General features: G+C 52.8%; 3 protein-coding genes across 3 annotated transcripts; 1 reads left to right on the plus strand and 2 right to left on the minus strand.

The window, feature by feature from the left end:
- Nucleotides 1–1,013: 1,013 nt before the first annotated feature.
- On the minus strand, nt 1,014–6,469 carry CCDC183 (coiled-coil domain containing 183). Its single transcript, XM_054517053.1, has 14 exons — nt 6,385–6,469; nt 6,180–6,301; nt 5,965–6,036; nt 5,156–5,323; nt 4,919–5,023; nt 4,648–4,755; nt 3,894–4,022; nt 3,628–3,685; nt 3,251–3,351; nt 2,847–2,993; nt 2,335–2,523; nt 2,108–2,227; nt 1,815–1,911; nt 1,014–1,337 (listed from the first exon to the last, which is right to left on the minus strand). Exons 1-14 carry the CDS (start codon nt 6,467–6,469, stop codon nt 1,075–1,077), a joined length of 1,764 nt encoding a protein of 587 aa, XP_054373028.1. The 3' UTR covers nt 1,014–1,074.
- A 477-nt stretch (nt 6,470–6,946) lies between these two features.
- SBDS (SBDS ribosome maturation factor) lies at nt 6,947–13,084 on the minus strand. The gene is made up of 5 exons (XM_036395195.2): nt 12,935–13,084; nt 12,086–12,215; nt 10,686–10,886; nt 9,966–10,130; nt 6,947–9,336 (listed from the first exon to the last, which is right to left on the minus strand). The coding sequence occupies exons 1-5, from the start codon at nt 13,060–13,062 to the stop codon at nt 9,208–9,210; spliced, it is 753 nt and encodes a 250-aa protein (XP_036251088.1). The 5' UTR covers nt 13,063–13,084; the 3' UTR covers nt 6,947–9,207.
- Nucleotides 13,085–13,194: 110 nt separating this feature from the next.
- LOC118694280 (S-adenosyl-L-methionine-dependent tRNA 4-demethylwyosine synthase TYW1-like) lies at nt 13,195–111,591 on the plus strand. The gene is given in 18 exon segments (XM_054517037.1): nt 13,195–13,252; nt 14,716–14,842; nt 14,985–15,151; nt 15,749–15,901; nt 16,430–16,531; nt 17,414–17,608; nt 18,965–19,246; nt 20,117–20,224; nt 31,539–31,626; nt 47,226–47,275; nt 47,277–47,344; nt 56,306–56,415; nt 62,271–62,448; nt 66,201–66,209; nt 66,775–66,901; nt 86,848–86,958; nt 95,296–95,463; nt 110,572–111,591. Coding segments are annotated over 16 exon segments (2,106 nt in total). The 5' UTR covers nt 13,195–13,252; nt 14,716–14,842; nt 14,985–15,016; the 3' UTR covers nt 110,794–111,591.
- The last annotated feature ends 27,911 nt before the right edge of the window (nt 111,592–139,502 follow it).

The raw sequence follows: 139,502 nt of genomic DNA on the forward strand, positions 1-139,502 counted from the left end.
CACCTGTGGCTGTGGATTCTGGGAAGATCCATGAGATGCCTTTACTGACACGTGATGTTATTTCTGGAGCTTCCCTGAAAAACCTCAGGTTGTGCTGTGTTTTGTGAAGATAATGCCCATTCCACGAGACCCACCAGGAGCAGTGCTGAGAGGCTGGGGAGCAGCAGCCGCTCCTCCCCTCTCTGGGGATGTCATTGATGATGCCAGCACCAAGCACAGAGCAGAACAGGCAGGGAAAGGCTGCTCCGACGCTGACATTCCCGTGTGGAAGGGGACAAGGTGCCCCTGTCCTGGCTGTCTGTCCAGGAGCACAGGCAGAGCCCCTCGGTTCTGGCTCTTCTTGGAGAAACAGCACCATCTATTTGCAGCACGAGAAGAGAGGGGGCATGGTGGGTGCCCCTCAGCAGGACTGGGGATCCCACCCTGGAGCAGCAGCCTCGGCTGTCCTGGGCCAAACTGGGACATTCCTGACCCCCAGACTCTCCTGCAGTCCTGGTGACACCTGGGGCTTGCTCCAGGGTCAGGGCAGGAGTTCAGGACACAGGTGCAGGAGCAGGGAGGGGAGAGGCTCCAGGCTGGGGGTTCAGCTCAGCTTTGGGTCTCTCCTTCCTGGGTAGGCTCTGCCCTTCAGCTCCCACGCACGGACATGAGGACTCCCACCCTGGGACCCCACAGGACTCAGCCATTCCCCACATTTCCTTATCACTGGCTCAGACAGGCTCCAGCCCCTGAGGCATCAGAAGTCCCAGGAAAGTGTTGGCTCCACAGCACCAAGGGGGAGAAAGCCAGGCCAGCCCCAGCTTTGCTCCAGGGGCTGAGCCTGTCCCTAAGCCAGCCCATCCCCACCTCCAAACCCAGCTCAGAACCCCTCAGGATGGACCCCAACTTGTTGTGAGTGACAGAAGTGACCTAGGACCACCTGTTCCAGCCTTACCATGGAACTGGAATGAAGAAGATCTGATTTATTAAATCTGCTGGGAAAAGCAGACTGACAAAACTCAGCTCAAGGTGCTCCTGCTGAGAAAAGGGTACAAGGGGTGGCCTGAGGCCTTCAGAGCTCACATGGAGAAACCACTACTTCTTCTTGCAACGTCTGGTGTTCATGCGGATCAGCTGCTGCCCCTGCTTCTTGATGTCCTCCCGGCTGGGGATGTAGTCATGGTCTTCATCCTCAAAATCCAAGGTGTCTGCAGGGGAGAGTGGAGAGGAGGGGCTGGGGAGGGTCTGGAGGCCACCTCTGCTGTGGCCATGTCCCTGGGAGAGCTGGCACGTTTTGTTGGGCTCGTGGGATCCAGGAGAGTCCTTGTGGACCTTTCCACCCAGCATCCCAGGGTGACCTGTGGGACCTGGTGATGGCATCACTGTGACCCATCTCCAACGCTGCTGGGGCTTCCCATAAAGGTCTGGAGCTGCAGTGTGGTGGGCACAGCTCCTGCTTTGCTAAAGGTGGTGAGCTGCCAAAAGCTCTTTGCCTCTTCCAGGAGCATCCACAGGCAGAACCAAGCACTGATTATTCTTCACAACCAGGTGATTTTGGAGATGAGGGTGTTCCCTCTTGCCCCACATCTCTCCTTGTTCCTGCAGTAGCTTGGTGCTCATCATGCCACCACCTGCCTTCATTCTCCCCCAGCCCTGCCTAAAAACACCACCCACATCTGAAGCCTTGGAAACAGCCAAGATCAGCCTCAAGACCTGGAGGCAATTTGTGGGTTGGTGTCTGCTGGGCCAGTGGGAGACAGACAAGGACTCCCCGCTCCCAGGGGGCAGGGCTGGAACAGTCTCTGTAGGGACATGTCCCCACTGTACCCTCCTACCATCTTCCGTAGTGTCTTCATCCTCAAAGGAAATCCTCAGGTTCTGTTTTTCACCTGCAGTTCTTTCCTCCAGAAGGTTCCTGACCTTGGCAAAAGTCTGTGAAAGACAGCCTGGGTTAAGTGCTGGAGGGCAGGTGGGTGTTACACCCCAAGCACCATGGGTGCCCAGTGCCATGCGGGGCTGAGCCGCTCCATGGCCCTTCCCTGTGGCCTTGCTGAGGAAGGATGGCTTGGGTGGCCTTGGTCTGTGAGGGCCCTGAGTGTGTCCCCAGGGCCACCGAGGGCCCCCGTACCTCGCTCTGTTCATCAGTGCTGTCCTGAGGCCGGGCTGCCGCCTGCTCCTTCAGGAACTGCAGCTTCTGCTCACAGTGCTGCAGCTTCTCCTCCAGCCCCACCACTGCACCTGAGTCCTCCTGGGGGAGACACAACCATCTCGAGCAGGGGTAGCAGTGGTGGCCATGCCAGGTGTCCCTGTGCTGCCCTGCCTGCATGGCCCTGCTCCCCTGGAGCCCCATGGTACCTTGCCAGGGATGGAGATGCCCTGCAGGCGGAGGAACATGTTGTCAACGATGTTCTCAAACTCGATCAGGCGCTTCTGGTTGTTCAGCATGTGGGCTCGCATCTGCTCCAGCCGGGCCTCTTCCTGCTTCAGGTTCTCCCTCAGCTGCTCCTCCTGCATGCTGGAGCCAGCCACACTCACATCACACAGCTGCACAGGGGTGCAGGGACACCCCAAAGCTGCTCCAAAAGCAGTTCAGGTTGCCCCACCCCCAACTGCAGGCCAGCTCCATGCTGTTGGCAGCACTTCCCAGGCCAAGCAAGGAGAAAAGGAGCTCCTGGACCCCAGTGGGAGCTTTGGGTGCTCTGCTCTGCCAGCAGCAGAGCTGGGAGCTCAGAAACCCTCCCAGTGCGGGAGGAGTGCGTGGCTGCAGTGGGGTGGAGGTCAGGGTGCCTGTTTGGACATGACTCCCCCTAAGGTGGTGGCCTGGCTGGCACAAGTGTGTGAGGCCAGCAGCACCTGGTGGTGCTGACGGGCTGGTTAAACTTCAGTTTAGCCTGCTTGGACTCCAGGTTCTGCAGGGTCTTCTTCAGCATGTTCTTCCTCTCATTGCACTCATCGATGTGCTGCTGCAGGTTCCCCAGGGATTTCCTCTGTGCCTCGATGCTGCTGGGGATGTCCTGGCCAGGGGAGACACAAGGACTCAGCCCAAGGTGGCTCCTGCTGGAAGCAGGGCCTCGGGGGGGGTTACAGAACCATGGAGCTCTGTGGTTTCTGTTCACGGGGAAGGGCAGTGCCTGCCTGCAAACAGGGGCTTTGTGGGGCCCCAGGGAGAAAAGAGCAGATAACTGCACAGGGGAACGAGGGGAGCAGAGAGGCTGCATCTCCCCAGCACTCCAGCAACCCCAGGTTTTAGCAGGGATGGGTTTTCCATTACCCAGAGGCAGGAGCACTGCAGGGCAGTCTTTGCCTTCTCCATCTTGTCTGTCACAAAGGCCTCACGCTGCATCTTGGCCATGGCGGCCTCCACGTCAGCACCTGGGGTGGCAGGGAAGGGACAGGATGTCCAGGGAAGGAGTAGGGCAGGATGTCCAGGGATGGAGCAGGGCAGGATGTCCAGGGAAGGAGCAGGGCAGGATGTCCAGGGATGGAGCAGGGCAGGATGTCCAGGGAAGGAGCAGGGCAGGATGTCCAGGGAAGGAGTAGGGCAGAATGTCCAGGGATGGAGCAGGGCAGGATGTCCAGGGATGGAGCAGGGCAGGATGTCCGTGGCTGTCCCCACATCCCCCCACCCTGCCCCTGCCAGGCACTCACCCATCAGCGTTTCTGAGGAGCTCTGGTCCTGCTCTGCAGAGAGCATGGACACAGCTTGCTGCAAGGACAGTCACTGTCACCCCTGGGGGGCTCAGCACTGCAGGCTGCCCCTGCCCCCAGCCCTGCCTGCCCCACCCCCAGCTCACCTGCCCACGCCCCAGCTCACCTCCCCAGACCCCAGCTCACCTGCCCACGCCCCAGCTCACCTGCCCACACCCCAGCTCACCTCCCCATGCCCCAGCTCACCTCCCCACGCCCCAGCTCACCTGCCTCTGCTGCCTCTCGCTCTCCTCCTGGCGCCGGAGGCTCTCGATGTGCTTCCTCTGCTCAGCCAGGGACTGGTCCCTGAGCTGCTTCTCCATACGGACCTGGGGTCCCGCCTCGGCCATGAGTTTCTGGAGCATAATAGAGAAGGGAAGAGTTGCTGCCAAAGATAGTTGGAGCTTTCTACAGATTGGTTATTAGGTTCTAGTATTGGTTTAGATTGAGATGTGGGAAGAAATTCTTCCCTGTTAGGGTGGTGACACCCTGGCACAGGGTGCCCAGAGCAGCTGGGGCTGCCCCTGGATCCCTGGCAGTGCCCAAGGTCAGATTGGACAGGGTTGGAGCAACCTGGGAGAGTGGAAGGTGTCCCTGCCCATGGCAGGGGGCTGGAATGAGATGAGTTTTAGGGCCCCTGCTAACCCAAACCATTCCATGAATCTGTGATTTGAGCTACTGGATGAGCTCCTGGGATGCCCAGTGTCAAAAGTGACCCCAGTCCATGCAAACAGGCTGTGAAGGAAGCTTGGCAAGGCAGGCTGGGGTGTGGGACACACTGCCATTGCCATGGCTGGTGCTTCAGACAGGCTGACCCCAGCCCCAGGGGACAAGAGGGAGACCTGGCAGGACCTATGGAGGCCTCTGGTGCTGTGGGCAACCTCAGCTCCACCTCTTTTGCCCCTTGCTGAAGGAAGGCTCTCAGGTATGTGGTGCTGTCTGTGGGCACTGGAGGGTGGGAAAGGGCCCCAGTTATCTCACCTTGATGACATTGTTGGCTTGGAGGGTAGTCTGGCCTGTGAGCTCCTCGTGGTACATCACAGTCATCCCAGACAGGAGGTCCATGTATCGAGGCAGGTACACCAGCTCCTGGCACACAGGGAGCCAGAGCACGTCACCCACCAGGGTCCCCCGTGCTGTGACAGGGCATGGAGGGCACCAGCAGGGTGTCCCCTGGGACACAGCCCCTTGGGCACCCTGTGCCTTTGCAGGGAGAGCAGGTGAAATACTGGCACAGTGAGGAGGAGCTCACCCTCCTCAGGACCTCCTGCAGCCTCAGGTACAGGTTGGTGACAATCTCTCCACTGTGAATTTTCATGAGCATCTTCTCAATGTCATTGCCCAGCTGGCGAATGGTCTGGGGCAGACACCGGGAGAAGGCACAGGGTGACTGTGTGTCCCAAGCCCAGTGCCCAGCCCAGTGCCGGGGTGCAGGGGCTGGATTAAAGCCTCCATGGGTGCTGGCACACCAGGAAGGGCTCCCGGGTACCTGCAGCTCTGGCTCTTGCCACTTAGGCTCTGTCTCAGCATCCCGCAGATTCTGCAGGTGCCTCTGGCGCTCGTCCCTGGCTTGGCTCCACTGCTTCAGCTGGTGCACCAGCATGTCACACACCTTCACCTGCTCATGGATTTTGGCCTCGATCTTCTTTATGACCACCTGGATGGGCATGAGACCATTTTCTAGGCTGGATGCTGCTGCCCAGAAAACTCCCCCCAAGGTAGAGCTGGGGACAGTGATATGCTGCTCCAGGATGTTGTCATTGGTTTGACAGGATGGGGTCTGGGAGAGCTTTGCTCTGGGGGCTGGCTGGGGTAAGGCAGAGGTGGGCAACTGCTGGTGGCAAGGCTGGGCTTAGGGACTCTGCATGATATGGAGCAGGGCTGGGGATCAATAAAATCGATCAGGGGCCAGATGGGGATGCTGTCAGAGAGCAGCGGCACCGCTCTGTTGCTGCACGAGGCCTCTGGGCAAAGGCAGCTCTGTAGGCACAGCCTCGATCTCCACGGGTTTGTAACCAGGGCACAACCTTGGGACAGGCAGTGAAGGGCAGGGACAGCATCTCTGCCGGGGATGCGACTGCACCCTGTAGGAACACAGGCAGTGCCAGGGACACGGGGGTGGGACAGCAGGGACAAAGGGGCTGCATGGATGTGTCCCATGGGACCAGACGTGAACACCCCGTGTCTCCACAGCAGCCCCGTGGGGTTGTCCTGGTGCTGGCAGCATGTCCCTCTGCCATGCACTGTTCTTTTCACTGTCCCCAGAGCCCCAGCCCCTGCTCCCAGCCCTGCTGTTACCTCCGGGCTCTCAGTGCCTGAAACGAGCTCCTGGCCCTCTCCGAAGGCATCCTTTATGGGGAGTTTGTTGTACTGTGAGCAGGGAGGGACAAAGATGGTCACTGTCAGCCTGGGAATGACACATCTTTTGCTGGCCTGTGCTGCCAGCTCCTGGAGGAGCTGGGGGTGCAGGGCCTGCACCAGGCAGGGGTACAGCAGGAGGGACCTGCTGGTACCTTCAGGACAAATTTCAGGATATTGGAGTCCTCCTGCAAAGCCGCCTGCAGGCTGGGGAGCAGCTCCCTGTTCTGCCGGAGCTTTTCCTCGCAGGACTGAGCGAAAATCTTCGCACCTTGCTCTGGGGGACATCAGGCAGCCAATGGCAGCGCGTGGGACGAGGGGGCTGTGCCGCCCCTGTCCCCGAGCAGCCCGAGGCAGCACCTTGCAGGCCCACGAGGACACGCATCTCCTGGCTGCGCTGGCTCAGGTCGGCCTTGGGGCCCCGCGCGCTGCCGGGGGCCTCCATCCCTCGGCCCACCATTCCCAGATCCCTTAGGACAGATGCCCAGGCCCTGCTGCCCCCGGAGGTGTCGCAGCGTTGTGAGCGCACGGTTCCACCGTGCAACTGTCACCGCGGCACTGGCAACTGCCACCGGCCACACGCCTCCTGCTCAGCAACGGCCCAGCCCCCTCCCAACACTGCTGCAGGGAACAGCTTCATTAACAACTGATTAATGAGCTCTTGGAAGGGGGCAGAGAAGCATTCCAGCTTTGTCTCCCATTGGCGTGGCAGTGGCAGCTGTCAGGGACCATTTTGACCCCACTAGGAATAGGGCAATGCCAGGGCAAACACATGTGCCTGTGTACCCAAACACACCAGCAGTGCTCTCCTGGAAGCTGCCAGCTTATTTAAATGCCCACCTATCTGAAACTTTCAGTTAATTCGCCAGGAAATGGTTGTGCAGGGAGTTATGGTCTTGTTGGAATGGGCAAAGACAAACCATTTACCAATCCTGAGCTTTATTCTGATGCTCACCATATGTTCTTGCTGAACTACAAACATGACAAGAAATGCCAGCATGTATCTTTATTTGTCCATAAATAAACTCAAGCTCCCTCTACCAGAGAAAATCCTTAATGTCTGGATTTGCAGAAAAAGACTTTATAAAGAAATTGCCTTCCTAGCACCAAGCTCATGAATCAGCTTAGACTCAGTTCTGGAACTCCAGATCTTTAACGTGCTGCCATCCTGTTGTGCTCGAGGTGTTAAACACAGCAAACCAAGAAATTAAAGAATGTGAAATCAGGTATTACTGACACAATATCCTCTGAGGCTCTTGCTCAGCATCTTATTTGCATATTTATGAATTGCATGTTAGTGCTAATTTCCAGTGACAAGCTAAATATCAACATGATCATCTTCAGTGCTTCCCAAAGTGTGTCTGGAGAGAGAGGCACATGAAGGCAGCAGCCCAGGGTGGTACCCAGGGGAGCTGCCTGTGCACACAGAGCTCTCCACACTGAGCCCTGTCCGCAGGGCATATCCAGTCACTACACCCCTGCATTTCCTAGGCAGCATTTAAACCCCTGGGAGCAAACAAAAGCATTTTAAAATGGATGAAGTGGTTCAAGAATCTCTGTTTCACCTGTCCTCAGCAAAACTCAGGCTCTAGAGGCAGATCCTCCCAAAATACTGCTGAAGGAATTGATCCTGGCCTTGCACGAGTGCACACAAATTGGCTGCTGCAGAAATCCACTCCCAAGAGGCAGCCTTGCACTGAGGTTCCAGCCCTGCAGCCACCTCACATGCCAAACCTCCCCTCCTCCAGCTGACCTCCCTGATGAAATTCCAGGAAATTCTCAACGAGTTAAAGGTGCAGAGGAAACCCAGCTCAAACCCAGCTCTGTTTAACTGTCACAGAAGGGGGGAGTCTCTGGAAGGCAACAGCAACCAAAGAGCACCATGCTCCCCTGGGAGAGATCTCCCTGGCTGGCCCACAGCTCCTCACCTGCTGTCTGCTATCTGCATGGAAACAGGAATGTCACATTAAAGGCTCCTCAAATTCCTGCTGATTTAGCTTTAAGTCACTGAACCATATCTGCTTTGCCTGGTGGTTTGTATTTTTAGTATCTCCTTCCCCCATTGTTGTCCTCTCTTCCCCTTTTCTTTGCAATACCCCAGTTCAACTTTAAATCATTTGTTTAACACAGCTGCAGCAAGATTTAACAGAATTAGCAAGAACTATATCCCATGCCTCAGGAGCTGGCTGGTAATTCTGTGCATGGATTAGAGAGCAGCAAAAAAAAAGGACAGAGGATAAAGGACAGCTGCCAGAATTGTTCGGTTGCGCTAAAAAGCAAAGGGGCACACACAAACAATTCCTGCTGGGAATTACTGTCCAACAAAAGCCTGTCTGGCTCCATGGCCAGAGGCCACCACTGCCTGTTTGAGATTCATTTTATCATGTGAAAGCTGCAGCTCCCAAGCACAGGCTACTCCCTAAGCCTACAAAAGCATTGCCACAGCCAGGGATATCTCCTCTACTAGTAACAAAAATAAGTATCTTATTTCTTTCTGTATCTATAATATATAAATAGATGATAATTTGTTTTTATTAATGTAGCTAAATATATTCTACAAATAAGTTATTTGGAGAACATCATCTCTACGTCAGCAAGTGCTGCTATAGCCAGTGAAGGAATTCTTTATGAATGGTCCATTGAAGTACTTTAATTACCAAGTAGCCAATTATGGAAGCCTAAATCAGTTTTCACACTACCAAGAGACTGATTTTTAGACATGATCCACACTGCACCTGTTTAGAAGTGAAAATGCAACTTTCTTTTCTTAAGGTCCCTCTCCTCACATACAAAGCCACTCCTCAGTGACCAGTGCAATCTCCCCACTCAACACTGACAACCTGAAGGTACAAACAATTGGCACCAAATCACTCAAACACTTTTCAACAGCAACGCTGAAACTAGAGCAAAGCCAGAGTAACCTCCTACCACACCCTAACTCAGTTCTTATTAGTGCAACTCTGACACAAAATCTTCTTACAGGCAAAGACATCTGTAAACCAAGCAAGTGTAAAATGATAAAAAAGACCCAACCCACACTGCATGGAAAAATCCCAAAGGATTAGTGTCAGAAAATATTTGGCAGCAAGAGATTGGAAAAAACCATGAAGGCCTAACAGAAGAGTGGCTACACCAGTCACTGCAGGGAGGGTGTTGAAGCAGATCTGCTGCAGGAAGATTTTGTTATTCAAGCTTTTCATCTCCTTCCTCAACATCCTTCAGACTGAGCACTTCCAGGGATCCTTTTCCTTTTGTCTCACTGCGGATCAGCTCGTCAATCTCCCTGAAGCAGCCTGGGTCAATAAGGCACACCTGGAACGTTCCACATTTCATCAATTAGCCAAGAATGTTTGGATTTCATCAACCCCTACCCAAAGCCTAACATTCACTTTCATTAAAACAATCCTAGTTAGTTACTGAGGAGGAGTCCGAAGAGTTGACAAACTCTGTCTGGCTGCAAATTTTCCACAGAGCTCTACAGTTCCAGTTCCTCATGCTGGATATGGCTTTTGCCAGTTGGGATTGCTGGATTCTAATCTGTTTGTATGAAGATTTTAATACCAAATTTTGCTTTATCACCCACCAACTTTAAAAAAATAATTAGCCACCCTTAAAGTCTAGACAGAAGCTACCAAATAAGTAACAATAACATTTCACATATGAGAGAGACTTATCAGTGTTGCAGGATCATCACTGCTAAGAGGAATTGCACTGTGCACTCCTCAGCTTGGAGCAGCAACCTCTGGATGCCAAAGGCTGCTTCCATGCCCACATCACTAGGATTGTATGAAATTAAAAGTTCCCAACTGCAGCTCTCATTCAGGATCTCTGGTGAGCCTTCAGTTTATCTAAACAGCTTCCATATATGAATTCATCTCCTAGTAAAATACACATGTGTAGTTCAAATCAAACCTGAACCCCATGGACTGCTTTTTGCTTACCATTTCCAGCTGTTCCTGGAAATCTTCACTCTCAGTAACTTTAATCAGTGGCTTGAGCTTCTCTTTCAGTTTCTTGCCCTCCTTTGCTGGCAGGATAAATCTCAGCCTCATGTGAGCACGTTCAATCTGCATGGTCTCCTTCAGCTGCCTGATCACTTCCAGGGCCTGTTGGACAAGAAAAAGACCACTTGCACACCTGCTTAAAACCCAGCACCCAGATCCAAATCTCAAACCTTTTCCCCAGCTTCAGAGCCATCTCTCAGTGCTGGTCACTGCTGCTCTGCTGCAGGGAGGCTGCTATCATGCTCTTTTGACAGATTAACAAGAAAAGGCTGACTTGTTTGTGATCACTTTGAACACTTAAAAGCTGTCTGAAATAAAATTAACTAGCTATACTGCAAAACACCACAAACCCACATGGCTCAAATGCAAAACTGATATACCACCTCAATTAGCATAAATCATGAACCTTTTATTTCTGCTCTAAGTGTATCACTGTTGTTTTTTTTCCTTTCTTTCTCCCCTCCCTGAATTCTTAGCAAACAAATTGACAGAGTTTCAGGAGCTGCTTCTCTGCAGCACTCAGCTGTCAGATGGCTGAGTAATCCCTGTGCAGGCCTCAGATCGCAGAGCTCTGTTGATCCCTCTGTGGCTGAGGCCCGAGAAATTACACTGGATGGCAGCACCTCGGAGCAGGAGCTGATACTGCAGGAAACTCACCTGCTGCTTTGTGCTCTTGTTGGGTTTGACAGAGTAGTGGATGTCCTTCATGGCCCTTTCAATGAGGATCACTGTGTAGGGCCGCTTGGTCTCGGGGTTCACGCACTTGTCAGCCACGATGGTGGCGATGTCCCGGAACATCTGCTCCAGCTGCGTGTGCCGCTCCTTGTCCGACACCTGCAGCTCCCCTTTGGACAAAATCTGTTTTACCCACAGAAACCCGTTAATGAACATCCTGGATCTGAAGAGTGACAAGTAAAATTTGACAACTTTGAGTAACTTTGTTAAATTTGACAGCTGCTTGAAAGGTTGGGTGAGATTTGAAAATAATCAAATTAATAATGTGAATCATTACAACAGACAGCATTGGAAAGGCTTCAGACAAAAAACCTCACCCCAGAAACACTAAACAGCAGCAAGAGAAGCACAGATTTCACAGAATATCTTAAGCTGGAAGGGACCCCTCAAGGACCGCTCAGTCCTGCCCCTGGCCCTGCACAGACACCCCAACAATCCCACCCTGGGCATCCCTGGCAGCTCCTGGAGCTCTGGCAGCCTCGGGGCCGTGCCCATTCTCTGGGCAGTGCCAGCACCCTCTGGGGGAAGAACCTTTCCAAAATCCAACATAAACCTGCCCTGGCACAGCTCCAGCCCTTCCCTGGGTGCTGTCCCTGTCACACAGAGCAGAGATGGGAGCTGTCCCTTGGGAGGAGCTGCAGACCCCAATGAGGTCTGACCTCAGTCTCCTCAGGCTGAACAGACCAAGTGCCCTCAACTGCTCCTTGTGTGGCCCCTCCAGGCCCTTCACCTTCTTTTTAGCATTCTTTGGACTCTGACAGCTTCAGATCTCTCTTATATTGTGGCATCCAAAACTGCCCCAGAGCAGAGTAGGACAATCCTCTCCCTGGCCCAAGCTGTTGATACTGGGCCTGGTGACCCCAGGAGAGGGATGTCCCTCCTGGCTGCCAGGGCAATGCTGACTCAAGAGATTTACTGAAATCTTATCAACCACAGCAAGTCCATAGTTCATATCCCACCAGAAAGGACTAAGAAATTAGATCTGTTACTTACACCTAAGTGAGCTCTCCAAAGTAAGCAACTGTCCCCTTCTTTTCTCTGCATTCTTAATAACTTATCTTATGTGAGGAACGCTTCAGTACTGGCTGTGTCCAGACACATCGGTGCATGCAAGTTGTGTGTTAGACAGAATTCTTTCCAGCCACATGCATATGCCAAATTTAAAACTATAAAACAGAGCTACAGCCCTTTTTTACCCATTTCTTAACAAGCAACCCTTTCACCTATGGCAGCATTCTAGAAACACCCTTCAGTACAAACCAACCTAACTGTGTGACTAAATCTTCTCACATCTTTTATAAAACAAAGTGTGTGAAACCTACCATCTTACAGATTTCTGTCTGGTCATCTGTTCCAAATGCTTTAACCAGATCTTCCTTCTTTGCCACCTGGCCTTTGGAGACATTGACAAACACTGTGTGTGTCTGCAGGACCTCGTCGAGATCTTTCTCCCTAGAGATTAAGACAAATGTAGAAAACTCAGAATAATCCCAGAATGATGCCAGTGCCACCCCTGGTATGGGCAGGGACACCTTCCACCATCCCAGGGTGCTCCAAACCCTGTCCAACCTGGCCTTGGGCACTGCCAGGGATCCAGGGGCAGCCCCAGCTGCTCTGAGCACCCTGTGCCAGGGCCTGCCCACCCTCCCAGGGAATAATTCCTTCCCAATATCCCATCTATCCATCCCTGTCCTCTGTCAGAGTGAAACACTGCCCCTCGTCGTGGCACTCCATGCCTTGCCCAAGCCCCTCTCCAGCAAAGCAGCAATGCCAGCAGCACAGCTGCTTTCAGCGAGGAGAGAGAGCTCCCGCTGCCCCGGGCTGACTCAGCACAGCTGCAACCTTCCAGCACGGAGGTCTCGCTGCCCAGGCACGGGCACGGTGCTCCCGTTACCGGCCCCGCGCCTCCTCCCGGGGTCAGACCGGGGGCCCGGGGCCGCGCACAATCCCCGGCCCCGCAGCCAGGTGCCGGGTCCCGGGTCACTGCCGACCCCCCCGCGACACCCCGGGCCCTTCCCGGTCCTCACACGGGCTCCCCTCCAGCGCCACTACCGAGTCTCCACACGAGGTGCCCGGTATGACCCCCTCACACCCGGGTCCCCGCACGGGCCCTTCCCCGGGCCCCACGCCGGGCCCGAGCCGCCTCCCCCGCCGGCTCCCCGGGCACTCACGCTCCGCTGCGCCAGCCCATGACCTTGTTGCGGTAACAGGCGATCTCGAAGCGCTTCCCGGCGCGCCGTGCCCGCACCACGGCCACATTGGTGAGGCGGATCTGGTTGGTGGGGGTGAAGATGGACATGGCGGCGGCCGCCCGCTCCGCCCCCGGCCCGGCCCGGCAGTGAATGGCGGCACGGGCGGAAGGGGCGGGAGCGGCGCATGGCGGCCTGAGGGGAGCCGGCCGGGGAGCGGGGTCAGTGGCGGCGCGATGGCTGAGTGCGTGTGTGTGAGAGAGCCGTGATGGGGGGAACACAATAACCGTGTCTGTGGAGGTGGTAACCGTGAGGGGGGATATAATAACCGTGCTTGTGGGGTAATAACTATGTGTATGGGCTAATAACCGAGTTTGCGGGATAATAGCGTGTGTATGGGCTAATAACCGAGTTTGCGGGATAATAGCGTGTGTATGGGCTAATAACCGAGTTTGCGGGATAATAGCGTGTGTATGGGCTGATAACCGAGTTTGCGGGATAATAGCGTGTGTATGGGCTAATAACCGAGTTTGCGGGATAATAGCGTGTGTATGGGCTAATAACCGAGTTTGCGGGATAATAGCGTGTGTATGGGCTAATAACCGAGTTTGCGGGATAATTGCGTGTGTATGGGCTAATAACCGAGTTTGCGGGATAATAGCGTGTGTATGGGCTAATAACCGAGTTTGCGGGATAATAGCGTGTGTATGGGCTGATAACCGTGAGGGGGGATAGAACAGCCGTGTGTGTGAGCGGTTATAACTGTGAGGGGGTGCTGTGGAGGGAGATGAGGGTAATGACCCTGCGGGTATTTATTAACCATAAATGGTGTACGGGGGCAGGAACTCTGAGCTGGGGGGTGTTTAATAACTGTGAGAGGCAGGGGAAGGTGGGGTAAAACCGTGGGGTGTTTGGGGGAGAGAGGGGCATTAACCATGAGAGGAGGAGTAACCACGAGGGTGGGAGGGTGTGTGTTAGTGGGGTGATAACCATTAGGGGGTGTGTAGTTGTGTAGGGGATAATAGTGAACCTGTTTTGGAGCTAAAATTCTCTTCAATATATGTAGCATCTATTGCATTTGAGGAAGTTGTGTAGAGGTTAAGGGAATGCCTGTAGCTGGTTTGGGTAAAACTGGGAACACTGGGCAAGTGCTCTTAGCTCTTCTCTATTGTGAGTCTCGGTGTTGCTGCTGGAGGGCTGAAGGGCATCCCCTTAAGCCTTTGCTCTGGTAACTTGAGTAACAGCCAGTACAAGTTTCCAGCCTCTTGGAAATACTTGCATTCTGTGCTCTTGACTGGTATCTGCAAAAACAAGACCCAAGCTGCAGATGACAGTAGAAGGGTGTTAGCTGTGTTCCTCAGTCAATAAGTATCACAAACCAGCCCTTTTGGAGTGCCTGAATATTCCATATGAAATAGATATTCCCACACACCCTGCATGTGTATTCCTGACTGTGCCCTGAATGTTCTGAACCAACATGAAACATCTCAGTGGCTCCAAATCAACCTTCACTTGCATCATAGAATTCTGTGAAAGTGTTTTCAATTGAATCTATGTTTCAGTCTGCCCTTGAAACTCTGTTTGTAATCAGTGTGACATTAAATGTCTGTAAGCAAGGGTTGTGTTCAGCAGAAAGTTTTGTGCAGGTGATTTCCCCCTTGGACTGGAGCTTTCTCATTCCAGAGAACTGCATTTGTTGGGTTTGTGTAAAACTAAAGCCAGTATGATCCCCTGGATGTTTCACAAGGACTTTTTCCTTTCAGGCACTTGGACAGCACAAGTATTTCCTGCTTTTCCTTGTAATAGAGCTACCTTAGAAAGGAAGAACCCAGAGTTTCCCTCTGACAGTATGGAATGCTAGCTTGGAGCTCATCTGACACACCTGAGGAGGTAAAGGCTTCTTGATTCAATTTTGGTGCCTTGTCTTTAGCTAGAAGCTGTTTTCTGCAAAGCCTGGGCAATAGCTGATAATGTCAGGCTGTGGGTACTGTGTGATTATTTTGTGAGTGCTCATTCCATATTTGCTCTGTAGGAACCTGTGATATTCCAGATTTAGATGTCTCAATGGATATGTGGAGCTACTTCCATACTTGCCTGGTGTCCATATGGCTGCACAGATTTTACATCTATTCTGCTGTTGCTCTTGGGATCAGCCTTTGGATTGTCATTCAGTTCACCACCACCAGAGCCAAAAGGAAGGTAACTGAGCCTGTCAGCACTTCTCTCTGAGAGACCCCAAAAACCTGGGTGGTAGTGAGTAGTTACTGGATAAAGGCACCTGCTGTGGGCCTGCTGAGAGTGTTGCAAATCCCAAATGCAGTTTGGTTATCTGGTTATGATCCTCAGCCTGGCTTGTTTGTGTCTGTGGGTCACTAAATACTCTTGTTGCTCTGATGTTGGGGCAGAGCTCAGCAGGACACACCTCACACTGTTCCTGGGAGAATGTGTTCCCCTGGATTGCTCTGTCACTCCAGGTAAACCCCTCAGCTTGTGCCCAGTGTTTGCATCTTCATGTTTTCATGATGCTCGTGACAGGGTTGGACTGGTTTGGGATGGGAGGGAATTAGGCCATTCAGGAGTTGAAAACCTCCTCCTGCAGGTGGGTAAAGATCTGCTGCAGGACTTGGGAGGTTCAGCTGGATCCTGTTACCTCCTGAACAAGTGGGTATTGTAGCATGGCTTAGTCAGGAACACGGGTCCTGGTGTGTTTGTCTGGGTGTGAGAGGAACCAGAATGCTTTGACTGTTGCTGAGAGTGGCCCCAGGATTTGAGTTTTAAATGCTCTTGGTTTGACAGCCCTTGGAGAAGGGTGAGCAGTCCCGGGGGAGTCCCTCTTCCCCTGAGGGAGCATCAGACAAACTGGGAAATGGATGTGCTCCCCGTCAGGCACAGAGGATCCATGTTGCTGGAGTGAAGATCTTCTATGGCTCTCAGACTGGCACAGCAAAGGTATCTGTACTTTTATTGCACAGCTGTGAAATTGCTTTGAAATATTGTTGGGATCTGAGAACATTGCTTGCCTTAAAACACTGCCGTGGGTACAGATCTGGGAGTTCATCAGCACATTCATTAGCTTCTTACAATCATTGCCCAACATGCAAGATGAGTGAAAAATTAAATAAAAATAACAATTTTCTTCCTCCCTTTAAGCAAGGCATGTAGTAGAAATTGATTATAAAGCTAGAAGTTTACTCTTGCACTATAATTGTAGTTTTCTAGCAAGGCTTTATAGAGAGAAGTGCTGGGTTTGGTGCTTTCTCATGAAGAAATGTAATTTGTGGGTGTAACTGTGACATTATAATGTTGGAACTCTCAGCCAGCGTACTCCATCTTTGTTTTAATGTGAGGAATTGCAATGCCAGTGTCCAGGCCTCCTGTGTCATTATTCTTCCTGTGCTGGGAGAAGTCTCATGGCTGAGCACAGCAGGGCTTGTGGGGCTTGAAGTAATTGATAACTTCCATTGTTTCTTTGTTCAGAGATTTGCCAAAGCTCTGGCTGAAGCTGTTTTTTCCCTTAATTTGCCTGTGGAAATCATTAACATGGAAGACTATGATCCAGAAGATGGTTTAGTGGAGGAGGTGGGTATGGCATAAACACCAGTAACAAGTACAAATTTTTCCTGGGGTTGTCAAGGCTATTTCCCTCTTGTATTTCTCTCCTGTTGTTCTGCAAATCCCCAAAGCTTTGTGTTGAATTGCTTCCCTACCCATGCAAATGTAGCCCATCAGCCCTCAGCAGAAAATACCTAAATTTTGAGAATTTCAAAGCATCATTTGGACATTTTGCTGTGACAGTGACTCTGTATGAGCCAGTTCTGTAACTCAGGGGTGAGCTGGGTGAGAGTGGCTGCCCCAGGTGCTCTGTACACCTGGGCAAGGTTCAGAACCAGAACAGCAAGGTGGTGATGCCTCTGCAGCCTTTAGAGGCTTTTAAGATAGAAACTCTTTGTGAGGTATATTTATGTATAGTGATCCTTGATGGGTTTTTTCTTCTGTGAATACTGATAGTTGCTCCTTGAGAGTTTTAATTAATCCTACCAAAAAGTTTTGGTGGAAACTGCATGCTGGGAATTCCTTCAGGTGTCAGTATGAATTGCCAGCATTTGATACTGCCCCTAACACACCTGTAAATGTGAGGTTGAGGAGTTTGAAATATTTATCCATGGGGCACTTCCCTGATGAAGGAGTTGGGTCAGGAAGCTGCTGATGGGGCTGGATGTCCAGGTTTGCTCTGTCACTGTGTCCCTGTTCAGCTTGACCTCTCTCTGCTAATTTAAAGTGCTGTGCAGATTGTCCAGCACCCTTGGGATTGTCACCTGCATCATCCCACCCCAGCAGGAGACAGCCTTGCCTTTTGATTTCTCCCAGCTGCCTGGGTGTTGTAACTCTTTGCTTTAGAAGAAGGTTCTGGAAAATGCAGTGATTTCTTTTTTTCCCCTCCTGTCCTGTTTGTGTGACCAGACAAGCAGCAGGAACATCTGTGTGTTCCTGGTGGCCACCTACACCGAGGGGCAGCCCCCAGAGAGCGCAGTCTGGTTCTGCAAGTGGCTGGAAGAGGCAGCCAATGATTTCCGTGTTGGGAAGAGCTTCCTGCAGGGCCTGAGATACGCCGTGTTCGGGCTGGGCAACTCGGCCTACGTGGATCACTACAACACAGTGAGTGTCCCTCGAGCCCCCTGCTTGGCTTCTGCTCCCCAGAGCCTCAGCTGCGTGCAGTGCCTGCAGCCTGAATGAGGCTGGTGCTCTGTGTGGGATTGCAGCTCTTGTGACTGGGTGAGGTGCTGGGTTTAGGGCATGGGCAGAATCTTAGAGCCACTGAGCTTGGAAAAAACCTCCAAGATCACTGAACCCACTGTGTGCCTGATCCCCACCTTGTCCCCAGCCCAGAGCACTGAGTGCCACATCCAGCCCTTCCTTGGGCACCTCCAGGGATGGGCACTCCAAACCTCCCTGAGCAGCCCCTGGCAGTGCTGAGCCCCCTTTCCATGGGGAAATTCCTGCTGATGTCCACCCTGAGGCTCCCCTGGCCCAGCCTGAGGCCGTTCCCTCTGCTCCTGTCCCTGTTCCCTGGAGCACAGCCCGACCCCCCCGGCTGTCCCCTCCTGGCAGGAGCTGTGCAGAGCCACAAGGGCCCCCCTGAGCCTCCTTTGCTCCAGGCTGAGCCCCTGCTCAGCTCCCTCAGCTGCTCCTGGGGCTCCATTCCCTTCCCAGCCCTGTTCCCTTCCCTGGACACCTCCAGTCCTTTGCTGTCTTTCTTGGGGTGAATGGCCCAAAACTGCCCCCAGAACTGGAGGTGTCTCAGCAGTGCCAGCAGAGGGGACAGTCACTGCCCTGGTTCTGCTGCCACACCAGTGCTGGTACAAGCCAGTGCCATTGGCCTTCTTGGCCACCTGGGCAGTTCAGCTTTGAAGCAATTGGATTTCGAATGGGAAATGAGAAATTAGTCTCACATGCACTGGGAGGTGTGGTAATACATTTGGTAAATCTTACTGAGTTGATTTCCCAGCTTTGAAAGCTTTCTGCAGTCACCTGAGGGCACAGCACTGTAAACTCTTGCTCTTGCTGCCTTCTAAACGTGGCTCCTTGTTGTGATGTGGGTTCTAGCTTTATTCCCTGATGTGAACTGTGGCAGTATCTCTGTCTGGTTGTTGTTCTCATCTCACACAGAAAATTGGCATCACTTGTCACAGGTTGTGTTCAGAGCTGGGGCTGTGTGTCACACATGTGACTGTTCTGACCAACAAGCACCACACAGAGCAGTCTGTTCCCAGAGCCCCTCCCTTCACCTCAGGGGTGGCAGAGGGATTTTCCAATGCAGTCTGAGGGGGTGTGGTGCTGTTCAGGCTGCTCTGTGTCTGTGCTGAGCCAGCACCTGAGAGGGACTCCCCAGGTCCCTGCCCTGCAGTGCCGTGCAGCTCACTGGCTCTTCCTAGGGCTGATCCTTGCTTTTCTGGTTGTCTGCTGCACTTGGCCCTGGTTTAATTTCCTTTCCAACCCTTCCTCCTGCCCTAGGTTGCAAGGAGGATGGACAGGTGGCTGTGGATGCTCAGTGCCAGCAGGATCATGGCTCGGGCTGAGGGGGACTGCAATGTGGCCCAGAGCAAGCACGGCAGCATTGAGGCTGACTTTGAGGCCTGGAAAGACAAATTCCTCACTCGGCTCCAGGCGCTCTGCAGAGGGGAAAAGAAGCCCTGCAGGGGGAAGTGCAAGAAGGGGAAGTGCAAAACTTCAGGGAAGCAGAGCAAGGAAAGCTCGGACCATGAACATGGGACGTCAGAACAGGACAATACTGAGGTACAGCCAAAATCCTTGAGGCCTTATTTTATTGGGAGCACTGTTTGACTTCTCCCCTTCTTCCTGCAGTCCAGAGGGCTGCTGTGAGAGCCTGCTACTTGCTCTGGAGCAGGGGGAGAGGAGAGCTGATACCCCATGGCAATAACAAGTAGAACGAGCCATCCGAAAGAAGGACCAAAGAATTAGTGATGAGCCAGGCTCGATGGCATTTGTGTGATGAGGGAGTCTTGCTCCTGGCTGGGGACAGATGCTCCAGGGAACCAGGCTGAGTTCTCAGCAGAGCCTTTGCCTTGTCCCAAGGCCAAGGGGATCCTTCAGTTCCCTGTGAGTCATTAACCTGCTTCCACTTCAACCCCGTGAAGCTCAGCTGCCCTGCCTGTATCCCAGGGTTTTCCAAAGGCATCTGGGATGTGTTACCTCAGCAAGTCCTATATGTCCTTTGTGTGTGTCTGCCTGTAATAATTTCTCTCTTCTGGAGTGTTTATTGATTGCAGATTTTGACTAAGAAATCCTCTCTATTGCACTCCAGTGCAAGACGCAGAGCTGCTGTGGCACTTTAATCCTCCCTCGAGCTATATACTGTGGGTTGGAAGTTATTGCTGGGTTGAATTTATAGGAAAGTAAGTGGTTCTTCTGGCTGGGTTTGGGAGTGCTGGCTGCTGCAGAGCAGGAGGAATAAATCTTGCTGTCAGTAAGGCACTTGGGTTTAAAGGGGCTCAGGGTTCCATATCCATCCTATGGGTTTTTGGTAGGCTGTTGTTTGTTTTGAGTGGTCTTTACTGATGAGGAGAGCTCATTTCACTGGTTAGCTTAGTCTTACATTTAACAGTGAGATAAATTCTTATTTTTTTCCTCTGCTCTCTCCCACAGGCAGAGGAATTGTTTGAAACCAGTAGCGAGGAGGAAGCTGGAGGCACAGATTCTGTCATCGATGTTGAAGATCTTGGCAATGTCATGGGCCACATGAAGAAAGCAAAGGTACTGCTGTTAGAGGGGGTATGGAATGGTCAGCTCTTGTTCACTGAGCAGCTGGATTGATTAAAATATAACTGGCTGGATTTGAATCTGTGGGGTTTGGGTAGAGGGAGAGTAAAATACAAGCCCCAGAAAGATCATCTTTGGATGAGTGTTGGGTGTAGTCACAGACTGACTCTGTAGCTTGCTCACCAAGCAAATGCTGCAGTGATAACCTGTGACTTCCTGTCTGAGGGAAGATCTACTTGCAGAGCTAACACTGGATCTGGCTGCAAATCTCTGCACTGAGATTCCCAGTGCAGTGGCTGAACACTGGTCCTGTTCCTGTACTGCCTGTGGGTTGTCACTGAAATGCAGGTGTGAGGACAGGGGCAGAGCTGCAGGGGCAGCAGGAACACCCAGCTGCCAGAGCACCTTGCCTTGCTCACTGCTGCCCTAGGGTGAGGTCTGTGCTTCAGACACTGGGCCTGTCACACAGCCCCAGTTCCTGCTCCATGCCAGGCTCTTGCTGGGTGTGTTCCCAGTGGTTCTGTTGGTGTCCCTTTCCTGTGCTCAGTCTGAGCTGGGATGTGTCACACTCACCTCACTCACACCAAGCACTGGGGACAGGGAGCAGCTGCAGGGCCTTGCTGTGCTCCCCAGTCTTTGCTGCTGAGCAGTTGTTGGTCAGGTGGGGAGGGGTGGCCTGTGATGTGCTCTGAGCCCATCTGCTGACCCCCTTTGCTCTCAGTGCCCTTTGCATGGTGCTGTCATTGTGCACCCTTGAGCTGCTGTCCATGCACTTCTCACCAAACTGACTCTGTAATGACACCTTCCTTACCGTGGGTGTGTCTGCACTGTCAGGTTTTCACAGCTCTTTCCCAAAATGGGGCCCTGGCACAGGGTGCCCAGAGCAGCTGGGGCTGCCCCTGGATCCCTGGAAGGCCAGGCTGGACGGGGTTTGGAGCAGCCTGGGACAGTGGAAGGTGTCCCTGCCTGTGGAAGGGATGTGGAATGAGATGGTCCCAGGTCCCTGCCAATCCAAACTGCTCTGTGACTCTGTGAAAATACAGCAATGTCCTCGGTGCTCTGAGCTGAGGTGGCACTGCTGGGCTACTGAAGGCAGGCTGTGGCTCACAGGAGGGTGCTTGGAGAGCAGGAGCTTACAAGGGGAGCCCGGGGATCTCTGTTGCTGCCCTCAGGGAGGGGAAGGAGGTGAATCAAACGCTGCTGTTTGTAGCCAGCTCTGTGAGGAGAGGAGCCCCAGCGATGGGGCAAGGCTGGCTGCTGTGAGAGGGATCGCCTGTGTGCTGCAGCTCGTCAGGGAAGGCTGGGCAACCTTCTGGCTTCCCTCTGGAGGGAGAAAGGACCGCAGTTCCTCATGGAGAGCATTAACATTGTTCCTGTCTCCTCTCTCCTGCGCTCGCCACTAGAGGTCAGCGGCCAAAAGGGAGCGGGGTGCCGCGGCAGCTCCGGGGCAGTGGTGACAGCCAGCGCTCCTGTGAAGAACTGGCACTGAGCTTTCCCTGACTGACAGAATATAGCAACATCGTGATCGAGGAGCAGTGTAACCCAGGAAAACCACGTATCCTAGGCCAGTTTACAAATAAAATGTGAGCACAGCAATAAAATACTTTCTGCTGTTCACTGGAAGAAGTCAGTGCTGAGGTCAGTGTGGTGTGGGTTTGTACACAGGCAGGGAAAGTTCACTGCTGTCTGTGCCTTGGCTGAGGCAGGACCCAAACTGTTTTGTCTTCAGCCTTCCTGGTGCTCTGCTGGAGCAGGGAGAGTGTTGGATGTGCTTGTGTTCTGCAGTACCTGTGACTCTGCAGATCAGATTGCTGGGCTGTGGCCCAAGTGCCATCCTGATCAGAGGGGCAGCTGCTGCTGAGCACAGACACTCACCTGGAGCTGGAACCTGCAGGTGTTGATCCTTTGAGCCTTTTCCTTGGAGGAGCTGGCAGAGCTGTTCTGCTGTGAGAGTTGAACACTGCTCTCCTGCAGAGGATCAAATCCTGAAGGGGCAAGTGTTGGTGTGGGCCTGAGAGCTCACTCTGAGTGTGCATAAGGGCACCTCTGTTGAAGTCCTGTCCCTTTTCTAGGCTCTGAGTCTGCCCTGAGAGGTTTCCTGTACCAGGTGAGTCGTTCTGCCTTTGGCCATTTTAGCCATTTTCCTCTCATGGCATGCTGGACTGTGTAAAATGGGTGTGACGCTGTTGTTTTCCCTGACCTAACCTGTTGTCCTGCAGGACTCCTTGCCCACACAGCCAAGTGCTCTGGGCTTTGGGATCTGAACTGCTCACACACACGTGAGCAAGTCTGAGAGGAACTCGGGTATCTGAAGGGTTATGTCACAGACAGATCTTCCTCCTCGGAGTTCCTTGGGTCTGGAATGTGCCTGACACTTTCCAACAGGAGTTCTATGGGTGTCATTGTTGGGTATTCACCCCTCTGCCTATGGGGTGTGGAGCAGCAGGTTCTGCCTTGTGCATTGTAGTTAATTAGAAATGGTTTTGTGTCCAGCTTTCATCTCTTCTGCATGGATTGGCTCTTGTGAGGCTCACTAGCAGGCAAGGCAGGCACAGATAGTCAGAATTCCTTATTGTCCTGCCTTTTCTGGGATGCCAGAGTGAGGCTGTGGGGGGATCTAATAAATCCTTGCTCACATCTCTGCTGGTCATCTTCATTTAATTTTGCATCTGTCTTTTGTTGTTTGCCTTGACGGAAATCAAGGCTGAGATTTGTCTTACAGCTTTCCCCCCCCCATATTCTGCAGGTTTGTAAAGTACTGTCAAGGGGCTTGAAGCAGGTGCTGGATTCCTGCAGCCACTTGGACCAGGCAGATGGATTCAGGAGTTCCAGGGGAATGCCAGAACCTTTCTGCCAGGTTGAATTATAGCTATTACAGACTGAGCTAGAGAAGAGAGGGATTTTTGAAGAGCTGCTGAATGTGAAGTTTCACAGTTCATGGTGATGGTGCCTTCTGCACACTGAGTCTGAGCCCAAACTGACACAGGGTTGGGTAACTATTGGTAATATATTCAAGTATGTTAACTGGTAGCTGATCCAACAGCAAATTCCACATGAGTTTACCAACTCTCATAATATGTGCTGATGGTTTTTAATGCATTTAAGAATGAGGTGGACTTTGGAGTTTTGCAGTTGTGGCACACTTTGCCTTTCCTCCAGAGCTGATGTGGATTTGTCAGGGAAAGTGAACTCTGAGGGTGTTTGTGGCCTGCAAGGTGCCATTAATCACAGGGACATCAGTTCTTAGTGTGGATTATCTCCCCCAGCTGGGAGATCAGCTGAAAGGACAGAACTGTCTACACTCATTCCCAGGGAATGGAATGACTTTATTAACCTTCACATTTCTAAACTTCAGGCATGAGTAATAGCAATAATAATGTCCTGATTCCTTGTTTGATGGGTTTGGAAGCAATCAAATGAGCATATTTGTTGATGCAATTTTGAGATGGATGCTGATGTTTTCTACAAGAAGCAGTGTAATGATGCTGACAGGCTATTTTCAATGTAAAGAGAGAGGGGTTGATAGGAACACACTGAGAGTTTCCAGGAACCAAACCCTGCCCCAGAGTGTTCAGTTTGTGTCCCTCTGTGTCCCTGGGCCCCTTTGGCACTGGTCCCTGAAAAGTCACCCTGGGTTAGCCGGTGTGAATCCCAGCCCTTCCAGCCTTTCCTGGGAGCCCTTGGAGCCTGGGGCTGCTGTGGAAGCCCAAACCTTGCAGGCCCTGGGGGAAGGAACTCTTGAGGGAGCTGGGTTTGGTTGGAGTGGGACAGTGGACAATGGGGTATTTAAGGCCTAAGGTTTACAGACCAAGGGTCATGTGCAACTTTGTGCTGCAGCTAGGAACTTTTTAAAGGAGGAAGGAATAATCAGTGATATGTTAACCAAATGGAACAAAATTTGAGTATGTAACTTTCAGTTAAAACTGATGTGGACAGATCCAAAAGCTTCAGCTTTTAATGGGTGAAGGATTCCTTTATGAAAAATGTGCCCTTATCTGCAGCAGCTGCTCTAAGCCAGATTCTGAGCTGTGCTACTCTGGCTCACAATTCAGTGGGAGTCTACATTTTAAAATGAGCTTTCAGAAATTAAATTTAACTTCTTGGGGACTACTTCTGTTGTTAACAGCAGGGTTTGCCATAGGGACACTTCACCCTTCTCCTTTCCTGGGTTCAAGTCTTTTTTCTCTTAACCCTGGCTAATGGAAAGGATTACAATTGCTAAACCGAATTACAAGAGATCTTGAGGCATTTTCTGAGTAAGGCTTGTGAGTGATAAAAGGGAAAAAAGAACCCCAAAATAACTTTAATGTAACCTTTGTCTGGATGTGCAGTCTGCAGGCTCTAACGTGGTGTGGCAGTGGCTTCCTTGGTAAAAGCATTTGAGAGCTCTCAGTGTTTATTTGCAGCCTTTTCCTGACCACATCCTTTGCATCCAGAACTGACCCTGCAGCAGCCCAGCCCTCCTGCTCACCATTTCTCACCAACTTTGGGCTCCATTTCTCAGGTGGTTTTCTTTTTGCTGTGCATTTTTAAAGTTTCCTGCTTGTCTAATGACAGATTTGAGCAGACTTCCTGAAATTCTACAAATCAAAGCAGCAGAGCCTCTGTGCCCTAGAGCCAGGCTGGAGAGCTGGAGCTGCTCCCCTGGAGAGGAGAAGGCTCCAGGGAGAGCTCAGAGCCCCTTCCAGGGCCTGAAGGGGCTCCAGGAGAGCTGGAGAGGGACTGGGGACAAGGGATGGAGGGATAGGACACAGGGAATGGCTCCCAGTGCCAGAGGGCAGGGCTGGATGGGATATTGGGAATGAGGAATTGTTCCCTGGGAGGGTGGGCAGGCCCTGGCACAGGGTGCCCAGAGCAGCTGGGGCTGCCCCTGCATCCCTGGCAGTGCCCAAGGCCAGGCTGGACATTGGGAGCAGCCTGGGACAGTGGGAGGTGTCCCTGCCATGGCAGGGGTGGCACTGGGTGGGCTTTAAGGTCCTGTCCAACCCAAATCATTCCAGGTTTCTGTGCTTTTTTGACCACTTGAAAAATTGCCATTGAAATGAAATGTTCTTTTCGTCTTGAACTCATGGAAAAGAAAGAAATGGAGTGGAGAACTCTTTACAGAGCCACTTGAAAAAGACTCTGCAAAAGATGGCAGGAGTATGGAAGGATGTGTGCTGCCTGCTCTGTGTGAGAGAGCAGAAGAGACTGAATGGAAAATCTTACTGCTGTGAATTTGGGCATTTGGGACACTTGTTAATCTGTGTTAACTGGGCTTCAGTTGGGATTTTTGTAGCACAGAAGAAAGAAATAAAATGTGAAAATATGGCTCAGTTTTCAAGTATAAGCAGTCCCTTTTGGGTGGACACAGACACATTGTTAGTTTTGACTCCTTTAGTGCCTTTGAAAATCAATCTTCTTCCTGGCTTGTCCAAGGAAGTCTCCCAAATCAAACAAATGCTGGCAGAGTCCCTCAGCAATGTGTGAGTTGGAGCTGTGCTTCAGCAGCACCTTGTAAAAGCTGCCCTACAGCAGAGCAGTGCTGTGGAGCTCAGAGCAGCACTCTGAACCCCCCTGCAGCCCTGCAGATACATTGGAAAGTTGTGACCTGGGAGGTTTCTTGTCCTTGAGGACGTGGGCTGATGTTGAATCTACAAGACAATGATGTTGGTGGGATCATTTTTGCCTCTGCATTTCATGGAAGGTGCTCAGGGCCCTTTCAGGCTGATGCACTTGGATGGCAGCATAAGCTCCTGTCACTGCTTGTCAGCAGGAGTTTGGGATTTAAATGCTGTAAATGTCCAGAAATCTCAGCTCTGACTTTTCAGACAAAGGGAAATGGAAAATTCCCTCCATGAGGATGGAGCTGCAGTCTGTTTTCCTTTGCTTAGGTGGGAGCTGCTGCCTCAGAATAACACCAGGGACCTTCTGTATCCTACAGCATAGGGAGGGAGGTGGGGATTCCATCTCCTTATTTAAAATTCGCAGGGGTTTCTACTTCAGGAGAGAAAAATCCTGATTCTGAATTTGGGTTTTTTTGTTTGGTTTTTGGTATCAGTCAGAACTTCTCAGGGACTTTCCCCATTTTGAAGGGAATCTACAAGGAGGATGGAGTGCCAGGACACAGGGGATGGCTTCCCAGTGCCCAGAGGGCAGGGCTGGATGGGATATGGGGAATGAGGAATTGTTCCCTGGGAGGGTGGGCAGGCCCTGGCACAGGGTGCCCAGAGCAGCTGGGGCTGCCCCTGGATCCCTGGCAGTGCCCAAGGCCAGGCTGGACAGGCTGGGAGCAGCCTGGGACAGTGGGAGGTGTCCCTGCCATGGCAGGGGTGGAACAGGGTCAGCTTTAGGGTCTCTGCTAATCCATTCCATGATTCTGTGACTTTAGGGGCACTTTTTGAGAGCACCTGCTCCAATTTTCCCTTCTGGCACAGGCAGCTGATGTTTCAGTCATGGCCAGGTGCTGCATTGCCCCGTTCCCCTCTCAACTCCTTGTGCTGCTCTCAGCTCTTTGTGCTTCACTGGGCAGTGCTGGGGTGGGTGTGTAGCCTGTGATTATGTAGACTCTGGCAGGTGTTTTTAATAAGATTTTCTGTCTGTTGGGCTGTTTGCTGGTTCACAGCTCGCTCACTCTGAGTTCTCAGGTCTGTGTGCTGCAGGAGCTCCTGCTGTCTCTGCTGGTGACTGACAGCAGCGAGGGCCGGGGTGCTGTGGGATTGACGGGGTGTTCATCCCTGGGCTCAGCAAATTGCAGCTCTGTCTCTGCCTGTCACAGCTGAATTGTGACAGCCACAGCTGTGTTCCTGCAGGAGGACAGTCCCCAGAGTGCACCCTCTGCTCCTGTGCTTGTCTTCAGGGGTGTCTGTGGAGTGGGCCCTCTATCCATTCCTGTTTCCCCATGTGTTTCAGCCTTCCAGGAAGGTTGTTTTGTAAGGAAAGGAGTGCCATGCCTGTGGGCAGCCTGGTGTCCCCGAGCTCCCCAGGTTCCCACGTGGTTCCTGTCAGTGGTGCCCCTGCCAGAGGAGGCTGAGCAAGGAGAGGAGCTGCCAGCATTGCTGCCTGTCCTGCTGCCTCTGGGGCTTTGCTTCCAGAGCTCTGCTCTGTGAACTTTAACTCTGGTTCATGTAATTCATGAACTTTAATAGTTCATTCCCCAGCTCCTGGGGAAGTGTTGCTAATCCTTCTTGCTGCCAGGCAGCTTTTTCTGACAGCCTGGCCAGCGTTCCCTCAGTGCTGTTCTGTTAGTGCTGGCTCCAGCCCTGGTATGTTCCTGTTTGCTTAATGCTTGTGCTTTTCTTTTGGGAAAAGATCCTGGAGCTTGTAGATGGATGAGGCTGTAAATCGTGGCAAGGCCAGGGCTTCCCTTTGTGTGACCACTGGGAGGTTAAGCAGGAAAGAAGTTGAGTCATAATTGGGTGTAAATCTTTTTCTGAGAGTAAAAGCTTTTGGGGGAGCTTTTTTTCCCCGGCCATGGCACATCAGTAAATAGAGCCATGAGGCTAAAAGTGCTAAATTCGGTTAATTTAGAGAATCATAGAATGGTTTGGGTTTGAAGGGACCTTAAAGCTTATCTTGTTCCATGACAGGGACACCTCCCACTGTCCTAGGCTGCTCCAAGCCCTGCCTGCTCCAGCCTGGCCTTGGGCACTGCCAGGGATCCAGGGGCAGCCCCAGCTGCTCTGGGCACCCTGTGCCAGGGCCTGCCCACCCTCAAAGGAAAGAATTTTTCCTTAATATTAAACTCTAATTTCCCCTCTGTCAGATTGAACCTGTTATTCCTTGTCCTGTCCCTCCAGTTCCTGGTGCAGGGTCCCTCTGGCTTCCCTGTGTCCCCTCCAGACCCTGGCAGGTGCTGTGAAGTCTCCACACAACCTCATCTTCCCCAGGCTCAACAGCCCCAGCTCCCTCAGCCTTCTGTGTGGAGTTTCAGGGTCTTTTTTATTTTTCTCCCCCCTGCACAATCAGTTTGAAGAGTGATGGATAAAGTGGGAAACACAGGGAGCTGTCGAGCACCTGGGCATCCTGGAGAACCACAGAATTCACAGCATGACTGGGTTGGAAGAGACCTTCAAGATCATCAAGTCCAACCCATGCCCTAAACACCTGAACTCACCCCTGGCACCCAGTGCCACATCCAGGCTTTGTCAAACACACCCAGGGATGGGCACTCCACCACCTCCCTGGGCAGCCATTCCAGAACTTTATCACCTTTCTGTAAAAAACTTCTTCTTAATACCCAACCTGTATTTCCCTTGGCACAGCTTGAGGCTGTGTGCTCTGGTTGTGTCAGTGCTGCTGGAGAAAGAGCCCAGCCCAGCTGAGCACAGGCACCTTTCAGGAGCTGTGCAGTGATGGGGGCAGCCCTGAGTCTCCTTTTCTCCAGGCTGAGCACCCCCAGCTCCCTCAGGGGTTCTTCACAGGGTTTGTGTTCCCAGCCCCTCTCCAGCCCCGTTGTCCCCTCTGGATGTGCTCGAGCATCCCAAGGTCCTTCCCAGCGTGAGGGGCCAGAGCTGGAGAGGGCACTTCAGAGAGGAGGACAAGTGGCAGTAGCACATCCTGGTGGTCACCTTTGAGTTTGGAAGGCAGATTTGGAGGAAGCCCTTTGAAACACTGGCACTGGGATTTGTCCTGGGGTAGGAAAGGCTGAGGCCCTCACTTTTGTTGGGGCTCTTGGTCCATGGAAATTGTGTTTTCCTTGCCTTGGGACTGTGCTGCCTGTGCCTGTTATGCTGTCTGAGTGAGAGGGAAAGGGAAGGGATTCCTTTTCCCTTCAGCTGCAGAGCAGGGGATCATAGCTGGGCTTCGGCTGCCTTTATTCACAACCAAACCCCTCCAGCCTGCAGTGGAGCTGTGCTGAGCATTCCAAGGAATCAGGGTGTATCCAGAGGTTTTCCTCATCTCTGGCCCTGCTCCTTTGTGAGCTGCACCTCCAGTTTTCGGCAGTGGAGTATTTCAAGGGCCTGAAAAGCAGGCTCTTGTCACTGCTTGCTTGATTTGTTATGGAAAGACAGTGATTTGCCTTGGATTTACTGCAGGGCTTTCTACTAAATCACCACAACTGAAGAAGTTTCCTCTGTGCAAAGTTAACTTTTTTCCCCTCCTCTCCATCCCTCAATAACAGATCTGAAAGGTTTATTAACAAAATAAGTGGAAATCCCTGTGTAGTGAATTCCGTTTCCCACCAGGAGTACGTGCAGCCAATCCCCTGCCTAAGTGAGCAGGGCAGGTAATGCAGGGCAGGGAAAAACAAAGCATGGTTTGTTTACAGGCTCTCACATCAGGGTGTGGGCAGGGAGAATTGTGATCCTCTCTGTGAGGGGAAAATGATAATTGAACTATATTTCTGCCTTGCCAGGAAGGAATTGGATGTTGTTCTCTTGAGGGGCTTTTCTCAGGTGCTGCAGTGGCAGGGAGGTAGAAATCCAAATGTTTTCCATGCAGAAGGACTTTGTGTTTGGAGGCTTTCTTGGATGGGGTCTCTCATTTGTAATTAATGACTGCATTTTTACTATTAGCATGTGCTCCATACTGGCAGGTTTAGTTCTCCTGAGATGGTGAAGCACAGGCCAGGAGGTGTCCATGTTTAAATCCTGCTCAGGACTTTGAGGGTTTGTAATTCTCCCAAATCACAGCATCAGGGAGTGGTTTGGATGGGAAGGGACCCTAAAGCTCCTTGAGTTCCACTCCCCTTCCTTCCTCTAGCCCAGGTCTCAGTCTGTGCTAAGATAGGGCCTTGCCTGTGGCCTGGATTAAGTGATGGCTTGTGGCAGGACAAGCTCTTTATTTAACACTTGGAAGATGAAGTTTTTATCTATTATCTCCTTCCTTCTTTATGCATGAAGCTTTCCCAGCAGTATTAATATTTTACTGTTGGAGAGTCTTGCTGATAAATTAAGATCAAGGCTCAAGAAATGAGCTTTAAAACCCACTAAATGGCAATTATATTAGATGTAGGCTTCCAGGGGAGTTTTGATGTGTTACAGAAACCAATGAAGTTCTGCCTAAAGCTTCAGGAAACTGAATGGAAGAAGTAGAAGGTGGATACAGCTTTCTCTTCAGAAAGGACCATGTTGTGGTACTGGTTGTTGAAAAATACATTTCTGAACAATGTCCCTGAGGCTGTGGGCAGTTATATCCAAAATGAGTAGGGAAGGTCATAATCTCTGTCCCTGAATGTTTTACTCTCCTATTTCCTTCTCAAGTGTTTATTAGGAGCTCTAGTTTGTCCTTGAACTTCTCTGTGTGTGGGTTTTAATATTCAAATGTATTTTTCTTTGGAGGCACCTTTTATTTTCTGAGCTGTTGCCCAGGTACAGAAGCAGTCTGTTCATGTGCAGGAGCAGCCAGCCTCCTCTCCCTGTTTATGAAGAGCAGTTTGGCGAGTCAGGAGCACTGGTTTCCTTAGTGATGCTGACAGTTGGTGAGGAGACTCAAACTGAAAGCATTTCCATTAACTTTTCCTGGCTTTGGCACAAAAGAGGCTTGGATGTGAAATAGCCTCGGTATTGTCAAGACAAAATGTCCTCTGCTGGTTTTTGTTGTTTATCCATAACTCCTTCAATAAAAGCCATAAAGGACTGACAGATTACAAGTTGCATGAAATATCCAAGTAATTATTTCTGCTTTGATGCTTCTTTGTGCAGACATGAAACAATAAATACCCATAAAGTCTCAGCAGTGACACTCACCCAGCAGGGGAGTCACCACTTGTTACGTGCCAGGGTTTGCTTCTCCTGCCTATGACTTTATCCCAGTATCTGGAGCTCTGCCCAGGGCTTAGCTGTGTGTGGAAGCAGCTGGAAGCCAGACTTCCATGGGCTGCTGCTGGAGGGGCTGTGGGCAGGGGAGCAGCCTTTTCCTGCAGGCCTTTGCAGTGGCTGAATTTTGGTGGTGCAGGTGGCTGCTGCTCCAGGGCTCCTCTGCTGTGTGTAGTGCTGGAGTGCTCCCTGAGCTCTCCCAAGCAGTGGCACTGCAGGCACACACTGGTTTGGTTATTGTGAGGTTGTTGTGCACTCATGAAACACTGGGGCTTAAAACCTGGGGTCACTCTTGGATGAGATTTCACAGCCTGGTTGTTAAAATATCCTTGGGAATTTTATTGCTGTGTCAGTGGGACAAATCTGGTGTGCTGGGGGTGTTCCTTTTCCAGTTTACCATCCAAGTTACTGCTGGGAAGAGGGATGAGGTGCAGGATTAGAGGGAAGCAGGAATTGCTGTGTGGCACTCGGCTCAGTTTGGTCCAGCAGGTGTGTGGCTGTGCCCCAGTGCCTGAGGTGAGGCCTGGCTCTAACTGGCTGCAATTAATTCCTTGTAATTCTTCCAACAGAGAGAGCAGGAGCTGCAGGAGGGAGCTGCTGGAGCTGAGAGGAGAGAGATGATCACCCCAGCGCTGAGGAAGGCACTCACTAAACAAGGTGAGGCTCTGCCAGAGCAGCTGGGCACAGCTCAGAGCCTGGAGCTGCCTTTGGGCAGAGCAGTGGGAGAGGGGCTCTGGGGGGGGGGCAGGGGCTGCCCTGGGCCCTCGTGGCAGGCCTGACCCACAGACAGGACAGGACACACAGCATGGCTGGGGCTGGAAGGGCCTCTGGAGATCACCCAGTCCAACAGCACCAAGGCAGGGTCCCCCAGAGCAGGTGGCACAGGAATGTGTCCCAGGGCCTTTGGGGGGTGGCCATAGAGGACACTCCAGCCTGCCCTGGGCAGCTGTTCCAGAGCTCTGCCACTCTGTGGGAAGAGGTTCTTCCTCGTGTGGAGATGGAGTTGGTTGTGGTTTAGTTCATGGTTGCTGCCCCTCATCTTGGCACTGGCACCCCTGAACAGAGCCTGGCACAATCCTCTGATACCCCTGGGGATATTTTATGGATTTATGGGATTCCTCTCAGCCTTCTTTTCTCTAGACTGACCAGGCCCAGCTCCCACAGTCTCTCCTGACCAGGGAGATGCTCCAGACCCCAGATCATCCTTGTGGCCTCCACTGGACCCTCTCCAATAGCTCCTGGTCTTTCCTGAGCTGTGGAGCCCAGAACTGGGCACAGCACTGCAGAAGTGCCTCGCCTGGGCTGAGCAGAGGGGCAGGATCATTCCCTGCCTTGCTGGGAATGCTCTTCCCCGTGCCCCAGGACACTCTGCTGGCTCCTGGGCAGCTCCTCCTGCAGTGCCTGGAGCTCCCAGGGTTTGATGAACCTGCTGGGGCAGCTTGAGAGATGTGCCCACGGTCCCACACTCTGCAGCTCCCACAGTGTAGGTTTGTCAGGGAATATTTAAAGATCAGCTTTGCATCTGTTTTGCAACTTAGTCCCTTGCTTTTACCTCAGTTTCAAACTCTGATTTGTTGCTGAAATACTGTTTCCAGAAAAGGAAGTAGTTCAAACTAATTTTAACCATCCACTAGATGTTGAAAAAGATCAGCAGCTCTCCAATGAGAGCAGTTGGAGTAAATTTCATGTCTTTTTTTAAAACAAAGGACCAGCATGAGGAGAGCCAGACTCAGCCCTGCAGTTCAGGAGCCTCAGCTGGGAGTGGCAGAGGCAGGAGGAGACTGATGGGAGCTTCCTTTTGCTGCTCACACGGAGCCTAAAGGGAGTTTAGTCTGGCTTCTTTTCTCCCTTGGGGTGGAGTGTGCTTCCTTGGTGATAAATCAGTGTTAGCATGGCACTGTTAAGGTTGCAAAAGGTCTTTAAGAGCATCAAGTTTAAGCACCAACCCCCCTGTTCAGCACTAAATCATGATCTCAAGAGCCACATTCTCACATTTATTCAGCACTTGTAGGGATGGGGCTGGCCTGGGCTGCTCTCCTGGAGCTCCTGAGAATGCCCCTGTGTCACTGGGGGCTGGGCTCTGGCTTGTCCTGGGCCAGCCCAGCCCTGCTGCTCTCGGGGCTGAGCCTTCAGAGCCTGCACTGCTCTGCCCAGCCCATGGCTGCCAGCCTGGTCACTGGGTTGGCATCAGCCTTGGCACAGCAAAGAGCCCTTCTTTAACTGTGTGCTGTGAGGAATGACCCAAGGGCTCAGGGGGGACTGGCAGGGATTTGCCTTCTCCTCATGGCCCCAGAGAGCTGCTGCTGGCTGGGGCCGGTGCAGGCCTTGCACCAGTCCATCTTTTCAGCCTCACTCCTGAAGGCTGTGGTGTGGTGGCAGTTACTTTGGTTTTGTTTGTCATGTAGTTGACTGCATTTAATTTATATTTGACTTTGTTTTGTGTTTAAGGTGGCAGCCTTTTGCTTTTATTTATTTATTTATTCAGTTACTACTAAAGAAAGCAGGGGATGGGGGCAGTGCTCTGTGCTGGCCCTGTGCTCTGTGTGGTGGTTGGAGCATTTCCCCTTGGCTCAGTCTCACCTTCCCTGCTCGTTTGGGTTTGGGTGTGAATGGAACTGTGCTTTTGTACAAAGTGGCCATTTGGAAAATAAAGCAGTGCTGGAGAGAAGGTCACCTTACTACCATAATTCTTTTGACTCAAAGAAGGCTCCCCAGAGAGCTCTGATTTCCTTGTGACACTCCAGGGATAGGAATTCATTATCCAGATAAGTGGGTCCACGTTTTCCCTTCCTGCAGTGCTCATGGTAGTGCCAGTATTGGAGCCACTGGTAGGATCTGCTTACATAAATCTGCACTTTCAAAGACTCTAAACTGTTGTGTCCTCACAGCCCAGGTGCCTCTCCCAGCTCTCCCTCCTCTGCTGCTCACCAAATTCTTCAGTGGTCACTCAGCTGTGAAAAAGAGAAGCTGCATTGTTGTTCTTTTTTTATGTCATATAACATTTTTTCCTGTAAATAACACACCAGGAAGGCTTTTGTGGCTACAAAAATAAAACAATTCCCTTCTTCCCTAAGCATCATTCCCCCTAAAATAACAAGTGCAGTGTAGTCAAAAGATTATCTCATTTATTTTGCACCAACTGGTTTCTTTGGGTGTAGGCTCAGTGTCTTTTCAAGAGTATCCCTGAGGGCATAATTAGCCCAAGAGAAAGAAAATGAGTATTAGTGGGTCAGGGAGAGCTGTTCTTTGATACTGCAGTTGCATAACAGAGGTTTTCCTTGGAGCAGCATCTCCTCAGACCGTGGTAGTGCTCACTGTGGATTCACCATCAAAGAAATTTACCTTCCTCGAGGTAAAGGGAACAGTGCTTAAGCAAAGGTTTTTATTTTAGCCCTGGCATTGAATATTGGCTAAATTTAGCCTCTCCATTGGGTTGTAGAGCCCTTGGAGCTGCCTGCTTGCAGGATACCTTGATAACAGCAAGATACCTTGATACTCAGCAAGGGCTGCTTTTCAAAGTCCCAGGCAGAGGCAACACAATTCCAGTTCCCTTTCCATCAGTGCCCAGCTCTTCCTGAAACAGCAGCACAGCTCTGAGGCTTTGGTGAGTGCCAGTGCACTGGGGAGAGGCTGGCAGTGGTTGTTGGTTGGGTTTGCTGTGCTCCTGGTAGTGCTTCAGCCATTCTGTGTGTCTGGGTAGCCAGAAAGAAAAGAAATAAACTGAAAATGGAAACAAGCTTTCCATGTTCACATTTCATGTGGTGCTTGGTGAGTACAGCCCAGTTTCACATTTCCTTTTTGGGCTTGCTTGTAAGTTTTTGACCCAATCCCTTTTGGGCTGAAAGTTGCTTTTGCTTGGCCTGGGTGCCAGGAGGATTTGGTACAGGCTGAAGGATCCGTGAGCCTTTGCAGTGTTCCTGATTTCTCATTTAAATCCTTGGTGAGCTTTAGAGGGAGTCTCGAGCTGCTGTTCCAATAGGAAAGATGAAAGTAGAAAAACACAGTGGAGTTTTCCTGTAAAACAAAAAATCAAAACACCCTTCTGTATGCCAGGGGAGGGTCAGGCTGGATCTCAGGGAAAGGTTCTTCCCCCAGAGGGTGCTGGCACTGCCCAGGGAATGGGCACAGCCCCGAGGCTGCCAGAGCTCCAGGAGCTCCAGGGATGGCCAGGGTGGGATTGTTGGGGTGTCTGTGCAGGACCAGGGGCTGCACTGGATGATCCCTGTGGTCCCTTCCAGTCAGGCTGTTCATGACTCAGGGGCTGACCATGACTTTGTGCTCTGCTGGGGTTGGTGCCATCATTAGTCACAGCTGCTCCTGGATTTGCCAAATGTTTTATTGACGCTGATGGTCTGAGTGAAGCCAGCCACATCCTGCTGGATGCTGGCAGCTGGGAGAGGGATTGTTCACTGCCTGCCTGAGCTATTTGGAGCTCAGACATGATGTGTCTCAGTGCCAGCCACCTCCATCAGCCCTGTCATGTCACAGGGGTTGTTCAGCAGCCCCAGGTTGGCTCTGACGCACTTCCCTCAACGGGGCAGGAGTGGAACAGGAGCAGGGAGCCCAAAGCCCTGAGAGCCGAGTGTTGGCTGAGGAGGCTCCAGTGGGGAATGGCTCCCACTACCAAAGGGCAGGGAAGATGGGATATTGGCAATTAGGAATTGTTCCCTGGGAGGGTGGGCAGGCCCTGACACAGGTGCCCAGAGCAGCTGGGGCTGCCCCTGGATCCCTGGCAGTGCCCAAGGCCAGGCTGGACAGGGCTTGGGGCACCCTGGGACAGTGGAATTGTCCCTGCCCATGGCAGGGGTGGGACTGGATGGGATTTAGGTCCCTTCAGGTCAGACCATTCCAAGATTTCTGAAGCTGCTCACACTGTGTTTCTGCCATGCTCTTTGCTGTGCTCTCTCCTGCTGTAACAGGACCAAACAAATCCCTGCTCTCCCTGCCTGGCAGCACACTGGGGATGGGTTAATGATGCCAAAGGCTGACCCTGCTGACATTGGATAAATTATTCTGTCCCACAAGGACAGTTTTGCTGCAGTCCAGTTGGTTCTGTCTTTACTGGTTAAGGAAGGATACAATTTAGCCCCAGGGTGCCCAGGACACCTCTATTTTACTTGTCTCCAAAGACAAGTGGTGCATTAAGAGACAGCTCTTATCTGAAATAGTCTGGGCTTCAGCAGCCACTTAAACTGTCGTGCTCTGACTTTGTGCTGCAGCTAAAGCTGTGCTTTGGCCTGTGGCTTTTAGTGAGGAAGGGAAGGCAAGAGGCTGACTTCAGAAAAATACTGAAGGCTGGGCTTTTCAAGTGCTCACCAACCTGGAGTTGAGGTTTTTAAAAGCTTTGGTGGCTTTGGCTTTTGCTGTCCCTTCTCAGGGCAAGGTTCCCAGTTCCTGCAGCTCTGGTGCCCAGCTCAGCCTGGCTCTCTGTGCTGAGCCTTTGGAATGGTCAGTGTGTGGAAATGGCATCTCAAGCCATGGCACAGAGCTGGTGCTGCTGGCCAGGTGCTTTGCAGGGTCTGTGCTCCAGGGTTTGGGCTCTGGCAGGCTTTGGGAGGAGCTGTTTAACTCCAGGTGGCACTAGCAGCCCACAGCTGGCTCTGGGATTGGTGACACTGGTGCAGTCCCCAGAATGTGCCACAGAAATCAAATACTGGCTGTGGGCAGATTAAAAATTACTTTGCTAGCTAAGAAATTACTTGTGGTGAGCAGAATAAATACAGTGACCAAACCCAGGCACAGAGATCAATTCTTTAGGAAATGTCAGTAAATAAAGGGCAAACACACAGGTGAAAGCAAGGAGTCCAGGCAGCAGAAGATGCTTAAGCCCCACTGTATGAGAGCTGCCAGGAGCTGGGGGAGAGCTGACTGCAATTCTGATGTGCTGGCACAGCTGTAGCACCTGAGCAGGAGCAGAGGAGATGGATAAATCACATTTAGGGGGCTGATTCTTCTCTCATATGTTACCAGAGCTAGTAGAATAACCTCATGTATAACAAAGAGGAAAATAAAAATAAACACAGATTTTGAAGTGCATCCTTTTTTTGGTTTGTTTTAGGTTTTGGCAGGGCTTTGGAGAGTATTGGGCTTTGAAATTAAGTCTAAGCTGGAACAAAGTACAGGATATGTTCAGGCAAGGATAAAATTTGCTGTGCTTTCTTTGTAAGGTGACACTCACCCCACACAAGGGGACAGTTCAGACAAATGGAAATGTGGAGAAGGGAATGTGCCCTGAATGACTGAAAAGTGTCTCAGGAAAACAGGACAGAAAAGAGATGCAGCTCATAGCAGGCAGCAGTTCTGTCTGTTACCTTCTGGGTGTGTTCTGGGTGCTTCAGGAGGAGACTTGTGCAGGTGGAACCTCCCATTCCAGGCTTCAGCCAAAGCTGACCCTGAGGTACAGCTCTTAAAAATGCCAAGTGCTTGCAGATTTCCTGTGTTTTTCTGTGAATAAAGAATTGCAGGGTCCCAGACTGGTTTTGGTTGGTCAGGACCTCAAAGCCCATTCAGTGCCACCCCTGCCATGGCAGGGACACCTCCCACTGTCCCAGGCTGCTCCAAGCCCTGTCCAGCCTGGCCTTGGGCACTGCCAGGGATGCAGGGGCAGCCCCAGCTGCTCTGGGCACCCTGTGCCAGGGCCTGCCCACCCTGCAGGGAACAATTCCTCATTCCCCATATCCCATCCATCCCTGGCCTCTGGCACTGGGAGCCATTCCCATGGGGGTGGCTGAATCACCAGCTGGACTGGTTGCTCTTTGAGGTCCCTTCCAACCCAAACCAGCCCATGATTCCTTTTTGGGAATGCTCTGCCTTGGTGGTGCTTTTGGACACAAAGGGTTCAGATAAAGAAGGGTGTGTTGCATTTTCTCTGGTGTTGGTACAGGTGAGTGCTCTGTGAGGCTCTGCCAAAGGCATCATTGGTTTAATATTCCTGTGCTTCAGAGGGAAAGGTGCCCTTGGATTAAAAGAGACATCTGAGTCGAAAGGAAACACCAGGTTTTGAGAATCCTGAATCCCTTATGATCAGCTGGGGCGGCTGTAACTTGTGGTAGCTCCTGGCACTCCCACCCCTGCACTTTGCCAGTCTTATTTCCCTGGCTCTAGGTTGGCTCTGGGTTGTCTGTGCAGCAGCTGAATCCCTTTCACTGCCCCCAGGAGGCTTTTACTGTGTCTTAAAAGTGTCCAAGATGTTTGTGTTGTGTACAGTGCCAGTGATCTGAGGCAGCTGGGAGGCCAAACCTCCCATCCCTTTGGGAGGGACAGGGTTTGTGCTAACAAGGGACAGTCCTGCAGTCCCTGCTTCTGTCCCACTCCTGCTTTCAGCTCATGGGAGCAATCCTTCCCAATTCACAAGCCTTTTGTATTTCTTAAGAGCCTTTTTTCAAACAAAGAGACAATCTAAAATAGGTCTTAGTAGACCTGGTAAGAATTTCTTCAAGGTTGAGCAGTTCTAGGAATGAACCTGGAGGTGTCTCTTGTCATGCTTGGACAATCTGAAAAATTCCACTCCCCAGTGTCCCCTTCTTCCTAGATTTGTATAAAATGCTGATGTAATGTGAACAGGTGCCTCACCAGGGGCATTGTTTATTATTATTATTATTATTATTATTATTATTATTATTATTATTATTATTATTATTATTATTATTATTATTATTATTATTATTATTATTATTAATTGTCAAGTATTCTTTGTCTGGGTGGTGACTCAAGCACAGCAGTTGTGTTTCAGTGGGGAAAATGGTCCTTACAGGTGGTGGGGATGGATCCTGCTGTCACTGACCTTCAGCTCGGGCTCTGCTAAACTGCAGTCCTTCAGAACTGCAGGAAATTGGGATTTTTTTCCTTGTAAAACTTCTGCTAGTGTGAGACTGGCCTGAGCTGCAGCTCTAGCAGATACTCCCTGCCCCAGAGCAGTGGTTTTATTGCAGGATAGTGCTGGCTAGCCCCTTGCAGAGGTGGCAGCTGGACTTTGCTGCTCTCAGGGCAGCCCTGGGACAGCCAGCAGGGGTTGGAGGCACAGTGGGGCCCTGGGGTGGCTTTCCCAGCTCCCAGAGCCTGCACTCCTGGAGAAGGATGGTTCAGTGTTTTCCTTGTGCTTTTTGGAGCTTTTTCAACCATGGATCTCCTTCTTTCTTTCAGTATTGAATCTTTTGCTTTGGGATTTTGGGCCAAAGTAAACTTCTGGTAATGCAGAGATCTGAGCTGGGAGATGTCAACCAGGCAGGGCTTGTCCCCTGTGCTGGCACTGCTGGGGCACCTCCAGTGCTGGGGACAGCCCTGGCTCCTCAGGACAGAAGTGCAGACCCACAGGGGCTGGAGCTTGTCCAGGGAAGGGAATGGAGCCCCAGGAGCAGCTGAGGGAGCTGGGAAGGGCCTGGAGCCCCAGGAGCAGCTGAGGGAGCTGGGCAGGGGCTCAGCCTGGAGCAAAGGAGGCTCAGGGGGGCCTTGTGGCTCTGCACAGCTCCTGCCAGGAGGGGACAGCCGGGGGGGTCGGGCTGTGCTCCAGGGAACAGGGACAGGAGCAGAGGGAACGGCCTCAGGCTGGGCCAGGGGAGCCTCAGGGGGGACATCAGCAGGAATTTCCCCATGGAAAGGGGGCTCAGGCACTGCCAGGGGCTGCCCAGGGAGGTTTGGAGTCTCCATCCCTGGAGGTGCCCAGGGAAGGGCTGGAGGTGGCACTCAGAGCTCTGGGCTGGGGACAAGGTGGGGATGGGGCACAGCTGGGACTGGATGGGCTTGGAGGTTTTTTCTGACCTCAGGGATTCAGTGTCTGTGGGTTTTGTTCTGGACACTTTGCCACCTGGGGATGGTCTGCAGTCCCTGAAGGGCACTCAGCACAGCTCTCAGGGTTGTTCAGAGAGTGCAGGGGGTGTGACACAGCTCCTGATAGGGACACTTGTGCTTGTAGAAATTCATCTGAGCTGCTCTGCTCTCAAAAATAACAGAATTGCTCAGTTATGGACATAATTCATTCATGTCCAGGAGCTTAGGAAGACAGGATGTGTGTCTGGCACTGGTAAGCTGGCAAACCACATCCAGAGCCCCTGGATACTGGAATGTGCCCTAGGAATACAGACAGCAGTGTCCTGGCTCAGTGCTGAGAGCTCAGCTGGCTCTCTCCCTGAGTTCTTTGAGTTTCAGAGAAAAGACTTTTAAACTCTTATTTCCAGGATGGAGTGGAAATGCTGCAGTGTGGTTCCAAAGAGCTGAGCACAGTCCTGCCCCAGCCTCTGGAGCAATCAGGAGCTGTGACTTTGGCCATCTCTCCAGTTCCACATCCCTCTGTGCTCTATTAAACTCCAGTTGGCCTGTCAGGGTGAGCAATCACCACATGTTCCTCAGCCTGGTGTTACTGCCTGATAACACTCATTTCACCCCAAAGGTTGTTTAAAAGCTTAATTCACTTCTATAAAAGTGACACTTAATTTCAGTGAAGTTTGGCAAGCTTCTAGATCATCTAAAATTTATCATCTAGAGCAGGATCAACTCATAGCCAGCCTTCAGATGAGATGTTCTTGTTCTTTAGGTGGGAGCTGAGCTGAGTGAGCCTGCTCATAATTGAAGGGATCCTTTGCATATTAGACTGTGAAAATAATAAATAGATGGGTTTGTTCAGCTGTAGTGTCTGAAGGTACACAGGGGTGGGGAACAGCAGGTCCATCAAACACTGGATTGTTTGCAAGGTGCTGTATCCAAATGTGCACTTAGAGTTATTGGTCACGAGTCACAGCCCTTGGAGCAAGGGGGGAATGTGATCACAGGGACTCCTGGCACCCACAGCTCCAGACTTGGGGCCATCAATCAGCAGGATTGGATTCAGGCACTGATGGCCTTGGCAGAGCCACAGGGACGTTGTGGCAAAGCTGATGGAAGAGTGGAGCTGGCCTGAGCTTCCAGAAGGCTCAGCAGGAGCTGCAGCATGGGAACAGGGCTGGAGATCCTCAGGCTGGCTTTGATCACAGTTTTTCACATGTTTAATTTGAAGCTTTGCAGTAAGGATGTGCTGTCCCCATGTGCTGGCACTGCTGAGGTCACACCCCAGTCCTGGGGTCAGATTTGGGCCCTCACTGCAGGGAGGACATTGAGGGGCTGGAGCAAGTCCAGGGCAGGGAATGGAGCTGGGAAGGGTCTGGAACCCCAGGAGCAGCTGAGGGAGCTGGGCAGGGGCTCAGCCTGGAGCAAAGGAGGCTCAGGGGGGCCTTGTGGCTCTGCACAGCTCCTGCCAGGAGGGGACAGCCGGGGGGGTCGGGCTGTGCTCCAGGGAACAGGGACAGGAGCAGAGGGAACGGCCTCAGGCTGGGCCAGGGGAGGGGCAGGGGGGGTTTTGGGGAAATTCCTCCATGGAAAGGATTGTCCAGCCCTGACACAGCTGCCCAGGGCAGGGGTGGAGTCCCCACCCCTGGAGAGGTTTAACAGCCCTGTGGATGTGGCACCTGGGGACATGGGGCAGTGGGGGGAACAGTTGGGTTGATGGTCTCAGGGGGGTTTCCCAGCCAGAACAGTTCTGTGATTCTGGGACGCTCCCAGTTTCTTGCTCAACCTTTTGTCCTTTCTTTTGGCCCAGACTGCTCTGCTGCCTCCTTCCCAGCAGTGCAGCCAGTGCTGAAGAAAGGCTCTGCAGTCTTGTAGAGTCTCTGCTCACTGGCAGCAGGGGTGGAACAAGTGTCCAGCCTTGGTCTCTGGTATTTTCTCTCATTCCCAAGTGTCAGAAGCTTGGCAAGGCCAGCACCTAGTGCTAGGTGATCACACCTTCTTCCAGTTGCCCACAGGGTGCAGGACCCCAGTTCTGTGGCTTTAGGGTTCTGCACATCTCTGCTGCTCCCTCCTGTCACCACAGCTGGGACTGCTGGCAGTGACAGAGATGAGTAACCCCCCTCTCATCCCCAAAGCTGGCTGGTGTTTGTAAGACTGTTTTGATGTTGAATATGTACAATTTTCTTGGCCTTTAAAGGAAGCTGTGGGTGCTCCACATGGTGGAAGTTGATTTAAGGAACCTAAGAGAAAATGCTGGAGCTCTGGAGCTTGGCACCTTGCTCAGTTCAGCTGCTTCCTCTCTTCCCTCAAACAGCTCAGTAGTGGATCTGGGTGGGCATGTCCTATTTCCAATGTAATTTTTCTGCAAAACCCATCTGAAAGCAGCCATGTTGCTGTTACTGACAAGTGATCTGTGAGAGAATAATCTTATATGACTGGTGGTGCTGGATTTGGAGAAATGGGAAAAATAAGGCTTGGACTGTGCTGGGTGACAGCAGCAGAGGGTGCCTTGGACAGCTGTGTTAGAGGGAGGAGGAGTGCAGCACATTTTCAGCTCTCATCCACAAATCCTATGAGGACACACATTTTAGCAGGGAGGTCTCAGCTGAGATTAGACCTTGCTGGACAAGCTGTTTGCAGAGAAAAGCTGCAGCAAGAGGCAGGACAGAGCAGGGCAGGGAGGTGTTGGGTTCCAGCCACGTGCAGCTCTGTGTGTGTGGCTGTGCCCCTGGACCCTGAGTGTGAGCCGGTCTGAGGTGAAGGTGTCCCCAGGGCTGCAGGTGGCTTTGTCACAGAATCCCAGAGTGGTTTGGGCTGGAAGGGACCTTAAGGGGACAGGGCAGGGACACCTGTCACTGTCCCAGGCTGCTCCAAGCCCCAATGTCCAGCCTGGCCTTGGGCACTGCCAGGGATCCAGGGGCAGCCCCAGCTGCTCTGGGCACCCTGTGCCAGGGCCTGCCCACCCTGCCAGGGAACAATTCCTAATTTCCAATATCCCATCCAGCCCTGCCTTCTGGCTGTGGGAAGCCATTCCCTGTGTCCTGTCCCTCCATCCCTTGTCCCCTGTCCCTCTCCAGCCTTCTTGCAGCAGAGGTCACTCTGCCTGTATGTTCCAGTGTGAGGAGATGGATCAAACACCACCAGGTGGAGTGGGCAGAGGAGCCTGGGCAGGTCCTGCTGGGTTTGAGTGGCAGGAGCAGAGCATTGTTTGGTTCCCTGTTAGCCCTGTCTGTGTGCACACAGTTTAATTTCTGCCTGCTGCAGCTGCTGTGGCATCTGCTGCTCCTGCAGTTCCTGGCTGGCTCGGTGTCCTTGCAGGTGTCAGGGACTTTGGGATGCAGTTGCTCTCACCTTGCTTTGGGACCTTGCTGTGCCAGAGCAGCTCAGGGACAGATGAGCAGGGCAGGGCACTTGTGCTGCTGCTGTGGAGGAGCTGAAGGCCAGTTTCCTGAGCTGAAGGCTTTTTTCCTGTTGAGTTTGTGCTGGTTGGCAGGAAGAAGACTTGATAGCTAAAATGTGGTATTTTTCCTTGCCTTGAAAGTGTTCATAAGAGCAGCAGGCAGGAGCAGTAGGCAGCTGGGAGGTGCTGAGTTTGGGGACAGCCAGGCCAGTGACGTGAATGCCACTGTGAGAGACACAGTGAGGTGTCTCAAATCCCTCTTATTTTTATGCTGATTTTGAAGGGACTTTTAATCCTTCAGACGTATTAGCCTCTAAGCACTTTTCTCAAAGAGGAATATAACCCCACTCAAGCAGTTTGGGTAATAATAGCACTTAGTGCTTAACGAACGTTGTGCAATTAATCCTCCAGGACCCATTGGAATAGAATTGTGTTGATCTTGGCTGGGGACTGAGGAGCTGATGTGAACTCAGCTTTCCTTTGGGTGTGGAGGAGCAGCTCCCTCCCCGTGGAGCTGGTGAGGCTCAGGTGGGTTCAGGCTGAGCCCTGGCTGTGTTCCCCTCCTGTGCCCTCCCAGCTGCACTGGGAATCAGCTCCTGTCCTGCAGGCTGGGACAGGGATCCTGGCTGCTGGCTAAGAGGCTGTTCTGGGCTCATGGCCTGGGGCCAGGGAGATGCTCCTGCTTCCCTGTCCTGCTCCTTGGGTCTGTGAGCTGTCTCTGGGGTAGCCAGGCTCTGCCATCCTGTCCATGCAGGAGTCCCCTGGGCACCCTGATTCAAACCAGCCTCAGCAATGTCAATCCATGTCCCACTAAAAGAAACCATTTGCAGTGGGCTGAGGTCCCTGGGGTGGCACTGCCATTGCTGGTGGTGTCACTTTGGGGCCAGTGGGGAAGAGCAGCATTGAGTCCACAGTGTCAATCACTCTGGGTACCACTTGGTATATTTTATGTGTCAATTCCTGCAGGCTAAACTCAGTTGTTTGATGATTTGTGCTTTGTTTTCAGGTTATAAACTCATTGGGAGCCATTCTGGGGTGAAGCTCTGCCGATGGACAAAGGTATGTTCTGTTTCCTTTTCCCATTTCATAAATAAAAACAAAGCTAGCGACTTGCTCAGGTATTCCAATTTCCTGATGAAATTACATTTTAAAATGTGCTATTATTTGCACAAACCCAAATTCCATCTTTCAAGCTATAACCTTGCATTTCCAGCTATTAAAATTCCTCTGCAAAGAGTGAGAATAGAGTTGTGGCACAGAGCTGGGAACATCCTTTTCTGGTTTTTCCTGTTGTTCTGCTGTCTGCTAAAACATCTTCTGCCCACTGAAATCCACGTGAGGGAAGAGTGGGAAGGTTGTATCCCTGGTGTGAGGTTTGTGGAACAGGGATAGCACAGCTACTGCCACACCTGAGCAGGCACATGAGGCTGTTTGAACCCCCTGTGCTGGGCCTGGGTTGTGACAGGGCTCTCCTGGCTCTCAGCATTTATCAGATCACATTTCCACGGGGAGGTGTTCATGATTTCACTGTTGCTAATGATTTCCCTGCTCTGTAGGGTGTGTGTGGATGTGGCTGTGAACAGCACCCGTGGGTATGAGTGCACCTGTGTGACACAGCCTCCTCCCAGCCCTGCACATGGTTCCTGGAGGAGCTGGAGCTCAGTAGCTTTTCAAGCAGTTTCCAGACTTAAAAACATTCCCAGCAGAGCCCTGGAGAATAAACTGCAAGCCCTTCAGGGTGGGTGTGGTTTCAGCTGTCCTTGGCAGGTCCCTCTGGAGCTCACAAGTCTTGTATATTTGGGGAGCAGTATTGATCAGAGAATCATTGAGGGTGGAAAAGGCCTCTGAGGCCATCGAGACCAACCATTCCCCCAGCACTGCCCAGGCCAGCACTGCCCCCTGTCCCCAAGTCCACCTCCACAGGGCTGTTAAACCCCTCCAGGGGTGGGGGCTCCATCCCTGCCCTGGGCAGCTGCACCAGGACTGGACAACAAATTCCAGGAAGGAATTTCCCCAGAATCCCCCCTGAGGCTCCCCTGGCCCAGCCTGAGGCCGTTCCCTCTGCTCCTGTCCCTGTTCCCTGGAGCACAGCCCGGCCCCCCCGGCTGTCCCCTCCTGGCAGGAGCTGTGCAGAGCCACAAGGGCCCCCCTGAGCCTCCTTTGCTCCAGGCTGAGCCCCTGCCCAGCTCCCTCAGCTGCTCCTGGGGCTCCAGACCCTTCACCCACCATGTTGCAACATCCTGCACCCTTGAGCATCCCTGGATGGGAACCTCTGGAATCAGCACCTCGTTAAGATGCCAGCACATCTGTAATTCCTGTGCTGTGGCAGTGATCAGTCCTGGCTGTCTGAGTTCTCCTTTGCTGCATGATTAACTTTGTTTATTTTTGAAAGAACCCTTAGGGTGCCACCCCAGGGTGGCTGCAGACAGTTTTCATTGCAGTGCCTGGTGTCAATGAGCTGTTTCATCAAGAGCCTTGTTCTCCTGAGCAGCATAGAGAGCCCACCCTGGGCTGTCAGGAGTGTGTGGGATGCACTGAGCCCACTGCTGCTGTGCTGGTCACTCTTACACCCATTTCCCTCTTCTGTCACTGTTAGTGGCAGACATGATCACGAAAAGTTTAAAGAAAAGCTTCCATGTTGTGTCTGAGAAGGCCAGAGAACCTATTTTTATGAAAGACTCAGGCTTTAATGCAGCACTGTAAAGCCATTTCACAAAATAAATAGCAGCTCTGTGTGCTTAGATGGGCCCACACTATTTTTAGCTTAAGCAGGAATTGAATGTAAAGTCTTCTAATAAATTGAGCTGAGATTGGTTCCAGGCAGTGGCTTTGCCTCAGGTTCACACCAGTGTGTGAGAGCCTTCAGGAGCCTTTGTGGGGATTTGTATCAGAGGAAAGCAGGAGCAGGGCTGGCAGGATCAGTATTAAGTGGAGTTTCATAGAGGTATCTCAGATGGAAAAGATTGGGTTCTATCAAATTCCAGAAAAAACAAAAACCCTGTATGTTTTAGGAAGGGTCTGTTTGCCTTAGGAAAAGCCAAATATAACTTGCTCTCCTGAATTTGTGAATCTCCTGAAGTCTCTCTTATTTGAAGAATGGGTAGAATCAACACCATTTTCCATGTCATTTAATCTTCCACCTGTACAGCCAGTCAGGGATTAGCTGTAGATTTTTCCCTGCTGCTCCTTTCTGTTGGATCACCAGGACTCTCCAGGAAGACGAAGGCAGACTGAAAGCTGCTGTGTTATATTTTAGATTTTCTCTTGAGAGGAGTAAAGTTTCTTTCTCATTTATTATTATTTAACTCAGCTAATGAAAGACAGCCCTTTCTGCAAGCTGCCTGCATGATAAATAGGAATTGAATCCTGTTGGGAAAGCTGCTGTGGCTGTGCTGGGAAGGGAAGTGCAGCATCCTGCTGGAGCCACTGCTGGCTGTGAATGAGGGCTTATAAGGTCAGGGCATTTATTTAATTTAGTTCTGCAAGAAATACTCTGCCAGATAAATGAAAAGAATGGAGTGTTCAGTAGGACAGCCTTGAAATGGATCCTTGTTGCTCCTGAGTGAGCTTTTCCAGGAACACTTCCTGCAGCCCAAGAGGCTTCACCTGCTCTTCATGGGCTGAGGCTGAAAAGCTGCAGGAGAGCACATTGTTGTGCTGGGATCTGCCAGAGAAGGGACTGAGGAGATTAAAGTTCTTTCTCCTCTAACACTCCAGTAGTTTGACCTCCTAAATGCAGTCTGGCTGCAGGGGTGCATGTAAAGAGTCATACTTTATAGGGAGCTGGGAATTTCTTGGGGCAGGTGGCACTGGTGTCCCTCAGCTCTGCTGAGGGCATTGCTGGACTTGGAACTCCAGTCACAGGTGGCTGAAAGGGAGCAGATCCACAGCAGCCCTCAGTTTGGCTCCAGATGGGGAATTTTAACTCTCCTGGTGTGTGTTTGTGTGTGTGTGTGGGTGTGTGTGTGTGTGTTCCCCTGCCCACAGTTTGCCCCCATCTGGGTTTTTAGCTCTCCTTGGGGGTGTGTGTGTGTTCCCCTGCCCTCAGTCTGGCCCCAGCTGGGTTTTTAACTCTCCCTGTGTGTTTCCCTGCTCTCAGTCCATGCTGCGGGGCCGCGGGGGCTGCTACAAACACACCTTCTATGGCATCGAGAGCCACCGCTGCATGGAGGCCACCCCCAGCCTGGCCTGTGCCAACAAGTGTGTCTTCTGCTGGAGGTAAGGCAGCCCTGGGCTCTGGCCAGGGTGGGGGCTCTGTGGAACACAGCCAGATGTGATCTGGGGGTGTGGGCTGGGTGTGCTGTGTGACCCCCCCCGAGGTGCTCAGCAATGGCAGTGTCTTTGGAAATTGGACCATTTTCCATATTTAAAGTACCTGCACCCCCACCAATTCCACTGCTCTAAACAAGTGAAAAGTGATCACTCAGTAACTGTTGCCTTCCTAAAACAGCAGCTGATAAATCCCAGAAACACTGGGGTAGGAAGAGCCATCCAGGATCACCCAGTCCAACCTGTGCCTGATCCCCACCTTGTTCCCAGCCCAGAGCTCTGAGTGCCACCTCCAGCCCGCCCTTGGGCACCTCCAGGGATGGGGGATCCAAACCTCCCTGGGTAGCCCCTGCAGTGCCTGACCCCCCTTTCCATGGGGAAATTCCTGCTGATGTCCCCCCTGAGGCTCCCCTGGCCCAGCCTGAGGCCGTTCCCTCTGCTCCTGTCCCTGTTCCCTGGAGCACAGCCCGACCCCCCCAGCTGTGCCCTCCTGGTAGGAGCTGTGCAGAGCCACAAGGGCCCCCTGAGCCTCCTTTGCTCCAGGCAGGACAACCTGTTTTCAACTCAATGACTTCCCATTGGTCAGGAAAGTCTCCCCTTTCCTCAGAGAAGTGACTTTGTGGTGAATTCCTGAAGGAAAGGAGCTGTGCTGGATCTGAGCTTCTTGAGCACTATTCACTCACTCCTGCCTGGGCTTCCAAGGGAGGTGTGTGCCAGGCTGGGGGAGTGCAGGGTGGGATTGGGAAGAGAGGCTGAGGTTCAGCAGAAATGCCAGCGGTGACGTGAGAGCACCTGCAGTGGGAGGACAGGGAGGTTGTGCTTTGAGCTCTTTTGTTTTCCACCCTGCTAAATCATCCCATGGGAGCTGTACTTCCTCTGGGATGATTAAACTTAAACCTTACCCCAGGCTGCCAATAACACCCATTCCATCCCCAGCCTGGGGGATGGTGGTCCAGCATCCCAGTGAGTATTCCCTGAGCAGCCTGAGCCAGTGGAGGATGTCCCTGCCATGGCAGGGGGTGGAATGATATGAGCCTGAAGTTCCCTTCCTACCCAAACCATTCTGAGATTCCGTGATAATATTTCCATGCAAAATCAGGCAAATTCCTCTCTCTGAGTGCCCCTTTCTGTCTTTCATAGTCCTTGGGTTTTAATAATGCAGATATTTCATGGGGGCATTTAAAGGGCTTGGGGACAGCTTGAAGGCTGTCTCCCATGTTAAGTGTGAGCACTGGACACTGGGCATCCTGTGCAGTTTGCATTTGGGAGTCTGTTCCAAGGGGTTTATGGGTGTTCTGGATGGGCTTTCCTCATCCTGGGCTTTCCTAGCTGGGAAGGAGGCAGCAAATGGCACCTTTAATGTGCAGCTTCTGCTTTGCTTCAGAGCAGGGCAGTGCTTGGGAAGGAAAACCTTGTGTCTGTTTTCCAGGTGGTGTGCATGGAGTCCTGCAGTGGGACTGTGCTGGGAGGGACATTGCCCTGCCTGTGCTTGTCCCTCTGTCCCCACACACATCCTAAGGTACATCCTAAACAGCAAACAGGATGAGGGGCTTTGTTCCCAGCATTTCCCAGTTTCTCTTCCAAATGCCCTCATTTGGGATTTTTTGGCAGCAGCCTGGATGAGGAATAGGCTGAATCAGGGAAATCCAGCAGGTGTGAACTGGAGAGTGCAGGGACTGATAAATGAGATGGTACAGATTTATCAATAATTGATAAATCAGTCCATTAGTGTAGAGACGCAGAGAAAGTGGCACTGTTCCCTTTGTCTCTAACTCATCATCCTGTCGCTGTCACCTGTCACTTCAGAGGGATCTGGCAGCTGCAGCCTGATGACAACGAGTGCTACAGTGCTGATTTTCCTGCTGGCTACAACCTGAGTGCAAGGAAACAGCTTCCCAGGGCACTGAGCTCAGAGGCTGCAGCATTGATTCATTTATTTCCCTGCTCTGGGTGAGGTGGTGGCAGGTGTTGGACTCTCCCATATGGAATGCTGCTGGCTGTCCTCAGCCTCCCCTGGAAACTGGAAGGTTTAAGTTGGAAGATTTAAGGTTCAGTTTGAGGCTCATCCCAGGACATTAAGCTTGACTTAAACCAGAACTGCTGTTGAAAGAAGGTTTCTTTTTGGTGACTTTTCCAGCTCCTGTGCCTGGGCTGCTGCAGCCTTCATGTGGCTGTGAGAGGGATCTTCCCTCCCTCCTTGCCACACCCAATCCCTGCTGATCCTGTGCAACCCCAGCTCCCAAACCCTGCAGTCAGACCTGTCTGTACTTCTTGTTTTATCCCCCCCACCTTGCAGGTTGTTCAGTGTATGACACTGAGGTGGAACTGCAGGCCCTGATGGCTGGGCAGGATAAACAAGGCAGCTCCTGAGCAGCAGGTGCCATCTGTGCAGACGTGTGAAATCCCAGTTTTGATCTGCTGCTGGCAGAATGTTCCTCGTGCAGGTTTTGTGCTGGGCTCCTCGTGCAGCTCTGCATGCTGCCTTGCAGATAAGGCTGCTGGGATTCTTTCTTCTTGATCTCTTCTTTCAGGACTTTGACATTTGTAGATTCTGCCAATGTTTCCAACTGCGCAAGCACCGAGCTCTCCCTGGATGGCTGAAGGAAAGGCCAAGGAGCCTGTTTATTTTCTCTTCCTCACTTTGGCAAGAATGCTGCAGTGCAGCTGCTCTCCCTGGGAGCTGGATATCACTGGAGCTGGCTGGTCCTGACTGACACATTCTGGTCCCAAACCAGTACTCATGGAATCACAGACTGGTTTGGGTTGGGGCCTTAAAGGGCATCAGTTCCAGCTGCTGGGGGCAGGACACCTCCACTGGAGCTCATGGGTGGAGCCAGTATCCAAACATCCTCAGAAAATGAGGGGATTCTGTCAGAGGTGTGGCTTCACTCTGCCCTGGATGCTCTTCTTGTCCCCCTTGTCCCTGGGAGCTGTCACAGCTGCCAGGGCCCCCTGACTGGCTCGTGCCTCCCTGCCTGTCCCCTTCAGAGAGGCTGGCACTGCAGGGTTGTGGGGCAGCTTTTTGTGGGGACAGGAAAGGCAGACTGGAAGCTGGGCCAGGGCAGGCTCAGGATGGATTTCAGGAAAGGTTCTTCCCCCAGGGCTGTCCAGGGCACTGCCCAGGGAATGGGCACAGCCCCGAGGCTGCCAGAGCTCCAGGAGCTCCAGGGATGCCCAGGGTGGGATTGTTGGGGTGTCTGTGCAGGGCCACGGGCTGCACTGTGATCTCCTGTGATCTCCTGGACTTGGATGATCCCTGTGGTCCCTTCCAGCTCAGGATATTCCATGATTCTTCAAGGTGGATTGCTTGGTGTCCCTCAAGGCTGTTCCATCAAAAGCACTGAGGGGGACACGCTGCACCTGAATTACTGCAACATCTTCAGCCATAATCCTGTCCTCCAAGGGAGTCTGTCCCTCTCCATCCCTGCTCCCAGCTGCTCTCACTGAGGCTGTGTCTCTTTAGTTTAATTGCCTAAATGGAAATGTGCAAGTGACCAAATCTTTTAATCAATTAGAACAAGTGTGGGTTCGGAGCTCTGTGACACCTCCCTGCAGCACAGGCACCAGGCAGACCTGATTTGATGAGGGTTTTTGGCTCAGTGTCCAAAGCCCAATCAATTATTGTGGAGAGATGAAACAGCTAAATAAGATTTAAATTAATAGGGTTTATTACTTTTGCATCTGAGGAGGAGGCAAACCAGACAGAGTGAAATATCCTGTGAAGAAATTGGCTCGTATTTCTTCTGCTGTAACTTTAATGCTTATACCTGTGCATGGAGGTTTCAGGTTTGCTTCTAGACAGCAACTGAAGTTGTGTTCAGACACTAAATCAGTGGGTGGCCAAAAGCCAGGCATCACAGTAAGCCCTGCAAAATACAGAGATTAAAAATTAATAATCTCTCACAGGAGAAGTACTTAAGGTCTTGAAAAAATTAAGAAGAAACTGAAAACAGATGAAAACCAAAGCTTCTCCTCAGTAACTAACTTGATTCCAGAGGGTAAATTCCTCAGAGAAATGGGGAATATTGATGTCAAAGGAGTGGACACTGCAGGTTTGGAACACCTGGAAGCTGAACCTGAAAGCTCAGAGAGTCTCTGTGCATGTCCAGCCCCCAGTCCTGATTCTGCCCAGCTGCTGCTCTTTTCTCCCAGATTTCAGTTTGGTTATGGTTTTGTTTCCAGAAGGGATCTATTGTGACCAAGGTTCATCCCTCACATTGGATTCTTCACTGGATTGTTGAGTTTGGGCCTGTCTGTCTGCCAGGAGCTCCTGAAATGACCAAATAAATGGGGTGAGGGACAGCACATCAATGTGCCCAGGTCATGCCCCTGGTAAAAAAAGTGGTAAAAAGAAGTCTTGATGCCTTTGTGTGCTGCTCTTCCAGCTCTGTCATCTGAGGCATTTCTAGGAGAAAATGTGTGGGTTGAAATCTCTGATTTTCATTTTATAGCACTCTGTGATCTCCTGGACTTGGACTTCTTAAAGGTCCTGGGAATTGTTACAATCAGCTCCCAAATTTATGGCCTCAGTAGTGAATATAAACAGATTATGGGCTGTGAAATGTCCACACTGGGCCTTGGGTGTCCCTGCAGGGGATGGTGCCAGGTTCAGCAGTCAGTGATGAAGGGCAGTGACTGGGGGCTTTGAAAGTGAATTTGCACATTTTGCCATCCAGGTGAGTTTTGGAATGGTCTGGGAAGCTGTGCTGAGCAGGGTTCAGGGATGGAGTGGGGTGGGTGGGCACAGCACAGGACACTGAGCATCACCTGCCTTTCAGGAGATCCTGCTCTTTAAAAAGGGAGCACCTCAGAGCTGGGATGGAGTTTTCAGCATGGGGCATCTTCCACCTTTAAGGTTTCAGTTGGAAGAGAATCACAGAATTCTTTTGGTTGGAAAAGCCCTCTGAGATCCTCGAGTCCAGTTGTTGCCCCAGCACTGCCACATCTATGGGGCTTTTAAACCTCTCCAGCACTGCCCTGTGACAACCCTTTCCATGAAGAAATTTCCTTTAATATCCAGTCTAAGCCACTCCTGGCACCCTCTGCTCCTGTCAGCCAATTTATCCAGCCTGCTCCAGGGTGACTTTACCCATCCTAGGGAAAACATTTAATTCAGGTTCTGTATCTCAGTCCTGGTCTCTGCCCAGCCCAGGCTGGGCTCCCCTGGTGCTCTCAGGAGGTGCAGAAGAAAAGGAACAGCCAGGTTTCATTTTGTACAGCAGGAACATTAAACATGGTTGGCTTGTGCATTGGCCAAGCTTTTTTTGTGGTCTCCCTCTTTCTCCTCCCATCACTCCAGGGAAAGTCCTTGGGATCTCTTTTGTGTGTCCTTTCCTGGTCATGGCTGATGTTTTGCCTTCCCCTTTCTGCTGATGCCCCTGTGTTTTTGTGCTCCTTCTTTTGTTTGCAGCTGGAGGCTCACGAGGCTGCAGAAGAGCAGATTGATTTTGTTGTTTTGTCTTTGCTTTTTATTGCTGCAGTTTGCACTTCTGCCTTGATAGGGCTTCCAAAACTGCCAGTTCTCCTGAAGTTCTTTTCCCTTTAGCTCTTCTCCTCTGGGATCTCCCTGCTGGCTCTCAGGGTTCACTGAGACTGCTTCTTGAACTCTTCTTGTTTTTATTCTGCTCCTGCCCTCCCTGGGAATGGTGTGCTCTGTCCTCTCATGTCACTGCCACCAGCACTTCCCCACCTTCCTGTTCCCCACCAGGTACCACGCTGGCTCAGTCAATGCCTGCAGTAAATGATATTTTATACCTGAGCTGCATCTGCCCTCAGAGCCTCTTAATAACCATTTGCAGAATGCATAAAGCAAAAGCTGATTTATTAAAATAAACCAAGCACCTGGGGAGGCAGATCACAGCCCTGGGGAAGCTGCACCTTCTCAGGGGTCCCAGAACCTGCCAGGGACACTGGGAATGCTGTCCCTGGCTCCTGGTGGATCAGAGGTGAGCTGGGACTGCAGGGAAGCTGGATGGGAGCAGGCTGGGGGGATGCCAGGGCAGCCAGCAGGAGCTCCCTGATTGTTCCCTGCAGTTGTGGGGCTGTGGCACTGAGGTGTCTCTGAAGGATCAAACCAATCCTGTTTCACACCTGGAATCTCTGCTAAAATCAAGGTTTTCTGCTGGGTGTGGGTTTGGGTGAGATTTCATTTTACTTGTGATACTTTGGGAAGGAAGGAAGGAATCCCTGACACAAATTCCTGCTCAGTGCTGGTGTAGCCAGAGGTGGGAGCTCACAGAGCCTGGGGGCAGTGGGAAGGTGGCTCTGGTTTCTGTGCTGGGGCTGGGGAACAACCTCCTGAGCCTAAGGCATTACTGCTTTATCCTCCTCTTGGCAGGGAACCTCCTTTTTGCCAAATAAGCAGCTCTGTAGACCTGACCTGGTGTGTTTATTAAACAGTAGGATGTGTTAAAAATGCAGGGCCTGTTGGACACTAATAGCTGTCCAGGGTGCACCCACAGCCTATTGATTTCCTGCCAGCTGGCCCTATTAAATATACAAGGTACAAGTTTTGCAGTTAAACATGGAAGAGTTTTATAAGTGCCTTTTATAGCTGACATTCAGAAAACTTTCCATGTTGCCAGATGGGGAAATAAAGGGGAAATTCAAAAAGCTGTTTTGACTTAAAGGATCCTTGAGGTGGTGAAGTTTAAAAACAGTGTTTGAATCTTTGCTCTTGAAGTGGATGAAGAAATGTTTGGGCCAAAAGCCTGATTTTATTGAGCCTGGGTTTGTGTTTTAGCACTATCAGACAGTGCAGCTGCAGGTGTTTCTCACTTGGGGAGTCCCAGAATCCCATACTGGTTTGGATTGGAAGGAACCTTAAATTCCATCCAGGGCCACCCCTGCCATGGCAGGGACACCTCCCACTGTCCCAGGCTGCTCCCAGCCCTGTCCAGCCTGGCCTTGGGCACTGCCAGGGATCCAGGGGCAGCCCCAGCTGCTCTGGGCACCCTGTGCCAGGGCCTGCCCACCCTCCCAGGGAGGAATTTTTTTCCTGATGCCCAACCCAAACCTAATCTCTCTTGGTTTGAATCCCTCTCCCCTTGTGCAGAGGTCATTGGGAGACTTTTGCTTGTCTCCAGTGAGGACTGGAGCAGCCCCCTCATCCTGAGAAGGTGCTCCCCTGGTCCTTCTCCCGCAGTTAAAGGCTGGGAGTCCTGTCCTGATGCCCTGGAGCTGGAAGGCTGAATGCAGCTGGAACCTCCCAGGTGTCCCCAGGGCTGGACAGTTTATATGCATTGATTGTTCTAGTGACAATGTTAGTAATAGTGCCTTATCTGCTTTACTGTACACAACAAATGGTGAACAAGGCCATCCAAGAAGTTTTTTCCATTCGAGGAAGAAATGTGGAAATGGATTTGCAAAGAATTCTCAAAGCTTGATGGAAGGCTCACACAGTGTGCATTTGTATGTAAACTTTGAGATAAGAAATGCTGACTTAGAAATGCTGTGGAATAGGACAGACATTGTTGAGAGAGAAATGGAACAAGAAACAAATTTCAAAAGATGGCCTTGCAAATAAGACTTTGGATACCTTGGAGAAATAGAGAAATAGAGCTATGAAAGATGCATTGTAGTGGGACCCACAAGGGGTGATTTTAGATGATTGGCTTTAAGGCCTCTACACCATGGTGTGGCAAAAGCTGATAGGCCAAGAAATGCTTACAGTGTATTGTAATTAGGAAATAGTTGCCTTCTGATTGTGGTGGTGTGAATTATAACATCTGTATTGTCTCACCCTTCACATGAGACTGAAAATGGAATAAAAGTTTTTAAAACACCTCTCAGCTGCCCCATCTCTGGGTTAGAACAAGGCATAATCCAGCATCCAGGGATGGTGGAGGGGGTGCAGGAAGCAGAGGTCACCTGGCTGCAGAACAGTGTCAGGAGTGTATTTTGGTGGGCCTTGTTTTCCTGTCCAGAGCTGAGTTAAATCCAGCAGCAAATTGTGAAGGCACAATTTGCTGCTCTTAATGAGCTCTGTGGGCTGCAAGGGGAAAAACTGAGGGGGCTTTTGGAGCATATTTTGGGATGAAGCAGGAAATGATGGAGAGAGAACAAGGAGGTGAAAACACAGAATTTCATTGTCTTCCTTAAGATGATATTTAAGGCCTGGGTGAGCCTCTCATGCTAATAAAGAAAGAAATGAGGAGGAACTCCATGGGTCTTCCAGGTGATTGGGTCAATTTACCTGGGTTGGCTTTTGCTGATTTCCAAGAAAACAAAATATGGGGACAGTGATCCTTTCCAGGCAAGGTTGGCTTCCCACCCCAGTGTGACCCAGCAGTTCCTCAGATGGAAGATCTGGGATTTTTCCCCTGCAATCTGCTTGAGTCTGGGGGATTAAAATCTGGGAGATGGCCCAGATCCCCCAGGAATGCATCCCTGGTACAGGGCAGGCTTCCTGCTCTCTTCAGAGGGTTTGGAAGAGCCTGCCCTCATCTGTCCTGGTACCAGAGCACCACACAAAGACCGGGGTAGAAACAAATCCTATCCTCAGGGTGGTGCTTGGTGCCTTTGAAATGAACTAAAAATGGCCTGGGACCACCTTTCTCCAGAGCTTGGTGCAGCTGTGGGCAGAACAGGAAGCAGAACCAGTTTCCCTTTCTTTACAGAGGTATTTGCAGACATTATTTTGGCTTAGAAACCTTTCACCTGTGCTTCAAAATATCTGTATAAAGTGTGATATTATCCACAAGGCCCATTCCCCCCTCTGGAAGACCAGAGCCTGGAAGGAGAGGGGTGTAAGAGAGGTGTTCAGAAGTGACATCCAGAGGTTGGGGCAGCAGCAGGAGTTGCTGAGCATCTTTTGCTGCTTTGAATGTTGATGCCAAAGTCCCCAGGTGGCAGGTGAGTTCTCCAGGTGGGTTGCAGGTGGCAGTGGGTGACTGTCCCCTCTTCCCTCAGACACCACACGAACCCCGTGGGCACCGAGTGGCGCTGGAGGATGGACCAGCCCGAGCAGATCCTGCAGGAGGCCCTCGAGAAGCACCAGAACATGATCAGGCAGTTCAAAGGTAACTCCTCCTCTGTCCCACCCCTGGGCTCTTAGGGGATAACCAGCAGTGACATCTTCACACAGGTGAGTGTCACAGACACATTCTATGAAAAATCCTTTCTTTTGGATTTTTTCTCCTGAGAAGCTGAGAAGCCTCAGGAACAAAATGTAACCAATGGTTATCTGCTGCTGTGGAATGCAACAGGTGCATCTGGGATTGGTCTCATGTGGTTGTTTCTAATTAATGGCCAATCACAGTCAGCTGGATTGGACTCTGTCTGAGTCACAAACCTTTGTTATCATTCCACTCCTTTTCTATTCTTAGCCAGCCTTCTGATGAAATCCTTTCTTCTATTCTTTTAGTATAGTTTTAATGTAATATATATCATAAAATAATAAATCAGCCTTGTGAAACATGGAGTCAGATCCTCATCTCTTCCCTCACCCTCAGACCCCTGTGAACACCATTCACAGGAGAACGTTCTGCTCCTCTGGGAAGGAGGCCTGAACTTCAGGGTGTCAGGAGGATGGGGAGAAGAAGCTGCTGTGGCTCATTGAATGTCTTCTGAAGTGAGGCTCAGCCACTGGATATGTGCTGCTGCCTGGAGGGAGCAGAGTGGAGTTGCCTCTGCTGCATCCTGGTAGTTGTCAAATCCTTTCCCTTGGTGTGCACAGAGCCTTCCACAGTGCTTAAAGCCAGCCTGGATGATGGGGGATCCTGGCTCCTCTGGAGGAGGAAGCAAAAGCAATCAGCCTCTTACCTGACAGGAAATACACTGCCAGCCCTGACACCCAGCTCTGTGTTACCTGCAACTCCTGGGTTGTGTTTGTCTCATGAATAATGAAACAGCAGCAAGCAGGGGATTTTGATTTTCAGGAATGATTCAGTACCTGTGGTTGAGACTGAAGCTGCAGTTCCACAGCACCTCTGGGAAGCACTGCAGCTTGCTTCCCACAGAAATTCCCTGGAAGTTTGATATTCTGTGTCTGTAACTGTAGAGAGGGCTGGGGGTTTTGTTTCCCAAATGTGATGATCTGTGCCAAGGTCAGCTGTGTGTGCTGGCAGGGCTGGCCAGCTTGGCAGGACAGCTCCAGGGTCTGCTCTCCCCAGCTGCCTTGAGCTGCACAAATGGAGTGGAACAGCCATAAAACCTGCAGGATGGGCCCTGGCCTTGGCTGTCATTTTGGGAACTTGATTGTTTAGGTTGGCTGTGCTCAAAGAGATTCCAATGGATCCAGGATGTGACAGGCACAAAGCCCTTCTGTCAGCAGAGCAGAGCTGCTCTGCCTCCATCTCTGCAGTTGGATAATGGGTGGAAAAATAGCTCAGGTTAGGGCCCCATGGGCTTCATTCTCCTCACGTGGCTGCTTTGGAGCAGCAGCTCAATGAAGCCTCACTCCTGAGCCTGGGCTTTCTTTGGCACTGTGTCAAACATCCCCTGGGGCAAGGGATGGTGGTGCTGAAACACCCTCAGCAGCTCTGCAGGGAAATCTGGGGGGGTGAGAGGCACACTCAGGGCAGGGCTTTACCCCAGGGGACACCTGGAGAAACACCAGGGTTGAGCCAGTGGGTGCAGGGAAGGGTCTGGAGCCCCAGGAGCAGCTGAGGGAGCTGGGAAGGGGCTCAGCCTGGAGCAAAGGAGGCTCAGGGGGCCCTTGTGGCTCTGCACAGCTCCTGCCAGGAGGGGACAGCCGGGGGGGTCGGGCTGTGCTCCAGGGAACAGGGACAGGAGCAGAGGGAACGGCCTCAGGCTGGGCCAGGGGAGCCTCAGGGGAGATTCTGGAGAAATTCCTTCACTGAATGGGAGGCCAGGCCCTGTCACAGGCTGGGCAGGGCAGGGGTGGAGTCCCCATCACTGGAAATGTTCAAAATTCATGTGGATGTGGCACCTGGGGACACGGTTTAGTGGTGGCCTTGGGTCCAAGCTGGGGAATGCTTGGACTCTGATGCTGGAGGTGTTCCCAGCCTCAGTTATTCTGTGCCTCTGAGCACTGGGAGGTTCTGAAGGAGATCAGATCTGTCCATGCTGGAGTCCCACCTGTCTGTTGTCCCTGTCCCCAGAACAAGGGACAGCAGACTTGGTTTCTGTTTGGGAGGGTGAAGTTACACATCAAAATGAGCTTGTTCAGCCAGGGTGGGGTCTGGAGAGGTGGGGGCCCTCCAGCCCTGGAGGCTTTCAGGCCTCTGGAGAAGAGCCATTATCACCCTGCACTGAGGAATAACCTTCTCATTCCCTGACCCTGCTGTCTTCCCAAAAGGGGTTGAGGAGAGGGGATGATTATGGATAGACTTTTCAGCATCTGAAATACTGCTGAAGTGTCAGGGGGCCTGTCAGGACATCCTAGTTCTCTCTTTTTGGAGCCTATTTTCTGTTAAACAAATTCATAAATATTATTCAAAATGTGCCTGTGCATCAGAGCACAGTTACCCTTGACCTGGAACTGTGAAAGGAGAAAACAGAAAAGCTCTGGACTAGAACTGTGCTGTTAAGTGGGAAAAGAAAAGCTGGTTTATTTTTCTAGTGCTAGATGGCAACATTCCTGTCCTAGCTGCTGTGAGTCAAAGGTTTATTAAGGAGAAGAAAAATCAGAAAGAGAAGCCCAGGAGCTCCTGTTCCATGTAGTGAATTTTACATCATTCTTCCCTCAGGTGTGTGAAGAAGTGTTATTAGGGTGGAAGCAGCAAGAGCCAAATTGAGGAGGAGCAGAGTGAGTGAACTGAGCTGGGGACAGGCAAAGGTTCAGCTCTGGCAGGATCAGAATCCCTGTGTGCAGTGCCGGGCTGGAGGAACGGGCCTGGCTCCTCCAGCCAGCCCAGCAGCTCTGCACAGACACCAGGGCCCTTTATTGGGAGTGGTGTTTGAGAAAAACCCCAGCAAAAGCACAGGAAGCACCTGCTGGAGCAGTGAGGTGGCTCAGGCTGCTGTGGGGAGGGGAGGAGGGGGGGCTGGGCTCTGTCCCCTGTGCTGGCACTGCTGGGCACCTCCAAGACAGACAGCAAGGGGTGAAGCCTGTCCAGGGAAGGGCCTGGAGCCCCAGGAGCAGCTGAGGGAGCTGGGCAGGGGCTCAGCCTGGAGCAAAGGAGGCTCAGGGGGGCCCTTGTGGCTCTGCACAGCTCCTGCCAGGAGGGGACAGCCGGGGGGGTCGGGCTGTGCTCCAGGGAACAGGGACAGGAGCAGAGGGAACGGCCTCAGGCTGGGCCAGGGGAGGGCAGGGAAAATACTGGGGAAATTCCTTCCTGGAAGGGTTGTCCAGCCCTGACACAGCTGCCAGGGAGGTGGAGTCCCCATCCCTGGAGGGGTTTATAAACTGTGTGAAATGTGGCATTTGGGGATAGGGGTTAATGGTGACCTTGCAGTGCTGGGGGAATGGTTGGATTCCATCTCCATTTCCCAGCATTAATGTATCTGATCCTGCAGCTGGGCACCCACAGGGACTCCAGAGGTGTCCCAGCAGGGCTGAGGTGTTGGACCCTGGCCCCTGGCATAGACTTTGGGCTGTTTGGGCTTCTGGGGAATCAGAGCTCTTAGCCAGGGAGTCCTCAGGGCTGGAGTGTCTGGGGGTGTGGCTCCGGTATCTCCCTGAGCCTTTTGAATTAATTGGGGCTGCTCTTTCCAGTTTTGGAGGCTTTACAGGCAGATCCATCCACACCCCCATTCCATGGGCCAGAGAAACTGGTGTGCTCATCTGGTGTTTATTCATATAAGTCATTGCAGTAAAAATGGGATTTCCTTTGAAGGACCAGAATTCTTGTGTCCTTTTATCCTTTAGGATACCCTACAGGACAGCCCTCATACTCTGGGTGCCTGTGGCTGATGATAAATCACTTCTGCTTTAGTGTTGCCACAGTTTGTGCTGGGTTTGGAGAGCACAGCCATTAAAGTCCCATAATTCTCTCTTGGATTAAATGATGGAGAGACACCTCACTGATATGGAGTGAGGCTGCAAAGTTTATTTGATGGATACATTTTTCTGGGGAGTGACTTGTACATCTCTGTGCCCTTGCAAAGGGCACACACAGGATGGGAACATAACTCAGGAATGGGAGAGTGGGAGTCTGATAATAAAGGGAAAAGCCAGAGAGAAATGCATGACCTGTCCCAGGAAATCCTCAGAGTACCCATGGATCAGCATGGATAGAGCAGGTCTCTCATCCCCCTGGCCCCCAGGCTCTTGTGGTGCTGCTCAGGTCCTTTCAGGGGTACCAGAGTCAGCCCCCAGCCTCCCCAGGGTGCTGTGCCAGGGGGTGCTGTCTTTTCCCAAGTTAGTGGAGCAGCTGGAATCAGCTTTTCCAGAGAGATGTGCTCTGCTGGGGGCTGATGGCAGGAGCAGAGCCATAGGGATTCAGGAGAGTCCCTGCCCTCCTGGAATCCACCAATCCTGGCAGTTTATCCCTGCCTGGCTGGTGATTTGTGTGCTCAAATGGTTGTGTACAAAGCCACTCCCTGCTCTGGGTGATGTACCAGGTTTGGTGTAAACTGTTTTGGGAAAGTTCCGCTCAAACTTTAGGGGATGTTGGGATTTTGTTCTTCTGCTTATAAAGCTGGCAGGCTAATTATGAGAGTCCAGATGAAAAATGCTGAGAGAGAGAAATTAATTAATTCCAAAACTGACTTACAGTAGTTTTAGGAATATGAAACTTAGTCCTTTAATCTCAGCATGTGCTGGAGACGCTGCTTTCTTCTCCAATAAAGCTCTCATTTAGTGCTGTCAGGTTTCTATGGAATAACCATTAGTCCTGTCACTTCCTCAGGACTGAGCCTGGCTGCCTGAAAATGCACTGAGCCCTGCTCTGATTCCAAACCAGCTTTGCTACGTGAGGCTGGAGCAATATCCACAAACACCTCTTTTATCTGGGCTTTGCAGCAGAGCTGTAATTTTCTGTTCTGCAGCGTCAAGGCAACGAGAAGGGAGCTGAGGACCTGGATTCACACTCCAGGCTTTGTTTTTTATCTTTAAAACAGACCAGCCCCCAATCTAAAGCCTCAGATAGGATTTGAGTACATCAAGGCACGCCAGGGAAATGTGAAGTGACAGATTGGGAACAAAAGCTTGTTTGGAGGCAGCTGATTTCATCCAGGGTCCTGAGCACCTGGTCAGGTGTGGGTGGGCTGGAGGAGCATCCAGCTCCCCCTGCCTCCCGTGGGCATCAGGAGTGGGACTCAGGTGGTGTTTTCACATGGATGCTACATTTGAGCTCCTTGTGTTTGTTTTCCTTCTGAAAGGTCTCTGGCTGTTCAGGACCGTGCCATGTGCTGGGTTTTCTTTTGATCACATCCTCTGTGGAGCTGCACGTTCTGTGTTTGCAGTCAGGGTTCAGTCCCTTGCTGTGTTTGGGGAGCTGTGCTCAGCTGCCCTTCCTGGAGGCCCACAGGGACCAGCAGCAGCACAGCCATGGCCTGGGCTGCTTTCTTAACACACCTGCTTGCAGTGGCATTGAGCTGCCCTGTGTGTTTGTGTCTCAGCTCTCAGCAGCATCCCGAGGCCTCAGCAGTGGAGAGCTTGGCTCAAGTGTTTAATCTTGGCTCAGGTGTTACCAGCACATTGCTCTCAGCAGTGCCCAGGGCACTCCCAGCCCAGGCTCTGGGTGCTGCTGCTCTCTGGCTGCTGCAGAGCTGCTCCCTGGCTCTGGCCTGGTGTCCCCTGTGCTTTGGGAGGGCTCCAGCTGCTCTTCTCAGCCCTCCTGTGCCAGGGTGTGTTTTGGATACAGATGTTTGGGAGGGGGATTTGTTACAGAACCACAGAAGGGTTTGGGCTGGAAGGGACCTTAAAAATCATCTTGTTCCAGCCCCTGCCATGGGTTTCCATGGTTCCCCCAGAGCAGGTTGCTCAGGGCCCCATGCACTGTTCATTTCAGTGTTGTCCCCTCTGCAGGTGTGTCAGGAGTGAAGGCAGCTCGGCTGGAGGAAGCTCTGGCAGTGAAGCACTGTGCCCTGTCCCTGGTGGGGGAGCCCATCATGTACCCCCACATCAACCACCTGGTGAGGCTCCTGCACCAGCAGGGCATCTCCACCTTCCTGGTCACCAACGCCCAGTTCCCCGAGGAGATCAGGTAAGAGCTGCAGGAAATTCCTCCTGAGCTTCCTCCTCAAACACTGGAGTGCTGACCTGTGTCCTCATCCCATTCTGTGCCCCTCAGAGTCAGCTCTGCACAAGCACTGGCAATGAAAATCCCCCTCAGCATCTGATTTTAACCTCAGTCTCTCCATGCTCCTTCTCAGCCCTTCCTCCCTCTCAGTTTGATTTTTTCTGTACCTCCTAAACAACTGTGATTGCTGCTGGAAGTGGAGAGGCTGGAGTGTGACACCTGTGAAGGTGTGGCAGGAGGGGAGCAGTGAGTGAGCTGTGGTTTGTGCCTGGGGCAGGAATAATTTCTGTCCTTCTGCCAGCCAGAGCAGGGCACTGAGGTCAGAGATTGCCTTTTGGGGCTGATCTTTGTTCTGACCCCAGAGCAGCAGCTGTAAAGGCTCAACCCACAGCTCTGCCCAGCCCAGCATCCCCAGCAGGATCAGGAGGGGTGACAAGCACATGCCCATCAGCAAAGTGGGATCTGCTTTACCTCCCTCAGGGGGACTTGAATGAAATCTTCCAAACACTTCAATGAACTCTTTCAGAGTCTTTCCAAAGGAAAAGAATCCCTTTTTCTGATGCTTTGGAGCATCCAGGCTGTTGTTACCAAAGCGTAGAAAGTGCAGCACGTGGGGAAATGCAGCTCCACGGAGGCTGGGGCTGCTCAGAACCCCAGCAGCTGAGAACAGCAGCAAATCCAGCCCTGGAGCTGTGGGCAGGGTGGCCTTGGTGTGTCACCCAGCTCATGCCAGCTCCTCCTCTGTGCTCCTGGGACAGCTTCCCTTGCACTCCTCGTGGTCTGACTCTGGCACTGAGGGGGGAGTGCAGGCAGTTTGGGAGTGAGTAATTATACACTACAAAGGCATTCCAAATGATTGAATAATTGTGTAATCAAGTTACTTTAAGTCATGTATTATGTGCCTGGTAGATAGAAATTGCTCTTTCCTAAATATAGCAGTTTAAAAAGAGAGCACACACTCTATTTTGAAGCTGCACTTTTCGGATCTGCTGAATCTTTTTAAAAAGAAACAAAAAAGAAGGGGATAAAATGCTAGTCTTGCTGTCTTAAAAATTGCAACTGATCTTTGGCTCATCAAAGCAGATGATTTGCTTAATATGGGAACTGAAGTTGGCACCCAGCTCACTTCTGTGCTGTCAGCAGAGGAGCTGTAGTCGAAAAGTTCATCCTGCAATAGGCAGGGTGACCTCTGGTGCAAGAGAGCTGAGAGGGACTGGGGACAAGGGATGGAGGGACAGGACACAGGAATGTGCTTCCCTTGCTTCCCACAGCTCCAGCAGCCACCCTGGCACAGGCTCTGGGCAATCCACTTGTGCTCACTCAACTCCATTGCAGCTGAAAACCAGCCCTGGGCCCAGCACAGGCAGGAGCTGGAGCTGCTGGAGGAGCCCAGAGGAGGCTCCAGGATGAGCAGAGGGATGGAGCAGCTCTGCTGGGAGGAAAGGCTGGCACAGCTGGGAATGCTCACCTGGACTGGAGAAGCTTTGGAGTGACTGAATTGTGACCTTGCAGGGCCTGAAGGGACTCCAGGAGAGCTGGAGAGGGACTGGGGACAAGGGATGGAGGGACAGGACCCAGGGAATGGCTCCCAGTGCCAGAGGGCAGGGCTGGATGGGATACTGGGAATTAGGAACTGTTCCCTGTGAGGGTGGGCAGGCCCTGGCACAGGGTGCCCAGAGCAGCTGGGGCTGCCCCTGGATCCCTGGCAGTGCCCAAGGCCAGGCTGGACATTGGGAGCAGCCTGGGACAGTGGGAGGTGTCCCTGCCATGGCAGGATGAGTTTTAAGGTCCCTCCCAACCCCTTCTGGAAGAGGGCAGTGTGGCCTGGGGCATTGCTGGATTCAGGACAGGGGCTCCAGTGGGTGCCCCCTGTGCCTTCCTCTCCTCCTCCTCCTCCTCTCCTTGGGCTGCAGCTCCACCTGCCACAGGCTCACAATAAACTGAGGGAGGTTTTACACCAGGTGAGCTCCTGTATTTGGCTGCTGTCTCTGACCCATGGCTGTGAATACCCCTCGTGTGTGTTTGCCTTTATGATCAATAATAATGCCAATAATGAGCAGATGGTTATTAATGCTCACCAGCAAATGCTCATTTTTGATGTTGCTGTTCTTGGTCCTTGTGGGCTCTGTCCTGCCTGCCTGTTGAAGCCACCTCAGGGCTGGAGGCCTGAAGTGGATTTATTTGATGACACAGCTCAGCTGAAGATTTCAGCTCAGGATTCCTGCCCACATCCCTGTGTAAATGCCATGGATTTGGTCTCCTGGATTTCACCTCAGGTGTCTGAGCTAGCAAATCCATCCTGGTGCCACACAGCTGGATTTGCTGTTGTTCTGCACTGGAGCTGTCCCAGGAACACCAGTCTGTGTCCTGGTTCTCACTGCACCTGTGGCTGCCCTCTCTCCTTGTTCCCCCTTGGCAGAATGTGCCCAGCTCACCTGGGCTTGGATCCCAGCCATGCAGAGCCCTGTGGGCCATTCCTGATGGGGCTGAAATCCCTTCCTTGGATCACTTCTAATTCCTTCATTTCCCCCATGCTGACTGTGAGTCTGGCTCCTGCCTGTCCCTAGGTTTGAGAAGAGATGATTTTTCTCAGCCCCTCTTTTATAAAGCACCTGCTCCATCTTCACTAGGGTCCCTTTTAATTCAGCAAAGACAGCACTGAGTAAAGAAAGAGTTTGGCTCAGTATTCCTGGAAACTGAGCACTTCACTTAGGCCCAGAACATTTGGTCATTTTGGACTCTGTGGCTTTGGATTGCCAGTCCAGATAAACTTGTTTACAAAAACTGAGATTTTAACCCGAAACGTTCAGTTTGTTCTGGATTATTTTGTTTTGCTGTCCAAATACACACACAGAGAATGTGTTCCAATGGCTGCTTGAGTGGATTTTTCTGGACACAAAGAGCTCTGGTCAGTCTCATTCTGGCCAGTTCTTGTCCCTGTCACCTTTGGGTGACAGTGTATTTTTAGGTGGCACTGTTTGGCACCTGAACAATGGCTTCTGATTTCTCCTCATCTTCTCTAGAGAACCAAATGAAGGTGGGACTGGTGCCTGCTCATTGCAGACTTCACACAAAGCACTCCCAAAATGCTGCCCCCAGGTGCTGGGAGCTCTGTGTACACTGGGACGAGGTTGTTGATGCTGCAGCCACGAGGGGTGGGTGTGTTACACTCACTGCCTTTGTCACTTCTGCTGGGGGAAAGGCTCTGTCCCCATCCTGAGGTGTGTCCCCACCCCTGGAGGTGGCACTCAGTGCCTTGGGCTGGTGACAAGGTGGGCATTAGGCACAGGCTGGGCTTGGTGACATTGAAGGGCTTTTCCAACCTCAGTGATCCTGGGATTCTGAGGGAGCTCCTTTCTAGGCTCTTCTTAATCCCTTTGATCCTTTTGCTGAGGGGCTGTGGTGTTGCTGCTCCTCCCTTATTCCTTGGCATTTATGGAGGAGATCAGCCTCCACCCAGGCTCTTCCCACAGCAAAGGAGGTTTAGTCCCTGCATGAGTTCCCAGTGCTGGGATCCCAGCACTTGTGGCCAGAAAGGCTCTGCTCCAGGATTTCTGTGGAAGGAGAACATGGCTGTGGTTTGTGTGTGGTTTTATTTTCTAAACAGCTTTGCTATCCCTTCAAAAATGTCACTGATGATCCTGCTGCAGGTCAGGGCAGTTCAGCACGTCCAGCAGTAGGAACTGGCTGAATTAGGGCTGAATTTAGAGTCACAGATCCCTGAGGTTGGAAAATCCTTCCAGGATCATTGAGTTCCAGCTGTACCCAATCCCTGCCCAGAGCACTGAGTGCCATGTCCAGGCCTTCCTTGGGCACCTCCAGGGATGGAGACTCCAAACCTCCCTGGGCAGCCCCTGGCAGTGCCTGAGCCCCCTTTCCATGGGGAAATTCCTGCTGATGTCCATTTCTGGTGAATGGATTGTTTTCCCATGGGCCAAATAGATTGTGCAGAAAGGGCACAGCTTTGTGGGTTGCAGAACCTCTCTGTGCCTCACCTGAACCCCTTCCTTTGGGAAGCCTTTCCCAATGTGTTTCAGCCCCACTGGAGTGAAATCTGTCCTGGTGCAGGGAGGAAATGACAAAGACATTGTCAGCCAAGGGCTGTGTGAGAGTTCTCAGCCTTGGGGCTGTTTGCTGTGGTTATAACACCTTGCTGCTGATGGTGGTCACTTGGCAGAGATGAACCTTCCCTGGAAACACTGCCCAGTTCCTGTTTTTGTAGGAGAGCACAAACTGAAGCTGCAGGTTTGGAAAGCAGCAATTCCCTTTTCCCTTTGCAGGAGGCTGGAGCCCTGTGACCCAGCTCTATGTCAGTGTGGATGCCAGCACCAAGGAGAGCCTGAAGAGGATTGACAGACCCCTCTTCAAGGACTTCTGGCAGAGGTTTCTAGACAGCCTAAAGGCCTTAGCTGAAAAGGTACCCACTTAAGAATGGATTTTTAAATGTCTTTTTCCTTCCTTCTATACTCTGCTGACTCACCACCTCTTTTTCTTCCTTCTCACCTTACCTGCTTCTACTTTCTGCAGAAGTAGAAGACTTGAGAGGCTCTAAGATGGACCATGGAGTGGGTTCTGGGTGTGTTGAGAGTATATTTCCATGGTTGGGGTGTTCAGGTGTGTGAAGTGCAGCAGATTTGAGTGGTTTTCCAGAGCAGAATGTGTGTGTCAAATGGGGCAGTAAATGCTGTGACTAAAAGGTGCTGTGAGGGATGAAGAGATTATCAAATAATAGATTTCCTAACAAAGGGCTTACACTAAAAGCAGGAGAGTTGTAAATCCCCTGTGTTCCTTTGCTCTGGTTCTCAGAGGCTCCCTTGAAATGGCAGCACATGAGGGACATTAAAATGTGTGTGCTGGAGTTTGGTAGCTCTGTCACCCTGCTGTCCCACAGAAATCTCTTTTTTCTGGAAGGTTGACCCAGCCCAGGGGATCTGAGCACAGCAGCAGGGGGGGCTCTGCCCTGTGTGTGTTGGACTCACAGTGCCTGGGCCCTGGGGTGGTGTCAGCTCAGGCTCTGTGTGACAGGGGAGCTCTGGAGTCATTAGTGAAGCACTCCTGGGCCCAGCAGCACATGAGGGGATAAGAACAGTGCCATGTCTGCCTCTCTTGTTCCTGCTCCTGGGCTCTGGTGGGAGCCAGGGCTGTGTTTACTGATCTGGCAGCCATTGACACGTTACCTGCTGGGATGAACAGCCAGGAGAGACTGCTGCTTTGGAATAATGAGGTTTTGTAGGAATAATGAGCTTTCCAGCCTTCTCAGATGGTGGTGTTGGAGCGTTCTCTGCCAAAGGAACTTAGATTAGTGGATGTGTGAGACTCAGAGGAATTGAGTGGCACTTTCTGCTGCAAAGGCACATGGGCAGCATGGTCAGGTGCTTTGTGTGTGGAGGTGCAGCTCTCCTGTGCAAAACCTCAGGCCAAACACTGAGGGCATTGAAGTCAAGTGCAAACAAATTCTCTGTGAGCAGAGAAATCTGTGGGAAAAAGTGAAGCTAAAATACTGAAAAAGCCTTTTGGGAAGTTGCTTTTGCTCATCATTTCTTTCCTGCTGCCTCTCTTGACCCTGAGTGTTCATTACTGGGAGAAGTTTCCTTGCAAACAATTGAAGGTGAAAGTATTGGCAAGTCTGTCCATACAGCTAAAAATACCCTGGTCAAGGTGAAGAGGAGAGGAGAAAGCAGCTCCACTAGCAGGTGCATTTTCTCCTCCAAGCAACTGCACTTTGAAGGGTCCTTGAAACACTGATAACACAAGAGCCAATTAATGGTTGTTCCAGTTGAAACCCTGCTCTGCCAGCCCTGCTTAGCTGCACGAGGCAGCATCACATGTGGGGACAGCAGGAACTCTTGAGGAAGCTGCTGTTTGTTGGTTTTCACTTAATCCCAGAATCAGTGAGGTTGGAAAAGCCCTCCCAGCCCATCCAGTCCAAGCTGGAGCACTGAGTGCCATGCTCAGCCCTTCCTTGGACACCTCCAGGGGTGGGCACTCCAACCCTCCCTGGGCAGCCCCTTCCAGTGCCTGAGCACCCTTTCCATGGGGAAATTTTCCCTAATATCCAGCCTAAATCTCGCCTGGTACATTTGAGGCCATTTCTCTTTGTCCCCTGTTCCCTGGGAGCAGAGCCACAAGGGCCCCCTGAGCCTCCTTTGCTCCAGGCTGAGCCCCTGCCCAGCTCCCTCAGCTGCTCCTGGGGCTCCATTCCCTTCCCTGGACAAGCTCCAGCCCCTCAGGGTCTGCACTGTCCTGAGGAGCCCAGGGCTGGCTCTGGGTTGGAGGTGCCCCAGCAGTGGCAGCACAGGGGACAAGCCCTGCACTGGTCAAACTCAGGATTCTGGTACCCTAAACCTCCAGGTGCTCCTGGGCAGCAGCAGCTCTCTGTTCCCCTCCCAGCTGCCCTGCAGGAGCTGTTCTGTGGGACTGTGACTATGGGAGGTGGTGGCAGCCAAAGCACCTGTGAATTCCTGGGACATACAGGCCCTTCTCCAGGCTGGGTGTGGAATGCTGCTGCACTGTGCTGGGGAGGTGATGTTAATTTATCTGGAAACAAATACAAATCTGTTTTTCCCAGTGCCTGACAACCCTTCCAGGCTGATTCAACCCTTCCTTCCCAGGTGGAGAGGAGCTGGCACTGCAGCTCATCTGAGTCACTGCTGAGCAGTCATGGGCACACTGAAAAATAAAAGTGGGCAAGGGAGTTTATAGGAACATGAGTTGTACCTGCTGTGATCACCCTTGTGGGGTTTGGGAGGTGCTGGTCCTGCTCCCTGCCTGGGGCTGTAGGGGTGGGTGGTGGCAAAATAATCCTCTGCTTTGGTAATCCAGACTGAGAAATGGGAGGGAAAGGAAGAGGGAAGGACATAGTTTTAAGTGAGAAAGGAGAGAGGATGTTTGTCTTGGCTGTTCTCTTTCCTCCAGCCAAAGCCCAGGTCTTGTTAATATGGGAGGGCCTAGGCAAAGATGGGCCCCAGTGAGGTGTTATAGAACTCAGAATCCTGGAGTGGTTTGGGTTGGAAGGGACCTTAAACTCACCTCATTTTAACCCCTTCCAGCAGCCCATGCTGCTCCAGGCCCCATCCAGCCTGGCCTTGGCCCAGTTATGCTGATAATGGATTTCATGCTTTTAACTGAACTCCTGCACAAAGTTCTTGAGCCTCAGTAAAAGGGTGAATTTAATAACAAATTGTTCCCAGGATGATCTGACAAGCCTCATCCAACATGTTGGGGATTAGTTGCTACATCCATTTTCAAAGGAAGCCCAGGAAGAAAAGATAAAAAGCTTTTGTGCTATTTCTCTCTGCAGCAAACAACATGAACCCCCCCCTTTGTCCAGTGCTACTTGGAGCAAGTTTGATCCTTTCTAGAGCTGCTCTCATTGAAATGATCTTCATGTTACATTTTCTGTGCTGAGAAGCACTTTTTGAGAGAGGAGTTTATGTTAAACAGCAGGTGGACTCCCAAAGGCTCCTTTGTTTCTTGTCCTGATTCCTCTACCCCTGAAATTAAATGGACAGGGAAAGGAAAGACAAGAGCATGTGCAATTTAGGCTGTACCCTTCCAAACACCACATTTGAGTTTTGGAGCCTTGCCCTCTGACAGCCTTGAGTTTGTGAGAGTGATTGAGAGCTGACTTGGCTTGATAGACAAGTGCTTGGAGCAGGCACTGAGGATGTGAGTCCTTGTCTCATCATCAGGATGAGAAATCTCTGCTGAAAGATGTTTCTTCCAGCCATTGCTGCTTCCTGATCCATATCCAGTGAGGAATGGGTTGCAAACCAATGATGAGGGTCCAGCTCAGGAGGGAAGGGGGAGATTGTCCACCCCTAGAGGTTTTAGTATCAAGTTGAAGCTTTTTTCCACAAATACCTTTAACCAGATGTGCTGAGCAAGAAAACAACCCATGGTTTGTGAGCTCTCATCACCCCCCCCAGTCAGATTTGGGATCCTCTGGTGTTTGATTTGGGCTCTGTTTCCCTCAGGGTGACTGGACCAAGTTCTGCAGGCTGAGGAACTTTGGGACTTTGTCCTGGTTGTTGGCCATAAATCACCAAGTGTTTTCCCAAGCAATAGGGGCATTGGCTGGGACAAATGGAAATCTCCTGCTGAGAACTGGAATGAGGAAGTTCTTATGGGTTTCTGCCCAAACACTGGGAAAACAGCTGGGTAGAAGATGGTGATGGACAGAGCAGCACATGTCCTGTTCATGGTTCACATCCCTTGGCAGCAGCTCTGAGGGGCTTTTTGCCTTCACAGAACCCCAGGCTGGGCCAGGCTGGGAGGGGGCCCAGAGGGTCCCTGGTGGCACCTCCCTGCTCAGGCAGGGCCATCCCAGAGCACAGGGCACAGCATTGTGTGCACAGGGCTCTGCAGGATCCCCGCTGAGGGAGACTCCAGCCCCTCCCTGGGCAGCCTGCTCAGGGCTGGGCACTGCCCAGGGCAGAAGTTGTGCCTCCTGGGCAGGGGCAGCTCTGGGCTCAGGCCCTGCCCGTGGCTCTGGTGCCACTGCTGGGCCTGGAGCCGAGCCCGGGCCCTGCTCTGCCCCTCCCTGCACACAGGGACACCCAGGGCTGAGGGCCCCTCTCAGCTGGGGCTCCTCTCCAGGCTGAGCAGCCCCAGCTCCCTCAGCCTTTCCTGGACACAGAGATGCTCCAGGCCCTCCTCATCCTCACAGCCTGAGCTGGCCCCGCTCCAGGAGCTCCTGTCCCTGCTGTGCTGAGGATCCAGAGCTGGACACAGCACCCAGAGCTGCCCCCAGGGCTGGGCAGGGAATCAGGATCACTCCAGAGGTGCCCCCAGGGCTGGGCAGGGGGTCAGGATCACTCTCTGACCTGCTGGGAATCCTCCTCCTGACCTGGGTGAGCAAAACAGCTCTTGAGTAAGTGGCTGCTGGTCCATGGATGTCCATGGGCTTGCTGAGCTCTGGCTGAAGGTCCTGCTGTCACTTGTGCTCTGAGGAACGTCTTCCAGCCCTGGTGTGGTGTCACCTCCTCTGTCTGTACCCCTTGAGCTCCTCTTGGCCCGTGCAGGGGCTGGCCTGGCAGGACTTGCTGTGCTGCCAGAGCCAGGCAGGGCTGAGCTGCAGGGACCTGCAGGGGCCAGGTGCCAATGTCCTCTCAAGCAGCCTGGAGCCATGCACAGAGCAGGAATGAGCCCTGCAGGTTAATGGGATGGTGTGGCACTGCAGGAACTGATGATGGATCAGAACCTTGTCCTCCTGTCCTTCTAGGAGGGTCACAAAGCAGAGGAGGCAGCTGATTGGCACTGCCAGGAGCTCAGGCTGTGCCTTTGGACATCACACACAGCACTGCTGCAGATCTGGATCTCACCTTGCCCTCACTCTCTTTCTGCTTCAAGGGGCTCAGGATTTCCTGGAGAACCAGGGTCAGGGCTCGCTGGGAGAGGTGGAGCAGACCCCTGGGTTTTTTCCTTTATTAAAAAAGATCAAGAAGGGAAATGCTTCCCTCTGCCTGTGCTAGGGTATCACACACTGCCAGTGCCTGGGTTTGGTGCTGGATGTTCCTTGCTGGCAGGTAGCTAGGAAAGGTTTATCCAGGGAAAGGCAGGAGATACAAAACCAGCTCCCATTGCTGTCTCCAGGTCTGCATTTTCACACTGTTCACAGGTAGCTCTTGTTCCATTCCTGGGTGAAGAAGAGACCAGTTTGATATTTAAACATTCCCAGCCTTGCATCTGCTGCTATTTACTTGACTCTTTTTGGTTTTCCCAACATTATCCTGTCTTCCAAGTTACCCTTGTCTTTGTGTGATTACAAACAGCATAAATACATCGAGTTATATCCTCAGCAGCTTTTGGTGCTGATTATTATGTAATAAATGATAGGGACAATTGTTTTTATGAAAAGACAGATTTGATTTGCAGGGAGATAATTTATGTGGCTTCTGGGGGAGGGGAGCCATGTCTGATGTTTCTGAGCAGGGGACTTTTTAAGGAGAATTTAAATGTAAAATCTGCAACAGATGTTAGAATCAGTAATCAATTTTGCCACTATAAATTTAGAAGAATTTGACTCTTCTGCACAGTAAATGCTCCCACCAGCTGTGTTCTTGTTTTAATGGGATTGCTAATGAGACTTGTGGTGAAAGCCTTGGGCAATGCAGCCTGAGGAGTGTGACACAGGTATGATATTAATATTATTGCCTCTGAAATCCATCCTGTCCTTTCAGTGTCCTCACAGCAATCCAAACCAGGCTTCAGCAACATGCTTGGCTGCTGAGGGAGTGAAATCTCATTGCTCTGGCTGTGCCAGTCCCTCCTGGTTTGCTTGAAGGCAAGGAAGGGGGGAAATGTTGATACCACAGCTCCAGGCAAAGGGATGTGTTATTCCAGCAGCTGCTGTCCTGTGCCTGCTGGGGAGGCAGAGAGTGAGGCTGGGGAAGGGAGGGTTCTGTGGCCACCCAGAGAGGCACAGACTGGGGTGGAATCCAAGTTCTCCCCATCCATCATCCCAGGTGAAGCCCCTCCTCTCATTCCTGCCTGGCAGAGGGTGCCCAGTGCCACCTCGGGGTGGGGACAGGGCACCCCTGCCCCTTCCCGTGGCCTTGGGAAGTGGCAGTAGCAGGGCCCTCCTCCTCCTCCCCTTCCAGCTGCACTCATCCCTTCCCTCCTCAGGCAGCAGACATTCTCCAGCTTGCCCAGCTTTTCTGCTGCAGAAATGTCAGGAGCATTTGCAGTTCTTACCCTCTGTTAAAGAACATCTCTCCTTTGCCTGAAGCTCTTCTAGAAGCTGCCTGAGAGATGCCAGCCTTGGCTTTTAGGGAGCTTGGTTCAAACCAGTCTCTGTTCCCCTTCCAGGTTATTTATTACCCAACCACCAGCCCAGGGCTGTTCCCTGCTCTGGACTTGGCTCTGGGAGCTCCCAGCAGCCTCTGTGGCCTTGGGGTTGTTTGGTCACATTTTTGTTCTCTGGTTGTGAACTAGAGCAGTTTTCATGGACAGGCCCCCTGAGGAGGCTGAGCCTGCGTGTGCTTTTGTAGGAACTCTCCAGAAGGAAAGAACAAACCTAAAATTCTGCTTGTGGCAGCAAGGGAAACTTGGGGCTGCACTTTGCTTCCAGCCAAGGTTTTATCTGAGCCCATGAAGCTGAGCTGACAGGGCTGAATGGCTCAGGTTGGGCCTGGGCAGGGCAGTGCACCATGCTCCAGTTGCTAAATGCATTAACTCTGGATTTCTCTCCTCACTGAGCGATCCCCAGCAGCTCTCACAGGTGAGAGGCAGTTATTGGGTTCATTGAATCCATTCCTTTGTATCCTTGCATTTGGCATTTCAGGAAAGACAAGTTGACAAAACATCTGCAGGAGTGATGTGTTTGCTCATGTGGAACAGGGAGTGCATAGCTGAGACAGAAGCACTGCAAGCAAGGAAAGGGATTTTCTGGGAATGTGGTGGTGGTGGGAACACCCTCCTGGGTTTGGGAAGGGCAGAATCAGGAGGACGTTGCTTTGGAGGGGAGAAATCCATCCCTGAAGGGTGTGGGGGGGCTGTGGGCAGGGCTGCTCGGGGGACAGGGCTGGAGCCAGGCTTGCACTGACACATGGACACACAGGGACACAGGGACAGGGACAGATGGACACATAGGGGCACAGACACAGAGGCATATGGACACACGGGGACACAGACACACGGACACACAGACACAGGGACATGGGGACACACCAACACATGGCCACGCGGACACAGGGACACACAGAGATACGGACACACAGACACTTGGACACATGGACACACAGACACACCGACACAGGGAGACGTGGACACAGGGACACACAGACACAGGGACACACAGACACAGGGACACACAGAGATACGGACGCACAGACACTTGGACACATGGACACACAGACACACCGACACAGGGAGACGTGGACACAGGGACATGTGGACACACAGAGACATGGACACACAGGGACACACAGACACAGGGACACACAGACACAGGGACACACAGAGATATGGATATGGACACACAGACACACAGACACAGGGAGACATGGACACAGGGACATGTGGACACACAGGGACACACAGACACAGGGACACACGGACATACCAACACATGGACACTTGGAGACGTGGACACACGGACACGTGGATTCACAGAGACATGGACACATAGACAGGGTGCCCAGGGCTGTTCAGTGCCATGTGTCCTTTGGGTGGCCCTGGGGATGTTCACCTGGAGAAGGTAAGGTAAGGCTCCAGGGAGACTTTAGAGCCCCTTCAGAGCCTAAAGAGGGCTTTTAAAGGGAGGGAGAGGGACTTTTACACAGGCAGAGAGTGGCAGGACAAGGGGGACAAAATCTGTTTGGTGCAAGAACCAAATGAGATGCAGTGCAAACGATCTGTAAGTGCTTAGTGCTAAACCCAGCTTAGTGCTAAACCCAGCAGGTCTGGAGTGTTTGGGGGTGATGAGCCCTGGAACTGGAGAGTTGATGATCCGTAATAAATACATGTAATAGGAAACAACTGTTTACAGAGCTGTACAAGTGTGAGTGTGTTTGCATCATTGCTTTTATGTCCTTCTAGCTCAGGGTTGGAATTTGCTTAACAATCCTGGGGACTCTGATCTCCCTCTGGGCTCTCTGAGTCCAGCTTGCTGTGGAAGCAGCAGGATCTGAAGGCATTTCATGGACACTGGGTCTCTAAAGGAGTGCTGTAATGTGAGGGGTTGGAATCTCAGGAATCCCCTGGGCAGGCTCCTCAGGTGGAGCACACCTTGCACTGTGGATCCCCAGACACCAGGACTTGAGTCAATCCTTAGCTGGGATTTTTATCATTTCCCTGCTCTGCTCCGGCACCTGCAGGAGTTCCCTCAGCCCCAGCTCAAGCTCACCTATTTACCAGAATGGGCACTTAAAATGTTTAAAGCCCATAATTGTTGTTCTTTTAGAGCCCAGCTCTTGAATTAAGGCTTTTCAAGAGCACTGGGTTTGCAAGGATTGCTTAATCAATAAGAGAAATTTATGTCAGACTCCTTGTTTACACTGCTCTTCGTGAAGTGAACTGGGCAGGATTTTCAGCAATCCTGGTGGGGCTTTCAGATCTATTTATAGATGATTTGGACAAAACCCAGAAGAAAAATATAAGTAATTTGCTTTGCAGCCTGCAAGAGTGTTTTTTAACGAGGTAATTATGTTTTTATGGCAGCTTAATCTCTGCTTTCATCACTGGAAGTTGCATTGCTGGTTTGTTATTTCCCAGGATAAGGAGTGTCACTATTCCCATACAGTCACCCCTTCCCAGGCTGTGGCTGAGCTCCTGTGTGTGCCACCCTCACAGGAACAATCCCTTCCCAATATCCCATCTCACCCTGCCCTCTGGCAGTGGGAAGCCATTCATTCCTCCTGTCCTGGCACTCCAGGCCCTTGTCCAAGTCCCTCATCATCCTTCCTGTGGAATCCTTCAGGTGATGGGAGGCCACAAATGGATCACCCCAAAACTTTCCCTCCTCCAGGCTGATCCTGCAGTTACTCCCTCAACCCTTCAGTATTACAGGGTTATTTAAAATACAGTTTATTCTCCTTTCCTGTATGCCCTATTGCTGAGCAAAACACAGCAATTTTGAAGAATATTCCTTCAGGCCCCAGGGAAATCTCAGTGGGAAGTTGTTTTCCTGGCTGAGAATTCCAACTACAGAGATCTGTGAGGAAGCATCCAAGTCTTTGGCTGGGTGTATTAATAACTGGGCTGGCTGGAAGCTCCTGAGCAGCTGGCAGTGCCCTGGGGCAGCCTGGGCTCCAGCCCTGGGCCCCTGGGCTCTGGGAATGTTCAGTTCCTGCCCCAGCCCCAGCCTTGGTCTGAGTGGGGCTGGGGCTGAGCTGCTCTTTCTGAGCTGCTCTTCTGCCCCATCTCCTTTTTGCCCATACAAATGCCACTCTCAGGCTCTGTCTCCACGTTGCCCAGTCTATGTTAAGGCACTGATGTGTTGCTGTTAGAGGCCACCTTCCTCCTGCCCCACAATCAGTGAGGCTGGAGAGCCCCAGGGCGCTGAGTGCAGCCAATCCTCCAGCACTGCCCAGGCCACCACTGACCCTGTGCCACATCCACTCATGGTTTGAATCCCTCCAGGGATGGGCACTCCACCACTGCCCTGGGCAGCTGTGCTAGGGCCCGGCCTCCCATTCAGTGAAGGAATTTCCCCAAAATCCACCCTCCTCCTCCCCTGGCCCAGCCTGAGGCCGTTCCCTCTGCTCCTGTCCCTGTTCCCTGGAGCACAGCCCGACCCCCCCGGCTGTCCCCTCCTGGCAGGAGCTGTGCAGAGCCACAAGGGCCCCCTGAGCCTCCTTTGCTCCAGGCTGAGCCCCTGCCCAGCTCCCTCAGCTGCTCCTGGGGCTCCAGCCCCTTCCCAGCTCTGTTCCCTTCCCTGGACACGCTCCAGCCCCTTCTTTGGAACTCCCCTGTAGTTTATTCTTTAATATTGTCTTTCTCCTGCCTTCCCTGCACTGCTGGGGTCTGACTTTGCCCTGAGGTGACAGCTTTGCCATGGTGCCTCTCCAAGCTTCCCTCATCCTGGCCAAGGAGCCAAGCCTGAGACACATCATAGAGCATCAGATTGTGCCTGTGGAGCTGTGTCTGGGGCATTTGGGGAATGGGAGGAGAGGAGGCTGGGCCAAGTCCCAGATTTTGCCTTCAGCTCTTCCCCCTGTGAAGCCTCTTCTTTCCCACACATGACCAGACATGAGCACGTGTTGAGCAGCCCTGAGGATGTGGCACTTGGGGACACGGGCAGTGCTGGCCTTGGCAGTGCTGGGGTAGGGCTGAACTCAACTTTGGAGGGATTTTCCCCCTGACCCCATTCTGTGCCCCCCATCCTGTACCCTTGCAGCAGGGCCTGTCCTGGGCAGTAGAGGAGGAGCCTTCCCTGTGGTCAGAAGGAAGGAGCTGGAGGTTCTCCAGAGCCAGCAGCTCTGGGGGAAGGGAGCTGTAGGAGCATGGGGGGCAGGACAGTGGGGATGGATGGAGAGCAGAGATCTCTGCAGCCAGGTCAGGAACTTGGGGTTTATTGCAAAGGGCCTGGGGGCAGGGCCCTGCTGGGAGCTGCCAGCCACAGCTCAGAGCAGGCCCCAGAGAGGGAGAGACAGGTAAAGAGAGAGAAGGCAAGAGCGTGGTAAAGAGGGTGGGAGAGCAAGGTTCCCATTACAATACAATAAATCGTCTTCTGGGTTGAATATTCTCATTCTCACTAACCAATCTAAGATACAAATCCTATAGCATTTCCATACAGCCTATAAGAATCATTACATTACCACACTGGGTTACATTTTAAACCCTAAAAACTCCTCTTTGGGCCCCTTCTGCCAAGCTGTAGGGTCTGCTCTGACCCTTGGGCCTGTCTACAAGCAGAGGGTGTTGTTTGATCAAAAGGGGATCACCTTCAGCTGGCCATGCCATGTGGAAGGATAGAATGTAAGAAAATAGTGCAGAAGGTAATCTCACACCTGAGGAGTTGCAGCTGTACCAATCACCAAAGATTAGGAGCAGGCCTGCCCTTAATAGGCTACAGCTGTGTCCAATAAGATGAGTGCTACAAAAAAAGGGGGTTAGCTGGCTGTGAAGAGGGATGGAGTTTGTTGGTTGTGCTGTGAGGAGTTGCCCATGAGAAATCACTGGGAAGGTGTGGGAGCTTTGCAATAAGATGACAACAAGACCATTGTTTTCCAGTTGTTCAGTAACTGAGGTATCTCAAAGCTTGCTTCATTTCAATCTTGCTTATACTTTCTATATTCTCAAAATCTTTTGCCAGGCACTCATATTTATAAGGCTTTCCTGTTCCATCTTCCCCAACAGGGAGGGATGGGCTGGAGCCAAGGTCAGGCCTGGCTGAGCTCCTGCCATGGGGCAGAGCAGCAGCTGGGCCAGGATAGGGCCCTGTCCCCTGGGATGTGCCTGGCAGGTCCCTGCTGCTGTAGCAGCTGCTGCTGCAGCCCAGGGATGGACAGGGTCTTGATCCTGCCTGTCCTGGGAGCTTTCACAGCAGCATTCCTGCCAGGCTGCTGCTTGGGGTCTTGTGAAAGTCACAGGGACTGGGGCAGGAGCTTTGCTGCTGCTGGAAGGGGTTTTAGTTCCACTCCCTGCCCCGGCTGGAGCCTGGCAGTGCTGTCCCTGTGGCAGCCCAGGCTCCTGCTGATGCTTTTCCTGCCTCTGTGGAGTTAAATATCCACCCTTTCCTGGGAGAAGAACCAGCTCAGCCCGTTAAACAGCAAGCTTGAAGTGGGTTTTGCTGCTGATTTGATAGGATCTGTTTTCATGCTGTTCTATTTTAAGTCCCTTTGCATTGGGCTTCTTTTTCCCTGGGTATAAATTTTGCATGATTCCTTGAAACTGCACTGGAAATATGGAAAAGAAAGAAATAATCACTGGAATGTTGGTGGTGCTGATTTCCAAGGGCAAGTGTGTTAAAACCAAGTCCATGGAAAATGGATGAAGAACAGTCATGGTTTGGATTTACTTAAGAACAACGTTTTCAGCTCTCAAAACAAAGCTGTTGCTGTACTTTGTTTTATTTCTAGAGATTTTTCAATAATCTGATTAATTTCTGCTGAAGTGTGAAGCAATAAAGTAGATTACAAGCAAGTACAGGAAGCGTGAGTGTGGAGGGAGTGAAATTTGGTGGCTTTTCTCTTTGGTTTCCAGTTCTGATCCCTCATTCCTGAGCTCCACACATCAGCAGGGCTGTGCAGAGGCTGAGGGGCTGTTCTGGTGTGAAATTCCAGCTTGGGAATTGATGCTGATGAGTTCGTCTCACTGCAGGACTTTCTTGTTCTTTGCAGGCAGGATTTCAGAGCTGGGGGGAACACCAGGGCAGTTGTGTTGGGTGATAAAAAAACCTGATGCAGACCAAAAGTTCAGCTTTGCTGTTTTCCTAATTATTATTCAGGACAGTTTTCATCTTATCTTCAAGGCCTTGGAAGAACAAGGAATTTCATATAGAGATCAGGCTTGGCTCCTCACAATAATTATACTTCAGAGAGACAGTTTTTGGTTCTTACACATTTATATTAAAGCTGAAAGAATTAAAAACTGCTTTAAAGGGACTGCCTCAGGCTCCAGGTTCAAGACAAGATGCAGGACCAGTCCTCATCATGTGGACATTGCCTCGTAATTATACTTTTCCTGATTCCCTAATTAGTTTTTTGCCTGATTCCCTCACAAGGAGCAGGAATGGCTCTTGCATGGAAAAGTAGTGCCAGGTTAGTGTTTTGGTTTGGGGTTGATGTTTGTTTTTTGTAAGTTTGGGGTTATTTTGTAGAACATCCCAGATTCTTTGGCATTAGCACTCAGCTGATGAATCATGGGATGGGTTGGGTTGGAAGGACTTTAGGATCATCCCTTCCCACCTCCCAGCAGAGGTGCTACACACTCCATCTGCTCTGAGGAAAGGTTTTAAATCTCAGGTGAGAAAAGTTGAGCACCTGAAGAGGTGTTTTTGTCCTTAGACATACCAGGAAACACAAATCTTGGGTCATTTTGGAGCCCTACTTTAAATACCCCTATTTGACATTTTTGTTATACCCATGTAACAACAAATTACTTTCTGCTGGTTTTACACAGGAATAAACTTGGTTTATCCAAATCCAAAGAAAACCTCCCTTTTGGAAGTGCAGTGTGACTGAAAACTCCAGGCTGACTCTGAAAATCAGAAATGTCTCAATTCCAGTTAAGCTCAGAGTTCACAGTAACTTTTGGGTCACTGCAGGCAGGAGAACACAGGGCCCAGTGATCCATCTCCAGCTTTTGAACCTTCAGAAACTCCAGAATTGTCAAAAATTCACATCCCCAAGCACTTGAGTATCACTGATTTGGTTTTGCTTTTTCCCACACCCAGACAGGAGGCAAAGAAGGTCCTTGGTATGAAGTGAAATGTTGTGCAGGGTCCAGCAAGAGGCTGAGGGTGGCTTTGTCCCCATCCTGGGGGTGACGTGGGGACAACGGGAAGGTCCTGGGTGAAGCCCAGGGCTCTGGAGCTGAGCCTCAGGTGGAGCCTGGGTTCAGCACTGACTTCTCCAGCACTGAACCCCCTGCTCTGAGCTTTGCTGGCTTTCAGAGCAGAGTTAGTGTGTTAATTAGCCCATGCTAATGAGCACCTTCTTAGCATGGGAGACAAAGGCTGCACTTGCTCTCACCTGGGTATTGATGGCAGCTGCTGGAACAATGCTCCGTGGGTTTGTGGATTCCTACGCAGCAGAGCCTGCTCAGGGTTTGCTTTAATGCTCATCTGCCTTAAGAAAGGAAGCTGAAAACTTCTGTGCTCCGTGCTGAGTTCAGCTGTGAGGGGAAAAATCCCTCCTGAGCTCTGCAGTGTGCTCAGCTGAGCCTTCCCTGGCCCTGCAGTGACTGTCACAGGGAGTGGCACCTCTGGGGATGGAGGGAGGCTCCTGGTTTCCAGAGGAATGGATACACCTCTATCCTTCCAAGGACACTGAGCCTTCCTGGTGGTGTCCTCATACTCCCTTCTGGAGTGTGATGGTTCCTACAAAGAGTCCAGAGGAGGCCCAGGAGCTGCTCCTAGGTTTGGGACACCTCTGGAGCCAGGCTGGAGAGCTGGGGGTGCTCACCTGGAGAGGAGAAGGCTCCAGGGAGAGCTCAGAGCCCCTGCCAGAGCCTAAAGGGGCTCCAGGAGAGCTGGAGAGGGACTAGGGACAGGACACAGGGAATGGCTCCCACTGCCAGAAGGCAGGGATGGATGGGTTATTGGGAATGAGGAATTGTTCCCTGGCAGGGTGGGCAGGCCCTGGCACAGGGTGCCCAGAGCAGCTGGGGCTGCCCCTGGATCCCTGGCAGTGCCCAAGGCCAGGCTGGACAGGGCTGGGAGCAGCCTGGGACAGTGGGAGGTGTCCCTGCCATGGCAGGGGTGGGATGAGATGCACTTTAACATCCCCTTAACCCAAATCATTCCAGGATTCTGTGACCTGCAGAGCTCCTGGGAGCTCAGCAGAGCTGGGTTTGGGAGAGGCAGGAGTGACCTCCAGTCCTTTCAGAGGGGCTCTGTCTGGGTGAACTGGAGGGCTTTGGAAAGCTGTGGAATCTGGGGGTGTTGGGATCTGAGATTTCCTCGGGCTGTGTTTTGGATCTTTCCTCCCTGCTGAGGTTTCTGCATAAAGCAGTTCCTTATCGGCTGTGGGAAAGAGATTTTGGCTGCAGGGGCTTTTTTTCCCGATCCACATCCCTGTGACAAGTAATTTCCAAGTGTGAAAATGGCTTTGATTCTGCATTCAGTGCTCGGGAGCTGTTGCATAACCCGGGCAGGGACGGGCTCAGCCCTCGGGGCTTGGGGGGGCTGGGCTGCACCCACCGCCCCTGCCACGGCCGCAGCGGCTCCTGCCAGCTCAGAGGCTCGGAGAATGGGTCATGAGGGAGCTTTTGCAAGTGGAGCCTTCCCTTGAAGAGAGGAAGAAAATCCTGATGGAAGGAGCTGCCTTTGAAGTGGCTCCTGCTCCTCATCCGGTGCTGAAAGGGCTGTGAAGTTGTGTGAAACAAAGGGCAGGTTCTGTTTAGAGCTTGCACCATCATTTCCTCCCCCCCGGGAGTGCTTTTTTCATCCAGCTGTGCTGTGTTTCTGTTGAGAATGTTGAGATTCATTAGCTACAAAAATAGGGATTTCTGTGGGGGAGTCTGTGGATGAAATGACAATAAAATAATTTTATCAGTACCTGAAAAATGCATGTGAGTGTTCAGGATACCTGAGCCTAAGCCAGCAGCTGAAACAAAAATCTGGGTGTAGTTCTATTTATTTCCAAACAGGGGGACATTGATACTCTGCCTGAACAAAAGAGTTCAAGTGACAGGATCCAAGGTGAGGGCCTGGAAATGCTTCCCTGCTCCCCCTGGAGAAGGAACAGGTTCCCTGTCCTGGCCAGAGAAGGGAGCTGCTTCCTCTGCCCCTCCTGGAGAAGGGAGCTGCTTCCTCTGCCCCTCCTGGAGAAGGGAGCTGCTCCCCTGCCCCAGCCAAGCCTGTGTCCCTCTAGTATCCTGCTCTTTGCAGGTGATGTGTTCCCTCTTCGTCCTAGGATTACACTTGGGCTGTTTCATGAAGAATAATTACATTTGATCTAGGAAAAGATGAATGTTGAGGAGGAGGGAATTAAAAAGAAGCAATAAAGAAGAAGCAGCCTCAGATCCCTCGTGGTTATTGGAATGGGAAGGGAGCACTTTGTCAGGGTGACACCAAGTCCTCTGGTGAGGGCTCCTGGGCTGGGGCTGGGCCAGCAGCAGAGGGATGCATTGGTACATGTGCCAGGCCTGGGAGCATGTGAGGATGGCTTCCAGGGACAGTGTCCCTGCCTTGGGACAGGCTCCAGAGTCAGCCCTGCCCCTGTGCCTGGGCTGGCCCATGGCTGCTGGCCCACTGCTCTCCAGGCTGGAGCAGGGAGCTTCCAGTGCCTGCTGTGTTCCAGGAGGAGGGCAGGGATGCAGCAGCCTGGGGACTCCTCTGGAGGCTCAGCTGAGCCTTCAGCCAAAGGGAAGGAGCTGTGTCCATGTTAGGGTGATCCCAATCCTGACTGTGAGCTCTGACCACAGGGTGGTGTGGGATGGGGCATGAGACAGCCTGGGACAGAAGGTTTGGTCTCTTTCATGGAATCACAGAATGTCCTGAGCTGGAAGGACCCACAGGGATCATCCAGTGCAGCCCCTGGTCCTGCACAGACACCCCAACAATCCCACCCTGGGCATCCCTGGGAGCTCCTGGAGCTCTGGCAGCCTCGAGGCTGTGCCCATTCCCTGGGCAGTGCCAGCACCCTCTGGGGGAAGAACCTTTCCTGAAATCCATCCTGAGCCTGCCCTGGCCCAGCTTCCAGTCTGCCTTTCCTGTCCCCACAAAAAGCTGCCCCACAACCCTGCAGTGCCAGCCTCTCTGAAGGGGACAGGCAGGGAGGCATGAGCCAGTCAGGGGGCCCTGGCAGCTGTGACAGCTCCCAGGGACAAGGGGGACAAGAAGAGCATCCAGGGCAGAGTGAAGCCACATCTCTGACAGAATCCCCTCATTTTCTGAGGATGTTTGGATACTGGCTCCACCCATGAGCTCCAGTGGAGGTGTCCTGCCCCCAGCAGCTGGAACTGATGCCCTTTAAGGCCCCAACCCAAACCAGTCTGTGATTCCATGAGTACTGGTTTGGGACCAGAATGTGTCAGTCAGTGTGTGCTGAGTCCAGGATCTCAGATGCACCCAGTGGAAGGATTCTGTATCCTCAGGATGCTCCCCTCAGCCTGGTCAGGATCCCTGGTGCCCTGTCCTGCCACTGAGGGGCTGCAGTGCTCCCTGGGCTAGCCTGGAAGGATTTTAGCAGGAATTGCCCAAGGGGAAAAGGCTGGGCTTCCCCTGGCTCCTTCTGCCCCCCTTTGCCCTCAGGAGTTTCAGGAACAGGAGGCTGCTCCTGATTTGCATTTTTGGGAGCCTGGGAGCTGCCCCTCCAGCCAGGCTGGTCTGTGCACAGAGATACACCAGACCCACAGCCTTCACTGGCACCCATCTGAGGGCTGTTCTCACACTGGCTCCTCTTCCTCTGTGTTCTCCTCACAAATGGAGTGGAGTAACAGCTGCTTTTCCTGGAAGCACCGAGTGTGGAGCATCCCAGGCTGCTTTTATATCCTGATGCTTTAGACTGTTAAATTCTCACAGCTTAAGCTCTTTATTTCTTGTTTTGCTGTGCTTATGAGAGGATCTCCTGGGGCCCTATTGTACAACAAATACAAATAATCCATGAATAAAACAGCCTGGCTGTTTGTACTGCTGGCAGTCTGCAAGGATTGCTCCCAGATAACATTTTGGGATATTACTCATTTTGATCTGTGCCTTCTACCAGCATTTCTCTGCTCAACAACACTGCAGAGATGTTGCCCTCTGGAAACAGGCTTCTCCAGATTAATTTCTGATTTTTCTACCTGTTTGCTGTCTGCCTTTGGCAGTTTCAGTTTCCTTCCATGCTCTCCCTGCCCAGCCATGGTGAGTTGCTGCAGGTTCTGGGGTGTTCAGGTGTTGCAGTGGTGCACACCCAGAGGCTGCAGTTATTCCTTGTCAGTGCCCTTTACATTCACTCATAGCATGTTTAGTTTTATGAAGTCCTTGACCTTAAACTTCTGAATGAGCTGGTATGTGAATTGGAGAGTAGTAAAAGGAGATTTAAATGGGAGGAAGCCCCATTTCCCTGCCTGGGAGGATGTGCTGCTCTCGCTGGGGCTGCTGTGAAACAGGACCAGCTATGTTAAATACAAACTGGTATTTACTGGTGCCTTTATGAAGCTGCTGCACTTGTTCCCCACTGGGAGCTGCCCTTTGGGGAGCCATTTCTCATTAATTGGTATCCAGTCATTGCACAGGACTGATGGGGTGTGGGCACTGCAGATTTTCCTCCTCAGATCTTCTCCCTCCACTTTCTTCTTCCCCTGTTATGTGCAAGCACCATGTTTATTTTTCTGTATTAGCTCCTCTACTGTTCTCCTCTCTTCAGTAATTACCAGTTGATTTCCTGCTTGTCTCTTGACCTTTCTTTTGCCAATCCATTCAAATCACAAGAACTTCTTGTTCTTTAAATATCTGCTTAAATGCCACGGGTAGAGGTCAGCTGGTTTGGTTCTTGACATATTTGGAAGATGATGTTCCTGGTGTTCATTTGTTTCTCCTCCAGTTATTTCTTAGTAAATAACCTGGAAGGTTTGCATAGCAAATTGGTGTAGAAATTACTTCTCCCCCGTGGAACACACAGAAATGGGTGGTAGGTGAGTGATACATTGATTTTTATAGGGAGGGCAGAATTCACTGACGTGGCAGTTGGGCTCTGAAGGACTAAAATGTTCCTTTTCTGGGCACCCCACCCTCATTTCTTCCTCCATCCCCTGTCCAAAGTCTCTCTCCAGTTCTCCCAGAGCTCCTTCAGGCCCTGCAAGGCCACACTGAGGTGACCCCAAAGCTTCTCCAGTCCAGGTGAGCATTCCCAGCCGTGCCAGCCTTTCCTCCCAGCAGAGCTGCTCCATTCCTCTGCTCATCCTGGAGCCTCCTCTGGGCTCCTCCAGCAGCTCCAGCTCCTGCCTGTGCTGGGCCCAGGCTGGGGCAGCTCTGCAGGTGGGGTCTCACCTGGGCACAGGGGCAGAATCCCAATCCCTGCCCTGCTGCCCACGCTGGGATCAGCATTTACATTTTCCAGTCCATTTTCCACTGTGCAGGGACAGCAAAGGAGTTCATCCAAACTGCAGATTTGTCAGAAAATTGCTCTATAAATAAAAATAAATTCCAAAAATAAGTGAAATAAAACAATCAGTAGAAGATGAAGGGGAGGGGAAGGATGGAAACAAGCGGATGTGAAGAGTGAGGAGTGGATTTGTTCCATGGTCAAGTGCTTGTGTTGAGAGGCCTTTTGTCACCAGTGACTCCTTTGGGGATCAGCTCTTGGAGGGCAAATCAGAATAACTCCAAGCAGAGAAGTTCTGGGAGTGCTCTCTGCCACCTTCCCAGGAGGGAATTTAATCTGGGAATCCTCTCCACAGCTCCTGCCAGGAGGGGACAGCCAGGGGGGTTGGGCTGTGCTCCAGGGAACAGGGACAGGAGCAGGGGGAACGGCCTCAGGCTGGGCCAGGGGAGGAGCAGGGTGGATTTTGGGGAAAATTTCTCATGGAAAGGTTGTCAAGCACAGAACCAGGCTGTGGAAGAGGTGGTGGAGGGGTTTAACAGCCCTGTGCATGTGGCACTTGGGGCCATGGCTCAGGGGTGGCCTTGGCAATGACAGGTCAAGGTTGGACTCGATGTTTTGAGGGCTTTTCCAACATAAATCATTCCATGTTTCTGTGAGAGTCCCCAGTGCTGGTGATCCAGCTGGAGGCACTGAAACACCTGTAACTTGTGGGGGGGGTTTGTGCCTGGGGAAGCAAATCCAGGAGAGAGACATTTCCTGCTTATTGTGCCAGTGAGTTAAACTCCTGTACAAACAAAGTGCCTGGGGTCTGAGGTCTGCAGAGGGAGGATTTGTGTGGCACCAGCTGGCTCAGCCCAGGTGCTGTGGAGCAGATTTCCTAAAGGAACAGGTTTGCTTCAATCTCTGAGTTCTTGGAGTAAAAAGATGATTTAATTTCTTTCCTGTTTGAATCTGTGTGCAAGATGGAACATCTTCCCTGGGTCAGAATGGGATGTCAATAGGATTTTTCCTTCATTCCTAGGTCAGAATGGGTTGTCAGTGGGATTTTTCCTTTGTCCCTGGGTCAGAATGGGATGTCAATAGGATTTTTCCTTTGTCCCTGGGTCAGAATGGGATGTTAATGGGATTTTTCCTTTGTCCCTGGGTCAGAATGGGATGTTAATGGGATTTTTCCTCTGTCCCTTGGTCAGAGTGGGATGTTAATGGGATTTTTCCTTCATTCCAGCAACAACGCACTGTTTACAGGCTGACCCTGGTGAAAGCTTGGAACGTGGATGAACTCAAAGCTTATGCTGACCTGATATCCCTTGGGAAACCAGACTTTATTGAGGTCAAGGTGAGCTGATCTGAGTTGTTTTAGTTTTTCCAGCAGTATTTTCCATTGTTTTGTCCCCATTTACCCCTGCCTTTAGTCTAAACTTTGAGTAAGTAAAATTCTTCTGAAGTGATTCATAAGAAACTCCTCTCTTGCTTTTAATATTAGTGAATAATAATTAATTCACATTCAGGTGATGTTTTCTAGTATCCTGTGTGTACCTTTGGAGCAGGTTTCCCTGTGCCACAAACCCAACTTTGTACTAGCCAGCCTCAGTTTCTGCCCAGCAGAATCATCCCTCTCTGGCCTTTTTTTGTATTTCTGTGAAAACAAAGATAAATTGATATTCCTTCTTTATATCAACTATCAGTTGACACAAAATATTCCAGGTTCAGCTGGTAGTTTGGGATAGGATTCTTCCCATCCTCATCTCAAGTTTTGCCAGGGGAAAAGGGAAAGGTTCAGTCATGTGTTTGTGTTTGGATTTGAGGGCTGCCAGCAGATGTGAGATACAGCAGGGCAAGAGGGGCTTTATCCTGGGCTTAATCAATTCAGTAAAGAGAGATTGTAAAAAAAGTTACAAACTTATTAAAAAGGCACCTTCCCACATGCTCTGAGCATTTTCACCCAGCAGCTCCTGCAGAAAGGCACAACTGTTTGTGCAACTCTGTGTTTGTGCAGTTCTGTTACTCCTGGACTCTCCTTTTTCTTTTCTTTCCTTCTCGTTTATAATTTTCTTAAACTTTCTTTCTTTTTTTTTTTAAGGTGTTTTAAAATTTTTTCAACCTTTTTTTACTGCTGCTATGAAGAAAAAGCCTGGATTTTGCTGTGAAGGTTTGATACCTTCTGTCAGCATGGAGAGTTTTTCTCTCTGGGTGTGCTGCTGAAGTTGGGAGCTTCATCCCAGCTTGGGTTTGGAGTTTGGTTTGGGGAAAACCCCTCGGTTTTCCACCTTCCTGGTTGTGTGCCTGGCTGTGCAGGATCCTGCCAGGGATGGAGCAGAGGCTGTGGGGCTGGTGCTGCTGAGGCTGCTCTGCCCAGGGCATTAATGGCAATTAGTGAGATGAGGCTGTGCCAGTTGATGTTCCAGCAGGGATTCCCCCAGGCACTCTCCAGGGCAAACATCTGTCCCTGCAGGGCACAGCCTGCTCTTCCCCTCTGCTCCCAGTGTCACAGTGCTGCTTTCCCAGAGCTCTGCCCTGGAAAAATCCTGCCTTGCTCTGCCAAGGAAATACATGGGTGGTCACAGGTGTACTCCTGGTGCTCTTCCAGCTGGGATAGGGATTTATCTGGGTCTCTGAACCCTGTCTGTGGGAGCTGGCACAGGGATTTATCTGATCTCTGAACCCTGTCTGTGGGAGCTGGCACAGGGGTATTCAGGGATCTCTGAATCCTGTTTTTGGGAGCTGGCACAGGGATATTCCTGGATCTCTGAACCCTGTCTGTGGGAGCTGGCACAGGGATATTCCTGGATCTCTGAACCCTGTTTTTGGGAGCTGGCACAGGGATTTATCTGATCTCTGAACCCTGTTTGGGGGAGCTGGTGGTATCCCTCACAGGGGTATTCATCACAGGGCTATTCCTGGATCTCTGAACTCTGTTCTGTGAGCTCTGAACACAGCTCCCCTGTGAGCTGGTGACATTCCCAGAATCCAGCAGTGGGATGGCGGCACTGGGGGTCCAGCCTCACACTGTGCTGATCACACAGCATTTGGGACTTGGCAATTTTCCCACTTGGTATTTTTGATTGAAAGCCATTTTTTGTGTTCTTTTGGGCTGTGGATAGGCCTGAGCATTCCTTTCTCCAGCCCCTCAGGTGCCAGGGGAAAAAGCCATGAACCAGGTGGTGCTCAAAGCCAACCAACAAAGAGAGATGGGGAGATTCTGCAAAGCTCTGCCCAACAATGGGGCTGAGCCTGGGGATTTTCTGGCTGAAGATTTGGGATAAATGACGTCCATTTCAGATGAAGGCAGCTAATCCAGTGTTGCTCCAGAGAGCCTTCACGGGGTGGATGGAGAGAGATTTAGATTCTTGCAGGGCTTAATCCTTGTTCTCATTTCCATGAGTGCCTCAGAGTGCTGTAACTCTGTGGGACCCCATTCTCCCACTTAAGCCAATAGTAAAGGGAGACTCAGTCATTAAAATGCATCAAATTGATTTATTGCCTTAATCTGTTCTAATGCCAGTGTGTCACTGTCACACTTGTACAGAGCTGATGGTTGTATTTAAGGTCTGGAACGTGCCAGAACTCCTTTTCTTCCCATACTGCCCTCTTTGGGTTCTGAAAGCCAGAGGATTGTTTGATGTGCAGCATTTTTGTGTCCAGGGAAGGGAACAGAGCTGGGAAGGGCCTGGAGCCCCAGGAGCAGCTGAGGGAGCTGGGCAGGGGCTCAGCCTGGAGCAAAGGAGGCTCAGGGGGGCCCTTGTGGCTCTGCACAGCTCCTGCCAGGAGGGGACAGCCGGGGGGGTCGGGCTGTGCTCCAGGGAACAGGGACAGGAGCAGAGGGAACGGCCTCAGGCTGGGCCAGGGGAGCCTCAGGGGGGATTTTGGGAAAATTCCTTCACTGAAAGGGAGGCCAGGCCCTGGCACAGCTGCCCAGCGCAGGGATGGAGTCCCCATCCCTGGAGGGATGTGAAAGATGACTGGAAATGGCTCTTGGGGACATGGGTTAGGGTGAGCTCAGCAGTGCTGGGTCAGTGACTGGACTTGATCTTAGGGGTCTGTCCTTGCTGAATTCTAGAATCATGGAATGGTTTGGGTTGAAAGGGACCTCAAAGCCCATCCAGTGCCACCCCTGCCATGGCAGGGACACCTCCCACTGTCCCAGGCTGCTCCAAGCCCTGTCCAGCCTGGCCTTGGGCACTGCCAGGGATCCAGGGGCAGCCACAGCTGCTCTGGGCAGGGTGAAGCTTTGGCACTCAGCTCAGAGCAGTGCTGTGAGCTCCAACCTGAGCAGAGCCTTCCTGCTTCCTCCTGTCCCTCAGAATTTAAGGAAGAAACCCAAAGCTGCCAGGCTGGCCCTTTGTCCCAGGGCTGTCCATGGCACAGTGTCTGAGGGCAGGACTGGGGCACAGCAGGGATCCAGGACATGGCACAGAATCTTCCCAAGCCTTTGTGAAGGTTTTCAGCCATGAGGAAGCTCTTTCCCTGCTGATTTCCCTGCTGATTTTGTTCATGTAGTTGGATAATCTCAGTGTCCAGCCCAGCTCAGGCTGCTGGTCTGGGACTGCAGCTCCTGCTCTGCTACCTGAGGCTTGGCTGCACAATTGAAGTAACCAAGTAAATGTGTGCAAGGAAGGGCCAGGGGGAGGTGTCTGTCCCAATCTGCTCACTCTTGTCAAGTTAAACAGTAAAGATTATTTAATTGCTTAAAATAATGAGGAAATGAGCTGTGCTTTAATGAGTTTTTAATTGCATGCAGCAAGAAGTGATTGCCCCCACCTGTCCAACACCCATTCAGGGTCCTGCTGCCATCTCAGCTGGAATTTAGATGAGGAGATGAAGCTGAATCTCCCCTTCTGGTGCCTGCTGTGAATAAACCCACACAGTGTATGATTTCCTCACCTGAAAAAAAGACCAGCATTGGCCACTTGCTGTTAGAGAATCACAGAATGATTTGGGTTGGGATGGACCTGCAGGACTGAATTCCACCACTCCCAGCACTGCCAATGTCCCCAGGTGTTAAATCCCTCCAGGGATGGGGCTGCACCACCTCCCTGGCAGCCCCTGAAGTGCCTGACCCCCCTTTCCATGGGGAAATTCCTGCTGATGTCCCCCCTGCCCTTCCCCTGGCCCAGCCTGAGGCCGTTCCCTCTGCTCCTGTCCCTGTTCCCTGGAGCACAGCCCGACCCCCCTGGCTGTCCCCTCCTTTTCTCCAGCTGATTGGTCCCAGGTTGGACCTGGTGGTCCTGGAGGACTTTTCCACCCAGGATAATTCCATGGTTGTGACCCTGGAGCAGAGGGGTGATTCAGCAGTGGCTGCTCCTCTCTCAGTCCTCACAGGGCTCATGTGGAGAGCTGGGATGAAAGGCTGGGCTCTGTGTTTGAGTTCAGCTTTCCCAGGAGGAGTTCTTCCAGGGAATCCCTGCCCATTTCCAGGCAGTGCAGCACCCTCTGCCATGGGTGTGGGGGGTCTGGAGAGCTGCTGGGAGATTCTGGGGCTGTGCTGCACAACCAACCATCTCCAGTCCTCCCTGCAGGCTGAGGTGACACAAAGGACTGATGGCCTTTGGTAAATCAGCTTGAAAGTGATGATTAAAAGCAGCCAAGGAGTTGAATCCTGGCTGAACCCACTGCAGCAGGAGCAGACGTGTGTGAGGCCTTGTGGCTGTAATTTGGGGAGTGCTGCTGCTCAGCTCAGGAGTGTTTTCATTGCAGAGATGGCAATCAACAAGGCATTGAGGCTTTTTAGATTTGTCTGGGGTCACGGCTGGCCCAGATTTTAAACAGTGTCTCTGTCACTCAGCAGCTTGGCCTACACTTTGTTCTCTGTTCATTTGCACGAGCCTCAATTAAATTTATAATTTGTGGGCCTGGAGTGAATAGAATTGTTTTGTTCAGTAATTAAATTGGGAACTCTGGAGTGTGAGTGGAGACACAAAGCACTGTCAGCTGTAGTTGTTTCCTTCAGAGCCCTGGGGATTGAAGGGATTGCTGGCTGGCTGCATCCCGGGGCAGCAGCCAGGTCCTCAGGGCAGGAATGTGCTTCCCTTGCTTCCCACAGCTCCAGCAGCCACCCTGGCACAGGCTCTGGGCAATCCACTTGTGCTCACTCAGCTCCATTGCAGCTGAAAACCAGCCCTGGGCCCAGCACAGGCAGGAGCTGGAGCTGCTGGAGGAGCCCAGAGGAGGCTCCAGGATGAGCAGAGGGATGGAGCAGCTCTGCTGGGAGGAAAGGCTGGCACGGCTGGGAATGCTCACCTGGACTGGAGGAGCTTTGGGGTCACCTCAGTGTGGCCTTGCAGGGCCTGAAGGAGCTCTGGGAGAACTGGAGAGAGACTTTGGACAAGGGATGGAGGGACAGGACACAGGGAATGGCTCCCACTGCCAGAGGGCAGGGATGGATGGGAGATTGGGAATCAGGAATTGTTCCCTGGGAGGGTGGGCAGGCCCTGGCACAGGGTGCCCAGAGCAGCTGTGGCTGCCCCTGCATCCCTGGCAGTGCCCAAGGCCAGGCTGGACAGGGCTTGGAGCAGCCTGGGACAGTGGGAGGTGTCCCTGCCATGGCAGGGGTGGGATGAGATGGGATTTAAGGTCCTTTCCAACCCAGGCTATTCCATGATTACATGATTCTGTGAACTCCATAGCATGCCCAGCACAGTTGCTCTGGATTCATCCTGGCAGAACCAGGGTTGCTTTTCAAAGGCTTCTGCATTTCAAGGTACTTGGCCAGAGCGCTGTGGATTAGGCTGCTCAAAGCACCCTCATTAAGCAGGTAATTAAGAGGCAGAATCGTTGCTGTTCCTGCCGCAGGGAGGTTGGGGAGAGAGCTCTGGGTGAACAATGGGATCCTTTCCTTTTTAATTCTTGATGTCTTAATAACTGTCTTCATGTATTACTGCAGAGCAGAACGTGACCGCCCTCATCAGCTCCGCATGGGTTTTAAGTGCTATCAGCTGTTAATTAACTCCAGTTTGAAGAACTTGGGGAAGTTGAAAGCTGCTTTCCTTCGGTGTGCTGGAAGCTGATTCCCATTGATTTGTGCTGGGAATTAATCAGCCAGCCAAGCACTCACTTATTCCTTTTGCCTCTGTGCTTTCTTAGCTTGTAAACGATACCTTTGTAGTTTACTGAGAGCATGAATCACGGTGGAGCTTCTGAAGAATTTTCCCCCTCTATAACTCATACATTTTTCATGCTACTCAAATCATAATCTGGATAATGAGTGTTGGGAGAATATTGCTGTGTGTCTCCAGCTGAATTTTGGGGATCCAAACCCCTGATTTGCGTGGCTGGCTGCTCTGATGTAACACTGACTAATAGAGAACAAACATGTTTAAACTCTGGGTTCAGACTTACAGAGCTGGGCTGAAAAAGCCTGAATGTACATCCCTGGTGAGCACTCCCTGGCTTGTGGCCTGTCAGCCTTCCTCCAGGCTGGCTCTGAGTTATGGTGCCTGGGCAGATTCATGGGGGGAGTCCCTCATGAATTTATGGGTGAGAAAGTAATTGCTTCCAAAACTTGTACAGTTCCCAATTAGCACTGGGCTGTTGCTCCTGCAGCCCTGTGTGTGCACTGGGCTCTGGTTGAAAGTGTTGGCAAAGATGTGTCTGCACTTTCCATGTGCAGGGAATTGCAGGTGAGTCAGGAATTGGGAGCTGGAGCAGGTGCCATGGCCATGCCACACATGAACCTGGATGCAAATTCCATTGAAAGAGGTCAAAGTGCTCTTCCCAGGGGGAAAACCACTGAGCAGGCCAGACACAACATCCATAAAAGTGTGTTGTAAAGGCTGGTGCTTGATGGGATTTTGTGACTGGAATAAAAGAGCTCAGCCCAAGAGCAGAGGGGCTGGAACAACCCAGAGAGGGGGGCACAGGGGCTGGGTGGTGTCTGGAGGAAAAGCCCCTTATTCTCTTTGCCCTTTGGGTACCAGGGTTGTGACCAGCCCTGGGATCTGGTGTGTGATCTCTCAGGGATGGCAGATGAATTGCTGGGAAATTGGCAGTGAATTATTTGATTGGGAGGAATTGGTGGTGATCATGATCCTGGATGTGAAATATTTTCAAGCAGACATTAAAGGAGCTGAGCAGGGTCTGAGCTCTGACTAAAGCTGAGCAGGGTCTGCACCCCAGGTAGGTGACACTGAGTTCTCACCAGCCACTGAGCTGCTTGTGCTGCAAGGGGGTCAAATTACAGGGCAAGGAACATTTGGTGTTCTGTGCTGTCCAAGGGTTTGTGTCATGCATGCATGCAGGAAGGAAGGAAGGAAAAAAAAAAGAAAAAAGAGGGAAGAAAAATTAAAAGAGGGAGAAAAAAGGAAAAGCAAATTTGAGGTCCTGGCTGAGACTAAATCAGTAATTTAGGAGGTTCAGGTGATCACATCTCCAAGTTAGGAGTAGCTGGTCCCTGGATGGTGAGGCTGGATAAGGAAGGCCTGGTCGTGGCACTCAGTGCTCTGAGCTGGGTGACACAGTGGGGACTGATCACAGGCTAGACTTGGTGATCCTGGAGGGCTTTTCCAGCCTCAGGAATTGTGGATTCAGAGGCTGAAGGTGGTGGATGGGGTGGGGGAGAGCTGGAGGTGTTCCACTCCCTGAGCAGTCCCCCAGAGCAGCAGTGCCGTGTCCTGGCTCTGTGTGGGGACAGAGGGACACGAGTCCTGCTCCAGGATCCCCATCCATGCCTGGCTGGGGGGGTTGGGCAGGGAGCTGGAGCAGGAGCCCCATTTCTCTGACAGCCTGGGATCTGCAGGGCAGGTGTCCTTGAACAATGTCACCTCTCAGGGGCAGTTCTGGGGGTGCCTCCAGAACATGACCCAGTAGCTGCTTCCCAAAGCTCCAGAGGAGGGACTGAGCTTTGTGTCAGGGTCTGCTGTGCCAGGGATGCTCCCAGTGCCCAGGATGGGTACAGCCCACCCAGGGACCTGCTGGGTTTGGGCACAGGTGGGGCAGGGCAGAATTCACAGCCACAGGCCCAGAGCTCTGTGGCACATGGACAGCATCTCTGGGAGTGTCCCATTGTCATGGCATTGCTTGCCCATGAGACTTTTCCAGACTTGTCACATTTCCAGCCCCAGTGACTTCCAAGGTCCCTTGGTCACTCGGGAGCATCCTGCCTTTTCCTGTTAAAGCAGCACTCCAGGATCAATCCCAGCCTGTGTGTCACTGCAGGGGACACCTGGCACCGTGCTTTGGGGGTGTGTCACTGCAGGGGACACCTGGCACGGTGCTTTGGGGGTGTGTCACTGTGTCACTTCTGGGGGGACACCTGGCACAGTGCTTTGGGGGTGTGTCACTGCTGGGGACACCTGGCACGGTGCTTTGGGGGTGTGTCACTGTGTCACTGCTGGGGACACCTGGCACGGTGTTTTGGGGGTGTGTCACTGCTGGGGGGACACCTGGCATGGTGCTTTGGGACTGTGTCACTGCTGGGGACACCACCACGGTGCTTTGGGACTGTGTCACTGCTGGGGACACCTTTCACAGTGCTTTGGGGGTGTGTCACTGCTGGGGACACCTTTCACAGTGCTTTGGGGGTGTGTCACTGCAGGAGGGACCCGTTTTGATGCCATCTCCAATCTGTGACGTTGCCATGGGATGGGATGCAGAGCTGGCAGCTGCAGGGTTTGCTGTGGCTGGCACTGCCAGGGCTGGGGAGGGCTGAGCTGACTGCCCTGTTTCCCTGTGTCCCCAGGGTGTGACCTACTGTGGGGAGAGCTCTGCCAGCAGCCTGACCATGGCCAACGTGCCGTGGCATGGGGAGGTGCTGAGCTTCGTGCAGGAGCTGGCGCGGCTGCTCCCGGACTACGGCATCGCCTGCGAGCACGAGCACTCCAACTGCCTGCTGCTGGCCCACTGCAAGGTGAGCCTGTCTGGGGCACAGCTGCTGCTAACAGCCTTCTTCTCCACAGGTATCCACAGGTGTTTAGGCTGGAAAAGCCCTCTGGGGTCTTTGTGTCCAGCCCACCGCTGCCCCATGTCCCCAAGTGCCACATGCACACCTGTGTTAAACCCCTCCAGGGCTGGGGACTCCTCCCCTTGTCACTGCAGTGAGCCCCCAGCTGGGTAGTAATTAGCAGGGACCCCATGATTACAGAAGGCTGATCAATCTATTTACTATATTATTATTAAGAAACCAATTGCTTTATAGACAATTACAATACAGCTGGACTTGATTGGTCCTTCAATCAAAACACCATCACCACTGGCTAATTAAGAAACCACCCTTTGGTAAACAAACCTCCATACCACATTCCACATGTTCACAACAACAGGGACAGCAAGTGAAGATAAGAATTATTTCTCATTCTTTTCTCTGATCTTCTCACAGACTTTTCCCAGCACAATGCCTGGGAAGGTTGTCTGTTTCTCTCTGTGGCCAGAGAGCTGCTGCCACAGCCCATTCCAAAGCTTCCCAAGCCCTTCTAGTCACTGGCCAGAAGAATTCATGGTGTGCCCGAGGATTTCAGCCCTTCACACCCCTGGATGCCACTCAGACCCAAGGGATACTCTGTTATTTTCCTGTTGCTCTCAGCCACCTCTCCAGAGGCAGAATCACCACATTTGGATCAGAGAACCACAGAATCATTTGGGTTGGAAAAGCCCAACCATTCCCCCAGCACTGCCCAGGCCAGCACTGCCCCCCTGTCCCCAAGTGCCACCTCCACAGGGCTGTTAAACCCCTCCAGGGGTGGGGACTCCACCCCTGCCCTGGGCAGATGTGCCAGGGCTGGACAACAAATTCCAGGAAGGAATTTCCCCAAAATCCCCCCTGAGGCTCCCCTGGCCCAGGCTGAGGCCGTTCCCTCTGCTCCTGTCCCTGTTCCCTGGAGCACAGCCCGACCCCCCCGGCTGTCCCCTCCTGGCAGGAGCTGTGCAGAGCCACAAGGGCCCCCCTGAGCCTCCTTTGCTCCAGGCTGAGCCCCTGCCCAGCTCCCTCAGCTGCTCCTGGGGCTCCAGACCCTCCCCAGCTCTGTTCCCTTCCCTGGACACTCTCCAGCCCCTCAGGGTCTGCATTGCCATGACAGCTTCTCTGGGCAGCCTCTGCCAGGGCCTCACCACCCTCATGGTAAACAATATTCTCTTATATCCAGTGGAAATCAGCTCTGCTGCTGCTTAAATCCATCAACCTTTGCAATAGGTCCTGCTGGAAAGGTTTGTCACCATCTCCCCTTCAAGTACTGGAAAGAAAATGAAATTAAATACAAGTGAAATGCAAAAAAAAAATTAAAGGATGCAGGAAATGAAAAATAATGAGTACATATTTGCTTTCTGAGCTTCAGAAAAGATTAATAGAAGGGCAGCAGAAAAAGATAATAATGTGCCACCTGGGCACCTGATGAAATTGCAGATTCCTGGAATGCTTTGGGTTGGAAGGACCTTAAAGCCCATCCCATTCCATGGCAGGGACACCTTCCATGATTCCAGAGTGCTCCCAGCCCTGTCCAGCCTGGCCTTGGGCGCTGCCAGGGATCCAGGGGCAGCCCCAGCTGCTCTGGGCACCCTGTGCCAGGGCCTGCCCACCCTCCCAGGGAGGAATTTCTCCTGAATATCCAGTCCAAACCTACTTTGGAATCTGCAAGGGAGCAGCTGGGAAGGAGCAGAGAAAACCAGGACACCTGGCAGTGGTTGTGTTTGATCTCACCTTAAATTGGCTTTATTTACAGTCTCACTCCTGGCTGTTGCCACTGGCAACTGTTCCTGAGAAAGCAAAATCTCCTTTTGCATTGTAAGGTCCAGGAAAGCAAACAAACAAACAGATTGCAGAAACCTTCTTGAGGCAGAATTTAAGTAACACCATTAGCAAAGAGAATAAATTGGTACCTGTCCAGGAGGAATTCAACAGCTGCTTCTACTTCCACAGCCATTAGCAGAGGGTGTCTGTGGGAAACAATCTGTCCTCAGTGCTAAAATAGCTAATAAAAAATAAATTTATTTCCATTAGTGTTTAATTTTTGAGTTTCAGGCTCTAGTGGAGAATATAATCTGTCAGTGCCTATTATTTGCAGGAAAACCTGTGCTCTGGGATTGATCAAACTGGAGTGAGTAATTGCAAAATCAAAGGGGGCTTTAAAAAATTAAGGAGTTGCAGGAAGAGTGTGATAAAAATCATTAAGAAATGTGATTTATTTCACTGTGTTTTCCTGGGTCTGAGTTTGGAGGTGTCCAAACAATGCTCCTGATGAGTTTAATGCTCCCATTGAATGCCAGGCTGGAGGAAGGAGTCTGGGAATGTCAGGAATAATCCATCCTGCAGCTGCTGCCTGGGATGGATGGGATCATTGATTGGCACCTGCTTGTGATGAGTGACAGTTCAGGAGTGAAGTCTCTTGAGGGCAGGGGTTTAGGGAGAAAAGGGATTTTAAGGAAAGCAAACTGCAGGATTTGTGTCTGGTGTTATTTTCTCTCTCTGGAGGTCACGGGGTGGCTCCCAGATGGGAACTGGGGCTCCTGGGGGCCTTCAGGGTCCTAAAACTCTCCTGTTCAGCCTCCAGGTCCCATCCCACACACACACACACACACACACACACACACACACACATCCCTTTTCCCTGCTGGCCAGCAGTGGGTTCTGCCCTCTGGGAGCCCTCAGGGGAGGATGGGTCCCACTTGAACCTCAGAGAGCTTTGGATCCCAGGGGAGCTCAAAAGTCCTAAAAACTGAATCCTCACAGCAAGATGTTGGATTTCACTTACCCTCCCCACACCCTAAAGGTCACCCCAGAGAACAGCCCCTATGCCCTGCTCCCCATGCCCTGAGCATCCACCTGTTACTGGGATTTCATGGCTTTGGGGCACTGGGTGTCAGCTCCTCACATCCCAGACTGCTCTGAGTGGGGAGGGACCCTAAAGCCCCCAAGTGCCACCCCTGCCATGGCAGGGAGCCCTTCCACTGTCCCAGGCTGCTCCCAGCCCCATCCAGCCTGGCCTTGGGCACTGCCAGGGATGGGTGGGTCCTGCTGGGAGCTGCCCTTCCCTGCCCTTCCTGCATCCTCCTCCCAGCCTTGCCCTGGTTTCCATCTCCCTTTGGGAGCTGCCTGGTGTTCGGGCTCCATCCTCTTCGATTCTCTAGCAACAGTGCTGAATTCTTGAGTAATTCTCTTTGCTTTTGAGTAAATCCCATAAACCATGGTCACAAAAATGAGATTTATGGCATCACTTTGAACTAATGGGCTGAGATATCAACACAGCAGCAACTTTCTAATGGAACAATTAATTCCAGGGACCTTTTCCAGAGAGAGGCCTGAGGCTGCTGCTGTTCCTGGCTGGGACAGTCAGTGCCCCCTCAGGAGGACCAGAAGAGCTCCTGAGAAGGGGGAAGGTGCTGCAGCTGCCTCGCAGGGAGGATTTCTCTGAAGGAAATTCAGTATCTTGGTCATTTCTGGACTAAATCCCTGTGCCCTATGGTGCTGGATTTGCTTCCCATGTGTGTTCCATCCTGTCCTTGTCCCAAAGCACTTCCAGCCCATTTTGTTCATTAACCCTTTCCCCCTGGAGCAGGTGGTTGTTTTGTTCATTAACCCTTTCCCCCTGGAGCAGGTGGTTGTTTTCCAGCTCCCTGGGGCTTTACAACAGCACTTTCTGGCCAGTTCAGTCGGTGCTGCTGCTGCTCTCAAGCAGATCCCTCAGGGATCCCAGAGCTCTGGGACAGGACAGGAGGGTTCCTGTCTGAGCACCCCTGGGACCCCAGGGCTGATTCCCAGCTCACGGGGGATGCACAGCTCAGGGAATGCTCCTGCAGTTCCAGTGCCTGCTCTGCCTGGAGCTCTCAGCTCACAGGGTGACATGAGCAGGGTGGGCTCAGCACCCTGCTGCCATCAGCCCTTTATGCCTTCATTAATCTGATAGGCCTGGCATTGGTTGGAAAAGCTCCCCAAAGTCATTGAGCCCAACTGGCACCCAGCAGCACCACCATGTCCCCATGTGCCACATCCACACACCTTTGGGACACTTCCAGGCACGGGGACTCCACCCCAGCCCTGGGCAGCTGTGCTAGGCCCTGACCACCCTTTCAGGGAGGAAATTTTCCCTGATCTCCAACCTGAACCTCCCCTGGCGCCATTTGTTAGTGTTTCCTCTTGCCCTGTCCCTTGTTCCTGAGAGAAGGGACCAACAGCCACCTCCCTGCTGCCCACAGCCAAGGCTGCACGAGCACAGTGTCCCTCCCTGGATGCAGCCACTCCTGGGGCTGCAGGTGCAGCTCTGGGCTCCCGCCCTCCCTCCCTGTTGGATGTGGTCTGGGGTAGCCTCGTGTTCTCCAGCATGGCAGGGGCACCTGGGCATCCACAAAGGCTTTTGAGGACATCCCTTCAATAAGTTCATTTCCCATACCCAAACACCCTTGGGAGGGTGGGCAGGCCCTGGCACAGGGTGCCCAGAGCAGCTGGGGCTGCCCCTGCATCCCTGGCAGTGCCCAAGGCCAGGCTGGACAGGGCTTGGAGCAGCCTGGGACAGTGGGAGGTGTCCCTGCCATGGCAGGGGTGGGATGAGATGGGATTTAAGGTCCTTCCAAGCCAAACCAGCCCAGGATTCTGTGTGGCTGCAGTGCTGGGGTGCCACAGCACCTCCAGGGCAGGTGTTGGGGACAGAAAACAGCCTGGCCAGAGGTGCCCATCCCTGTCCTTCAGCCACAAAATCCCCAGCCAGGAGGGACTTGGCCTTTTCCTCCCAGTGTGGGCACAGCTCGGGGCCAGGCACTGGAGTGTTCCATGCTGAGCATCCCACACTGAGCATCCCTGCTATATTTAGGGAGGAAGAGGAAGCACTTCACTCCCAGCTGCACATCCCCTGACAAGGGCTGCATCAGGGACAGAGAGTCCATCACGTTCAGTTCCTTCCTGCCTCTGTCCTTGGGAGAGTGGGAGCTGTCCTTGTGATCCAGGGACAGCACCAGGGGAAACCAAACCTGGAGGAGAGGGTCACAGAGAGATGCAACATCCTGGGATCTGCTGCAGAGCAGGGGATGGCGTGGAGCCCAGGTGTGGACAAGGTGTCTCAGCAGCCAAGCAGCCTCCTTAGAGCAGCTGTGAGCAGGGAATGGTGGAATTCCTGAAGGTTCTCTCCCTTTCCCTTGACCCCTGGCAGCAGGGAGGTGGCTCTGCTGGCCTGGCTGTGTCAGGGATGATAAGCAGCTCTCCATTGTGCTGAAGTTACCCAGCTTCCATCCCTGGGTGTGGGAGCTGCCTGGTGGAGCCCTGGCTCCCTTGGCAGCTGGGCAGGGATTAAAAACCCCAATTCTGCCATAAGGAGCCTTCCCTTGGAACAGCACCCTGGGATCAGGGGATCAGCACAGGATTCCATGGGCTGTGCTCTGCTGGGCTCAGCTCAGGGCAGTTCAGGTTGTCCCACTCTTTGGGGATCCAGAGCAGTCAATTCCATCTCCAGGCTGAGAATTTCATTTCCATTCCATGTGGAGGAGTTCCCTGTGCCCTGACACCTCTGCTGGCTCCTGAGCACAGGCTGGAGTCACTGAGGGTGGAACTGCAGGGCTGCTCGTTGTTCCCAGCTAAAACTGATGGGAATTGTGGTGCTGATGGTTACTCCCAGATCCTGTATGCAGAGCTGCTGAGGGATTCAAGGCTTGGCTGTTCCCAGGGCTGTGTCCCTGTGCTGGTTTTCCCTCAGCCCCATGGACTGGGATGTGGAGAGGCTCAGCTCTGTGTGCCTGGCATCCCACTGCTTGTGGGATCAGTCAGGGAATGGTTTGGGTGGGAAGGGACCTCAAACCCATCCAGTGCCACCCCTGCCATGGCAGGGACACCTCCCACTGTCCCAGGCTGCTCCCAGCCCTGTCCAGCCTGGCCTTGGACACTGCCAGGGATGCAGGGGCAGCCCCAGCTGCTCTGGGCACCCTGTGCCAGGGCCTGCCCACCCTGCCAGGGAACAATTCCTCATTCCCCATATGCCATCTAACCCTGCCCTCCTTCCTCTTAAGGCCATTATTACCATGTCTTACTCAGCTGCAACTTAAAAAACAGCTCAATTCCCTCCTAAAGCCTGAGGTTGGGATTATAATTCAAAAGGAGGAGTTTGCAGGTTTTTGCCAAGCACTGTGACCCTGTTCAGTGTAATTTCACACAATATTTCTCCTTGTTTTGCTGAGTGACTCCAGTTCGGTCACTTCCCCTGTCAAACAAAGGGAGCCTTAAATAATTCTGAGCCTTAATGAGGTGAGAAAGGGGGTCATAATTCTGGAAATTATTTGTTTGTCTTGGAGAGCTGGTGCTGGCAGGTGGTGAAGTGTGCTGTGTTTGATGGCAGCCTGTGGGAAGGTGCAAAGCTGCTGCTTTATCCCAGGGCTGGGCTCAGGATGGAGCCACCGAGATCATTGTCCCTTTTTGATGGCATGCCCAGGGAAGTGGCCACTGGTGGGCACAGGGCTCAGAGCTGGCAGCCACACCTGGAGGGGGATCTCAGTCCTGGGTCCCACCTGGGTACAGGGTCACCTCTGCTCTGACAGCTCCTGCTCCAGCCCCTGGGGTATTTTTGGGTCCCCAGAAGAGGGAGGAAATGATGAATCTGACTCCATGTTCTTAGAAGGCTAATTTATTATTTTATGATATATATTACATTAAAGAATACTATAGTAAACTATACTAAAAAATAGAGAAAGAATACTAATGAAAAACTTGTGACTCTCACCAGAGTCCCAAAACAGCTGGATGGTGATTGGTCATTAAGTAAAAACAATTCACATGGAACCCATCAAACAACCACCTGTTGGATAAACACTCTCCAACCACATTCCAAAGCAGCAAAACACAGGAGAAGCAAATGAGATGATATTGTTTTCCTTTTTCTTTGAGGCTTCTCAGCTTCCCAGGAGAAGAATCCTGGGAAAGAGGATTTTTCAGAAAATATGATGGTGACAAGCTCCCACAGCTCCTGCTCCAGCCCAGCCACCTCCTTCCAGCCCCCCAGCTCCTCCAGGCCAGGGGTGCTCCATGGTGCCAGGGCAGAGAGCCTCGGGAAGGAGGGAAGGAGGGATGTTGCTGTGCTGGGGTTAACAAGCAGGGATGTTGCTGTGCTGGGGTTAACAAGGAGGGATGTTGCTGTGCTGGGGTTAACAAGCAGGGATGTTGCTGTGCTGGGGTTAACAAGGAGGGATGTTGCTGTTTTGGGGTTAACAAGCAGGGATGTTGCTGTGCTGGGGTTAACAAGGAGGGATGTTGCTGTGCTGGGGTTAACAAGCAGGGATGTTGCTGTGCTGGGGTTAACAAGGAGGGATGTTGCTGTTTTGGGGTTAACAAGCAGGGATGTTGCTGTCCTGGGGTTAACAAGCAGGGATGTTGCTGTTTTGGGGTTGGGAATGAGGGATGTTGCTGTCCTGGGGTTAACAAGCAGGGATGTTGCTGATTTGGGGTTAACAAGCAGGGATGTTGCTGTTTTGGGGTTAACAAGGAGGGATGTTGCTGATTTGGGGTTAACAAGGAGGGATGTTGCTGTTTTGGGGTTAACAAGGAGGGATGTTGCTGTTTTGGGGTTGGGAATGAGGGATGTTGCTGCTTTGGGGTTAACAAGCAGGGATGTTGCTGTTTTGGGGTTAACAAGGAGGGATGTTGCTGTGCTGGGGTTAACAAGGAGGGATGTTGCTGTCCTGGGGTTAACAAGCAGGGATGTTGCTGTTTTGGGGTTAACAAGGAGGGATGTTGCTGTGCTGGGGTTAACAAGCAGGGATGTTGCTGTTTTGGGGTTAACAAGCAGGGATGTTGCTGTTTTGGGGTTAACAAGGAGGGATGTTGCTGATTTGGGGTTAACAAGGAGGGATGTTGCTGTTTTGGGGTTAACAAGCAGGGATGTTGTGATTTGGGGTTAACAAGCAGGGATGTTGCTGTTCTGGGGTTAACAAGCAGGGATGTTGCTGTTTTGGGGTTAACAAGGAGGGATGTTGCTGTTCTGGGGTTAACAAGCAGGGATGTTGCTGTGCTGGGGTTAACAAGCAGGGATGTTGCTGTTCTGGGGTTAACAAGGAGGGATGTTGCTGTTTTGGGGTTAACAAGGAGGGATGTTGCTGTTTTGGGGTTAACAAGCAGGGATGTTGCTGATTTGGGGTTGGGAATGAGGGATGTTGCTGTTTTGGGGTTAACAAGCAGGGATGTTGCTGTTCTGGGGTTAACAAGCAGGGATGTTGCTGATTTGGGGTTGGGAATGAGGGATGTTGCTGATTTGGGGTTAACAAGCAGGGATGTTGCTGTTTTGGGGTTAACAAGCAGGGATGTTGCTGTTCTGGGGTTAACAAGCAGGGATGTTGCTGATTTGGGGTTAACAAGCAGGGATGTTGCTGTTTTGGGGTTAACAAGCAGGGATGTTGCTGTTCTGGGGTTAACAAGCAGGGATGTTGCTGATTTGGGGTTAACAAGCAGGGATGTTGCTGTCCTGGGATTAACAAGCAGGGATGTTGCTGTGCTGGGGTTAACAAGCAGGGATGTTGCTGTTTTGGGGTTAACAAGCAGGGATGTTGCTGTTCTGGGGTTAACAAGCAGGGATGTTGCTGATTTGGGGTTAACAAGCAGGGATGTTGCTGTTTTGGGGTTAACAAGGAGGGATGTTGCTGTTTTGGGGTTAACAAGCAGGGATGTTGCTGTTTTGGGGTTAACAAGCAGGGATGTTGCTGTTTTGGGGTTGGGAATGAGGGATGTTGCTGTTTTGGGGTTAACAAGCAGGGATGTTGCTGTTTTGGGGTTGGGAATGAGGGATGTTGCTGATTTGGGGTTAACAAGCAGGGATGTTGCTGATTTGGGGTTAACAAGGAGGGATGTTGCTGTTTTGGGGTTAACAAGCAGGGATGTTGCTGTCCTGGGGTTCACAAGCAGGGATGTTGCTGATTTGGGGTTAACAAGCAGGGATGTTGCTGTTCTGGGGTTAACAAGCAGGGATGTTGCTGTTTTGGGGTTCACAAGCAGGGATGTTGCTGTGCTGGGTGGGAAGGTGAGTTCAGGTGAGGCAGGATGGGATAGGATGGATCTGCCCCTCCCAGTGCTGCTGAGGGATGGCAGTTCCAGCAGCTGGGAGCCCTGAGCACAGCTCATGGGTGTCTGTCTGTCCCTCTGACAATCCCCCAGAGGGGGTGTGGGTCACAGGCTGTGTGCACCAAGTGTTTCATTGGAGGCTTTGGGGTTTTGGTTGGTTGTTTTTTGTGTGGCATTTGGGTTTGCTTTGGGATTTCTTGTGGGGGTTCTTTTGCATTTGTTTGTTTTGTTTTGGGGTTTGGTTTACTTTGGGAGGAGTCTTAGTCTGCTTTGTGGGGTTTTTTTGGTTGGTTTTGGTAAGCTTGGGTTGGTTTGGGGTTTGGTTTGCTTTGGTTAGATTTGGGTTTTTTTGCTTGGTTTTGTTTTTTCAGGTTTATTTTTTGGGGGGAGGGATTTGGAGTTTTTTTCTGGTATTTCATTTGGGTTTGGGGCTTTTTCCTCTGCTTTAGGATGTTTGGATTTTTGTGGGGAATTGTGTTGTTTTCTTTTGTTTTTGTTTATTATGATTTTGAGAGTTTGTCTTTCGGGGGAGCTTTGTGGGGTTTTTTCTATGGTTATTTTTGTTTGGTTTGGAAGGGGCAGGTTTTGTTTGTTCTGGGTTGGGGTTTTTGTTAATTTGTGGTTTGCTGTGGGGCTGGTTCCCCTGCTGGCTGCTGACTGTTATTTTTGGTGTATGGTCTTTAAAACTCTGTGAAAATTGCTGGATTTAACCATTAAATCCTGTGCATCCCCCAGGGAAAATCCATTTGTTGGATTTGAGGACTTTGTAGCCTTGAATCCCCAACAGGACAAGAGGGAACGGCCTCAGGCTGTGCCAGAGGAGCCTCAGGTTGGATATTGAGGAAAATTTCTCACTGAAAGGGTTGTGCAGACCTGGCACAGCTGCCCAGGGCAGGGTCAGTGTCCCTGTCCCTGGAGGGGTTTAACAACCCTGTGCATGTGGCACTTGAGGACATGGGGTAGTGGTGGCCTTGGCAGTGCTTTGGGGATGGTTGGACTCAGTGATCCTGGAGGAGTTTTCCAACCCCACTGTTTGTAGGATTCTCACCACAGAGGAGCTCTGGGGTCTCCCCCACTCCCCCTGTGCTCCCCAGGGACCCTGGAGGGCAGCACAGCTCCAAGGAGGGGAGTTCTCCATGCAGGATGGACCCTGTGCTTCCAGCCCTGCAGGAGCCACCACAGCCTTTTCTTTCTTTTCCTCCTGCTCTGTTCCACTCTCTCCTGTGCTGTTGAGTCCTTCCCTGACCACCTTCTGGATGTTTGTGGTGCAGGGCTGGAGCGAGTGGCTCAGGAGGAGCCTCCTTGTGCCAGTGTGGTTGGCTCTGAGGGAAATACAACATTACCCTTGGTAGGACAAACTAATTGGTTTTAGCTGCCTTCCATTCCTCAGCATTCCCTGTGTCACATCCCAGCCTCTCTCCCATATTTTATCCTGTCAGATACACCTGGGATTATTGCTCAGCAGTGCTCATGTCTGGGGGAATGTAGTGCATGGTGCTCCTGGATTGTCCTTAATCTGTGCACATGTTCCACCTCCCAAACTGCCTCTGCAAATATGTTGATAAGAGGAGCAATCTGGAGCATGGCTCTTCTCCTTCAGGAATGTTGATGGATTTCAGGAGCTGCTCCTGCTGCGGTGAGAGCAGCTGTGAATCCACTGCCAAAGAGATGTGATGGAATTGTCCTGGTCAGGGCCACTCCTGGCAGTTCAGGAGGAAAGGGAGGCTCAGCCAGGCTCTGCAGATGCTTCCAGGGAACATGGCTCTCTATTTAATCCCAGTTTCTGATTGGATATATGGATATATCCCAGCTTGCATGGATGGATACATCCCAGTCTGGATATCTGGAACTATCCCAGTTTGCACATAGGGATAAATGGATCTGTCCCAGTCTGGATGCATGGATATATCCCAGTCTGGATTTATGGATCTGTCCCAGTTTGGATACGTGGCTATATCCCAGTCTGGATGCATGGATATATCCCAGTTTGGATGCATGGATATATCCCAGTTTGGATATATCCCAGTTAGGATATATGGATCTATTGATCTATCCCAGTTTGGCTGTATGGATCTCTCCCAGTTTGGATATATGGATCTATTGATCTATCCCAGTTTGGCTGTATGGATCTCTCCCAGTTTGGATATATGGATCCATGGATCTATCCCAGTCTGGATGTATGGATATATCCCAGTTTGGATCCATGGACCTCTCCCAGTTTGGATATATGGATCTATAGATCTCTGCCAGTCTGGATGTTTGGCTCTATCCCAGTTTGGATGTATGGATCCATGGATCTATCCCAGTCTAGATGTATGGATCTGTCCCAGTCTGTATGGATCTCTCCCAGTCTGGATGTATGGATATATCCCAGTCTGGGATCTCTCCCAGATCTGGATCCCAAATCTGGATCTCTCCCAGTCTGGGTCCATGGATCTCTCCCAGTTTGGCATGGGGCTCTGTGAGGGACAGGCCCCGTCCCCAGCCAGCCCAGCCCTGTCCTGGGGCTGTCCCGTTCCAGACCTGCCAGGAAGGGGCCTGGGGGACCCCGAGCTGTCCCTGGCTCAGCAGAGAGCCCTGGGGGCCAGTGGTGTCCTGGGGTTAATGAATTGGTAATTAATTAACTCATTGTCCTGACCCAGCCGGTCAGGGAGGGATCCCAGCCCTGGGGGCAGCTCTGGGTGCTGTGCCCAGCTCTGGATCCTCAGCACAGCAGGGACAGGAGCTCCTGGAGCGGGGCCAGCTCAGGCTGTGAGGATGAGGAGGGCCTGGAGCATCTCTGTGCCCAGGAAAGGCTGAGGGAGCTGGGGCTGCTCAGCCTGGAGAGGAGCCCCAGCTGAGAGGGGCCCTCAGCCCTGGGTGTCCCTGTGTGCAGGGAGGGGCAGAGCAGGGCCCGGGCTCGGCTCCAGGCCCAGCAGTGGCACCAGAGCCACGGGCAGGGCCTGAGCCCAGAGCTGCCCCTGCCCAGGAGGCACAACTTCTGCCCTGGGCAGTGCCCAGCCCTGAGCAGGCTGCCCAGGGAGGGGCTGGAGTCTCCCTCAGCGGGGATCCTGCAGAGCCCTGTGCACACAATGCTGTGCCCTGTGCTCTGGGATGGCCCTGCCTGAGCAGGGAGGTGCCACCAGGGACCCTCTGGGCCCCCTCCCAGCCTGGCCCAGCCTGGGATTTCGTTTCCCCTCATTCCTGTGCCTCTTGTATCCCATCATTAATGCCTGCCTGGAGCAGTGCTCCTTGCCCTGGAGGATCTGCAGGATTCCATCAGGGCTTTCCTGGCTGTGCATCTGTGCCATGTCTGTGGGGAGCAGAGGGTGTTGGGACCCTGGGGACTGGAGCTCAGGGGCTCCAGGAGCTCCAGGGGAAGGCTCCTGAGTCACCCCGGTGCTGGCAGAGCCCTCAGGGAGGGAGAGTTTCCCTTTGCAGCCCAGCCCAGGGCCAGCTGAAGGAGCTGTGGCACTCTGTGATTCCAGCTTAGGGAAGAACCAGGGGAGGGCTCTCAGCCATTTCCCTTGTGTCAATGTATTTATCACCCTGAAGGGCTCCACAGGCAGTGAACAGTTCCCTAAAACACCTGCCCATGTTAGGCTGGGATCCCAGGGATGTTTAGGGTTGGCTCACCTGTTGTATGGATGCTGTGAAACTGCTTTGAGCCCTAAATCTTTTGTTCCCCCTCAAACAATCACAACATTGTTAAATCCAAGCTGTAAATCTCAGTTGGGCAGCTGGGGCTGTTCTTCCTCCCTCTGGGTTTGGGATTTATTCCTCAGCAGGAGCCATTTCTCCCCCTGACACACCTGCCCCTCTGGTGCTGTGGTTCATGGCTGTGCTGTCACTGCACTAAAAATGCTGATCATTGGTTGATCTGCTTTGGAATGGATCCAAGCTTGGTGGGAATGGGGTCACAGAATCCTGGAGGGGATTGGGTGGGAAGGGGCCTCAAACCCATCCAGTCTCACCCCCTGCCATGGCAGGGACACCTTCCACTGTGCCAGCTGCTCCCAGCCCCAGTGTCCAGCCTGGCCTTGGGCACTGCCAGGGCTCCAGGGGCAGCCACAGCTGCTCTGGGAATTCCATCCCAGCCCCTGCCCATCCTCACTAGGGAGAATTCCCTCCCAGTGTCCCATCCAACCCTCTGGCAGTGGGAGGCCAATCCCCCTTGGGCCTTAAAGGCTTTGCTGGATCCTCTGCTTTGGGGTTTGCCCTTGAATTTGCTGAGTGTTCATGGATCAAACCTGGAGGGAGCAGAGTTTGGTGTCAGGTGTGACATTGTCACCTCCCCAGCCCTGGGGGGAGCTCAGCTCTGCAGAGCCCCGATCCTCTCTGGGCTCAGGGTTTTTCCTGTTCAGGTGACACGATGTCTCCTCTGCCATTGCTCTCCTGGTGGCCTCACACATGTCCCCACCTTGGCACAAGAGAAATGAGCCTTGGGCCCCTTGATTGATGCCAGGACTGGTTCCCAGTGCTGTGATTCTGCAGTGTCCCCTCCTGGCTCCAGCCCCACAGGGACACGCTGTAATTCCATGGGCAGGGATGGAGGAGCAGCAGCCACGGCTGAGTGCAGAATTTCAGGGGTGTCAGCAGTTTTCCCAACCAAAAAAGCTTTTAGCTCTTGGGCACAAAGTCAAGTGCCATTTGAAATGCACAGCCATCAAGTTTGGGGGGAAAAAAATCCACAATAACCAAGGAGCCGGTCTGTTTTCCCTCTTTTTTTGGATGAAATGCGTAATAAGCTCTTAGCTTAGGTAAATCCTAATTGAGGCTTCAGCCAAAGCTGGGGCTAAATGGGCAGAGCAGGTCTGGGAGACAAATGCAGCTCCAGCTTGTCAAAGTGAGCCATTCTTCACATGGAAAGAGGATTTGTGTCATTAAACCTCTCCATCTCCCCCGTTCCCAACCACAGCCCTCCTGCCCAAATCCATCCCAAATTCATCCCAAATCATTCCCAATCCCTTGGCACGTGCCTCTGGTGCTGCTCCTGGGCCATTGTTCCAGGCTGGGCTGCCCTGGAGCCACAGTCCCACGCTGGGGTTGGGGTGACCTTGGCAAGGTCTCTCCTCGAGGGGTACCTGGCTGTGGCCCCAGATCCACACCTGTCCTGCAGAGCTCCCCACACCAAGGGCTCTCCCATGGAAGTGTCAAGGGCAAGGGCAGAAGGCTGGGAAGGCTTTGGGAGGCATTTTAGGAGCCTCCCTCCTGGAAAGTGGGGGAGGATCTGGTACTCTGAAGGCTCCAGCAAAGCATCCAACAGTGCAGCCTTCATGGAGATATTCTGGGATGGGTTGGAGGGACCTCAAAGCCCATCCAGTGCCACCCCTGCCATGGCAGGGACACCTCCCACTGTCCCAGGCTGCTCCCAGCCCTGTCCAGCCTGGCCTTGGGCACTGCCAGGGATCCAGGGGCAGCCCCAGCTGCTCTGGGCACCCTGTGCCAGGGCCTGCCCACCCTGCCAGGGAACAATTCCTCATTCCCCATATCCCATCCATCCCTGCCCTCTGGCACTGGGAGCCATTCCCTGTGTCCTGTCCCTCCATCCCTTGTCCCCAGTCCCTCTCCAGCTCTCCTGGAGCCCCTTCAGGCCCTGGCAGGGGCTCTGAGCTCTCCCTGGAGCCTTCTCCTCTCCAGGTGAGCACCCCCAGCTCTGCCAGCCTGGCTCCAGAGCAGAGGGCTCTGCTGGGAGCAGCTCCTGGGCCTGCTCTGGGCCTGCTCCAGCAGGATGAGCTTGTTCAGTGCTGAGAATTCCTGAGCTGGAGGCAGCTCTGCAGGGAGGTCTCACAAGGGCAGAGCAGAGGTGGAGAATCAGTTCCCTGCTGGCTCTGGGTGTTTATGCACCTGAGTCCCTCCTGTTTTCCTACTCAAGCTGTATCCTGGCAGGGCCTCTGGATGGCTTTACTGCACCTCCCTGTGAGGCAGAATTAGGAAAACACCAGCTGGGGATCCCAGTTGACCCCAGCACAGCCTGGGGTTGGTGCTCTGGCTCTCCTGGCTCCCTGACTGTTGTGTCTGCAGTTCCAGGTGGATGGCGAGTGGAGGACCTGGATTGACTACGGCCGTTTCCAGGAGCTGGTCAGGGAGCGCGAGCGCAGCGGCGGCGCCAGGACCTTCACAGCAGCCGAGTACACGGCCAGGACTCCTCCCTGGGCCCTCTTTGGGGCCAAGGAACGGGGATTCGACCCCCTGGATGTGAGATTCCAGAGGAAGAACAAGGCACGGGACACCTCGGGGTGCTGAGGGCTGGGGCTCCCTCACCCTGGCCTTCCCAGGACTCCATTTCGGGCTGACCCCCATCTTGGATCCACCCACCTGGATTATCCTGATGTTTGGGAAGGGGGTCCAGCCTGGATTTTTAACCCTTCCCTCCTGTTTTTAGGGCTTCCTGGATGAAAATATTGATAATGTTCTTCTCTTGAGAAAAATCAGAACTGGTTCAGCAGCAGGGGTGGGGCAGTGCTGGGATCTCCTCAGTGGGGAATGTTTGGAGTGGGATGTGGGGCCAGAGGGTTCCTTGGGCTCCTGTGTAAGGAGAGCCTGGCACCAAAGCATTCCACATCCCTAAGGAAAAATGTCAGGGAATTTCAGCCCCAAAAGGTTGGATCAGGGCCACAGCCAGACCTGGATCCAAAAGCTGATCCCTGCTGGGAGCATCATTTTAGGGACTTTGTTCAGGTTCAGGTATTTTACACACTGGTGCCATTTCCTGTAAAAACCCCATTCCCAAGAAGCCAAACCTTGGGAATGGTGTAACAGCACCCCTATGGATATCAGCTGCAGCCTCTGATACCTCTCCAAGTGTCTTTGAACCTCATGGCTTTGGGAATGAGGTTTGGGAGCAGTGTTATCCCACTCACAGCAGCCCTAAACACCAGCTCCAGTCCTTCAGAGCCCTGTGGGCTCCAGCTGGGTGTGCCCAGTGCTGTAGATGGAGCATCCCTGACCTGGGGATTCCATTGCTTTTTAAAGGCAGCCTCTTTTCTTAAGCTGTACAAAGAGTTTCTAAAGCAGAAAGAAAATAAAGGAGTTTTTCCTAGAGTGCCTCTGGTGTGGCTGCTGAGCAGGGTCTGGCAGGGAGGGTGGGAGGTTGACTGGAAGATGAGAAGCACAAATGTTGTGTAAGAGCTCTTTCCTAACATGTGGGGTGGAAGGGGGAATATTGGGTGGGTCCACAGGTGATGGATGGTGGGTGCCTTTCCTGAGTATGTTTAGAAAAATCACAGAATCCTGGGCTGGTTTGGCTTGGAGGAACCTTAAAGCCCATCCTGTTCTACCCCTGCCATGGCAGGGACACCTCCCACTGTCCCAGGCTGCTCCAAGCCCTGTCCAGCCTGGCCTTGGGCATGGCCAGGGATGGGGACTCCACCCCAGGGGGGTGGAGGGAGGGCCCTGGGCAGCTGTGCCAGTGCTGAGCCCCCTTTCCATGGGGAAATTCCTGCTGATGTCCCCCCTGAGGCTCCCCTGGCCCAGCCTGAGGCCGTTCCCTCTGCTCCTGTCCCTGTTCCCTGGAGCACAGCCCGACCCCCCCGGCTGTCCCCTCCTGTCAGGAGCTGTGCAGAGCCACAAGGGCCCCCCTGAGCCTCCTTTGCTCCAGGCTGAGCCCCTGCCCAGCTCCCTCAGCTGCTCCTGGGGCTCCAGACCCTTCCCAGCTCTGTTCCCTTCCCTGGACACAAACCTCCAGTTAACCCTGCACCATCAGCTGGAATTTTGGGGCTTGGTGTGTTTGGTGTCCACCAGGACCCACCACATTCCCGTCAATGGATCTTGGCCTTCAGCACCTCTTCCTCTTTCCTAAATTCCCTCCATCCCACTCCCACCTCCCTGGCAGAACCCTCCCAGTCCATCCCAGTTCCCTGCTGGCCCTGGGAGCCCTGGCAGCTGCAGGAGCTGCTCTGGGAGAGCAGCCCCAGAACCAGCTCGTGCTGTGAGGTGCTCCAAAGCTCCCTGACAGTGCCTTCCCTTGGGAATCCAGGGGGCTCCAAAGAAAATGGTGTTTGTCCTGTCCTTGGCATTGGTGCCATTTCTTCTGCAGCCCCCCAGGACACCCAGTCCCTGCTGTCCCTGTCACACAGGGTCCCACCCCCACGAGGCTCAGCTGGGAGGACTCACTGAGAGGCCCCTCCTGATCCTCCCTGTGCTCCCTCCATTCCTCTCCCTGATCCTCCCTGTGCTCCCTCCATTCCTCTCCCTGGTGCTCCCTGTGCTCCCTCCATCCATCTCCTGATCTCCTCTTTGTCCTCACACTCCCTCCATCCTCATCCTCTCCATGTCCCTGCATTCCCCCCCATCCTCTCCATGTCCCTGCATTCCCCCCATCCTCTCCATGTCCCTGCATTCCCCCCCATCCTCTCCATGTCCCTGCATTCCCCCCATCCTCTCCATGTCCCTGCATTCCCCCCCATCCTCTCCATGTCCCTGCATTCCCCCCATCCTCTCCCTGCTCCTCCCCACTGCTCCCAGCTGGTGCTGGGCAGGGAGGGCACTGCAGGGGACAGTGTGGGTGACAGGGGGTCAGTGCCACAGCATTCCCATGGGAATTGGCACCTGCCATGTCCTAAAACGGGGCTTTCCCCTGCCCTGTGGGACAGCTCAGCCCTGTGGGGTGGAGCCAGGCATGGTTCCATGTCCAGGATGTGGATTTGGTGGATCACAGGATTTCCTGGATGGGCATTCAGCATCACCTGACCACAGAGGCTGGACCCATCACATCTTCCTCATCTTTGTTTGATTTTTTCAAATAAAAAGCTGAGTCAATTCAGTTTTCTTACAAATATTCATAAGGATTGAAAGGATTCAAAGGGAATGAAGAAGAAATAACATATCATTAAAAAAAAATTACCTAAAGTTTGCCCTAAACTATGAATTTGTTGCATTAATGACTTTCAGGCCTTGGTATCAGGCATGTTCCAAATCCTGTGATCCACACCCACCTAGGCCACATCTGGAGCTGCTCCCAGGGCAGGATTTGCTCCTGCAGTTCCACTGGGGTTGCCTCGTGCTCAGGGTGGATCTTCCAGTGCCCAAATCCACCCAGGTGAGCTGGGTGCTCACGCCCAGCGTTTACAGAGGCACAAGAGAACACAAGGACCCAGATCAGACCCCTCTGCCTGTGTGGGGACACCCAGAACTGGGGACTGGCTGGCACAGCTGGAGCTCTGGGACCCTGCTCTGGCTGTGCCAGGGAGGCTCTGCCCTGCTGGGAGCAGGGATTTGCTGCCCTCCCACAGGAGCACCTCCTGCCTCCCCTGGAACTGCTCCTGGTGGAGCTAAAAGGGGCTGCAGGGCTGGGATTGCTCAGGGAGGCTTTCAGGGAATGGATGCACCTGGGAAAAGTGACCCGAGTTCAGGGAGGGTTCTGTTCTGCCAAGGGCAGTGAGAGATCCCAGCTGGGAGAACCTCTCTGGTGTCACAGTTCAGGACCAGCCCATGCTCTCGTGCTGCCCTAAGTGTATCTGACTCAATACCTGTAATTGCATCCCCTTTTCCATAGGCTTTGATCTGGATCACGGTGCTGCTGGGGTTCCCCATCCTCCTGCTGCCCCCTGCCCTGGTTTGGGGCGTTTTACCCAAAGCCAAGGCACAGAGCATGTCCTGGCTGCCACTTCCTGCCAGGGGGCACCTGGTGCTTCCAAACCCAGCCTGGAGACTCAGGAAGTTCCACCCTGAGGGGCAAAATGGACAAAAATCATTTGAACCTCTTAAAGCCAGGGAGAATTGGAGGGGCCCTGAGGAGTCCTGTGCCTGGTCCAGTTCCCCCTTCCCTGGCACAGCCTGGAGCCCTCCTGGCTGCTCCATGGGCTCTTCCAGCTGTGCTGCTGCTGGATCCTGACTCAGGGCTGACTCACCTGCCATGGGGGCTGCGCTTCAATTTTGCATGAGGATAAATATATTTGTTTCCAAAAAACCTCCAGCAGGAAAACATTCCCCCAAGCAGAGCATTGTCATCCATCAGCTTTGGCTTCATCTGGCTCCACTCCTAAATCATTTATGATGTTGGAGCTGCTGCTGTGCCCTGAGGGGGAAGGAAGAAGAGATGGGAATTAATTGAAGGAAGGGCATCGTCCTCATTTTGTCACCTCCTCATTTTGTCACCTGCAAACTGAGGAGCTGCCAGAGGGAGGGACCCAACCCAGCCAGGACATTTCTGCTCCTTCACTGTGGGGAAGGGGAGACAAGAAATCCCAGGGAAATCTTGCAAAGGAAGCCCTGGCCCTGCTGGGGCTGAGCTGTGCCAGGCTGGGAGCTCAGCAGGTCCCCCTGTCCTGGGTCTCCTCCCTGGCCCAGCTCAGGGAGCAGGGGCTGGAGGTGGCTGGAGCTGCTGGCCCCGGGTCCAGCAGGGACATTTGGGAGGAGGGGACCCAGCCAGGGACCAGCCCAGCTCCTCCAGGCCAGACCTGCACCCCTGAGACCCAGGAGCAGCACCAGGGAGGCCAAGGAGGGTGGGGGTGAATCCAGCCCGTGGAGTGCAGGGGATTTATGGCTGTCAGCACCCAGTGCCCCATCCCTGGTGCCCAAATCCAGAGGGGCCCCAGGAGCTGCTCCCAGGGCTGGAGCCAGGCTGGCAGAGCTGGGGCTGCTCACCTGGAAAAGGCTCCAGGGAGAGCTCAGAGCCCCTGCCAGGGCCTAAAGGGGCTCCAGGAGAGCTGGAGAGGGACTGGGGACAAGGGATGGAGGGACAGGACACAGGGAATGGCTCCCAGTGCCAGAGGGCAGGGATGGATGGGATATTGGGAATTAGGAATTGATCCCTGTGAGGGTGGGCAGGCCCTGGCACAGGGTGCCCAGAGCAGCTGGGGCTGCCCCTGGATCCCTGGCAGTGCCCAAGGCCAGGCTGGACAGGGCTTGGAGCAGCCTGGGACAGTGGGAGGTGTCCCTGCCATGGCAGGGGTGGCACTGGATGGGCTTTGAGGTCCCTTCCCACCCAACCCATTCTGGGATTCCTTGGAGCTGAGTTTCTGCCTCAAGGATGTATTTCCACCTTCTCCCCATCCCAGTTCAGGCCAGGCTCTGGAGCTGCTGGGGAGGGTGGATGCCTCACCTGGGATGGGGACTCAGACCCCCAGGGAGCAGTGACTGGGGGCATCTTCCAAATACAAATTTTTAAACCAAAAGATCCCCATCGCTTCAGGACAGACTGAAGTCAATGAGAAGGCTTGCAAGGAATTACTTCAGGGGAAAAAAAAAAGGAAAAAATAAAAGAACCCACAAAAAAACCAAACCAACCCAAAACTAAAAAACCCAAACAAACAAACAAACAAACAAAAACCAAAAAACCAACCAAACAATCCCCCCCCAAAAAAAAACCCCAAACCAAACAAACAAAAAAACAACAAACCAAAGAAAATCTTGAAAAAATTCAGAAACCAGCAATTACTTATAAAAAGGTGGTGAAATCCTGACGGAAGAAACGCTCTATCCTTTCCGTGTCTCTGCTGTTCCCATCACCAGCATTTTTAGGGATGCTGATAACAACATAATCCTCACCTCTGGGGTACCATCTGGGAGATCAAGCACTGCTAAACTCCCTCTCTGTGCCAGGGGCTGGGCTCGGCTCAGCTGTGAAATCCTCTCAGTGCTGAACACGTGTTGGTTGGGAAGCAGGGAGAGCATCAAAGGCAGCAATGATCAGCTGCTAAAGCCCGGAGCAGCCCGGGGTGCCTTTCTGGGAAAGCTGGAGCCTCCTGTCACATCATCCCCATGGGCACCTGGCCATGAGGGGCTGGCACTGAGCCCCTCTGGACGCTGAGCTGTGGAAATGGGGCCTGGCTGGAGAGTTCTGCACTGGAACGGGCTCGGTGCAGCCCTCGCTGCATCCTGGCCATGGGGATCCTCAACTCCGGAATGTCCCTGAGGGGCTGGAGGTGTCCAGGGCAGGGAATGGAGCTGGGGAGGGGCTGGAGCAGCTGAGGGAGCTGGGCAGGGGCTCAGCCTGGAGCAAAGGAGGCTCAGGGGGGCCCTTGTGGCTCCTGCCAGGAGGGCACAGCCAGGGGGGTCGGGCTCCAACAGCTGCAGATCCTCCTCTCCTTCCCCTGCAGGGCACACCCAGGTGGGATTCAGGGATTTGGGGGCTCCCACCCTCCTGAGCCCCTCTGGACTGGGGGCAGCTCCTCACACTCCTCCAGCCCAGCTCCAACCATCCCGTGGCTGAGAGCCAGAACAGTGCAGATGGATTTGTTTGAGCCTTAAGGTTTCACTTGGACTTTTGTTTTATTTGCTTCTTTCCCAGGCTCAGGCTGGGCTGGTAAAACCTCAATCCCCCTTTTGTCTTTCTGACTGACCCCCACACCCTCCTGTGGGGCAGCCAGGGCTGCTCCTCCCCTGCTCAGCCACCAGCATGGGCTGCTGGCAGCGTTGGGTGATGGAAGTGTTGGGAAAATCAATCCACAAACACCAGAGGTTTGTGTCCAAAGAGGAGACAGAGGAGTCCTTTGACTTTATTCCAATAAAGGGAGAGGCCGTGGGGCATCCCCTGGGGTCTCTCCAATTTTTGGAGCACCCAGCCTCCTTTTTATCCCAATTTCCAGCCACATTTCCCTTCTCTCTTTCCCCATTTCTGAGGTACCTGAGAGGTTCAGACTTCCCAGAACACCTGATCCCAAAGATTGCCCTCTAATGTATAACCCCTCCTTTTGATTTATAATTCTTACAGAATTTAGGGGTTTTTCTTCCCCATTGTTTCTTTCATCTTTCAATGTCTAATTTCATTTATCAGCAAACCTAAAGTTTATTTGTAAAAGCAAATCTCTTTTTCCATTCAGCAATCAGTGGAATCCTTCCCATTGTTTCTTTTATCTCCCAGTGCTGGTTTTATCTACCACAGCTTGATTTTAAAGACAAAGCCACTGTTCCTCTCAGAACTTTGGACAGACCTGTATTCCCCAGGGAAAGGTGTTGCAGTAAGGTAGAAAAATTGTAAAGAAAGGCCTCATAAGATCAGACCTGCTCTCCTAAAATCAGTGGCTGGCCTTGTCAGGCCAGCCCTTTGCAAGTTCCCAAGTGAAAGCAATCCTGGTGTGAGCAGTTTGTTAACATAACAATCTATTCCTGGGTAAGAAACAACCTGCACCTGTATAAACTGTTTTTACACCTTAGAAAAATGAAAACTATCTCTCACAAACAACTTTCCCTGCACGTACGCCCTGGGGTTTGAGTGACCAATTAACACAGGGTAACAACTTGTTACTGAGCAATGAAGTAATTGGCAAGAAAGCTCCTGACCAACTGGAGTCACCCACGAGGTCTGTACAAGTGTATAAAAAGGAGTTATGTGACTAAAGAAGGGGCTTTTTCCACCATGAAGACAATGGAGTCTGTGTGATTGATTCCCACAGGAAGGTCCCAGCCCCGAGGCTGCTGCAGCCCCAGGAGCCTTTGGCCAGGGGTGCCAGGGTGGGGTCTGGGGTCTGTGCAGGGCCAGGGGCTGGGTCCTTCCATCCCTGGAGCTTCTGTGACTCTGATTCCTCCAAGGAAACACCTGCAGCTCCTTTCTCAGGTGTGAGATGGCCCAGGCTGCTCATTAAACACCCCAGAGCAGAGCTCCTGCAATTGGAGTTGTTTCCATCTCCACAAGCAGCTCCCAGCAGTGTTTTGCTCTTTTGCAGACTGAGACTCCAAACTTGAGCCCAGGGAGGAGCAGTTCTGGAGGAATGTTGGCAGCAGTCACCTGCTCCACATCTCTAACAGGTTTCCAGCTCACACTGGCTGCTTCCTTTGGGTATTAGTGCTGAAATCACTTGAACTACGAGTAGTGCTGAATAAACTCAGAAATCTTCGTGGCAGAATCAGTGTGAGAGAGAAAATGAGTGCTCACATTGTTTAGAGATTCAGCATTATCTTTTATCAAAAGGATTCAGGGCTTTCTAGGCTGTTTGCAGACTTCACTCCTCCTTTGATAACACAATGTGAGGTTTTGATGTTTCTTATCTCCCATCTAAAGCCTTCAAAGCCAGGCAGTCGGGCCCGGGCTGTGCTGGCTTTGTACTCCTTGAGTTCTGCTTTCCCTGTGCCTGGAGATCCCAAACCTCCTGCAGGGGCAGTGGCAGCTCCTCCCTCCCTGGGGAGGTGGGAGGCTGCAGGGGAAGGTCTGGCTCCGAGTCTGCCTCAGTCCCTGCAGGGTTTTGTGACCTGGACAAGCCCCGGAGTGACCCTACTGAGTGAGGATTGGGCTGGAGGCCTCCAGAGGTGCCTTCCATCCCATAATAGCCAGGGGCTGTTCCATGTAAGAGCTGAGCTTTGCCCTGGATCATCCCAAATGGTTCCCAGCCATGCACTGGGGGATTTTTCTCCCTGTCCCATCACAGAGTCCCCAGTCCCTCCTGCAGCCAAGGCAAACCCGCTCTGCTCTCTGCACCTCAGGGCCACCACAGCAGTGCCACAGACACATTTATGGAAAAGCCTTTCCTCAGGATTTTTCCTCCTGAGAAGCTGAGAGGCCTCAGGAACAAAATGTAACCAATGGTTATCTGCTGCTGTGGAATGCAACAGGTGCATCTGGGATTGGGCTCATGTGGTTGTTTCTAATTAATGGCCAATCACAGCCCAGCTGGCTCGGACGGTCTCAGTCAGTCACAAACCTTTGTTATCATTCCACTCCTTTTCTATTCTTAGCCAGCCTTCTGATGAAATCCTTTCTTCCACTCTTTTAGTATAGTTTAATATAATATATATCATAAAATAATAAATCAGCCTTCTGAAACATGGAGTCAGATCCTCCTCTCTTCCCTCATCCTCAGACCCCTGTGAACATGGTCACACACTGTCACACACTGTCACACACGGTCACACAGTGTTCACAGTGTTCAGTGTTCACACCCTCCCCCCCCCCCCATTGTGTCTTCCTGTGGTTTTAGGGGTATCTGGTTTTTCCCCCAAGATCTTTAAGCTGTTATCCAAAATCCAGCTTTCCCCAAGGCCCTCTGTGCCCAATCAGCAAATATCACCTGATTTTGTGGGGATGAAGCCATTATGTCTCCCTCAGCAAAAACTTCTCCTTTTTCCCCAGGGGGAGGAGAGGCCTTCCCTCAGGATTATGGGATTAAGCAGAGCTTTAAAAGAGAGATCTTGCTTTGTTGCTTGAAGAGCTTAATCTGAAATCCCCTCCACAGTGAGTGGGGCTTTGCAAACGCTGAGTAAGGGATTGGAGCTGATCCCTGCCCTCCAGGCCTGGAGCTCCAGGTAGGATCAGCCCACCCTGGAGCACTCTTGGTGTCCTGCTTTTCCCCTGGGGTGTGCTTTGGGCACAGCTGGATGGGCCCCTCCTCCTGGATCCCAGCCTTGGGGGAAGTCACAGCACCACCCTGGGATGAGCCCAAACATCCCTGATCCCTGGGATTTGCCACTGGGTGTGGCTGAGCTGCCTGGAAGGCACCTCCCCTGGGCCTCACCCACCTGGAGAAGCTCCAGCACTCCCAGGAGCTCTCCAGGGGTGCTTTGGATGGAGCTGCCCATGGCCAGATCCCACCCCACTGAAGGCTTCCCCTGCTCCAGCCCTTCCACAGCCCCTGGGGCACAGCACCAAACATCCAACAACCCAAAAGGAAGGTGGAAAACCACGTGGCTGCTGTGTGTACCTGCTATTTATATTAATATTTACATTTATAAAAACATTTATATTTATTGTGACAGTGTTCCCAGGGGTTCTTAGATCAGAGAAGAGACGAGGATCTGACTCCATGGTTCAGAAGGCTGATTTATTATTTTATTATATATATTATATTAAAACTATACTAAAAGAATAGAAGAAAAGGTTTCATCAGAAGGCCAGCTAAGAATAGAAAGGAATGATAACAAGGGTTTGTGGCTCGGGCTCTGTATCCAAGCCAGCTGTGATTGGCCATTAATTAGAAACAACCACATGAGACCAATCCCAGCAGATAACCATTGGTTACATTTTGTTCCTGAGGCCTCTCAGCTTCTCAAGAGGAAAAATCCTAAGGAAAGGATTTTCCATAAAGGATGTCCGTGACAATTTATATTTAATTTTCTATTTATATTTGTTATTTTTATTTATATAGTTATTTTATAGTTATTTATATAGTTATTTTTATTTATCCACCCTCCCAAGGCACGAGAGCTACAGAGGTGCTTGGAAAAGCTCTCTGAGTCCCCAGGCAGCAGAGGAGCTGCTGCTGGGATGAATCTCACTCTGTCTCCTCAGCAGTAATTTGCCATGCTCTGCCTCTGAAATTTGTGAGCATTTCTGGCCCAGTGGAGAAGCTCTGGCCGCGTGCTCATCCCACACTCCAGGGAATTACACCCAGAGCATCTCCTGATGGAAGGAGGGGGGGATGGCTTTGCCTCCTCCTTCCTCCCAGCCAGAGCCCAAATCCCAGCTGGAGCTCTCCTGGCAGCCCTGGGCACAGCTGGGAATTCCTCAGCAGCTTTTACCTTTTACAGAGGGTCAGGAACAGAGCTGGGACATTCACAGGCCTCTGTCATCAACAGAAATTTGGGAGGCTCCACCAAGGGGCCAGAAAGCCCTTCCCAAGCTTTTCCTCCTGTTTGTGTTTGTCTTTTGTGCTCCCCAGGACTGCCATTTGTATCACAAAAAATGCAATTCTGGGGGACTCGGGGGAGTTTTCTGCTCTGTTGAGCTGTCACTGGTGACCACAGAGCCACAGAGCATTTGGGGTTGGCAGGGACCCTAAAGCTCCTCTCTTCCAGCCCCTGCCATGGGCAGGGACCCTTTCCACCATCCCAGCTTGGTCAGAGCCCCACCCAGCCTGGCCTGGGCTCCCAGGGTTCCAGGGGCAGCCACAAACAGAATTGCAATGGAAATATCCAGGCTGGAAATATTGTCCCTTTCAGTGCTGGACACTGCTCTGGTGGCAGCTGCAGGGACACCTCAGTGGCCTGGGGGAGTTTGTTTGATCCCAGTTAAAATTCCAGCTGGCAGGTGCAAGGATGAGCTCTGTTCCCAGAGGTGCTGCTGGGAGCAGGACCAGCACAGGGAAGCCAGCACAGCATCCCTGAGCACTCCCAAAGCCTGGGGCCATTCCTGGCAGCTCCTGGACAATTCCACCTGGAGTTTTACCATGCTGGACACCACAGTGTCCCCCTGGCCCCTCCTCTTGGCCATGTGGCAGTGCCAGAGCTGCCAGCCCAAGGCCAGGCTCTGCACATCAAAATCCCATGGAAGTCTCCCAAGGTTTGCTGCAAGGTGTGTGGAGGCTGCTCTCCTCCTTCCTGCTCTGCCTTGGATGCAACATTCCCAGGAAAACTCCAGGGAAAGTGTGTGTGAGGGCAAAGCAGGGCAAGGCAGGAGGAGAGGAGGAACTCAAGGAGATGTGCAGCTCCCAGAAGGCTGCCCTAAAAGAAGGCACGAAGCTGGGATGAATGATGCATGAGAGAAAAGCCTGGGCACAGCAGGGAGGGGGAAGGAAGGGTGGTGGAAATGTGGAAATGGATGAGAGAGATGAGTGGAAGAGCCACAGGAGCAGGTACAGCATTTAGCAGGAGCAAGGGGGGGGGGGGGGGGGAATAAACCCATGAAACCAAACCGAAAACCTTGGGGCAAAAATTCCAGTGAGCCTCAAGGAGCTTTGTGGAGGGTGGGAGGGACTGGTGGCACGAACACTGGTGTCACTTGGAGCTGTTTTCCCTGTTCCAGAGGGAGAAACGGCTCCAGGAGCCCTGCAGGGCCAGGTGCCTCCAGCCAGGCCAGCAGGGGTGGATCTCCCCCAAATGGGCTCCTCTGGGCTGCAGGAGTGGGAAGGGAGAACAAAGGGAGCCGAGAGGCCTCGGGCACCTGGAAATTGTTAAATGGAAAATGTGTAATCTCATCACAATTAATGATGTGAACGTCTGGGAGCATGGGAACACATTCGTGTGCAGGAGCAGGGCCAGGGAAGGGCTCCCAGAGCCCCCCCTGCTCAGGGACCTGAGCCCAGGAGGATGGGGATGGCCACAGCAGAGGGGCTGGGGAGGCAGAGCAGGGATTTGGTGCCTCAGGGCTGGGAACGAGGAAGAGGAGGGGACAGAGGCTGGGGTGACCCTGGGCAGGTCCCCGCAGAGCCCCCGGTGCTGCTGGGCTGGCTCTGCAGGGAGGGGACAAAAGCTGAGCCTGGGGAAGGTGAGGGAGGAGCCAGGGCTGGGGTTTTGATAAAGGGTCTCAGAGGCGGGGAAGGAGCTGCTGGGGCAGGAAGAGGAGGAGAGGCAGTGCCTGTCCTTGCCGAGGACAGGGAGCTGTCCTTGCAGGGCTGTGCTGTAAATCTGCTGTGCAGAGCAAGGAGAGGCAGCTCCAGGACGTTCATCAGCTCCTTGTCCACAGGCAGGAGCCCAGAAACATCCCCACAAACCCTGGTGTTGCTGTGGCTCCAGGTTATCTGGGTCTCACACACTTCCCATGTGGATACAGCTCTGCTCCAGAGGGTTCCAGGAGCTCCTGGAGGATGGTCCCAGTCCCCTGAGCCCCAGCTCTGCCTGCTGGACCCCCTGCCCTTGTGTGCCCTGCTCCTGTCCCAGTGTTCCTCAGCCAGGGAATGGACCCAAACAAAGCAGTGCTGTGAGACTTGAACCCCTTGGCCTGCATTCACTCCTGTGCCCTCAGTGCTCCCTGGAATTCTGCTGGCCATGGCTTTGTTCTGCTGCTGTTAAACCCTGAACACCAAAGCCAGGCTTTGGGAGGAAGGCCTGGGATGCCATGGTGTGAGTGAGAAAGCAGCTCCAAGGGCTGGGTCCGCCTCTCGCTCTCCTGCCCACCCTTCTGGGCTCTTCCAAAGCCCTCCTGGAGCCACCTCTCCCCGGGATGGTGCAGAGCAGCCCCTGGATGGGCACAGCCTCAGACCCATGGATCCTGCAGGGCCAGGGGCTGCCTGGGGGGCTGTTCACCATCTCTACTCCAGTTCTGTGTCCAGGCTGGTGGCACCAGGGCAGGATCCAGCCCTGTCGGGGCTCTCCATGGCCCCAGCCCTGCCTGCCTTTCCTCGGCTGTCGATATTAACGCTCGGGGTCAAGTGGAGTTAAGTGGCTGCATTAATTATTCATCAGTTCCTCGGAAGGGAGGGCGGTGGCACAGCACGGCTTTACCTTTGCCTGGGGAGTGTTTGGGCAGCCCAGGGGCCGGGCTGGGCAGGGTTTGCTCGGGACTCTGAGCTCGGTGCCGTGCTGGGTGGGGCTGGAGCCGGGCACAGCGCATTCTGCACCAATAAACGAGGCCAAACTGAGCTCCCCTCCAAAGCCAGCTCCACAGGCAGGAGGGCTGCTCGGCCAGAGCATCCCTTCAGTGAGAGCTCTGCTCCTCGATTAAAAATGCAAAGCCTTTAGTGCTCACACTCATCACCCTGACAGGGGCTTGTGGTAACTGCGGGACCAAGTTAAAGGCACAGGGAAGGCACAGCTGCAGCAGTGCTGAGAGCACAGCAGTGGTTTCTGGAAGAAGGGGTTGGGCTCAGTCCCTGCCCTTCACCCTTCCCCCTGCAGTTTGGAAATGCCAGCACCTTTGGGAGTTCTCTTTCTCCTGGGTCTTTGCCTGAACCGTTTCCTGACTTTGCCTCAGTTCTGTGTGAGAGCCCCATTAAGGCCAGGAAGGTCGGGTGTCCCAGGCTCCTGGTGCCCGTTCTGCACATGGACACCTGTCTGGTGCTCCTTCAGAGGCTGCTGCCTGTGGGCTCAGATGCTGAGGCTGCTTTTGGGGCCTGGCCAAGGGATGAGACTTCCCTGGCCCAGCTGTGCCAGCTCTCATCCTCACTGAACTGAGGGGCAAATGCCCCCAGCCCTTCCCAGCACAGCCTCCTCTTTTCCTGGGAAATCCAGCTGTTCCAGAGGTGACCTGATTCCCTGGGAAATGAATGGAGCTGAGCCCTTAATCCACCCCAGCCTGGGTTTGGTGTGCTCACAGCAGCAGCAGGGACTGAGCCAAAAGCAAAGCTCTGCCCAAGGTCCCGGGGCTAGGAACCCACTCTGGAGTTCTCTGCCTCCCGTTGGATCAGCCAGCAGGGAACCAGGCTGCAATGATAACCCCACCCTGACCTGCCCTCAGCACCACATCAACGAGCTGAGGAAAGCTTTACTGATAACCTCACACTAGCACGGTCCTGAAATCCAACAAAACTCAGGAGAAAAGCAAAACCACTGATGGAGACTTGATTGAAAAATAGAAATAGTCTTGCTGGCACATGCAGAGAAGGGAGGAACCCCCAGCCAGTGAAGGAGCTGCTGTGAACACCTCACCCTGGGCAGCTGGGGCTCCATGGTGGATGCATTTCAGAACTTGGATTTAGAGAGTTCTTGATGTCAGCTTTGTGCCCCCCAACCACATCCTCCTGTGCAGAGCACAAGGAACATTTGTGCAAAACCAAATTTCTTCCCTGCTTTGCAAGAGGTGCTTCATGTCTGCCTGAGCTCAGCTGGGAGGAGGAGGAGGGGCTTTGCTGTGAGCTCAGCAGGTTCAGGCCCCACTGGAAACCCAGGGAGAGCAAGTGGCATAACCAGGAGAGGATAACCAAGGAGCCAAGAGAGGCTTGGGGCTGCTCAGGATAACCAAGAGAGTCCTGCTTGGCCAGTCCTTCCTTTCCTGTCCTTTTCCAGTCCCTTGCTCTACAGGCTCAGGTCTGGAACCACCCCAGGTTTCTGCTGCAGGAACAATGTCCCAGCCCTTTGGTTTTCCATCTCTTCTCCTTTCCTGATCCCTGGCATTGAGCAGTCAGGGCCCTGCTGAGGCCCTGGGCTCCAGGAGGGGTGAAAAGCTACACAAGGTGACCTGTGGTGGCTTTTGCTCTGTGTGGGTGTCACCCCTGCCTGGGCTGGCACTGATACCTTGGGTTTAAGTTTTTCTGTTCTGTTTTGGTGTGCAGCTTTTAGCTTTACATTAAGTGTCACTAGGATCTTTTCACAGGGTGGTGAAGACAAAACGATCCCATTCTAGCTGGAGACTCAGGGACAATCTCTTCAAATTTCAGGCTCAAAGCATAAACAATGTGAAAAGAGGAGGGCAGACAAGCAAGCAAGAAGGATGAAACTTCATAATTTGAAGCTGTTAATTGGACAGTTGGCTCCTCTATGCAAATGGGCTAAAATTTATAAAATGTAAGATCTCATGACCAAGCTCTCTTTTGCTTCCATCTTGGAGCCATCTGGGCAGAGCCATGACTGTGGCTCTGGTACTGCCAGGGTGTGGCCTTTGAAGGCACTTCCATAAATATCCATTTTATTCCTCTGAACTCCATCCAGCCTCTGCTCCAGCTCCTTAAGGCATCAGCACTGCCAGCCCAGCAGCTGCTCAGGCCACAGCGATGTGTTTGATGGATTTGATGGGTTTGATGAGTTGGATGGGTTGGATGGGTTGGATGGGTTGGATGGGTTGGATGAATTTGGTGGGTTGGATGGGTTTGATGGGTTGGATGGGTTTGATGAGTTGGATGAATTTGGTGGGTTTGGTGGGTTGGATTGGTTGGATGGGTTTGATGGGTTTGATGGGTTTGGTGGGTTGGATGGGTTTGATGGGTTGGATGGGTTGGATGGGTTTGATGGGTTTGGTGGGTTGGATGGGTTTGATGGGTTTGATGGGTTGGATGGGTTGGATGAGTTGGATGGGTTGGTTGAGTTTACTGAGCTGGGCTGAGCTGCTGCTCCAGGGGACTCAGTGGGAGAGGATCCCAGATGGATACCCAGGCAAATCTGGGAGTGTGGGAGGATCCCCATGGCCCCTGGAGTGAGCAGGAGCCCAGCAAGGCTGGGGAGCACCGAGTGCAGGGATGCAGTAAGGCAGGGAGGTGTTCCCACCTCTGCTCCTGACCCAAGGTCCCCCAGCCTGTTCCCTTCCAGGGACCCCTGTGGAGCTCTGGATTGGGAGGGGGCTGCAGGGGCAGCTTGGGGTCACTGCTGTGTGCCCTGGGGCTGAGCCCACAGCTGGCTCTGTCCATCCAGGCTCCATCTCCAGCAGAGCCCCAGGGTGACCAAAGGTGATTTCTCCTCCCTGTGATCCCCCAGTCTTGGCATTCCCTCCAAAATCCAGAACTGTTCTGTGCTGCCTGCTTTAAACTTCAGTTCCAGCAGCTGCTCCTTGGCTTTCCCAAGGAAGGGTCCCATTTCCAGAGCACTGTTAATCCTGGATCACAGGATTTCCTGGTGCATGGGGTGTTTGCATACCTCACTTCTATTCTATTCCTTCTCTGCACTTTGCTTCCATGCTTTATTCCAGTGGTCCTGCTGCGCCTCAGGAGCTTCTGAGCTCTAATAATAATTGTAGGGGTAATAAAATAAATCATCCTGCTGCTACCTGCATATGCCTGGTTACTTTCCTTGCATTTCTAATAAGAGCTGGACTGGATCAGTTCGGAGTTTGGACATTTTCCTTTGAGATCTCCATGTGTGTCACTCCCAAACCCATCACAGCCCAAAAACCTCAGAATGGCCTCGTGGCCACGAGGTGCCATCAGCCCATGACAAATGGCTGAGGGTCCTCACTGAGGCTTTTTTAATGGGTGAAATCCCAAGGGATTAAGGGCTGGCTGTTCAGAGACCCCAGGTTGTCACAGCCACTGAGTGAAGGTGCTGAGTCAGCACAAATGAGCTTTGGACTCTCAGGGTGGAAACATCCAGGAGCTGGGAAAGGGGCTGGAGAACTCCTGAGGGGGCTGGGCAGGGGCTCAGCCTGGAGCAAAGGAGGCTCAGGGGGGCCCTTGTGGCTCTGCACAGCTCCTGCCAGGAGGGGACAGCCGGGGGGTCCGGGCTGTGCTCCAGGGAACAGGGACAGGAGCAGAGGGAACGGCCCCAGGGAAGGCTCAGGGTGGACATTGGGACAATTCCTTCATGGAAAGGGTCATTCAACCCTGGCACAGCTGCCCAGGGCAGGGTGCAGTCCCCGTCCCTGGAGGGGTTTACAGCCCTGTGCATGTGGCACTTGGGGACATGGGGCAGTGCTGGCCCTGGCAGTGCTGGGGTGGTTGGACTCAGTGATCTCAGAGGAGTTTTTTAGCTGCAGTGACTCTGTGATTCTGTGATTTGTGCAAGAAAAGCCTGTGTGAATGTGACTGTGTGACTTTTTCAACCATCTCTGTCCATGGCAGTTTCCAATTTTAGAACAGAAGAGCAGCAAAAATTTGGGAGCAAAATGGACCCTTCAGAGCTGCCCTTGCAGGTGGCAGAGGGCCGAGGCAGGGGTTAATTCTTGTCCAGTTCCACACCAGGAGCCATGGCTGAGTCATGAATATCATTCCCAGAGCAACAGTTTGGTACTGCAGCCACATTCTCCCTGCTCTGCTGGAAATGATGGATTGGAGATGTTCTATCCTCACCTGGAGGCACAAAAATATGAAGCTTTGGGAGGCTGATGAGCTCAGGATGGAGCTTTATCCATCACAGCCCTGGGACTCTGGGCTCTGTCACCAAGAGGCAGAGGAAGGTGGGTCCTGTGTCCATGGAGAGCCTGGCACAGCCACCCTCCCTCAGAGCCCCAGGTACAGCAGGAATTCCCTGACCAAGCCCCACCTGCACAAGTGGGAAGACAAAACCTTCCAGAGGTGAGGGGATTTGCTCTGTGTCCAGTTGAGGAAATGGCAGGAGAAGGAATATTCTTATTTTTTCCCTTTCCCTTTGGTGTCCCAAAGACAGGAGGAAGGAGGTTTCAAGGCCTTATGGCTCCTGGGAAAATGTTTTTTAGGCTTAATAAGAATGGAAAAAGCCATCCATCAATCCCTTCCTGCAGCTTCCAAGCCCTCAGCCACACCAGGATTTATGAAGCAGCACATTTGTGATGTGTTCAAGTGCCTGAATCCTCCAGAGCTTCTCTGTTCATTCTGTATTTTTGGGATGAGGAAATAAAGCCCTGGCAGGAACCGGGACAAGGGGGAGAACTGCACTGAGCCAGCTCCAAGCCAGAGCCAGCCAAAATCCTGGAGACCCTGAAGTGAGTCACATTTGATTCTTCTCTGCTTTTTTTTTTGCCCTCTGTGCCCCTCCTGGTGCTGCACAGCTGCTGCCCCTGGGGGATGGAGCCTCCTGAGGAAATCCAGGATCACTGATGGGCTCCACGTCCTGGTGCCCAAGGGCTGTGTGCCCAGGGCACTCCCACCCCCCCCACCCCCCCCCCCCCCCCCACAGGGAGGGTCTTCAGGGGACTTTTGGAGGGGTTTAACAACCCACCAGGGTGTCCCATTGGACAGGGGATGCCTGGACCCACGACTGAGGGAGCCAGGAGCTTCCCATGAGGAATTTGGTGTGGAGCTCCCTCCCGGGGGCTGGCACTAGGCTGGGCTGGCTGTGCAAGAGAAGAGTGGAGGAGGAATGTCCCTGCTGGACAGCACTGGACAGCATCCCTGGGGAGCCTGGCCTTGGCCAGGGATGGGCCAGAGGGCTCCTGGCAGGAGAAAACTCCTGGATGGATGGACATGGAAATTGGAGTGGAATGTGGAGACTGCCCTGTCCCTCCTGGGCTGGGTGATACGGGGAGATCAAATGGATCTGGAAAAGCTTCCTTGGCTGCAGGCATGGAATGGAACAGAAAAGCCCTTTCACTGGGGGGGTTTAGCTGTTCCTCCTTGCAGCATTACAGGGAGCCTCTCCTGGGAGCTGCTTCACCAGGGGTCAAACCAGCTGGGCCCTGGGGCAGAGTGCTGTGTCTGGGTCACCCATCCTGAGCACCAGGGCTCTGGGGTGCCCTTCCCAGCCCTGCCCCTCCTGTGCTCCCAAACCCTCTGTGCTGGGCACCCCGATGGACTCTGCACTGTCCCCTTGGGCCGCTGTCCCGGGCACCGGGCAGGGCCGGGCTGGGCCGGGCAGGGCTGGGATGGGCCTGGGCAGGAGCAGGGCTGTGAGAGTCTGTCTGAAATATCCCTCATCTGCCTCACGATTGTCATTGGAGAGACCACCGAAAAAACAAAACCCCTCATGTCTGCTGATCCTATAGGGGGAAAGTCATGTGCCTGAGACCTGAGAGCTTTGCTAAGCTATTGTTTTCACAGGTGCATTTGCTATATGCTACACTGAGCTCAAAGGGCACCCTGGCCTTTTGCACAATAGCTCTGGAATCCTCCCCACCTCTCAGCCTGGCTGGACTCCTCCTAAGATTTAGGATGGTCCCCCCCAAAAGAAAACCCCTCCACCCGTCCTTAACCATCGTGACAGACAAGTAGAGATGTAAGAAGCCTCTTTATCAAGAGACCGAGACATGAAATCCCTATGTGAGAAGGCCCCTCTCTCCTTCCTCCAGAGACTGGCACTGAAACCCCCAACTCGGGGGAGGTGTGTGTGGGGGGGGGAAGGAAAGCTGCCCAAAGCAAGTTGGATGCTGCAGCTGCAGGCCGTGGACCACGAAAACAATGGCTCTCGCCTGCTGCCTAACTTGGACTGTGTGTACCCTTATCCAAACACTATTCTTCCCCCCTAAAGATACAATAAGCTGCCTTTGTTTCAATTGCAAAATCCATCCCCTTTCCCCCATCAAAAAAGAGTATAATTGGGGTCCAGATGAACTGTGCCTCTGAGATCTCCCTGGACGTGGCCTGGTGAACTCCATTGGCAGGACCCCGAAGGACTCTGGAGTACCACGTTTGGTAGCTATACACCCATTCTTTTTCCTCCCTCTTTTCCCTTATTTTCGCCTTTTTTCCCCCGGTTCCCTCCCCAACGCATTTTTGCTGTAGTTATTTCAATGAAGCTGCATTTGTTTTGATTATCACTGCAAATCCCCTGTGCCATGTCGGTTTTTTGCACCCTGAGATCAAATCCAGGAACCATCACGAAACCCATTTGTAAGGATGGATCGTGACATGGGCCTGGGCAGGGCAGGGCCGGGGCAGGGCCTGGGGGCTCCCTGCCGCTGCTTTCTTCTCCTTGTCCATGTTTTCCGTGTTTTCTGAGCCTCTCCCACAGCCTGTGAACCCTTTGGGTCCCAGCTGGCTGCTCCTGCCCTGCTCTGCAGGCCCCAGCCCGGGCTGGGTCTTGCTCAGGGCCTGGCTCCTGGGCCAGACGGCTCCTTGGCCAAACTCAGCCGTGCTCACTTGCAGAAATGGGATTTTGGGCAAAGCTTGTAGTCTGCCTCCAATCCCATTCCTGCAGTGGCTCAGGCTCCTGGGATGGATCTGCAGGAGCCTGGCCAGAGGCTTTGGAAGATGCTGGTCATGCTGAGAGACTTCTTCAGAGTGAAAACCTTCCATCCTCTGAGCCCAGACTGAGTTTGAGGTATTTAAATATCCTGAGGTCAGGTTCTCTGTAGCTCAGATCTCACTGGCAGCCCATGCAAATTAAAGTCCTGCATAAAAGGGAATTTAAGATTCCTAAACCACGCTTGAAAATCTTTACTTGCACCTTTTTTGCTGTTTCCCTGGACCCTCCATGGCACATTTCCTTCTCTGCCTCTCCTGGCATCTCCAGGCTCTGGTCCCCTCTCATTTGAGGTGTTCATTATTTTCCTCACAGCATGAAATGCTGCAGCCTCTGAGCAGCCTGGTCCCTCACTCTCCTTCCCACCTCCATCCCATCAGATATTCCTGCTCCCTTTGGCTCCGTGCACTTTATATCCTGATTCCAGCTGCAGCCTGTGCCAGGCCCAGGAGCTCCATGCTGGGGCTCCAGAAATCAGGGAATGTTTCTGCAGCTGAGGCAAAAAACGCTGGGGGTTTTTCCCTGCTCCCCAAGGCTTTTTCAGGAGAGGCTTTGCAGCCAGGCAGGTGTTGGGGAGGTCGGGGGGAGCCTGGGAGCAGCAGGACACAATTCCTCACAATTCCTCACAATTCCTCTGCTCCTGGAGGGATCAGCAGCCCCAGCTGACAAACCCTGGGTGTCTCTGGCAGTGCTCCATCATTTTGATCTGGATTTTGACACCATGTCTCTCTCTCTCTAGTACTAACAGAATGGGAAAGGAAATTATGTGTATTTGAACAAATCACAGCACTCCGACAGGAGTCAGGAGCAGTTTTAATGAAGTGGATTTGTTCCCTGTCTCATCCCCCTGACTGGTAAATTTAATTTACCTTGTCCCTTTAAATAACAGAAATCTGTGATGTCACATCTAATGCTCCATCAGCATCTGTAATGTCATCAGTCACAGAGGCAATAATGTGACACAGATATTTTTTTAATGATAAATGGCTTCTATCATTCTGGAAAAGATCCCACCTTAAATGGATTGAGGTCGTGCAAAAAGATTCCTTTGGATTAGTTTGGGTTTTTTTTTTTCAATTTTACTGAAGTGAAAATTGGCTCGGGAATGATGTTTGAAGTAGGAGATGGGGAGGTCTCTTGGTTTGGAAAGACAGGAGTCTGCTAAGGAAGGCAGGAGCCTCCCCTGAAATGGAGAATGTAAACCCTCCCCACCCCTCTGAATTGCTATAAATTTTAAATTAAGGGGCTCTCAGGCAAAAATATAGGAGTAGGAAATAACAGTTCTTTAATAGGGGAAAAAAAAGGATAAAATAAACAATGCAGTACACTAGAACAACACTGACAGAGTCAGAACCCAAGCTGACACCCTGTGGGTCAGGCTGTTGGCAGCAGTCCCATTGGAATTGTGGCTCAGCCCTCCTGCAGTGTCAGGGGTGGCTCTGCTGGAGCAGGGATCCTGTAGAAAGGTGCAGTCTCTTCCTCTGAAGATCCGGTGGAAGAAGAGGCAGCTGCTGCTCCTCTGGGGAATCCAGTGGAGAAGCCGTGCTGGTGTTCCAGAATCTCCAGATTATATCCAGGTAGGAATGCTTGGCTCCTCCCTCTGGGCTCACATCTCCCAGTGGGATGCTGTAGTTCTTATCAGCCATGCAGGGATATTCAATGGCTGTTATCAGCAATGTCCCCTCCTGAGGGAGGAGTGAATGTGGTCACTCAAAGAGAGAGATAAGGCAAACTGCCCACTTGACAAAGGTAATCTGCCATCCAGATGGTAATGGAAAACATCTTGCATTGCAGTCTGGAACAGGAGGGAAGAGCCCTGCCCTGGGCACAGCGCGAGGAGAGGGCACTGAACGGGGCACGGCACGGCCCGAGCTGTGCAGGGATCGGGGTTTGCATTCCCCTGGGCACGGCCCGGGCTGTGCAGGGATTGGGGTTTGCATTCCCCTGGGCACGGCCCGGGCTGTGCAGGGATCGGGGTTTGCATTCCCCTGGGCATGGCACAGCCCGGGCTGTGCAGGGATCGGGGTTTGCATTCCCCTGGGCATGGCACAGCCCGGGCTGTGCGGGGATCGGGGTTTGCATTCCCCTGGGCATGGCACAGCCCGGGCTGTGCAGGGATCGGGGTTTGCATTCCCCTGGGCATGGCACGGCCCGGGCTGTGCAGGGATCGGGGTTTGCATTCCCCTGGGCACAGCACGGCCCGGGCTGTGCAGGGATCGGGGTTGGCATTCCCCTGGGCACAGCCCGGGCTGTGCGGGGATCGGGGTTTGCATTCCCCTGGGCACGGCACGGCCCGGGCTGGCCCCGCTCAGCTGTGACCGCCGGCCTCGTCCCACAGCCCGGGCATCCCTGCAGCCCCGGCTGCTGCCAGTCCCAGCCCACCGAGGGGATGGCACACGGTGCCAGCAGCTCCTCGCTGGCATTGCCCACCCTGGCTCTACCCCAGCTGTGCCATCCCGGGCTGGGGTAGCCAAACCCCTCGGGCTCCTGAGGTCCTTCCCCACCTGTGCCGTCCTGGGCCACCTCTCGCCCACCGAAGCAGCTGCTCCCAGCAAAAGCTTCTTGGGAGAAGCGTTCCTGCTCCAAACCCAGGCACACACCCCGGGAGAGCTGCTGGGGCTTGGCAGGGGCTGCTGAGGGCTCTGGGTTCCACTGCTGAGTGCTGATCTCTGCTCCTGGGACAGGAACAGGAACGGCTGGGGCTGGGCCAGGGCAGCTCAGGCTGGAGATCAGGGAAAGGTTCTTCCCCCAGAGGGTGCTGGCATTGCCCAGGCTGCCCAGGGAATGGGCACAGCCCCGAGGCTGCCAGAGCTCCAGGAGCTCCAGGGATGCCCAGGCTGGGATTGTTGGGCTGGGGGCTGGACTGATGATCCCTGTGGTCCCTTCCAGTCAGGCTGTTCTGTGATTTCATGACTGGAACAGTTCTCTGCTCTCATTCCTTCAATCCATTTTCATTCAGTGCTGCTCATTCCTCAGGGTGCCCCTCACAGGAACAGCCCCAGCTTTGGGATTTGTTTTCCCTTTCATTTCTTCCAAAGTTTTCTTCTTTTATTTATTTCTTTTCTTTAACATCTGAGCTCATGAGTGATGCTGCCACCACTTCATTTCTCTCCCCTAAACTGCAGAAACTGCTGCCCTCCACCTTTCCAGGTGTGACAGCCAGGGGAGGTGGGGGCAGAGCAGAGGGGTGATCCCAGCTGGGAGTGACAAGAGTAGAAACTGCAACAGGACAGCTGCCCAGGGATTTCCACTGTCAGTTCCACCTGGGAAATGTGCTTTCCATGGATGAAGGGGTTCTGGCAGCCTGGTGCCAGACAGGATTGCACTGCTCAGATGGCCCAGTGCAGGTTGCAGGTGCTGCCTCTTTTCCCTTGAACTTGACGATTCCTGCAATCCAAATAAACCCTGCAGGAGCAGGTTTGTGTTTTTAGCAGCCTCAGTCCTGCTCTGTGCAAAGCCAGGCAGCCTCAGGAGCTGCCAAGAATCACAAAGGAGTCTTGGAGCTGCAACCTGCTTCTGCACCTGGTTTTCATTATTTGTGGCAAAATCCTGAGACCTTTTGTCACTCACTGAACAAGCACAGGAGGAAAAACACTCTTGGGGAGGAGGTGTTGGTGAGGGCTGTCCTGCTGATGTCTCCTTGGGTAATCCTTTGGAGAGGGGAGCAGAGGGGAGTTCCCCTCTCTGCTCCTGGAGCAGGCCAGGGGATCATTCCTGAGCACTGTCCTGGCTGGGGCATTTCCTGCATGGAAACTTGTGCTCACCCCTGAGGCTGCTCCTGCCTGGGCCTCTGAATCCTGGGAAAACCTCCCAGCTCCTGCATGAGGGCCCTGGGCTGTGGCTCAGGAGAGCCCAGGTGGGGTCTGGGCTCAGGCTGAGCTTTGGGAAGGGGCTGGGAAGGAGCAGCAGGGGTGACCATGGGAACCAGCCTATACCAGGGCTTTCCTTGTTTCCCACTTCCTGCTGATCCTGGGCCTCTCTCCCCACCCACCTCCAGACCCCTTTGCCCTTCCAGGTCTTTCTTCAGGGTCACACTCCCAGCCAAGGATGATCCCTCTGGAAGTCCAGGCTGGAGGGATTTCATGGGCAAGGCCCCTTCCCTGAGCTCCTCTGCCCAGCTGCCCCTCCAGGCTCTCAGGGAGTCTCTCTCCATGTTTCCTGTCAGCTCCCTCAGGCCCTGCAAGGTCACACTGAGGTGACTCCAAAGCTTCTCCAGTCCAGGTGAGCATTCCCAGCTGTGCCAGCCTTTCCTCCCAGCAGAGCTGCTCCAAAGCTTCTCCTGTCCAGGTGAGCATTCCCAGCTGTGCCAGCCTTCCCTCCCAGCAGAGCTGCCCATCCTGGAGCCTCCTCTGGGCTCCTCCAGTAGCTTCAGCAGGAGTTTCCAGGGAGCTCCACAGGTGGACCCTGTGTGAAGGATCCCCTCTGACCAGCAGCTCCCTAAACCATGACTCCACGTGTGTCCAATGGCATTTGCCAAAATTCCAGGTGTGTCCAAAGGCATTTCTCCTGCAGGCTGGCCCCTCTTCCCCCTCCATCCCTGAGGAGATCCTGCCTGGCCACAGGGTGACCAGCCAGCTGAGCCAGGGGTGCCACGGGCACACTGTCACCTGCCTGTCCTCTCCATTTCATTCCCATTTCTCTCTCCAGTTTCTCCCCATCCTGCCACCTCCCCTGCTCCCCCTCAGGACCTGCCAGGACTGTGTTATTTATTCCCCCTCTATCACAGAGGGGGTGCTCCATGGGCTGCTCTCCTCCTGCTGCTCCCCCAGCACAGGGCACGGCCAGGGACAGCAGCAGAGAGGATTCCTGGGCTGTGATGGGGCCACAGGAAGGGTTAATCCAGGTCCTCCAGCAGGAATGGAATGGAGGTAATCCCACACAGGCTAATGGGAACCTCTCCATGATGATACTCGTTGTTCTTACGTCCTTGTCCTTCAGTTATTTGATTCATTCACATTTAGGATAAATACAGGATTAACCCAAAATGAGGTTTTAGGAGGGAGAAGCTCTCACTCTTTAATTTTAATCTAAAATTCGTTCAAAAAATTCCCTTTAGTGATTGAGGAGAGGTGATTTAGGGAAGGATAAAGGCACGGGGCAGCCTGGGGGTGGATGGGTCTGGGACAACCCCTGTGGTTCCCAATGTCTCCTTCAAATAAACCCAGCACATCTTTCTTCTTTCTCCTCTCCCTTCCAAGACCCCCTGATAAGCTCTTCATCCCACATTTGGGGGTTTAGCAGATTTTTTAATCTTTGGTTTTGCCTTAGGACATCTCTCCCCTGGGGGCTGCATTAGGGCTGCTGAGTGTGGACATCACATCTGCCTGCAGGCCAGGTGCAAGGTGAAGAGCCATCATCCCATCCCATTATCCCATTATCCCATTATCCCATCCCATCATATCCCATCCCATCCCATTATCCCATCCCATTATCCCATCCCATCCCATCTCATTCCATTATCTCATCCCATCCCATCCCATTCCATTATCCCATTCCATCCTATCCCATCCCATCCCATTATCCCATCCCATCCCATAATCCCATTCCATCCCATCCCATTCCATTATCCCATTCCATTCCATCCCATCCCATCCCATCCCATTTCATCCCATCCCATTCCATTCCATTATCCCATCCCATCCCATCCCATCCCATCCCATTATCCCATCCATTATCCCATCCCATCCCATCCCATTTCATCCCATCCCATTCCATCCCATTATCCCATTATCCCATCCCATCCCATCCCATTATCCCATCCCATCCCATTATCCCATCCCATCCCATTATCCCATCCCATTATCCCATCCCATCCCATCCCATTCCATTATCCCATCCCATCCCATCCCATTATCCCATCCCATTATCCCATCCCATTATCCCATCCCATCCCATCCCATCCCATTATCCCATCCCATCACATTATCCCATCCCATTATCCCATCCCATCCCATCCCATTATCCCATCCCATCACATTATCCCATCCCATTATCCCATCCCATCCCATTATCCCATCCCATCCCATCCCAAGCTCCTCTGCTCCTGCTGGGAGCTGCTGGAGCAGGAGGGCCCCAACCCTGCGCTGGGCAGAGCCATGGGGAAGGAAGGGGCAGCACAGACACCCCGAGGTTCTGGGCACTCCTCAGGGTCCCAGGTGGGCCCAGGGCTTTGCCTTTGATTTGAGGGTTTCTTTGCATGCACAAAAGCAAACCCACAAAGCTGCAGCTGGTCTTTGTGGTGAGCTGTCCCCATGGAGGGCCTGGCACTGCCCCTGCAGGGGACAGGGTGGCAGAGTGACAAAATCCCTCCTCAGTGTGGTCACCTCTGTGTCATGCCAGGGGTAGGGAGCAGGGAGGTGATGCTGGAGGTGACTTTGCAGCCCCTCCACTGGGCTCTCCACTTCTAGGAGACGACCAAGTCTACAACGTAGCTGTCACGGCTCCTGCTTTCGTAATAATTTTCTTCATAGTTATACCAATTATAATCAGACGGTTCACAAACTGACTAGTTCCTCTAATAATTGGAGCCCCAGACATAGCATTCCCACGAATAAACAACATAAGCTTCTGACTACTCCCCCATCCTTCCTTCTCCTCCTAGCATCTTCCACAGTTGAAGCAGGTGTTGGCACAGGCTGAGCAGTGTACCTCCCACTGGCCAGCAACCTAGCTCATGCCAGAGCCTCACTGGAGGCCTGTCCATCTTCCCAGCCTTCCTCTGGGGGAGGGTTGGCCATGGCCAGGCAGGTCAGCAGCTTTCCCATCCCATCCCATTTTCCCATCCCATCCCATCCCATTTTCCCATTCCATCCCATCCCATCCCATCCCATCCCATTATCCGATCCCATTATCCCATCCCATCCCATCCATCCCATCCCATCCCATCCCATCCCATCCCATCCCATCCCATTATCCCGTCCCATTATCCCATCCCAATATCCCATCCCATCCCATCCCATGCCATCCCATTATCCCATCCCATCCCATCCCATTATCCGATCCCATTATCCCATCCCATTATCCCATCCCATCCCATCCCATCCCATCCATCCCATCATCCCATCCCATCCCATCCCATCCCATCCCATCCCATCCCATCCCATCCCATCCCATCCCATCCATCCCATCCCATCCATCCCATCCCATTTTCCCATCCCATCCCATCCCATCCCATCCCATCCCATCCCATCCATCCCATGCCATCCCATTATCCCATCCCATTATCCCATCCATTATCCCATTATCCATTACCCCATTATCCCACCCCATCCCATTCCCGGGCCGGGCTCTGGCCCCGCCGCGCTCGGGGATGCTCGCCCAGCATCGCCATGGAGACGGGAAGCCAAGGTGAGGAGCCAGAGCTGCTCCTGGCACATCCCGGCAGCACGGACCCGCTCCCGCAGCATCTGCTGGGCAGGGGACAGCGGACACACATCCCCGGCTGCGAGCACGCCCTGGCATCACTGGCACGGCTGAACGAGGTGGTTTTATTTTAAGTGTTGCCTCGGCTCCGTGTGGGAAGTAAATATTCCGTTCCAGGCTGAACCCTTCCCTTCTCCTGCTCCCGTGTGCTCGCCCCGGGGCACAGGGAGGGGCGGGCGGGGGTCGTGTGTCCCCCCGGGGCAGTGACACAGCGGGGCAGCGCTAAATCGTGCCTTGCATTGCAGGGAAGAAAAGCTGCGCTTCAAAGAGCGCTTTAATGACCGCGCTGAGCCCCGGGGCCGTGGGCACCGAGCGGAGCAGGAGCTGCTCTGGGACCGGCTCTGCGAGCACTGCCAGGGAGGGATCGAGGGGCAGAAAGGAGCCCGAGGGCACAGCAGCCTCTACCACGGCCCCAGCGATCTAAAATCCACCCGAAATCACGGCAGAGAGAAGCTTGGAGGGGCTGGAATGTGACTGAAACCCTCAGGATGTTATGGAATCACAGAATCATGGAATGGTTTGGGCTGGGAGGGACCTCAAAGCCCATCCAGTGCCACCCCTGCCATGGCAGGGACACCTCCCACTGTCCCAGGCTGCTCCAAGCCCTGTCCAGCCTGGCCTTGGGCACTGCCAGGGATCCAGGGGCAGCCCCAGCTGCTCTGGGCACCCTGTGCCAGGGCCTGACCACCCTCCCAGGGAACAATTCCTAATTCCCAATCTCCCATCCATCCCTGCCCTCTGGCAGTGGGAGCCATTCCCTGTGTCCTGTCCCTCCATCCCTTGTCCAAAGTCTCTCTCCAGCTCTCCCAGAGCCCCTTCAGGCCCTGCAAGGTCACAATTCAGTCACTCCAAAGCTTCTCCAGTCCAGGTGAGCATTCCCAGCTGTGCCAGCCTTTCCTCCCAGCAGAGCTGCTCCATCCCTCTGCCCATCCTGGAGCCTCCTCTGGGCTCCTCCAGCAGCTCCAGCTCCTGCCTGTGCTGGGCCCAGGCTGGGGCAGCTCTGCAGGTGGGGTCTCACCTGGGCACAGGGGCAGAATCCCAATCCCTGCCCTGCTGCCCACGCTGGGATCAGCCCAGGATTTGGGGTTTCTGGGCTGTTCCCAGTGCACATGGATGGCTGTTTTCCTTCCCTTGTGAACTGGGAGCCAAACTCTCTCCTCCCCTCTGGGGACATCCCCCAGCCAGGGCTGGGCACTGGGACTGGGTCCCTGTGCTGGGCCAGGATCCCATTCCTGGGCAGGGGCTGCTGCCCTGTGTGAGCACCTGAGCCTGGTGCCAACCCCTTTCCCTGGCTCTTGGTGGGCTGGGAAGCAGGGAGATGCCAAGAAAATATGGGAACTACTTTCCAAGTCCCTTTGGCATGTGCCTGACCTCAGATGGAGGGGGCAGTGCCTGGGCTCAGGGACTGAGCTTCCCTAGTGCTGAGGGCTCCCAGCTCAGAGCCACACCTGTCCCACACTGCCAGGGCCACCCAACAGGACTGGTGG

The sequence above is a fragment of the Molothrus ater genome, chromosome 21, assembly GCF_012460135.2.
Source record: "Molothrus ater isolate BHLD 08-10-18 breed brown headed cowbird chromosome 21, BPBGC_Mater_1.1, whole genome shotgun sequence".
Lineage (NCBI taxonomy): Eukaryota > Metazoa > Chordata > Aves > Passeriformes > Icteridae > Molothrus > Molothrus ater.

Excerpts from the sequence above, each read along its gene's own strand:
- SBDS (XM_036395195.2), bottom strand. The coding sequence starts at position 13,062 with ATGTCCATCTTCACCCCCACCAACCAGATCCGCCTCACCAATGTGGCC. Across the intron at positions 10,887-12,085 it reads AGACAGAAATCTGTAAGATG|ATTTTGTCCAAAGGGGAGCT; the intron begins GTAGGTTTCACA and ends TGGGTAAAACAG. Across the intron at positions 9,337-9,965 it reads TCCAGGAACAGCTGGAAATG|GTGTGCCTTATTGACCCAGG; the intron begins GTAAGCAAAAAG and ends GGAACGTTCCAG.
- CCDC183 (XM_054517053.1), bottom strand. The coding sequence starts at position 6,469 with ATGGAGGCCCCCGGCAGCGCGCGGGGCCCCAAGGCCGACCTGAGCCAG. Across the intron at positions 5,024-5,155 it reads GGCAAGAGCCAGAGCTGCAG|ACCATTCGCCAGCTGGGCAA; the intron begins GTACCCGGGAGC and ends TGTCTGCCCCAG. Across the intron at positions 2,524-2,846 it reads AACTGAAGTTTAACCAGCCC|CTGTGTGATGTGAGTGTGGC; the intron begins GTCAGCACCACC and ends ACCCCTGTGCAG.